Here is a 144179-nt window from a genome sequence, read left to right as displayed (position 1 = left end):
AGCTACCTCACCACCAAACCACATCCCTATACTGTCACATCCATTACCCCACTGCCACCCCACCATCACCACACCACACCACTACCTCCATCGCTATTAGCATCACCATCACCTCACCATCATATGAACACCACATCTTTTCTACCACCATCCCGTCCTTCCCTCTCCCCTTCACCTCCATCTCCATCACCGTATCACCACCACATCACTCCCACATCACCACTACCACCGTCACCACCACTACCTCCAACAGTCCTAACACCTGGCGGTCCGTGCAGGTATAAACATCACGGTAGGTTTATGACATTGGTTTACAGGGGGCGGGAAGGAGGGGGAGAGGCTGGAACTTCAAGGGCCAAAGGAGAGGGAGAGGAAGGAGACACCAGGAGCGAAAGAAAAAGAACAATACCTTTTTTTCCATACACACAGATACATGGGAGAATATAAGGGAATGGAAGGGAAGGGAAATAATAAAGAATTCGTGGTTTCAGGGAGGAAGAAGGAAAGGAGCAGGAGGAGACAGGAGAAGGGAAGGAGAAAGAACATTTTACCTTTTTTTCATACACGCAAATACATGGAAGAATATAAGGGAGTGAAAGGGAACAGAAACAATAAAGGATTCGTGGTTTCAGGGAGGAAGAAGGAGAGGGGAAAGAGATGACAGGAGGGAGGAAAGAGAGAGAATCCCCTTCCCCCCACCCAACATAAACATAGGGAAAGAGGGAGGGAGGAGGGTAAGGAGAATACTATACAGCGTGTGACTACCTTCGGCATGGGAGGAAAAAATGAAGAGGGAAAAAATGAAGACAGGAGAGAGAGAGAGAGTGAGGGGGGGAGAACACACGAGACATAAGGAGGAGGTAATGTGTGGAAGCAGGAGAGAGAAACTTAAATAGGAAGGAAGGAAAGAGTTAAGAAAGAGAGGAAATGGAGACAAGAGGGAAGGAGCAGAGACAAAACACCATACTTACACCTATACAAAAAATCGTTTAGGGGAGGTGGAGGGATAGGGAGGCGAGTAGGGGGGGGGGACATTGTCAGTAAGGGAAGAGAGAAAAAGAGAGGAAGACGAGAGGGAAGGAACAGAGAAAGAACCCCATACTTACACGCACACAAAAAAGCATTAGAGAGGAGATAGAGGGGTGGGGAGGCTGGGGGGTGGGGGGAAGCTTCAGTAGGTGGAGAGAGAAAAAAGAGAGGAAAGACGAGAGAGAAAACACTTTGCTTATTCCTACAGAAGAAGCATGAGGAGGGAGATGGAGAGATGATGAGGTTAGAGGGGCCAGCTTCATTAAGGGGGAGAGAGAGAGAGGAGATGCAGAGGAGGGAGGAGGGAACAGAGAACACCTTGATTTTACCTACACAATAAGTACGAGGAAGAGGGAGGAAGGAGGAAGACGGAAAGCTGAGGGCCGCTGTCGGGAGGTGTAGTATACAGTGTGGCTAGCTACTGTCATGGCCTTTAAAATTCATTGTCTCGCTTGAAATGCGTGTCCCACCTTGTAATCGGGACGGCCATCTCAGAGCCCGACCTGCGACTCCTTGACGGCGGGAGTTGAGTTCGTATTACACGGTGGTGAGGAAGATGCTATCAAGGGGCGGGAAGGCGGGAGGGTATGAAGGCAGGAAGGCAAGCAGGAAAACAGGCAGGAAGGTAGGTAGGAAGACAGGAGGGGAGGCAGGAAGGCAGGCAGGAAGGTAGGCAGGAAGGTAGGGAGGCAGAACACCCAAAGTTATGGCAGCGTATGCATCGAGGGGCCGCCCGTCCAGCTTTCACCGGGCAAACATCAAACAGGGATGGGATAAACAAGGTAATTTTAACACCTATCTGTGTGTGTGTGCGCCCCGCGAGCAGGATGTGTGAGAGAGGAATCACGGTGAGGAAGGAAAGGCAGGAGAGGAGGAGGAAGATGATAGAATTCAGCCTGTTATGTTATTTTTCCCACAGGAGTGTTAAAACGGCCCGGAAGTTAAGTGTAATCTGTCCATCTGTCTGTCTGTCTGTCTCTCATACGGCTACTACTACTACTACTACGACTACTACTACTACTACTACTGCTACTACTACTACTACTACTACAAATAAAAATAAACAAAACCGAGACTCACCACCATCAAGGGACCACGACTCTTCCACCTCGAGACCTAATTCCACCCTCCCATCCACTCCCCCCAAGTCACAATATCCTCAGGGCGACACAACACAATACAAAGAACCTGCCCCCCCCCTCCCCCCCCTCGCCGCCCGTCAATACCCCTTCGATGTAAACATTTTGGCATGGCGACCCCCTTCCCCTCCATCCCTTCCCGGCCCTCCCCTTGCCTCCCTTCTCATTCCCGGCCCGACTTCTCATTCTTTTATTTCTTTCTCCCTTTCCATACCTACCAGCCCCTTCTGTTCTCTTCCTCCCCACCTATGGTCCTATTCGCTCTGTTTTTCTCTTTCCTCTTCTCTTCTTTCCTTCGTTTTTCTATTTTCTTTCCTTTTCTTTTCTCCTCTTCCCCTTCTCCCAATCTTCTTCCATTCTCTTCTCTTTTCTTTATTCACTTCACTTGCCATCAATCCCTTATTTTATTGTCCACATTTTCTTCTCTTTAACCCATTCACTAATCCCTCTACTCTCTCTCCCCTTTTCTTTTACCCCCATTCTAAATTTCCCTTCTTCCCCTCACCTTCCTTTCCTTTCCTTTCCTTCCTTTCCTCATTTTTCCTTAATCTTTCCATTCCCTTTTTTCTTCAGTTTCCTGCCTTCTTCCCTTCCCATCCCTCTCCTACTGCTGTTTCCTTTCCTTTCTTTCCTCTTTCCCTATTTTCCCTCCACCTCCAACCTCAGGCTTCATCGCGGCTGTTTGTGCAGATCGAGGGTGTGTGAGTAGAGGAGGGGAAGGGGTGAGGAGGAGGGGTGGAGGGGGTGATGGGTTAGGAGGCTCAGTCAGTGGGCGCCGTGAAGGGACAACAACAACCCTTCCTGACTGATGGGCACGTAAGCTTCACCTGACTTGATGTGTGGAAGAATTTGCCTTTGTAACGGCTCCCAAAACTTGAGGTTGGGTTTCGGGCTCTGTATTCTTATAGGGTTGATGTCCCCTTTGGCTCATGGAAGTGATGCGAGTTAGGGAGTTATAAATTCTATTGCTATTTATGTGTTTTGGATTTATGTGTCTAGTATTCTATCAACGTCGATGAGCTCTTAGGTTCATGGAAGTTATTCTAATTCGGGAGTTTTGATTCTTACTGCTGATTATTTATGTTTTTTCCCTCATGTTCCGGTCGTACCCATCCACCCTTACCTTCCTCTCTCCCTCCCGGCGCCTATCAAGAAGCCGACCTTCAGCTGTCACAAATATTCGATAAGCATCTTACGCCGGGGTCGTGAGAACAGTAACGGACGAGTTAGGCATTTAAAGGGCCCGTGTGTTATTGGCGGCTGCTGCTGCTGCTGGGGGAAGGGTTCGTCGGTAACCTCTGTGGGAACCTGTGTGTGTGTGTGTGTGTGTGTGTGTGTGTGTGTGTATACTCTTCTTCGGAGCTTCCTGATAAAAAAATATACATAAGCTACACATGTGGTATCACACTGCAATATGAACATAATTATATATCTACTGTAAGACGTGATACAGTGACGAAGTAAATATTATGACATGGACCAAATATTATGATTATGATAAGTCTGGCAAGTTCTTGAGTCCTATATGCTCACGGAGTTTCATGATCATCAGCCTTTCCACAGCTACACAAACTTATTTCATTCTCCTCTTAACTTTTCTCAACACTCCATCCTGCTCTGGCAAAGCTCAAATTTCATTCATCCTCAAGGTGTGTGTGTACCCACTACACGTCGTGGCTGCCGGCGTGGCGTGGCACGACACACCCCGGACACAGAAGAGCCACCCCCCACCCCCCACCCCCCCCGCCACCACCACCCGCCCCGCCGCGAGGATTTAATCTCCCTGGGAAGTGTTGTTGTTCCCCACAAAGTGGGTCACAACGTCTGGCTGTCCCGGCGGTGTGTCAGGTGGCGGGTCACAGGGTTCCCCCCCTACTCCCGGCTAGAGCGTTGCACTCTCTGGCCCTCACTGATGGCTGGTTCACGGGACTCGAATTTGCTTCACATTGTGATTCGCAGCAGGAGTCGTCTGAAGCAGCGATACAACAAATGCTGACTGGACGCCAGTTAAGACACCTTGATGCTCGAATAAAAAAGAAAAACCTTGCTAATGTACATTTGTGTGTTTTAGGGAATCGAATAGCTGCGGGTAGAGCTCGCAGGAATGGGCTTAAGTTAGATACATGCATGTTTAATACATGCATAGAAAAAAAAAGTTTACCAATCGAGTGCCAATACAATAGATCCTTTTACAATGGTAAAATTAATTCGTAGATAGGGAAGGGAGGTGACGTTCAGTTTACGAGCCGCCCTGCATGGGTACAGCGGCTGACTTTGCAGCCTTCTTCTGTTCTTTAGTTCTTATATTCTAACATCCATTATGGGAGAATGTTTGGATCTTAGGCTCCAGGTGAGCACAAATGCATTATGCATTAACATCATTAACCTTTTTTTTTCCGACGCCACCCCTCGTGCTGCCTTCTGCCGGCCAGACGACCGGCGCCGCGACAAAGGCGGCGTCGAGGGCGTTCCTGAGAGCGGCACAGCTGCACCCGGAGGCCAGGCAGGTGTTGGCCCCACAAAGACGACGGCTGAGGAGGTATGCACGAGGAGGAGGAGGAGGAGAAGAAGGAGGGCGAGGAAGAGGAAAAGAAGGAAGCAGAGAGGCGGAAGAGGAGGGGAAAGGTCCTAATTACCTGAGTGAGGGGTTAGGGTTGGGGGCGGCAGGTGACGTGATGGATGCCGGGATGCTGCGTCTTCTTCTCACCAGGATTATACTAATTAGTCCCAGTCGTCCCCGCGGACCGATCTCATTTATGAGACCCATTAGAAAAGTGTTCCATCAAGCTATTAACGAATTCAAGCCTTCCAAGCGAGTTTCGTTATATCAACATATTGGCTTCTTTTTTGCTTTAGTTTTCTAAAACAAACAAGTGTGTGTGTGTGTGTGTGTGTGTGTGTGTGTGTGTGTGTGTGTGTGTGTGTGTGTGTGTGTGTGTGTGTGTGTGTGTGTGTGTGTGTGTGTGTGTGTGTCAAATGGCCGGTAGATCGTTAGGTTGCACCGTTGACTGTCCCTTTTCAATCCCTTTCAGCCCATACTACCCCTTCCGGTGCCCCTCGAGCCTGGCCTGTCAGCTCCTGCAGGAAAAATGTAATTCGTGGAGGCTGCGGCGCCCGATTCCCTCCCATCGGTCACAAAGGCGACCCAGCACCTGCCCGGATGTGGGGCGGGACATTTAAACTTCCTTGACACCGTTGCCGGGCGGGGGTCAGCCAGCACCTGACGCTGCAGCACCTGCCAACGACAGCCTTATCGAAGACGCTGTCACACGTGCGTTATCTCTCTCTCTCTCTCTCTCTCTCTCTCTCTCTCTCTCTCTCTCTCTCTCTCTCTCTCTCTCTCAAAACGTCAAAATTTATAAAAGGAAGCTGAATAAACCATCGAGTGTCGCAAAACAGACGCGCAAAAGAAATAAATGATGGAAAAAAGGTTGCTTCCGTAGGTGGTTGGCTAATCCCGCGGCGGAGGAAGTGACATTCAGCAGGATCCGGCCGGTCGCTCGTCTGTCCAGAAAGGAAGGAGCCCTGTGAAGCAGTGGTTTGCCATTTAAAAACCCGAGGCCTTGCCGTGTCAGTAATATTTCTGTGGCGGGAAGTCGCTCGGCCCTCATTATTCACTATCCATTCAGTCACCAACGACAAACGCCACTCTTGAACAATCCTGGTGAGCGGTTGACGAAGTTCTTGCACATGGACAGCATCGTTCAGTCCAGGAGCAGGGCCAATATTCTCAAGCATTTCGGGGCTTTCACACTCACATTGGATAAAACTGTCGTAGAGGTTGTGGGCATTTCCATTGGTAGTTTTATGACAAGGCTTCTGCACCATGAACGTAAAAACAGTCATGAGAGCAGACTAATCTCCTTTGTGGCCTTTGGAAACATTTAGGTCGGTATTATAAGACACCTTCGCCTCTCACATCAGCTATTTCTAAAGGTCAAAGAGGGGGTCAGTCGGGTACTAGTGAGTGTTTCTTCAGGTTCACGGTTCAGAAGAAGGGTCAATCTACCGCCAGGGTCCTAAAACTACTCCTGGAAATACCCACTACTCCTACGAAAGCCTTGTCAAATATGTGTTCTTGGGCGCCGAAATGTCTTACAATACGGCCCTTTATTGTGAGAGCCGAAAGCGTCTACGGGTACATGGGAGTACAAAGTAAAGCCTAGCATGGTGAACGCTCTCAATTCTCGCACCAGATAAAGGAAATTAAGACTTAAGAATAAGGATACAAACACAAAGACAGACGCTTCGGTGACCGGGAAAAAGATAGTCTGAGAGAAAGATAAGAATACACTCACCCTGGACTCACGGGCAGAAAGGTGCGCGATAAAAAAAAACAAAAAGAAAGAAAATCCGAGTCTTTTGTTCCTTTCTTTTTCGAGTCAGTCTTTCCTTATCGATAACTTTACCGAACAATTTTTTTAAGCTACATTCACTTCGACAACTAATAAGACATAAATTTACTGATCAAAATAGAACCGAGAGACAAACACACCAAAAAACAAAAAAAGTAAATAAATATAAACAGATAAATAAATGAATAAATAGATAAAGAAAGAAAGTAAGAAAAGAAAAAAAAGAGAAAGAAAGAAAAAAAAAGAGATAAAAAAGAAGAAAAGAAAGAAAGCAAAGAACAGGAAATACAGGAATACACACAAATAAAGGATAAAAGACTAATAAAGACAGACATTGATAATAACACTAAGAAATAATGACATGCGCGGATAGCAACCAGCAGTGATGGAGTCATGAATATACAAATGTAACCCAATGAGATATAACATTTAATAACAAAAGAGAGGAAATTATAGAAAGGTCTCTCTCTCTCTCTCTCTCTCTCTCTCTCTCTCTCTCTCTCTCTCTCTCTCTCTCTCTCTCTCTCTCTCTTTCAGGCTAATTATCTTCCTTTAAGAGACCCACCGCGCGGAGCTTAGGTAAGATGAGCCGAGTCTTACGATCTGAGTCTCTTCCTCTCTCCTTCTCCCGTCTTCTCACCCTCTCCCTTTCCCCTCTTCCTAGCATCAAAACAATAATTATCTCTTCCTCTGTCTGTCTGTCTGTCTGTCTGTCTGTCTGTCTCCCCTCTTCCTAGCATCAAAACGATAAATAGGTATCTCTCCCTCTGTCTGTCTGTCTGTCTTGTCTTTAAACTAGTCAGTCAATTTATCAATCAATCATTTTATCAATCTAGTTATCTATATACTCAGTTATCTATCTGTCTGCCTACCTACCTATCGATCTATCTATCTATCTATCTATTTATCTATTTATCTGCTCATTATTGTTTATCTATTTCTTTAACTGTCTGTCTAAATCAATAAATCTATATATTTAACTACTTATATTTCTATTTATCTGTTTATCTTTACATCTATCTATCTATCTATCTACTTATTTCAACTTATACCGATCTGTGTCTCTCCAACCTCAAGTAACTACATAGTAAAAAACGTACCCATGTCGACATTACGTAAATTTCCGCAAGTAAAAAGAAAAGAAAAAAAAATCTGAGTTGAAATGAGTTCCTTCCATCTTCGTCATCAGCTTCTCAATTTCTTGCCGTAATGTAAATATGCTCTACTATCTCAACGGTCTGTGTTACCGAGGAGGAGGAGGAGGAGGAGGAGGATGCGGAGGAGAAGGAGAAGGAGGATGCGGAGGAGGAGGAGGTCAGTAGGAGGCAGGGCAGCGGGTCCACAATCAGCGAACACCTTGAGAGGGCCGGAAGGACGCCGCCAGCAGCTGCCGAAGGGTATTTAAACGCCCTAAGAAGCAGCTGCACGACGCCACCTGCAGCGACCATCAGGGAGGAGGCGAGGGAGACGCGCGCCCCACCTGCCAAGGAGATGCACTACATGTAGGGGAGGAGGGAGGGAGGGAGGGAGGCAGTTGTGGGGCGCGTGATGCTGAGGCCAAGACGCTAAGGATGTCTATATCTCATTTTCTTTTCTTGCTTTATTAGAAAATTACCTGAATGAGAATTCCAGTTTATCTATTTACTTATTTATCATACTATTTTATTGATTATCTTCAAGCGAACGTTGGTCCAAGAGACTCGTGAGATGCTGAGACAAGGAAGGTGGAGGGATGGTGTCCTTTTTTTTTCTTAATTTTCGTAGTGGGAGAAGACAGATCAATTCGTAGCAGCTTGTTTTACGGCCATTTTCCCCTTCATACTAAGCTTCGGTATACATTGGTTACGGAATGTTATAATACTAGAACGCTTGGAAAGAAGGTCTCGCCTCTTCTTTTTCCTTTATTTTGAAAGCGGATTAACGGCTTATATTTTATATTAAAGTGTTTTTTTTCTGGCAAACTTTAGTGTAGTGGGCATACCAGGTACTGAGACAATGACGCAGACACTAGCTGTAGAAGATTCCTGTCACTTTTTTTCATGGTTACGTTACGACCAAACATTTAACACACAAGTCACCAGCGGACAAAGGCCATGCTGTAAATGACAACTTGGGTTCAATTTTCGATTTTTCTTTCTGCGCTGCCTTTTAATAATATAGTTTCATATTTTTCCTTGGAGAGTTTCGGCGCGGCGGAAATGTATAGTGTGGAAAAAAAGCTCATGTTTTAATGTTCAGTGAATTTCTTATCAAAACTACCATTTTAAGATCAAAAGCTAGACACCACTTCAGAACCGGTCAAGTCCTCAACGAAGTGCCTTAATAATCGCCCCAAAATAGTCATCTCCAACACTCGTCGCTGATGTATCATGTAGCTCTCCTCTCCAAGTCGGTGTTCAAGACGAAGAGCGGGAGATCAAAGCGTCGGGAGTGTGGCGGTGCCCCTTCATGGTCACCCCGCCGCGGCCGCCACAAAGCGAGGTGCAGAGATAACTTGTCAGCTGACTTGTCTCCACGCCTTTGTTCCTGCCGTTATCGCCGACGCCTCGCGGGGAAGTGCTCTGTGTAATCGGCTAGCGCATGACACATAAAACTGATACTAGCGCGCATGCCTTTGAGACACCAAGAAGGACAAGAAAGGGTCCAGGCATATAACAATAACAGTAAAAATAGTAATAATAATCATAATAATAATAACAAATGATGAACAAATATGTAAGAAGAGAAAAAGACGTAAGAAGTTAATAATAAAATAAGTCTGTCAAAATTTAAGCTCACGAAAAATCAAATCACCAACAAGGGCGAGGGTCGAGACACAGAAGACACAAAGGAACACAAAGGAACACAAAGGAAGAACAAACAACAGCAGACCTGTAACTATCTAATCAAAGGTGGAAGATGAAGGACAGCAAAGGCGAAGGCTCCTCCCCACCCCCCCATCCCTCCAGCCAAAGCTGGCAGGAAAGGAAAAAGAACCGTGCAGCATGGAAAAACTGCATGGAATTTATGTAGGAAAGAGGAAAGAACTACCATTACTGCTTCCACTAACCGGGCAATAAAAGCGGACAAGGACACCAGTATTCGAAAGAACTTAACGTTATTACGACACGTGCATAATGCTTACAATGGTCTGTCACAATTTAAGCTGATCATTACATTACATTACATACGTCATCTCAAACCTTAACTACTAAACTCAAACTTCTGTCTCTCAAACGAAAAAGAAAGGAGAGAATAGTAAAGAGAGAAAAAAACAAAACTGCTCATGCCCCAAAATTAAGAAAGAAAACACCTGCGTGCCTCTTCTCCACGCGCCAGATAAAAACGCACAAGTGCCCCAAAACTCACAAAACATACCAAGCCAAAGATAAAAACACAGTGCTGCTCCCTCAGAAAGGCTTGAACGAAACGCAGCACACTCAAGATAATTATAAGGCCAGGAAGTGATAAGCGATCGAGTACTCTGTGTGGGTTAAGGCTATGTAAGATGTCCAATGTAGCCTCGCAGTATGATAAGACGCGAACGATAAGAGAGAAGTGGAGGCGAAGGAGTATTATCAAGGCTAGCTATGTAGGGGGTCGGCTCCGCCTTGGTGGTCGTTATAGTGGTGGTGGTAGTGATAATGGTGGTGGGTGCGATGGTGTTGGAGGCCAGAGGTGGTGGTAGCGATTTGGGTAGTGATGTGGGTGGTGGTAGTGATTGTGGGATGGTAATAGTGATGGGGATAGAGGTAGCAATGGTGTTTGGAGTGGTAGTGGTGGGGGTAATGGTGGTAGTGGTATGTAGTAGTGGTAGTAGTAGTAGTGGTAGTGGCTGGGTGGTAAGAGTAGCAGTAGTGGTAGAGGTTGTGATAGTAGTATTGATAGTGATGGTGTTGGTGGTAGCGGTATGTAGTGGTGATAATCGTAGTAGTTGTAGTGGCTGGGGTGGGCAATAGTGGGAGACGTGATGCTGATAGTAGTAGTGGTAGTGATGGGGGTGCTGGTGGTAGGGGTATGTAGCCTAGTAGTAGGGGTGGCAGTGTTTGTACAGGGGGAGGGTACTAGACGACAGACCAGCTGGCAGGGAGGGAGGCCTTTAAACTCGCCACGAGAAACACAAATTAGTAGATGCAAATGAGGGTTTTATGAGCCGTATAACTGCGTGTTTGCGTGTCCTCTCGGCGTCCTCCCCCCCCCCCTCGATGAACCGATAACGTAGAGTATAAACAGGACATAGGTATACGCGTGTTCCCGAGGACTAATTTTACGTTTATAGTACCGATGGAGGAGAAAGCGCCGGGTGGAAGTAAGTGTTATGTATCTTGTATTGTTATTTGTTTCCTATTCTTTCGGTTTGGTCTATCTTTCTTTCCTTATCTCTGTCTTCATTTATCTATCTTTCCATCTATCTCTATCTCTCAATCTCTCTATCTCTTTAGTTATCTATTTATCTATCTACCGATCTTTATCTATCTTTCAGGCTGTCTATCCACATCTTTCTTCCAGCGTTATTATCTCTATCTTCCTTTCCTAATCTCTGTCTTCATTTATCTATCTTTCCATCTATTTCTGTCTCTCAATCTCTCTATCTCTTAAGTTATCTATTTATCTATCTACCTATCTATCTACCGATCTTTATCTATCTTTCAGGCTGTCTATCTACATCTTTCTTCCAGCGTTATTATCTCTATCTTCCTTTCCTAATCTCTGCCTTCATTTATCTATCTTTCCATCTATTTCTGTCTCTCAATCTCTCTATCTCTTAAGTTATCTATTTATCTATCTACCTATCTATCTACCGATCTTTATCTATCTTTCAGGCTGTCTATCTACATCTCTCTTCCAGCGTTATTATAGATCTCTCTCTCCATCCTGTCAAATAATCCAGCTGACCAATCAACAATTCGCTCAGTACTCATCTTTCAATCTCTCTATCTCTTAATCTATCTCTTTAATTAACTACTTATCTATCTATCTATCTATCTACCGATCTTTATCTATCTTTCAGGCTGTCTATCTACATCTCTCCTCCAGCGTTATTATCTCTCTCCATCCTGTAAAATAATCCAGCTGACCAATCAATCAACAATTCGCTCAGTACTCACTCATTCAATCAATTAATCACTCACTTACTCACTCAAACAATCAATCAGTCAACCCTTCTCAGCACCACTCACGTCTCCAAACCAGCACGCGGAGCCTCTCACAAGAAAGTTTCCCTCTACTCCATGCTTTCCCAGCCTTCCCTCCCCACTCCCAGCCTCCCCTCCGCCCCCTCGCTCACACACTACACCTTTCCCAAACAAAGCCGGGAGCAACAACAGCACTTCCTACACCGGGTTTAAATCCCCTCGCTATAGGAGAGGGTGTTTGTGTCCTTACCTCCTTTCCCTCCCACCTTCTCTCCTTTCTTTCCTCCCTCTCCCTAGCTCTTCCCCCTTCTCCTCTCCTCCCCTCTCTAGCCCTTCCCCCTTCTCCTCTCGTCTCCTCCCATCTCTCGTGTCGCCGAGTAAACACATAACAGGCATAACAGACTCGGCCCGTCTACCTTTCACACGCGGTCGCCTTCATGCCTATCTCCCTGCCTGCTTATACCTCCTTCCCTCCCTCCCTCCCTCCCTGCTTGTCAACCTCCACCCCCTTTAAATGCCCAGGCTTACTCTTCCTTCCAGGTAAGAGGGGGGTGAGGTAAGAAAGACGCCGGTGGGTACTGGAGGGGCAAATCGTTACTCCCTTCCCTCCTTCCTTCTTTCCTTCCCCTTCTCCTGCCCTCCACTCATCTCTTTCTGTGCATGTATGTGTGTGTTCACCGGTCCTTCCTACGTTTGTGTGTGTGTGTGTGTGTGACTGACTTCCGCGTATCTTAGTGTTGTAAAAGGTTATCTGAGTCGGGCATCTCTCTCTCTCTCTCTCTCTCTCTCTCTCTCTCTCTCTCTCTCTCTCTCTCTCTCTCTCTCTCTCTCTCTCTCTCTCTCTCTCTCTCTCTCTCTCTCTCTCTCTCTCTCTCTCTCTCTCTCTCTCTCTCTCTCTCTCTCTCTCTCTCTCTCTCTCTCTCTCTCTCTCTCTCTCTCTCTCTCTCTCTCTCTCTCTCTCTCTCTCTCTCTCTCTCTCTCTCTCTTCTGTTCCGTATTACCTCCCTGTTACCGATCCCTTTCCTCCCTCCCCTCCACCCCTGTCTCTTGTTTTCCTCCCGGTCGTCGCTCCCATGGTGTTGCCCGCCGACATAAACAAAACACCATCGCACCCCAGGAGTCAAAACCAATGATCATAATAAGTGACAAGCGATCTAAACCTTTTGTAATGAAATCTACGACGATATGGATATAGGATGGGGGAAAAAGTTCAGTCTTGAGATACAAAAATGACGTCTTTGAGGTACGAAAAGCCTATTTTTGGGTCCACGAAAGAGTAGTGCACTTGCTAGCGATAGTACCCCGTTGTAGAGAACCTTTGACGTCTACCACGAATTATCGCTTGATGATTCTTCTGGAGTTTTGAAAGTTGTCGCATTAGCTTTTAGGACAGTCTGCCCATCTTGCCTGAGGTCGGAATGACACCAAACTCAATAAACTGTGGCAGGAAACAGGGGCGCAAGCACCCAGAGTCTGACGCCTCCCCCCCCTCCTCTCTGACGTAATAATGCCATGATGACGCGGCTACCGGCAATGGGGTATATTCAGAGTTGCCTGCCAGTTGGTGGTGTCGCCAAAAAGCTTAAAATGTTCTTTAAATTATCGTATATTACCCGTATTTCTCTGGAACTTGTAAAAATGACACCAGTGCAATGAGGGACACTGTTGTTAATAAAAGTGTAGCTGATCATTCTCGTTGTTTTATTTATTTGTAAACGAGAGAAAATAAATGCCGTGCGGAACCCTATCCTCATCAAAAATTGTTCTGGCATGAAAACTCGGGCCGCCAGGGACAGTCCCCGAGGCTTGGCGTGGGCAACAAAGGTATATCAGAGGACTGACGGGGGAAGGTGTTCCTAGGATGGGCTGCAGTGAGGGACGGAGGAGAGGGAGCCAGAGCCAAGGAATATAATGCTTAAACACTAGAAACACCACAAAGTTGATTGAAATTGCAAAAGCGTCTGGGCATTAATGGTCGGCATACACGGTGCTCGGGGCAGCGAGGGTGCTTGCGCCCTACTGTAGTAAGCGGCTCCGTCTGGCGGTGCTCCTGGGCCTCCGCTTAACCTGAGGACTCTTGCTGGGCCTCTTTCACCAGCAGGACGGCCCGGCGATTCTGCAGTTCCAGTCTTCAAGGTAAGCCACGCACTTCAGTTACGAACGCTTTATCTTCATGTTCGTGTAGGGTAGAATCTCGTCTCATGTTTTCCTGTTTCTGCATTACTCCTCAGTCTTCATGACTTGAGGCACCTCAATTTCGAACACATTTTTCACTGACACTATTGTCATTATTATTCGTGATATACTGTTCCTTATCTGCCTTTGCTTCCCAACTTGTCCAGAGAACAGCGAGAAGGACAATGAATTTATGTCCTAAGGGGGTTTTGTCCTCGGGGAGGTTGTCCTCGGAGAGGGTGGTTTTGTTTTACACTCCTCTCTCTCATTGCGAGTGTAAGACAAAGCGAGGGAGGGATGGAGGAAGGGAACAGGGAAAATGTGGGAGGGAGGTGGAAGGGCAGGAGGGCGATTGACGAAAAAAAAAAAAATCATAAGAAATTATATAATTTACCTTCTCTATGACCTTGTAAAACAATGGTGATAAAAGTGATAGGGCAGCACGGAATCTTAATATATTGGCCCTTGGAAACTAACTAAACAACATCTTGAATTTGTAAGATGAAAAAAAATATAGATGCTACCCAAGGCTGCCTAAACAACCTTCAGGCAGCTGTAAAGGTGATCGCATGCACACCTGAGCATTACTACTCAACTCTTTTTATGACCCGTGAAATGAACGTAAAGAAGGTCTGAGGGTGACTTTTTTACTTTTCCATATTCAGTAAAATCGTAATATGGGGGTCACGTGATGAGTTTAATAAAACGCTTGTGTGATTACTTTCCACACTATTGAACTTCAAGGTACGGGATATGAGTTCGTAATGAAGGCTCATCTTGACACCAATCTGATTACTTTCCATAAGCAGTATATAATCAATGACTGTAATAATAATATTAATAGTAATGATGTTTAAAACGATCCTAAGATTATCATTTCCAAGTGACGTATGGTTTTATATTATCTAAGAGAGAGAGAGAGAGAGAGAGAGAGAGAGAGAGAGAGAGAGAGAGAGAGAGAGAGAGAGAGAGCGTCGCCAACCTGCCGCCCGAGCACCAGCCAGGACACGAGGCAGTCATGGGAGGATAGGAATGAAAGGGCTTTGTTGAGGTATTTCGACCGCACCCTTTCTTCCTGTTCTTCTCTCTCTCTCTCTCTCTCTCTCTCTCTCTCTCTCTCTCTCTCTCTCTCTCTCTCTCTCTCTCTCTCTCTCTCTCTCTCTGTGCTCACATGGGGATTTATATATTGAAAAAGATTCGTTCATACAAGAAAATGAATAAAACGCACAATATAAGAAAGCAACAGATTCAGATATTTCGGCCGTGAATAAAAACAAACAAACTAAAAAAGAAAATGCCGGGAAAAAAAACTCAAGAACCTTTCCCATGATAAACACGATGACAAAGCCTCGCATGATTCTAACTTTTCTTCCCTCAACACTTCACCCATGTACCTCAGAGGTCGGCTGGCTATCTGACAAACTAACTAGAAGAAAAATGAACTTCGAAAACTTACTCATAATTAACAAAAACCCAAACATTTTTATTATTCTAAGTTTTCCTTACTCGAAACTTCACACATGTGCTTCGGAGGTCGGTTGAATGTCTAACAAACTAAACAAACAAACAAAAGATATATAAATAAATAAAACCTTTCCCACAATAAATACAAAGACAGACATTTCCATTATTCTAAGTTTCTTCCCTTAATTAAAACTTCACACGTATGCCTCGGAGTTCGAATGTCTGACAAACTAATAAACTAAAAAAAAAAAAGGAAAAAAAAAAAACTCAAGAACCTTTCCCACTATAAATACGCAGCCAAACTTTTCCATAATTCAAACTTTTCCTCTCGTTAAAATTTCACACATGTGCCTCGGAGGTTGGTCGTCTGTCTGTCTGCCTGGCGTGGCTGGTGTGGCATCTGTTCTCGGCGTGAATGAAGGCCGCTCACAATATACTACTACCGTGCAGATCGTGTGTCAGGGTCATTGTCTCTCCCACTCTTTCTCTCTGGCTGTCACATGTCGTCGCTTTGTCCCCCAAGACCCAGGAAGCGTGTGACCCTCCCCTTGTTCCCCTTCCTTTAATTCCTTCTCCTTTCTCTCCCGCTCGTCTTCCTCCTCATCTGACCCACTGTTCCCCTTTCTCCAACCCTTTAACTCGCTCCTCCCCCTCCTCCTTCTCCATCTCATGTGATCTTCCTGTGTTTCCCTCCCATCACCTCTCTCTCTTTCTCCTCATTTGGGTAGACTGGGAGGGATCGAATTGCAGCTGGAGGGATTGAAGAAGAAGAAGAAGAAGAAGAAGAAGAAGAAGAAGAAGAAGGAGAGAGAGAGAGAGAGAGAGAGAGAGAGAGAGAGAGAGAGAGAGAGAGAGAGAGAGCAAGGAGGGGAGAGGGGTTACTTATAAGACGCTTTCCCTATGTTGCTCTCTGTTAATAATTAGACGCAGACGGTTTCCCTCACATCGCCCCACCTGCCGCTACTGCCCACCTGACGAGAGAGAGAGAGAGAGAGAGAGAGAGAGAGAGAGAGAGAGAGAGAGAGAGAGAGAGAGAATGAGTGGGTGGGTTGATAAATAAACTCGCTATTTATCCCCCGCTCATCCGGTGTCACGCATCCAGCGGACCAGACGGCCGGATGCGAGGCAGCGGTGCAAACGGTGCGGCAGAGAGAGAGAGAGAGAGAGAGAGAGAGAGAGAGAGAGAGAGAGAGAGAGAGTGAAATTAATATCTTCCCCTGGTGTTATTATGCACAAAATGTTAGTTAATTACGCACTTTGAGGGTTACACGATTAGACAGCCAATTGGTTAGTTTGTTATCACTCTCTCTATATATACATTTCTTTCTTAACTATACTTTCTTTCTCTCTATAAATAAAAAAAGGAATAATCAAAAGACTCAGAACCACAAGAACGAGAACTTGAGAGCCAGCGTCGTTGGTAACACTGCAGCCGGTCAAGCAATGAGATCAAGTCAAGATGCTACCACTGACTGACCTGACCCCTGCGCCTGACCTGACCTCGAGGAGTTAAATGCCGCCCAATTTCCGGGTCTAATAAAGGAGAGGAGACCTTTAAACTGAGCCGCTACTGATGTGTGACGCGTGGCAGGGCGGGGAAACAGGGGGCGGTCGGGCAAGGGGGGCGGAAGGGGGGCGGGGAGGAGGGTAGGGAAGGGATGCGAGGGAAGAAAGAGAGAGAGAGAAGGGGGCGGTGATGAATGGTGGGGACTGAGGGATCGTCTTCCTTCCGTTCTCTCTCTCTCTCTCTCTCTCTCTCTCTCTCTCTCTCTCTCTCTCTCTCTCTCTCATACGTGAACAAGGAACGGAATCGACCGGAAGGTGATGCGAAATGATGCAGGATGGAGGAACAGGATGTGTGTGTGTGTGTGTGTGTGTGTGTTTGCGCATTCCACTAACATTACTACTGCTATTACTACTACTACTAGCCTACTACTACTTCTACTACCACTACTACTACTACTACTACTACTACTACTACTACTACTACTACAGCAATAACAACAAAGATACAGTGATAAAGGTTTTGTTACCATATTATTTTTTGTAACATTTATAGACTCCACACACACACACACACACACACACACACACACACACACACACACACACACACACACACACAACCTTTGTTTTACCGTGTTATCGAGGACGTGCTGCAAACGCCTTAATTGTATATTCTTTCTTATTCTGTTTTGTTGCTTTCTTTAGGGGCCTGGTGATCGGCCCTAGCCCGTTATGGCGCAGGCAATTTTTACAGTGGCGCCACTTATGCTATGTTATGCTAATGGTTAAAAGGCTGCAGCAAAGCCTTAAGAGGAATAACGATATTAATCAAGATTTTAATAATTTCATGAAAAAAACAGAATAGATATGTATATACAAGAAAATAAATGAATGAAAATAAATAAATATATTCATTATCTCTACACTTCAATTTTTTTCTTTTCCTTTATCTTTATCTTTTTTCTTTTTATCTTTGTCTTTGTCTTTGTCTTTGTCTTTTCTTTATTATTTTCTTTATATTTGCTCTATCTTTTTCTTTATCTTTTTTCTTATTTTTTTCTTTTTCTTTTTTTCTTTTTTCTTCTTCCTCTTCTTCTTCTTCTTCTTCTTTTTCTTCTTCTTCTTCTTCTTCTTCTTCTCTTCTTCTTCTTCTATTTATTTTTCTACTTCTTCTTCTTCTTCCTTTTCTTCTTCTTCTTCTATTTCTTCTTCTTCTTCTTTTTCTTCTTCTTCTTCTTCTTCTTGACAGCTCTAGCTCGTGTTCATAGCGAGGTTTCTCCTTTGGGACGAGTCTCTACACATCAAAACAATGATGGATTCTTAGTTGGTCTCCACTCATTTCTTTATTTATTTTTCCTACGTTACGATACGGTGCGCGTCTTTTTTGTTTCGCAATCTTCATAAAACTATCGAATGGTTTGTAATATTTGAAAAGTTCTGTGTCGGTGTTTATTTCTGATAAACTCTTGAATCCCGCTGTTTTGTCTTTATTCCCCTCTTCCTACAACTCAAACTCTTTCTAAAGGGGAGTATCAAAACGCCTCTGAAGCCATAATCGATCTTTGTCTTTCTGCAGGTTACGCTATCGACTCTTTCTTGGGGCACCTGGTTACGGGAATTCTTTTTTTACCTTTTCGTTATACCCTTAGCCTACCTCTTATGACACCCACAAAAAAGAAGAGTTGATAAGTTAAGAGTACTCCCAAACAAAGGAAGAAAGTAGGCTAGTGGCGCTCATGCAGTCTTCAGTAACCATGCATTAGGTGTTTGGCTGAGGTGGGGTAGCGCAAGGTCTTGGGGTAACGTACTACAGACAGAGGGTTAAAGGGAGGCAGGGGAAGGGAAGGGACTAGAGAGGATGACACCAGCGGGGCGTTGTAAAGCTTAAAGGGACAAGCTGTTTGGATGGAGGGATGAGGGAGGGGGGGAGGAGAGGGGCAGGAAGGGCAGGAAGGTAAGCTTTTAAATGCCCGAGATGGGGGGACGGAAGAAGGAGGGGAGGAAAGCGTAGGGAGAGGAAAGCCCGGCCATATGTCCACTGTAATACATCGGTAATTAGCTCTGCCATGGAGAAGGAGGAGGAGGAAGAGGTAGTGAGGAGGAGGAAGAGGAGTAACTGGTGAGAAGGAGATGGTGGTGGTGATGGTGCTGGTGGTCTCTGGTTAAAGGTCTTAGCTCAGGGGCAGGCGGGAGGGCAGGACAAGGAGGTGGATCGGCCCCAACACGCTGGTTCGCTGAACACCAAACCTGCCATAAAAGGGGGACGCAGAGCCAAGATGTAAACAAGTGTCTCTGGCTGTGATGTGATAACCGACCACGTATGGGACCGTCATAACAACAACAACCAATACCACCACTACCACCACAACGACAATAACAACAACTACAACAACAACCAATACCACCACTACCACCACAACGACAATAACAACAACTACAACAACAACCAATACCACCACTACCACCACAACGACAATAACAACAACTACAACAACAACCAATACCACCACCACCACCACCACGACAATAACTACAACTACAACAACAACCAATACCACCACCACCACGACGACAATAACAACAACTACAACAACAACCAATACCACCACCACCACCACCACGACAATAACAACAACTACAACAACAACCAATACCACCACCACCACGACGACAATAACAACAACTACAACAACAACCAATACCACCACCACCACGACGACAATAACAACAACTACAGCAACAACCAATACCACCACCACGACAATAACAACAACAACCAATACCACCACCACCACCACCACCACGACAATAACTACAACTACAACAACAACCAATACCACCACCACCACGACGACAATAACAACAACTACAGCAACAACGACGACAGCGACAGGAATGGAGACAGCACGAAGAACCAAGAGTGTGAAGCAAAAATAAGTAGTGTGTATATATTGAAATAATTCGGAGTGCAGAATTAAAAATACAAAAGAAAAGGGAAAGAAAGGGAAAATAATCTGTAAACGGCTAAACATTTTATTCATGGAGTTTGCTGCATAGCTTTCTTTGAATATTAGAAAGTGCGGCCAGATAAAAAAAAAACTAGAAAAAACATAAAAAGTGAGGAGCAAAAAATAACCAAATAAAAGACCAGAGAAAAATACATACCTTTATATACCTTTCAAGAGCAATGTAGCTCGTTTTTTTCTTTAGATTTTCAACATTTGACAAGTGATAGTTCTCCTTATCCTTTCCCTTTAACCATCGTAGATTATGAGAAAGGTCAAGTACGAGACACAAACTATGCAGTATCAAAGTACATTAAAGGGCCTTACTAGTTTAGCGCCACAGCCTTAACAAGTCGTGTCCAGCCCCGGCCCCATAACGAAGCTGATTGTTTCTTTAGTGCCTCAGCCTATACAAGTTGTCCCCCTCCCGCCCCGGCTAGACGCGCCCATAACCCATCTGACTCCACTTATCCACGGGTCGGCAAGTGCCAGACGGCCCACGGCGGGTCCATGGGTGGCAATAGGGAGGGTGACACAGGCCGTCATTGTGTTGTGGCTCCGCGTCATAACACCACGCGCGACCATCTGGCTGTTGAAGGGAGCTGAGGGGAGTAAAAGGTTGTGGAGGGGTGTTGAGGGGTACTGAGGAGATATTTGCTTGTCATCCCATACACACCATTACCCATCTTGTCATCATTCTACAATGCTCCTCATCTTCATATTCAGATAAACTCCCATCTCATAAGTTTCAATACCATTCCCCAGAAGATTTGCTTGAATAATAAAACTTCATTGGAGATTTCCAATAAAAACGAACTGGGTTGTATAAAGTTGGGTACATACGCTATGGCTGCGCGTGTCTGAGGTGCTCATCTCCGTAGTAGCTATCGGCCCTATAAGCTACCGATTATCGGAATCTACGTCCTCCATACGGAAGTATATTAAACCTTCTTGGTTCTGAAGGGTTCATCTTACTCGTGCTCCAGACCTGGATTTACAGTATTAGCTTCTAATTGTCGCCGGGAAGAGTCCCTCTGTGTTTGGTGCTTGTCACGGAGCCTTATTAATAGGTTTACGGTAGCGGTGTGTGTGTGTGTGTGTGTGTGTGTGTGTGTGTGTGTGGAGGTATATGCTGACGAGCACAGATCAGCCGTTCTTCCCTCAGTAGAGGAGCTCTGAGTCTCTGACCTCATTAATTCATTAGTCGGGGAAATTGTTTATTACTTGAAGCTCCCGAGGGAGGTTTGTGAGACGCATCAGCAAACTTTACCTGCGTCACTCAGCCATTTTTCCGGCGAATAGCTCTGGCCCGATCCTCTCCTCATTAACTCATTAACTTATCAGCTGGGGAAATAGTTGCTTACAGAAGCTCCTGAGTGGTTTTAATTTTAATTTTGAGACGCATCAACGATTCGGACTTCCTATAGTTTCGAGGTAAAGCAGCTACCTTGCTCGCTTCATACAGGGATGTGTCTCCGCTCCCATTATCATATGTAAAAGAAATAGTGAGAGGATCCAGTAGCACTCCTTTTTAGGCATTCACTTCCAGAAAAAAAGAAAAAAAAAGTGACGGAACCTTGATTTACTACTATTACCATTATAATCACTAGTATTTTTTCTACTTAACTGTTCATTCAGGCTTCTGTCATTTGTCTATTTATTCATGCATTTACCATTTTTTTTTTAACTATCACTTTTCAACATGTTCGCCACTGTCGGTTCCGCCGCGCCGCGCCGTGCCCTCCCGCGGGGATCACGAGACCCTAAACTTACTACTCCCGCGGGAACGGCTGCTGACAAAGGCACAAAGGCGGGAATACCAACACAAAGGCGATCCCGGCCTATCATCCCCACCGCCGCCACACACACACACACACACACACACACACCTATCACCCTTACCGCCACCACCACCACCACCTTCACCACTATGCCCCCCCTTCCATTCCCTTCCCACAACATAACGAATGACTAATATTATCAACGGTATACTGCATATTTTCGTAAACTGCAGTATCAAGTTTCACGTAGCTACTCGCGCACTATATTGTTTGATGAGCCTTACATTACTGCTATTACTACTACTACTACTACTACTACTACTGTTACTACTACTACTACTACTACTACTACTACTACTTCTACTACTACTACTACTTCTACCACTACTACTACTACTATACTAATACTAATACTAATACTATTATCATTATTAGTATTCCTGTTACATCCAACCACAGTGTTAACCTTACAACACACAAAGAAAGAATCAAGAGTTAGCTACAAATTATACTAGACGTAGCAGCTCATGATTGCGTACGATTAATGGCAAGACTCACATAATTTCGTATCAGTTTAAAACAACAAATTAAGCAAAGCAACAAAAGTAAACTGCAGCTCACATACTCGACGCATCATCACTTAAAAGGTCAGTGTTAAGGTTTGCACGGAATGTCGTTCAAGAAGGTTCAGTGATGCGGCGTTCAAGGTGGCGGCGGTGACGGTGAACGCCGTTGGTGAGTCATATTCCCGTTTAGCGGCGGTGAGTCAGGCGGGTGCGAGCGTCGACCTGAGTGTGCCTGTTGCATTGTGACTTGCGTTTCGTGGATTTCGTTCACATTGTCGACTTCTAGAGCGTCGGGTGAGGCAGTTCTGTCCCTCTTCTTTGCGACCCAATTTCATTCTTAGCATTTTTATCACGGGCCATTTAGCTATTTAGTTATCCATTTGTGAAGACATGGCGACTCAGTCCGTTGCATAACCCTGGGATAGATGGTTTGCAGCAGAGGAACACGATTAGACGATTCTCAACGAGTTCGATCCTGGGTGAAGCGTCCGCCCGTCCTTGCCCTTTATCCTCAACGAGTTCGATTCTGGGTGAAGCGTCCCTGTCCGTCCTTGTCGCCTTGTCTGGCTCGAATCTTTACACGTCTGACCTATTGATGCTGTGGATGGTGGATGAGTGGTAGTTACGTCAGACTTGATAGTCATGTTGTGGGTGCCAATACCATAAATACATTCAAGTAGAGGTTGGATAAATTCATGAATAGTGAGGTTAGGTGTGGTAAGGCTTACAGGAGCTGCCATGCATAGTCCAACCGGCCTCTTGCAGACTCCTTACGTTCTAATGTTCTTATGTCCTGCCCCTCTTAATGCGTTTGACGTGGGACTGCAGCATACGAGTTGTTTCTTTGTATCTCGTCTACATTGTTCTCCACAGATGAGGATTCTTTTACTCATATTTTTAAACATTTCGGACCCCAAGCAAGGGTAGCCTTATGACCCTGATTTGACCATCTCTTTGTACCATGAACTTAAGAAAACACTAAAACCCAACTGACCTTTTTGGCCCTAGGAAATAGTTGATGTGGGAGGCGGAAGCGTCTGAGAATACCGACCTTTGTCTCCCTTTCCCTCCCCTACTGGTTAACTGATCCCCAGAGCAACCCGACGGGACACTTCTCAACGCGTCTGACCCTGGGAAGCGTTTCGCTCTTCGCTTCCACAGTATCGGGCGACGAATTTCTGTCCTTCTGCACAAATTATCGCAACACCGGAAGGAAAATTCAAGCCAATGATTATGGACTAGGAGCGCCATTCCAAATGTTACTACCACTACTCCTACTACGATTCTACTACAACTATTCTACTGGTCCAGACGGTTGGTTCCCAGAGCAACGCGGAAGCACGAATCTCAACGCGTCTGATCCTGCAAGGGCGGGGATCGAGCGGGGCCGGAAGGTGAGCTAGACAGGCACGCTTTGTCCCCACCTGCCGCCGAGGCGAGGCTACCTGCCGCCCCGCTGACGTCAGAGGGGAGGAATCTACGAACAATGATGCGGCTACTCAGTGGGCGGGAAGCGTTAGGTAAAGATGGGGGAGGCGAGATTTGCAATGAGGCTCCTGCTTTACATAGTTCTAAGGCATGATGACACTAGTTTTGGTTCTACGCCCACCTCACTGTATACATTCAACGTTACCAGATTGTCGTACTTGGCGTATTGTTTCTGCCGATTTCTGACCAAAAACCATCGCACCCACAAAGATAACGATATGCATTTATAATTATTGTTAAATCGGTAATTATTGATGCTCTTTTTTAGCAATATTTATGGGCCAGAAACCGGAAAATACAATGTTGTGCGTACGATAATCTGGTAACGTTGCATACATTACCTCCCACGTGATTCTCAACATAACCAACTTGGCGCAGTGTTATGTAAGCATGGCATGGCGGAATGTGCATTGATGATACCTTGTGGCTGGTTTTCAGTTTCAAATATCATATTGCACAATTATTGGTTACCAGATGACGCCAGACCACGGTATACCTCCTACGTGATCCTCAGCGTAACTAACATCTTATAGCAGTTAGGTAAGAGCGACAGAGACGGGTCTTAAATGATAATGCATTGTGGTTGGGTTTCATCGTCAACCGTATTGCTGATCAAGTTCTCCAGTCTTATATCTGATGGTTTTGTAAAAGGTAAAAAATAAAATGGCTACTTTGTTTTTTTTCTCTACCATTCTTGACAGCTACGTATCTGCCGTACCTCGACGCAATGATGCATACTGAGCAGCACCCACTCACCATACAGCGGCTTACGGGATAGTATAAACCACAAAAATCACACACAAAATCGGTGCCAGAAGGTATTTGCGGGGCTGCTGTGGTGTGCTGTGTCGGTAAGTAGTATGCTTCTCTTAACACGACGTAACGAGGATTTTTCATTAATATTTTTTTACGGCATAAGAGACATCCCATGGCCAAAACAAAACAATAAATTAACGTAATCTTGTAGCTTCATGTGAAAGGAATCAGAGGACGAGGACGAAAAACATGACTTAAATTTAGCTCGAGAAGAGTGAGAAGCCCTCTGGTGTTGCTTGATGTAGAGTGAACACCTTCCCCCTTCTCTCTCTCTCTTTTTTTTTTTTTTTCTTTTTTACCAGCTACGGAAACAGGATTTTCCCAGGCGGACAGCACATTTGGCTCTGTTTCTCTTCTTCATTAAGTAAATACCTCCGTGCAGATAATCCCCCCCCCCCCCCTTCCCAAGTGATTATTGAGGAAATAACTTATTTGTTATTACTAGAGTTATGAGACATTCTGTTCTGCCTGTCGTCTTCATTAGATGCTGTACTACCACTCAAAAACATTGCTTGCAACTTAATAATAACGTCTTCCGAAGAGAACTGTAAATTATAATAATGATTTTGTTAGTTTCCGCTCAGTTATTGTACTACGCTGCCAGCCTGAATTATTCAAGCTGATTGATAATACTGTGTATTTTTAATTAAATTCTCCATATAGATAATATCATCCCACCTTGGCTCTTATTTATTACTTTGTTTTACCTTTTTGAAATCTTTTTGTCTGGAACCTAATTCCTCTTAATTTATATAACTTGATCTTATTAAGATTAAACAATGATAATCCCCCTTCTCTCTCGGGCATCACAGTTGGTAAAGAGTAGTAGTAGGGAGAGGAAGGTGAAAGAGTGACGCAGGGGTGACTCGCTATACTCTCACACAGAAGGAAAGGGGTAAGGGAGGGAGACAGAGAGAGGGAGGCGGAAGCGGATCTGCCAGGCGACTGCGAGGTTGTGACATGAGGAGGCACGGCTGATAGCAGCAACTCATCCTTCTTACGCTGATAGCTTATCTTGGCCCCCTCCTCCCCTCCACACACTCATACTCAGACACCGTGCTTAAAATCGATAGAATAAGGAACACTTAGGATTGCGATGCAGTGATGGAACGCAAAGCGAGTTAACGACTAATAAGGATGACGACGATGACGCTGAGGGGGCGGCGGATATCAAGCCCAAACTGGCTCAAACTACCACGGCTGACCTTGACCGCGGCCTTCCCCCCCTAACCGAGAAACGTGTCAGGGATACAGAGGCACTTCACATTGAAACGGCCGCGCCAGACTAGAGAAAACGAAGAGCACACTCCTGTCTATGCCCTAACACCTCCACCCCTGTCTCCTCCGTCAGCCAGCCAGTCTCCGTGCATAACGCCCCCGCTGCCCCGCCTCCCCCCTCCCCCACCGAGCAGATTGACGTCACTCCCTGCCAGTAACATCCCGCGACCGGTACTACGTTTAAATATCCCGGAGGTGCGGCGGGCTGGTGGGCGGCGGTGTTGGTCATCGTCACGTGGGCCTCGGTCACGTGAAGGTAGAGTTATCCACGTGACTTCACTGGCGTGCCATATGGGTGATGTCATGGCACCGGGAGAGCTAAGGGTCGCTAGATTATTAATATTTTTCTTATGGTGAAGGAGACAGACCGAGTGTTAAACGTAAATACATATATGTGGCAAATGCCGGTAATGTTATGTTAACGCCACGAAGAAAATGAGTTGTCAAATAAAGGAATAAATGAAGGTATGGTATCGGTGCTGTTTTTTAAATCCAAGGTTGTAGCGGAGGCTTTAAAAATGGGTGTTCGTTGTGGTGTCTTGTTTGTTTTTTCACCTTTTTCACTGTTTGGGTGCTTCCGTGCGTGCATGCGTGTGTGTGTGTGTGTGTGTGTGTGATACTACATACCTTCCCTTAAAATTTAAATGGTATGGTCAGAGCGCCTCTCCCCAGAGACACATACCGCCAGACTTTGACCCTTTCTTCCTCTCCCTGCCCATCCACACACAGGAAGTTCTTCCCCCACTCCACTTGTATAGACCTGCATGTTTCGGGGTCTCAAGGGACGTCCCACGGGCGGTCAGGTGACTCAGGGCCTACAGGTTCGCGGGGCACAGGTGTTCGGGGCTGACCCATGACCACAACGCCGCGGAGGCAAAATTTTGTCGGCCGGAAAAAGGGAATTCCCAGCAACTGATAAATCCCAGCGAAAGGGAAAAAGGTCAATAATATATATATATATATATATATATATATATATATATATATATATATATATATATATATATATATATATATATATATATATATATATATATATATATATATATGGACGAAAAAAAAATCCACGTTATATAAATATGTCCAGTGAAAAGAACATTATTTAGGCAATATATATTTTACCATTACTTAGATGGACCATTAAAAAAATGTCCTGCTGGCATCAATTATGCATACACAGAATAGGTCAGGCTTTGCACGGGGATAAGAGATGATACAGATGACCCTCAATAGAATCCATTATTTTGTTCAGACAGGAGTGCGGTGCCTTACAGTTGAAACTATTTAAATGCCATACAGAGAAATAGTTGATGGCTCCTCGAAACTTTGTGTCTCCCTCCCGCCTCCTTGTGGAAGAACACACACACACACACACACACACACACACACACACACACAAACATATCTTGTAATGAGCTGTTATTAATCGCTCCACTGAGGAGACAGCGAGGAGCAGCGAGGAAGAAGGGGCAGCCTTGGAACGGGCAGTCACTTGTGCGTGGGGGTGGGGGGCAAAGGAGGAGGGGGAGGAGAAGGGAGAAATGGTCAGCACCTCGGATTCGAGGCTTATCACAGCCTCTGAGAACGCTGAGATGAAAAAGATAATTAACATGATTCCGGGTGAACGAAGAGAAAGAAGCCTACAAGTGGTGGTGGGTTGTTGGAGAAGGCAAAGACTGCAGGAGACACGGAAGTGAAGGGAGCAGGAGTAGGTGAAGGCCGGAGATGACTACAGTGACAGCGTGATACGATTAAAAATGAATGGATGAGGAGCCTTGGTGGTCATGGCTTATTGGTAAAGAAAAAAGGAGACACGGAAATAAAGGAAATAGGGAAGAGGTGAGAGACAAGGAACTTTTGTAGAGGTGGCCAGTCGGAAAGGGACAGGGAAATAATGGAAAGAGGAAAGAGTGGGACAGAAAATAACCCTTGTGGTGGTGAGGGTTATGATGATGAAATGTAAGAAAAAGAAGGTAAGGAGAGGAAGGAGACACGGAGACGAACTGAAAAAAATATGAGTTAGCAAAGCTTTCGGTGACTCAGGGTCTACTGTGCCTCAAGTCGCTAACGAGAGTAAAAAAATAAAAGGAAGATCCGATGAAAATAGATGCCGAGGAGCCTATGTTTTATGTGATGGTTTGTTGGGAAAGAATAATGGGAGGAAGGGAAAAAACAAAAGAAGGAGAGAGAGAGAGAGAGAGAGAGAGAGAGAGAGAGAGAGAGAGAGAGAGAGAGAGAGAGAGAGAGAGAGAGAGAGAGAGAGAGAGAGAGGATGGAAAGGAAAGAAAGAAAGGTGACTGGTCGAGGCTTGATTATGACAGGTATTGATGGAAGAAAAGTGCAAACAAATGAAAATGTGATGAAATAATCAAAAGGAAGATACAGATAGAAAAAAAAAATTAATTGGGTTTGGCGCAGGGTTCTAAAGCTACGTGATGAAACATTTCGCAAACTTCTTTACTGCTGTGTAATCGTCACCAATGGAGGTATACCTGGCACACTCCTCTCATTCAAAAAATGCGTGAATAATGACAAGACTGGGCTTGGAAAAACAACCGCAAACGAAAGTAAAATACAACGATGAGAGATTGAAAAAGGAAGATACAGTAGTGTAAGAAAATATTCGTTAGGTTTGGAGTAGCTTGAATCTCGTTCATAGCAATAGAAAATTATGTAACCTTCCCTAATGCTGTGCTGCGGCCATCAATGGAAGCTTCTGATATGCTACTCTGGCTAATGCTGTGCTATCACCATCAATGGAAGGGTCTCACGTGCCACTCTGACTCATGTCGTGCTCTCGCCCATCAAAAGAGGCGCCTTCTATCATCAAGTTCTATGCCACCCTTATAACAACCGACTTCGTATCGAGGGTTGCCTTAAGAAAACATATCCCATTCTGTAAAGCAAGAGCATGCTATGAAGAAAAAGATAAAACAACGGCGTAAGCAGCCTGGGGCAAGTGGCCGTGAATACGTGAAAGGACCGTGAACCGGACAGGATCAAACCGAGTGTTTTCCGTACGAGATCAATCAATTTTAGTACTGACACACACAAAAAGGAGACAGAGAGAGAGAGAGAGAGAGAGAGAGAGAGAGAGAGAGAGAGAGAGAGAGAGAGAGAGAGAGAGAATATACATATGTGAGATCCAGGGCTATTTATAATACATTAGAAGCTATAGCCTCTAATGCTCAGCTAACACGCCAGTGAGTGCAAGAAAATAAGAGAGAGAGAGAGAGAGAGAGAGAGAGAGAGAGAGAGAGAGAGAGAGAGAGAGAGAGAGAGAGAAACCCCAATCCCTTCCCCCCTCTCTCCAAAAAAAGGCCTGACAGATGAGCTGAGTCACCAACTAATCTATTTACAGTGTGAGAAAGAAGGTTCCGGGCTCGTTATCCTCGTGACAATGGAAACGCGAGTAACCCAAAGACACGGAGCCGTAACTTATGCCTCGTTAGCCCGCCACCAGAGGGAGGGAGGGAAAGGGAGCAGAGTGTGAAAGAGTGAATGTACGTTAGGGGGTAGGGAGGGAGGGAGAAAGGGGAGCAGAGGTGAGTGTAATGAGGTAGGAAGGTGGGAAAGGGAGTGTAGAGGGGTATGGAGAGGGAGGAGGATGATAAAGGATGGATGGCTGGAGGGAGAAAGGGAAGGGAATGGAGATGAGTAAGAAGAGGGACAAGACTGAGGGAGGGAAATGGAATAAAGATGAGTGTAAGAAGAAAGGAGGAAATGAGCACTGGATGGAAGGAAAGAAGAAGGGAAGTAGGAAGGAAGAGGAGGAAAAGGACAGTGGGAAGGGGGAGGAAAGAAGAGAAGATGGGAGGGAGGCAAAGGAGGAGGAAAGTGGAGAAGAGTGTGATGGGGGAGAGAAGGGAGAAGGAAAGGAGAGAAAGGAGGAGGGACGAAAATAAGGAGGATGAAGATGAGTACGAGGAAGGAAGGAGTAAGAGCAGGGGAAGGAAAAGGGAGGGAGAGAGAGGAGAGTGGAGATGAGTGTGAAGAGAGAGGAAGAGAAAGAGACAGGGGAAGAAAATGAGAGGAAGAGAAAGAAGGAAGAGAGGAGCTACCGGAGGGAGGATGTGAGGGAGGGAAGAAGAGGAATGGAGATGAGTGAGAGTGAGGAGAGAAGGGAGGGGAGGTGGTAAAGAAAGAGGAGAGGACAAGAGAGGTGGGAAGAGGGGGGGGGGGGGGGGGAGGGAGCACGTATCAAGAACTCTCTACAAAGATTTTTTTTTTTGTACCCATCAAGGTGAAGGACGGCAAAGAAGAGGAGGAGGAGGAGGTGGAGGGGGAGGGGGAGAAGTGGCAAGGGAAGATGATAATGAGAAAGTGGATGAAAAAGATCGATAACAGAGAAGAGAGCCATGAAGAGGTGGAGGAGGAGGAGGAGGAGGAGGAGGTAGAATTAGAAGAATAAGGAGAACAGGAGGAGGAAGAAGAAAAAGAAGAACAATAAATATAACAAGAAGAATAAGAAGAGCAAGGAAAAGAAGAACAAAGAATAAAAAGAAAGTTAAGAAAAATATGAAAATGATGAAAAAAACGAATAATAATAACTAAAACAAATAAAGGAGAATAGAAAGGAAATACTTAAGAGCGAAGAGCGACAACAAGATCACAGCACAAGACACTACATCCATTTCAAAAGACTTACATGAAATTCCAACTTTATGACCCTGGTGGCAGTTCGACAAGGCTTCTACACCATGAACAGGAGGAAAACAAACAAACTATGAGTGGGCTTGGAAGACAGTCGTAATGAGAGCCCGAGGAGGTTGTGAATGGGAGTCTGAAAATGATGGGGGAGGTGTGGGAGAAAGGGGGAGACTGGGGTGGTGAGAAGTGGGGAGCATGGGCGTGGTGGTGCTCTCCCAGGGTCTTCTGATGTCCTGTGGGGTGTGCTCAGAACGAGGAGGAGGAGGAAGAGGAGGAGGAGGTCTATCTTTTGAGTCTACAAACAGGTGTCGCATAAAAGGTGAGGGAAGGGACGGAGGAGGGGAGGAGATGGAAGCAGATGGTGATGAGAAGGGAGGAGGCGAAGAGAACAAAGATGAGGTGAGAAGATAATACGAGATGCGAGGAAGAGAGGAGGAGAGAAAGGGAAGCGGAGGAGGGAGATGGAAAGAGGGTAAGGAACAGGGAAGAAGGTGGTGAGAGGGTGGCAGATGGAGGAGGAGGAGGAAGAGGGAAGAAAGTAAAGAGGAGACAGATGGGAAGAGGGTAAAGAAGAAAAAAGAAGGTGGATAGAGAGAGGCAGATGGGAGGGTAAAGAGGAGAAGGGGAAGAGAAGAAGACAGATGGGAAGAGGGTAAAGAGGAGGGGAGAAGATGGAGATAGACGGGGAGAGGATGCAAGGGGGAGGGAAGTAGAAGCAGGAGTTGCAGCAGTAAACGGAATTATGGGGCATGAGGAGCAGGTGGTAGATGTTAGGAGGAGGAGGAGGAGGAGGAGGAGGGGGAGATAAGAAGATGCAAGGAGAACGTGAAAAACAGATGGGGGAAATAAAGGTAAAAATAGAGGATTTAGGATGCAGGGATAGACGGGGAAAGGGTTTGAAGATCGCAGCGTACCGTAACACACGAATTCATCTCGTCAATACAAGGCTGCTGATGCTGAGTAGCGTAGGAAGGAGGAAAAAGACGCAGGGGAAGAGATAACCTTTTAGATGAGTCACTGAAACTCTCATATTGTCGCCTGTGACTTGAAAAAAAAAGTATGAAGGTGATGCATGGATGAGAAAGATGGAAGAGAGAGAGAGAGTGAAGGTGTAGAGGAAGATGAGGAGAGGGGAGGAGTGGAGCCTTGAGACGTTGTGTTGCGTGAGGAGCATGTTTACCTTGAAAGACGCTGACCTAAGGGAGAGTAGCATAGTCACCTCCTTGTGTGCGAGTGCGGTTCGAAGGGGTTGTTTTTGACCTGTGTAATAACGCGGGCATAGTCACCTCCTTGTGTGCGTCAGGTCGGTATAATCAGACGTTTCCACCTCTCACATCACCTATTTCCGAAAGCCGAAAAGGATCCTGATTAATCGCGTTCTCATAAGTGTATTTTTTTCACGTTCATGGTATACAGAAGCTATGTCAAACTACCAACATGGAGGGTCTTAGAATTACCCGTGGATATGCCCAAAACTCGTACGAAAGTCTTGTCAAATAAATGTGCTTGCGCTCCGAAATGTCTAACAGTGTATGGCGCTAAGAACCGATTAGGGGCCATTCCACCTGGTTCTGGTAACACTGAACGTTTGCTTTACGAAAGACCTGCACCCCAACGCGATTAGCACGCACTAGTTTATGAAATCCCGACTCTTCCTTCGTGTAATGTAGTGTAGTGGAGGAGGAGGAGGAGGAGGAGGACGAGGACGAATGTAGTGTAGTGTGGCAAGTCTTATGTACACGCTTGCAGGCTTGACCAGACGCGGAAAAAACAACAACTCAGCAACGTGTATATCGATGGGAGTGCAACAAAATACGTACTCAAGCTGCAAAACACAGTAGCAACACGTTTAACACCGAAAAAGAGATATTGAAACGATAGCCGGGAAAATCAACAACTATAGCGAAACTTTACGGAAATTCATAACGTACCTTGACCATGTCGTAAGGAAAAGACGTGAAATTATTAATATTAAGCCAAGCGGTCAAGAAAAAACACCTGCAATTAGTCTATTACAAGGCCAGGTGCTTCCTTCCTGCCCTGCCTCGTCCACCTGTGTGTTTCCTCCCTTCCTCCCGTCCGTCCAGTAATTGCAGGTGTGGTGGGGGGCAGAGGAGGAAAGGGGGGAGAGGAAGGGGAGGGGAGGGAGGGGGAGGGAGGGGAGTGGAGAGCCTGGAGGAGAAGGGAAGGAGAGAAGGGTAAGGAAAGGTAATGGGGGAGAGGGGAAGGAAGAGGCAAGGAAGGACGTCATGGGAGATAGGATAAAGAGGCGTCAGATGAGAGGGAGGGAAGAGAGGAAAGGAGAGGAGCAGAAGGCAGAAAAGGGAAAACAGGAGAGGAGGGAAAATAGGAGAGGCATTATGGGAGAGGGGGGGGGGGACGTGGAAGGGACCTGGGAGGGGAAAGGGGATGAGGGGAGAAGGAGGGAAGGGAATAGTGGGAAAGGAAGGGAGGTCATGGGAAAAGAGTAGGAGGAGGTTTTAAGAAGAAGGACGAGGAGTGAGTGACGTTATATGGGAGGGAAAAGGAGGACAGAAGGAAGGGAAAGAGGCATGGGAGAAGGTTATGGCAAAAAGGAAAATGGAATGGGAGGGAGGAAAAGGAGGGGAGGCTAAAGGAAGGAAAGAGAGAGAAAGGTACGTCAGATAAGCGTGAGGAGCAAGGGAAGGAGTCGTAGGAGAAGGCAATGGGAAGAAGGGAGGGAAGGGAGGAGAGGACGTTGGATAAATAGGAGGAGGACGGAAGGAAGGGAAAGATGAAGGGAGGGTGGGGGAAAGAAGAGAAAGAGAAGGGAGGTGATGGGAAGGAAAGTGAAAGAGAAGGACGTTGGATAAGTAGAAGGAGGAAGGAAGGAAGGGAAAGATGAAGGGAGGGTGGGGGAAAGAAGAGAAAGAGAAGGGAGGTGATGGGGAGGGGAACAGGAGCGGACTGGCAGGAAGGGAAGGGAGGGTAACAAGGGCCGTCAGGTGCTACTCGTCCTGTCCAGCTCCCGCACGTCCCGCAGCCTCAGGTTAATAAAGACACACTTCCGCTCCTTACGTGCCGCCACAGAGCAACAGGTGGAGACCGAGGTTGTGTTCTCTCTCTCTCTCTCTCTCTCTCTCTCTCTCTCTCTCTCTCTCTCTCTCTCTCTCTCTCTCTCTCTGTCTCTCTGTGTCTCTGTGTGTCTCTGTGTCTCTCTCTCTCTCTCTCTCTCTCTCTCTCTCTCTCTCTCTCTCTCTCTCTCTCTCTCACCCACCCACCCACCTCCCCATTCACACACACACACACACACACACACATACACACACACACACTGGGGGACCGTTTGTCGAGGCTCTGTTAGATCACCTGCCTTCGAGCCCTGTCGTATTACTAAACACACGACCGAGAGAGCTTGGTCAACAGTGTACAGCCGGTGGTGGGGGTGGTGATAGTAATAGTAGTAGTAGTAGTAGTAGTAGTAGTAGTAGTAGAGACGGAAAAGGGTTTATATACAGCTAAACAATGAAGACTATGGAGGTAGGATGGATGGAAATAACAACATGAGCACCAGTTTATTACAAGCGACAGTCGTAGGAGGGGAGTTGAAGACGAAGATGAGGTGAGGGAAGAGATGCAGGAAAGACAGACAGACAACAGAAGGAAGAGCACGAGTTGTAGCTTATTAAGTCAGATAGGAAGAGGCAAAGACTTTTAGAGAGGGAAGCGAGTGAAATGCGAGGGAAAGAAAGTGCAGGACGAGGTTATGGAAGAGAGCAAACTGGAGACAAGAAAGAGCACAACTACTACAGTGACGAAAGTAGAAGTAGCACGAGTCTTATTACAGATCAGTTGTAGAAGTTAAATACGAGGTGAAGGAAGGAAGATAAAGAAGAGTATAGGATAAAGAAAGAGAGAGAAGAGGAGAGGCGAGGGGACAAAACTAATACAGGGACAAGAGTAGAACACGAGACAGCTATAGGAAGTTAAATACGTGGTGAGAGACGTAAGATAAGGCGAGTAATATAAGGGAGAGGGAGAGGGGAATGAGGGGGCAAATTTAATACAAGGTGAAGAGTAGTAGCAGCATGAGTCTTAGTTTATTTCAGAGACGGCTGTAGAAAGTTAAATACGTGGTGAGGGAAGGAAGATAAGGATGAATAAGGGAGACGGAGAGGGAAAGGGAGAAGGGGGGTGAGGGGGCAAATCTGATACAAGGTGGAGAGTAGAAGCAACGTGTCTTAGTTTATCACACGAGACATTTGTAGAAAGTTAAACACGTGGTGAGGAAAGGAAGCTAAAGATAAATAAGGGAAGGGAGTGGGAGAGGAGGAGAGGGGGTTGAGGGAGGAAAACATCGTAACACAGAGACACGAGCAGCAAGTAGAAGCATGAATCTTAATTTATTACACGAGACAGTTGTAGGAAATAAGTTCGTGGTGAGGGACGGAATAGAAAAAGACAAGAAAGAGATAGAAGAAAGAGACGGGGGATGAGGAAGCAAGACTAATATAGGAAAAAGGGAAGAATCATCATGTCTTATTTTATTTCCCGAGACAGTCATGGAAAGTTAAATACGTGGTGAGCGTCGGAAGATAAGACGAGTTAGCGAAGGGAGAGGGAGAGAGGGGTGAGTGATTAAAACTACGTAACACAGACAAAAGTAGTAGTAGAATGTGTATTAGGGACCTTACGTGACGAGGAACGGAAGATAACGACGAGTAAGGGAAGGGAGAGGGCGAGAGGGGGAAGCAGGGGTTGGGGGAGCAGAGGTAATACAGGGAAGACAGGTAGCCTCGTTAGACACACCTGCAGCAGAAAATCAGGTAGGCGGCTCGTGTGGTCTGCCCGAGAGATGAACCAACGGGAGACGAGGCGAGGAAGGAGGGAGAGGGAGAGGCTGAGAGGAAGGGAGGAGTATGGGAAAGGGGGAAGGGAGGGAGGGAGGGAAGGAGAATTAGTTCCCAGGTAGGTGTAATAGGACATGTGTTTACACCTGTGTGCGTGGGACCTGTTTCTTACGTTCCTTACATACATACACACATACATACATACATACATACATACGTTCATTCATACATACATACATACATACATACATACGTTCATTCATACATACATACATACGTTCATTCATTCATACATACACTTGAAACTGATGGAGCTATAATTAAACAGAAATACACACATACGATAACATCCCTGCGTTAGCACAACTTAACTAGACATTTGCATAAGGAACTATGACATGCAAGTCGAGCAGGCAGCCATTGATGTAGTATGCCCAAAGTCAATGGTATTACTAATAGTTCTGATGCATTGCGGTGATGCGAGGAATAAAAAGAAAATTAAGAAACATACTGATCGAATAAATAAACAAGATAGGCTAATGTCCGTGACTCCTCTTATAATCGCATTTATTTTTGTTACTGATTCCTAACCCTTCTCATTCTTATTAATTTTCATCCCTAACATTCATTTTTTTTCCTCTTTTCCCTTAATTTGTGAATGCCTACGCCCCTCCTCATCTTCTTCCTTCTCCTTTTCCCCCTCTTCCTCTTTCCTACTTCGTATCTTCATTATCCTTTACTCTTCACAATAGTCTTACAGTCCCTCCTTTTACTCTTCCTTCTGCTCGTGTTCCTCCTCCTGCTCTTCTTTCTTTTCCTAAATTTCATCAACCATCTCTCTTGGTTATCTATGTATTTATTACTGTAGATGACACCGCCTATTCTTTCTTTCTTTCCTTCCTTCTTTTCGTTCCCATTCGCTTGCGAGAGAGAGAGAGAGAGAGAGAGAGAGAGAGAGAGAGAGAGAGAGAGAGAGAGACGGGTATTATGGACGGGTAAAGTGAGAGAGACCGCTGAGGATTTAAAGTCTATTAGGAAGGAAACCAGAGCAAAGGGGGAGGAGGAGGAGGGGGAGAGTGGGGGAGGGGGGAGGGAGGGATGGCGCGTGAGAGAGGGATGTGACAGTAAACAAAGATATATTGAGAGAGAGAGAGAGAGAGAGAGAGAGAGAGAGAGAGAGAGAGAGAGAGAGAGAGAGAGAGAGAGAGAGAGAGAGAGAGAGAGAGAGATTAATGAAACTGAAACAACAACAAGAACAACAACAACAACAAGATAAAGGTGAAGGCAAATAAAACAAAGAAAAAGAGGGAGAGAAAGAAAGAAAGAAAGAAAGAAGAAAATGTGGGTTGGTTCTGTTATAAAAGCATAGCAAGGAATCAAACCAGAGAAGTTGGCAACACCTCGGCCGTTATCACGAGAGGCGCGCGTCCATAATTATTCTATATTCCTACAAGACGACGATGGGTGATGGTGATGATGATGACTGACGACACTGATGACGATGGTAACGATGATGCAGTCGATAATAATGGTGATGGTGGTGATGGTGGTGGCAGAGAATGATACCTCTTATACACGTTAAAAAAAGGGCATCTATTCTTTTTTTAGTCCTTCGGGATGGGGTGTCTATTGTTATGCTTTGCCCCCTCCCTTCTTCTTTCCTTTCCCTTCTCTCTCTCTCTCTCTCTCTCTCCATCGCTCCTTCTTTTCCTTTCTCTCTCCTTCCTCCCTCCTTGTCTTCCTTTCCCTTTCCTTCTCGCCTAATCTTTTCTTCGTTTCCCTTCCATCTTTCCTTCCCTCCCCCTCCCTCCCTCCCTCCCCCCTTACCCTCCCTCTGAAATTGTCACTTGTTATCCCCTTACAGACCACCTCTTATCCCCTTCACCGTTTCCCAGATCGTTGTTGTCTCTGCCTCACTTCACCCCAAAGAGTACGACGTATCCCCTTAAAAAGACATCCAGTAACTGAGTCCATTCTGAAAAAGCCCTCCAGTAATTGAGCCCAACCTTGTCAGTTTGCCCTCCGTGCCACCAAGAAGGGGAAGAGGAAGATGGAGAGGAGAGATACGCAGACAGGAACATTGGATCTAGATAGTACGTACTCTTGATACAGTAAAACTCCAGTAAGTGAGCCCACCCTTGCCAGTTCGTCTCGTCTCCCGTCACCAACCACGTTAGGGAAAGAAAAGGGATGATGAAAAAAGGAGATATACACTTGAAGAGGGACGTGAATAGAGTAATACGCATTCTGTAAGACAACTAGACCCATTCAGTAACTTATTCCAAGCTTACCAGATTGTCCGCCGCTCAAGAAAGGGAGGGTAAAAAAATATAAAATAAAAAGGAGGGATACGTTGAAAAAAGTGAATCAAGAATCTATACTCATGGGAGAAAAAACTAGATTCCATAAATGAGCCTAACCTTACCAACCGGAGGAAAGGGAAAGGAAAAGGAAGATAGAATTAAAGGTGGGATACGTTAAGAGGGAAGTAAATAAAAATATGTCCAACTTTGCCAGCACGCCTCCGTTATGCAGGAAAGGGAAGGAAAGACGTTTAAAAAAAAAAAAAAGAGTTCGTGGAGAGAAAAGTGAATCAGGGCAATAAAAAAGAACATTTCGATAGAGCAAATGCATGAGTCGGTGGAATTAAAAAAAAAGATTAAAAAAAGAGATGAAAAGAAAAAAAACGGTATCATGTCCCGCAGCCTGGGAACCTCTGCGACGGCTATTCTGTGTTAATTTGCCAGCCCATCCATGAAAGGACGGTGCACTCACACACCCTTCCTCCGCTTCTTCCTTCCTTCCTTCCTTCCTCTTGCCAGTCATACACATGCATACTTTCTGACCCCTTGAGAAACTAACCAACAGCCCAGATCCCCCCTCCCTTCAGGCTCATCCTTACGCACAAACTATAATTATAAAATAGAAAAAAAAAAGAATAACGCTCAGAATGCACCAATTACATCTATTCATGAAAACGATGGATTACATTTCTCCTACAGTGAAAAAAACGAAGGCATCAGAGAGAGAGAGAGAGAGAGAGAGAGAGAGAGAGAGAGAGAGAGAGAGAGAGAGAGAACAAAAAACCGGTAGACACATCATCTTGTAATGTGGTATCGAAAGTGATAAACATCTGGCAACACTGACGCACTTGACCCCCATTTTCTTTTGACGCGAAATCATGGGGGAGATGGGGGGATGGAGAGGGGGGACAGAACCATTCTTTTCCCACCAGTATTTACAAAGTGGGGTTACGGAGAAAGGGAGGGGGGTGAAGGTGGCAAGGTGCTGTGGAGGGGAGAAGGGAAGGGTGGAGGAGGAGGAGGAGGAGGAGGAGGAGGACAAGGAGAGGAGGAGGGAGGGGTAAGGGATGGAGGGTTGGTGTATGGGAGGATGAGGGAGAGAAGAAGGAAAGAAGAAGCAGAAGTAAGGGGGAGGCAGGTGCACAAGAAGAATGGATGCTGGGAACTGGAGGTAATTGAATAACGGAAGGGAAACGGGAGGAAGAGGAGAAGTGTAACAATATAGGTAATGGGACACCTTGAAGGAGGCGAGGGAGAGGAATGGGCCTTTGAAAGTGAAAAAAAAAGGTAAGAAGAGGAGGACCTGTGTGTTGTTTAAAAAATGTGTGTGTGTGTGTGTGTGTGTGTGTGTGTGTGTGTGTGTGTGTGTGTGTGTGTGTGTTCCTTTTGTTGTAGATGCTAAAACAATCACAACCGTTGCCTTCACTACCACCACAAGCACTAAAGTATACTGGTTCTCTTTCTTCTGGTCTCCCAGTTATATGAAACACATTAAGTTGTTTGAGAGTATAAAGACGCGCAAAGAAAGTAATAACGTAGTAACGGGCACAGCCGTGTAAAGAACGATTCAAGCTATTAAACCTTTACACTAAATACGAGACGACTACAAAATTATATCATGCAGGTTAAGTTCCAATACCTAAACAACTTCATTAACGTTAAACTCGTGTTGTTGTTTTTTAGCTCAAAGTTAACCAAAAATAAGTAAAATATATAATGTTTTTTTTTGTTTTTTGTTTTTTTGTCTCGAATCGAGTTATCCGTCATTGGAACAATCGTCCTGCAGAAGTAGTTGATGCGAAAATGATCTTGTTGTTAGTTCGTTGAGATGTGAATTAACTAAGTGTTCCCGCGCCTAAGTGCAGTAAATGTTTCAATCTGTTATGCTAGCCACTTAGGTGTTTGACGAAAAGATTGATCTCTATTCTTATAAAAGCATGTGGTCTCGTCATAAAGTTATCGTTACCTGCTTATCCGTGTTTCTATGTTTCATTGTCTCCCTTCTGCCTATGTCAGGTATACCGTATCTTCCCACAGGTGACACAGCGAGGTGGAGGCAGGTGTGAACATCCGGAGCCCGTCTGAGACATCCGGTCTTATCTCAGGTGTGTGTGTGTGTGTGTGTGTGTGTGTGTGTGTGTGTGTGTGTGTGTGTGTGTGTGTGTGTGTGTGTGTGTGTGTATTAAAATGAAAACTAACGAGAAAGATCAAGAGGTTACGTCAGGAAGTTATCTATATCTGGGAAACTGACATCCCCGCATCTCCTGGCAGGGAAAGATGGACGAGGTGTAGGAGAGAGGGGAGCAGCTAAGACTGAGAAGGAGGGTGGTCATACACAGAGGTGGAGCCTCGGGGCCATGCAGAGGAGGGAGGGACAGCGGAAGGAGTCTCCCGGCTGCCCTCAAGGTTACGGAAGGGCGGGAGGGGAGAATACTGGACGAAGGAGGGAGGGGCGAGGAGGAGTGGAGAGAGCGGAACTGGAGGAGACAGACTGCAGACGGTAGTGGTGATTGTGGTGATGGTGGTGGTAGTGGGGGGAGGGGGGTGGCAGGAGGTGGAGATTGAGGTGGCGATCAAATTGGTGAATGGTGATTGTGGTGCTGCCATCTTGACGGGTAAAAAAAAGGTCACAGATGTCTAGCGAGTGTTCTATAGAGGGAGGGAGATTACATCATTATCCCGTTTTAGCAATCTCTCTCTCTCTCTCCATGAATAACAGTGAAAGGAAAAAAAACCCGATCCAGAACCAGAAAACTCAAGTAATATCAAGATTTTTTGTTATATACCTCTCTTATCACCACAACACGCAGAACTAACAAGCGAGCGGATTAATCAAGAAAGACACGCATTGATAACACACTCGTATTCGCTGAGGATTCACTTATTTTCATGATACGAGGAGATAAGACAGACCAAAGGGGCTTATTATGCCTATCAGGAAGAAGAAAAAAAAAAATTCCGTAACATATCCCATCACTAAAGAAAACGAAGGCGGATGTCAAAAGAGTCGAGTTCAGCAACGGGGGTAACGATACTCCCCTCTTGAAAAAAAAAGAGGAGAGAGTTAACCCGGTAGCAGCGACGGGCCAAATTTGTGGCTTTACCGTGTACCAGCGACGGGCCAAATTTTTGTCATGATATAAACTCCTCAACATAGATGATGCATAAACTGATCACAAATGCGCTGATATATATTATGAAATGGTGTGTGTGAGTGATTATTTTTTTTTCATTAATTCGCTTAGAGTAGCAACACGATCCCCGCAGCTACCGGGTTGGGTATATCAGGGTGATTTAGTAACGGCGATGCAAACGTATACGGTAGGAAAGGTGTAACCGCGTGACTGTGCAACGGAATGTCATGAACACGTTAAAAATCACCTCCAATCACACCACACCTGTCCCATGTTACATCCGCTTAGGTGGGGCAGGGTTATATTGTGGTAGCTCGGTGTGACCCCCTTCTCTCTCTCTCTCTCGTATTGTTATCTAATGCAAGTTGACGCACCTCTCTCCCTCTCCCTCCCTCTCTCTCTCTCTCTCCCTCTCTCGGTGCGCACCTGGCTGGAGACACGTGGTAATCGACTCCCTGTTGCCCTCCCTCCCCCTAGCCCTTCTCCCTTCCCTCCCCCTCTCTCTCTCCCCCTCTCCCCCAGGTGGCCGAGTGACTGCTGACACCCCGATCAAGACCCAGCTCCTCTCACTTCACTGTCCTTTGTCGAGTCTGTTCACGCACTCCACCCTCGAACTTGCATCCTGCCCAGCCCTCCATCTGTACTTATACCTCTCTGTCTGTCTGCCAGTGTGTGTGTGTGTGTGTGTGTGTGTGTGTGTGTGTGTGTGTCTCTCTCTCTCTGGTCAGCCTGAAATGAGTTTCGGACGTGTTTTCACTCAGTTGTTGTTGCTGATGATGATGATGATGGTGCACACACACACACACACACACACACACACACACACACACACACACACACACATCTGCGACAAAGGAAAAAAATAATAAAAAAAACAACCAACTTAAATACAAATTATAAAAAAAGACCAGGCAAACACAACAACAACAAAAAAACAACAAATATATCAATAATCCACAAACAAACGAAAGAAAACCGAGTAAAAAAAAGTGTCAAACGGAAACGCAATATATATACCTGGCCAAACACGAAATGGGAGACAGGTAACAACAACAACAAAAAAAAAAAGATAAATGAAAGAAAGACAAAGAAACGCAGCTGGGGCGAACGACGGCTGCGAGTATTACAGTCAATAGCATCGGGTCGAGGTGGGGTGATGCAGGCAGGCGGTCAGGGGAGGGAGGGGGCGGGGCGGAGCAGTATTACCATATCCTGTTACAACCCTCTGGCCCTGGGTGGCGGCGGGCAGCGAGGCGGGGCGGGGCAGCTGGTGGCGGCGGCGGTGGGGGTGGAGCGACGAATCGATTGACCTTCCACTCCTGTCTGCCCTCACCCCACCTCGCCCCTCTATCCCACAGCATCCAGGTTATCAGAGAGAGAGAGAGAGAGAGAGAGATGAAAGCACGTTTGCCAACAAGAAAAACAAAACAAAAACATGAGTGTGAGAGATACATTGAGACGATAACGCTAACTGATGAGGAAAGAGATTTGAGAGAGAGAGAGAGAGAGAGAGAGAGAGAGAGAGAGAGAGAGAGAGAGAAAGCAACGGCATCACGATCAAAACAACAACAGCAGGAGCATGAGGAGGAGGAGGAGGAGGAGACATGAAGGGGCGCTGATACCAGTCATGCGCGGTGCAGCTGCTTCCGCGACTGACTGACTGACACACAAACACACACACACACACACACACACCAATCAAACCCAGGCTATGTCGTAATATAGTCATAAGTTAGTGTGTGAAGGGATGAGTGAATGAGAGAGGGTAGTGTTTAATGAGGATGAATTAGAATGAGAGGAGGAGGGACTGAAGAAATATGAAAAAGAATAAAGATAAGAGTGAGTAAGGAACTGTGATTGAGAGATAAGGGTGAGGAAGTATGAAGTAGAATAAGGGTGAGGGAGAGGGTGATAAGGGAGCGCGTGAATGAAGAGGTGAGGGTGACATGAAGTGAAAATTGTGAGAGGGGGATATGGAGGCATTTAAAAATTACGTAACGCTTTTTTTTAGGTCATTTTAGCCCCCCTCCCCCTTGACACGCCGTATAAGGCATATCCAGATCCCCATAGAAAATTATGTAATACTAACAACATCTCAATTAGTAGGTTTCCATTTTTTTTTCAATTTAGAAATAATACTATAAAAGTCTACGTAGCATTACATCAGCAAACAGTTATCTTTATTTTTTTCATGATAGTTTTGTGATATTAAAATCCCAGATTAATTTGAAATGAAACTGTTCTCTTGCCATTTAATTAACTTCTACCTCTCAAGAAACTGGAAAAAAGGGGAAAATGTTATGTAACGCTTGGCTGCATTAACACCCCCCTCTACCTATCGCTCATAACACTTTACCACACCCCTCCCCTCTTAAAGGCGTTACGGAATTTTTGAACGGCCCCTAGAGTGTACAGGAAGTGAGGAGAGATGAGTGTGAGGGAATGTGAGGGAGGATAAGCATGGGTGAGTGAGGCAGAGAAGTGTGCCAGGGAGGAAAATTAAAGAGGGAGTGTGGGGAGGAGAAAATAAAGATAGGGGGTGTGAGGGAATGAGAATGCGGGTGAGCTAATATAAAAGCAATTGATAGAATGAAGAAAACATAAGGAACAGAGGGAAACATACAACAATAACAATAACAACAACGAAACTACATGAAAAATAAAACCTGAGTGTGTGAGGGAACGTGGACGGGAGAGAGCGAGTTACGGTGAGGAAGTAAGGGGATTCTGCTAACGTGAGAAAAAGGCAAGGAGGCGAAACATACACGTTACTGATCAATACTTGGGTCATTGAGGGCAGCAGGAGCAGCAGCAGGAGGGCGGGTGTAGGTAGGAAGGGAGAGGGACGGTGGGAGAGAGAAAGAGAGGGGGAGAGGGAGAGGGTGGTCGGGTGGCGGTGTGCTCTGGGCCTTTAAAAGAAACAGACAGTGAGAGAGGCGAGGCGCGGAGTGGAGGCGTTCGGTTAATAATCAATATTTGGGGTCCTGATGACAATGAGGTTCTGTTAAAGCCTCCTGCTGCCCGCGGTAATGTCTGACTGTGTGCGTGAGTGTGTGTGAATGTGTGTGTGTGTGTGTGTGTGTGTGTGTGTGTGTGTGTGTGTGTGTGTGTGTGTGTGTACTTAAAACTAGTTATTTAATAGATATAACTACGAGCAGATATACGTATAGACAGAAAGACAGATAGATAAATAGAGATTGACCAATAGGTGGATAGGTAGATAGATAGATAAAGAATAAAAAAATAAACATTGCAAGCGATTAAAAAAGCAACAAACTAAAAACATAAACACTAAGAAAATAAAACAAAAAAACATGCGTAAAATAATCATGGACCAAAAAAAACCCGTCAGGAAAAGAAAAAAAAAGGCAACCAGGGGAAAAAAAAGAAAATGTGGGAAGGAAATTGAAACTAGAGTGAGAGGAAAAAATAAAGGTTAGAAAAAATATACATTATGTATGTTGGAAGGAGATTTAAACTAACCCGAAAAAAGGGATCCTAACGTGGAGAGAAAATCGAGAAAGAGAAGAAAGCGGACAATACAGCAGCACGTGGACAACTAAAGGGGAGAGAGGAAAGAAAGCATGGAAGGGAAAAAAAAACAACAACCCAAAAAAAGAAAACAAAGGACATAAAATCAAGAAACACTTAGTAAGCATGGGAAAATAATAACAACAACAACAGTAATGATAATAATAATAATAATAATAATAATAATAATAATAATAATAATAATAATAATAATAATAATAATAATAATAATAATAATAATAATAATAATAATAATAATAATGATGATGATGATGATGATGATGATGATGATGATGATGATAATAATAAAAATAATAATAATGATAATAATAAAAAAGTGACAATCGATGAAGGAAATAAATGAAGAGCAGAATGACAAAAACAAAAAAAAATGCATGCAGGAAACTACACCCCAACTACCCCCCCCCCCCCGCAAAACAAACAAACAAACAAACAAAAAAAAAAAAACGCACAGTGAATAGGGAAAGGAAAACATTTTCAGGGGAGCGAAAAATAAGTCACGTGAATATTCTTTTCCCTGAGGACACCTGAGCACCTAAGTCTGAGAGTAAACAAACAAACACACAAACAAACACAAGAAATACTTCACCTGCCGACAAACAATTAACCCGGATTCCAGAAGTCGGTTAATCATATAGTCAAAATCGATCCTAAAATGCAATTGAAATACCACAAAAAAAACTGCTCTCTGAATTCTTAAAAAAAAAAACCCGGGAAATTAAAAGCTGAAAAAATAATAGTCTGAAATCTGGGTTATAGGAAATTAATAATAAAGAAAAACAAGTTACGAATTAATCAACTTCTGTCGCAATAAAAAAATAGACATAATAAAAAAAACACGGAACAGAAGAATAACATCGGAAAGAAAAACGAAGAAAAAAAGAGAATAAAAAAGTTGGAAAGGCAAGTGAAAAAGGCTGAAAAAAAAGAAAGGAGAAAACCATTAATTAAACTAAAGGGACGGAAAGAGAAAGTTGTGTGTGTGTGTGTGTGTGTGTGTGTGTGTGTGTGTGTGTGTGTGTGTGTGTGTGTGTGTGTGTGTGTGTGTGTGTGTGTGTGTGTGTGTGTGTGTGTGTGTGTGTGTGTGTGTGTAGATTTAAACCCACAGGAAGAAATTAAAAGGAAAAAGGACAAAACAAATAAACATGACCAGGAAAAAAAAACAAAAAAAATGCAAAGAAAGCAAAAGAGAAAGTAAGAAAGTTGTGTGTGTGTGTGTGTGTGTGTGTGTGTGTGTGTGTGTGTGTGTGTGTGTGTGTGTGTGTGTGTGGTGGAGATTTAAACACCTCCCCAAAATCAAACGGCAAAAACAAAGTGGTGAGAAAAACACGTGGTCGGGAAAACAAACAAACAAACAAGAAAATAACAAAGAAAGAACAAACAAACACAAAAAAAGCGAGAAAGAAAATATTAAAATCACCAACCCCAAAAAAGAAAAAAAAAAGAAAAAAAAACACCAGTAATAACAAAAGGGACACGAGGAGAAAGTTTTGTATGTGTGTATGTACGTATGTATGTGTGTACGTGAAGGCCCAGGAAACAAATAGCTTTCTCTTCGCCGGCCGCCACAAGCACGACTTTCACTGCTTTAAAACACGTCACTCAGACACTTCGACGGTTGGCTCCTCAAGGTCGGAGAAAACAGAGGGAGGGATGGAGGGGAAGAGAAAGGAGGGGGGGTGAGATGAAAAAGGTGGAGGGAGGGAGGGGAAGAGAAGGAATGGGGAGGGTAAGATGAAAAAGATGACGGAGGGAAGGAAAAATATGGGGAGGGTGAGATGAAAAAGATAAAAGGAGGGAGGGGAAGAAAAGTGAGATGAAGAAGGTGTTGGAGGAAGGGAAGAGATAGAGGAGGATGAGATGAAGAGGGGGAGGGAGGGGGGGAAGAGAAAGGGGGAGGGGGAGATGAAAAAAGATAAAAAGAAGGAGGGGAAGAGAAGACGGCAAGGTGAAATGAAGCAGGTGAGGGAGGGAGGGAAAAAGATGGAGGGAGGGTGAGATTTAAAAGATGATGGAGGGAGGGAAATGAGGAGGAAAGAGGAGAGTAAAGGCAAAACGAAGAAGAGGAGATGGAAATAGAAAGTTAAGAGAAGCAGAACAAAGGAGGAGATGCGAAGCAGGTGAGGAGAGAAGGGGGCTGAGATAAGGATAAAAATGGGAAGAAGAGGGAAGAGAGGGAAAAGGAAGGTAAGGAAAGGAGAAATAAGGGAGAATACAGGGAGAAGAAAGGAGGGGGAGAGGAGCTATAGGGGGAGAGATACGATACAAGTAAGGTAAGGGAGGAGGCGGAGTAGGAGGGGAGAAGGAGAGTTAAGGGGACAATACAGAGGGGAAAATGTGAAGAGAGGAGAGGGGAGAAGGAAAGCAAGGGAGAGGAAAGCTATGGAGTATGGGGAGTGGGGTGGGGGGGGGAAGGCAAGAGATGCAGGGGGGAGAAAGAGAAAGTTAGAAAAGAGGAGGAGGGGGAAGGGGGGGGGGGAGGGGGCGAGGGAAACACAGTGTCCTTTAAAGAATGAAGATGGATTCAGACCGCTTCAGGTGACGGGAGCTGGAGGTGAAAGTGTCCTTCGGCTTTTAAACGTTCGCCGGCTCTTGTTGGAGGAGGGAGTGGAGGGTGGGAAGGGAAAGAAAAAAGGAGGAGGAGGAGGAGGAGGAGGAGGCCAAGAAGAGGTGATAATGGTGATGAGGAAGTAGAGTATGGAAAAATAAATATGAGAAGAAAGGGAGGACGAAGTGGAATAAGGAAACGGGATAAAGAATAGATCATGAATGAGAGAAGGAAGAGGAGGAGGAGGAAGAGGAGGAGGAGGAGGAGAAGGAGGAGGCTAAGAATGGTGGGAATGGTGATGAGGAAGTAGAGTATGGAAAAATAAATATGGGAAGAAAGGGAGGACGAAGTGGAATAAGGAAACGGGATAAAGAATAGATCATGAATGAGAGAAGGAAGAGGAGGAGGAGGAGGAGCAAGGTAGAAGAGAAAGAAGAGGAAGAGGAGAAAGACGGAGGATGCAAAAGTTACGAAGAAGGAGGAGGGAGAGATGACGAAGAGGTGATGAATGAAGAGGATGTTGTGAAGGAAGACTAGGAGGAGGAGGAGAAGGAGGAGGAGGAAGAAGCAATGTAGACGAAGTGGATCAGGGAATGGAAGAGAGGATGAGGAGGAAGAGAAAGAGGAGGAGGAGGAGGAGGAAGAGAAAGAGGAAGAGGAAAAGGAGAATGAGGTAGCAATGTAGACGAAGTGGATCAGGAAATGGAAGAGAGGATAACGACGACGAGGAGGAGGAAGGGAAGGAGAGGGGAGAAGAAGGAAGTAGGAAGTGAAAGACATGCCTGGAGGGAGGGGGGAAATGGGGAAGGGGGGAAGGGAATGGAGAGTGGAAGGACAAACACCGTGAGGCATTTAACCTTGAAATTAAACGTCTAGGCTAATCAGAGGCCGAGGTCTGGCTGGGCAGAGGTGGCGACGGGTGAAAACCCATTAATCTTCGCGCCGTGTGTGTGCGTGTGTGTGTGTGTGTGTGTGTGTGTGTGTGTGTGTTTGTAAGTATGTATGTGTCTGTCTGTTTACGTAAATGTGTGTCTGTTTGTATGTATGTACTATGTATGTAAGTGTTTGTCTGTATGAAAGTATATGCATGTTTCTCTCTCTCTCTCTCTCTCCTCAAGGTGTAAAATCCATACCTTTCATTTCCGAAGAACAAACAAGAAGACGAAACCCACCCAACGCACCACCACCTAAGACCCTTTTCTCCTTACCTCGCGAATGAATTACATTATGAATTTCCTTTCAAGTCTGAATCAGATTATCGCTTGCTACCGGGGCAGCAGTCAAGTTGAAGGGCATTCACAGTGAATACCCTGGGCAGCGGCTGCTCCTCCCGACCTCCACATCCCCTCCTACCCCCAGTCATATAGAGGCAGCAGCGCGGGAGAATCGGTGGCCCCATAATCGGATCAGTTGTGTTTACTCTCACGTCTCCAGGAGTCTCCACCAAAACAGCTTAGCAAGGAACCTCACGGGAAAGACCTGAAGCCCGAGGAGGGAGGGGGTGGAGGGGGAGAGGGGAGAGAGGGAGGGAGTTGAGCTAGTCGTAACGGACGGATAGGAAAGCTGGCCTCGTAAATAACAATAAATACTGATACGAATTTGATGATTTTCTGAGGCTGTCGAAGGTACGAATTACGGAGGGATAATAGTGTCACGGGTGGAGGATGCTTCATGTTGTTGTTGTTGTTGTTGTTGTTGTTGTTGTTGTTGTTGTTGTTGTTGTTGGTGGTGGTGGTGGTGGTGTGTGTGTGTGTGTGTGTGTGTGTGTGTGTGTGTGTGTGTGAGAGAGAGAGAGAGAGAGAGAGAGAGAGAGAGAGAGAGAGAGAGAGAGAGAGAGAGAGAGAATAAAAAAGAAATAACTCATAGGTATAAGGGTAGTGGGTGCACGATTGGATGGGGAGGGAGGGGCATGTATGGGCGGGGTGTGCTGGGCCTGGCAAGACTGGGCACACACACACACACACACACACACACACACACACGAGAATGAGCAGAACACCAAGTAAGGCACTGAATGATATAATTTCGTAGCTATTGGTATTATGAGAAGTATACGAAGTTAAAAAAAAAAAATATTGGCGATAAAAAATAGGTATTGACTCTACGATACAGATATTAAAAAGAGTCAACGCTTCCCTCCTTGTTCGGCAGAATGTATCAAGTAGTAACATTAATATTAGTCACCGTAATTGTTTATATCACGTGCATGAAAAAAAAAATTGCACAAACAAGACTCCTTTTCATCACTCGCGTGTGGAGGAGGAGAGATACTCTAGACTAGAATCTGAAGGCAATATTAGTAGTATATCCTTCATCCTTCTGTTGTATTATCTCCTTCCTCAGACGAACTTTTTCATCAGGAGGAGCGTATCAAAATCTCTAGACACCAATATGGCAGGTGTTTGGTATATCTGTCTCTAACTATGCGACTTTTTTTTCTTCTTATATATACAGCGTCTGCCCCCCCCTCTACTGGAGAGAAAAACGAGTCATTTAAATCCCCGCACCAAACATTACCTTTACCTTTACTCCCCAACTCCCCCCCCCTCCCCCCCAACACACACACACGCGAACCACCCTGCCTCCACGCGTTACGCTTTATCTGCGAGTCGGCAGGAAGCGGCTGTTTACTGACCGCTGCTCCGTGACCTTGAGTACTACGACCAGAAGCTGCCCGGGAATCCATTCGTTTCGTCCTCATCATTATCAACGCCCGGAGAGAGAGAGAGAGAGAGAGAGAGAGAGAGAGAGAGACCCTCCTAGCATGCCGAAGCTTAACGATGTGACACTCAAGGTCTACACTAACGTCAGCCTCCGCGCCTCCTCGGGACTCTTCGGGTGGGGGTCAGACAGGCGCTTTCCCTCCGCCCGGCTCAGCTGTTTTCCTCGATGTGTTGTTGACGTGCGGGCGGGCGACCTTCGCATGCCCCCCTCCCGTGGAAGGACCAACGTTAAAAACACTCTACTTTCCCGTCCCTCCCCTCCTCACCTTCCGCCAGGCTTTCAGGGTCATCACCAGCCCCTCCCCCCTCCCTTATCGATCCTGTCCCTTCCGCTCCTCTAACTGAAATATGGAGTTACGAAGGTGTCAAAAACTAACAAGTATACTGTATTGTATACTATCTACTGATTCATGACAGAATAAAATTCCGTTACTTAAAATCAAAACCCATCTATGGGCTGATATATTAATTTATTGGGTTTTATTAAAATGAGGAGAGTAATAAGCGAGAGAGAGAGAGAGAGAGAGAGAGAGAGAGAGAGAGAGAGAGAGAGAGAGAGAGAGGATTATTTTTCCTAATGCTTAATGCGTTAGACTGCTGCACTATCACTCGTGTAGCAGAACTAATAATTAAGAATGTTACTGATAAATCATGAGTGACCACGTTATCTCACTATTGCCTAATGTCATCAAGTGGCTGCAGGGTTTTAAAGTATTAATTCTGGAGACATGATAAGATATTTCCTAAGGACACCTTCGCACTCAGTGGTGACAAAAGATTAGTTTTTGTGAGGGGAGGGGGTCTTCCTCGGTGCAAGGAAATGGGAGAAAGCGCTAAGCTGTACCAAAAGAAAGGAACAGAAATTCTGGAAAGCTATATAGGGGCTGATATGAAACCAAATAATCTGAGGTAGCTTGAGCCTCCCAAGTTGCCCTATGGTTTGAGGGGAGTACATTTGCCACTATCCATATTTCTTTATCGTTTCTTCCCGGAGCCTACAAGCTTGGGAACCCCGCGGGATTTTTTAGAGGGGTTACATAACATTACGTGTTGACAAATTTATGCACATATATTAATATATAGTAGGTCTGAAATGCGCGCCACTCATTTTTTCTCCCACTCTGATCTATCAATCTATTAATTATCTATCGTTAACCTATCAATCTACATATATTTTTTGCCTCCCTCTCTATTTGCTTATCTATCTATACTTATTCATATATACACACATATTACACTATTACACATCCTAATCTTAAGCTTACACATCCGTCCTCTTTACAGTTTATGAGGAGTGGGAATCGTTAAGTCGGAAAAAAAACAAGATCAACAACAAACAGCCGAAACACCACGGTTTGCCTCTCCTCCCCCCCTTCCCACCCCCCAGGTATACCCGCTTATCGACCAACCACCAAACAAGGCAGGAAGGGACAGCTGGGTGGGCTTGGGCGTTGGCTGACTATGGCCCTTCTAGCAGATACGCTAATTCGCTGTAGTCGTGGCTTGACGCGCTAGTCACAGCCAAGGCATTCTAATATTGAAGTCTTGGCAATACTCAAAGATGGGATAACACTTCAGAAATATACTTACATAACTCGCGATGACAGAGAGAGAGAGAGAGAGAGAGAGAGAGAGAGAGAGAGAGAGAGAGAGACCGAAGAATATTTTTACATCCGTCATAAAAGCATAAGATTATGGCTCCATTATGACGACCGGCAGCGGCGCGTATGCCTGGCCGGCCGTTGGTTTGGCGGCCGTTCTGGCATTTATTGTTTTACTGTAAGGTGATTTAAAAGTCCAAAGGCAGCCTGTGTGTGTGTGTGTGTGTGTGTGTGTGTGTTTATGATAGGCCCTTTAAAATGATTCCCGCTGGTCTTCAGGAGTGCTCAACAGCTATTAGCTAAAAAGGGAAGAGGAGGGGAAGGAAAAAAAAAAGTGGGAAAGGAAGAAGCTTGTCAAGGGCGAGACGAGAGGATGAATGGTTTGTGATACGACGGATAAATAAAAAAAAGATCTTGAAGCACTTTTCTGTTGTTATGAATCCTGATGCGAGCAATGGCGTCTCTGTGAGGCTGGTAATAACGTGTCTGGACTAAAACTGAACATGGGAAAACAAACTTTGCTCAATGTTTCGTTGTGTTCATTGTCTACAAAAAAGGTTTAATTACTACTACATAAGTAAGTGGTTATTTTAGATAACAGAAGAGTAACTAACTAATTCAGGTAATATGCATCACGAAAATAGTAGCCTACCACCGGAAAAAAATAGTAACCTAGCGCCAATATTAAAGATTTTAGGGATAGGAACCTCGCCATAACAAAGTAGTAGCTTAGCCCCGTAAAACGATAACCTAGCCCCTTTAAACTATCTGATATTTGAATGGATAGTGACTTGCCAATAGCTAGTCTCTCTAAAATGCTAACTTAGCCCGGTTAGTATATTACATTTGGGGATAGTAACGTACACGCCCTTAAAAAATGTACCCTAGTTGTAGTTCTTCCGGGTCGGTAAGAAGGATGGGGTGGGAGAAGCGGTCCTGTCTAATCACTAAATATAATAGTAAAAAAATAATAATAAATAAATAAATAATAATAAAAATAAACGAATATCAATGGAATAGCAGCAGCAGAAATAACAGGAACAACGACGAAAACGATAAGGAGGATTTATGAAGCCACATTTCTCCACATTGGCTTCACACACACACACACACAGGGCATGGCTTTGTGTAACGCATTCAGTCTGTCTCAGTTGTAGCTACGCCCGTGTGTTTGCCTCCAGTCAAAAAGATAGTCTGGCATGCCTTTTAAAATTTTATTGCTTGTGTTTACGACTTTACAGGGGGTGGGAATTACTTTAAAGGGACAATCATAAAAGCAAGGCATAAAAAACAGCGTATACTTCCCTAGCCCATCCCCTCCCCCCCTCTCTCTTGTTAACGTCAAAAAGACCAACGAATTTAGCTTAAAAAGTGTTCAACATTATACCTCTCATCCTCTCTACATCGTTGACGACCAAATGAAGGAAAACAGTGATCGATGCAGAAGTGATTTACAGTTACATCCTAATCTAACATTCCTTGTAATAAATAAAATACATAAACTCATCAACCAATAGCTCATGAAATCTCAGAGGACTGTATTTCTTACCGTAAAGAATAATAAAACATGGAATATTTGCCCCAGTAAAGCCAGACTTCCATAGAATGCAGAAACATCTAATAAATCTTAAACTTTGCTTCGCATGCATTTACAGAACCAAAACGTTTAGGAAAAAGGTGTCCCTGCTCCATTTTTCGTCCCTGCTGGGAATTCTCGACTATCAACAAAACCACATCATCAATACTCGAAGAACTTACCTAGAATCCGTGCTGGGCTCCGGGCGATATCCTGACCTACACACACACACACACACACACACACACGCTAGGGATTCCTGACTTCACCCGCTGTGGTTCTGCAGAGCACTGACTCCTTGAGTATACGGGTTTGTCCCTTGAACGTGGGTTTCAAGGTGGCATATTAGACAAAATGGGAACACTGAGTAAAAAATAGCAAGGCAGATATAAAAGAAAATTATTATCAGAGAGCAAGGTAATTATAAACTTCCTGATGCAGAATCACAACTAATACGAAGAGGTAAGAAATAACAAGAAAGTGAACCTTGAAAAATAAAGGCTTCAAGGATTCAGATGCAGTAAAATGTTTCTGGAGATAAATTTAGTATTTTGCTGAGAAATGTGTTCAAGGCATGGAGAAGTAGAGGGGAGTAGGTAGGCAACGAAGGTGTGATAAAAATGACAATGTGGTTACCTACAAGAATGGTTATTATCGGAAGTAAAAAACAGATGAAGCTTCAGATGTGTTTGATATGTGTGTGGGGCTGTTAAGCTTTGTAAAATATCATAAATTATTATGTTTTGGGACTCCCGTATGTCTCCCTCCTGAGTCTTGCACTACCCCAAATTACATCAATTATCTTAAAGAAATAAGGTATAAAGAGCATGAGGTTGGTTCACTTGACTAATAAGCATGACTGAACCTGTACAGTCACACACTCAAATGCTTGCTTTTAATGATGCTAGACAGATTTTCACAAATGGGATGATTTATAGATGTGTTTTTGAATACCTTGTTTGCCGCCAACTGTCACTGTCTTGTTGAAGAGCAACTGCTACTTTCATACCACCCTGTTTTTTCTCTCTCTCTCTCTCTCTCTCTCTCTCTCTCTCTCTCTCTCTCTCTCTCTCTCTCTCTCTCTCTCTCTCTCTCTCTCTCTCTCTCTCTATATATATATATATATATATAATTTCATTTGCATAATATGTAGAATACAACTAAGAAATTATATTGTAACAAAGGATAAATATGGACAGTATTTTCAGAAATACTTCATATTTCATTATAACAAGTATAATACATATTAAAAGAATTCTGATCATAAATGTCATTCAAATAACATGGTGACTAAACAAACTTTCATATTTTAACACAGATTTTAGGAAATAAATTGTGATAAAGTTGTAAAGAAATACTCTGAAACCACTTAATATTCTAAAAATTATTTCACTTGATAAATATTTGTTATTAAAGTATTTTTTTAGATTTAATATAAATATATTAATTGACATAAGGGAGCTATTCCACTGCAAAGTGCTTTGCCATATGAAGAAAAAAATACTTTGGTGTTCAATATGTAAGCATTAAATAAAATTGCAATATACTTATATTTTACAGTGTCCCAGCTACCTTATTTTTTTTTTACTGTATATTTAAAAGTACTAACTTCTGATCTATACACATGCAGAAACATTCAATAACAACACAAATATACATTCTAGCTATTAATACCACCAGGAATCATTACTAAAAATCAACAGTGTAATATTTACTGTGATAAATAAATGTTTAAAACTTAATCACCAATCTCTCTCTATATATATATATATATATATATATATATATATATATATATATATATATATATATATATATATATATATATATATATATATATATATATATATATATATATATATATATATATATATATATATATATATATATATATATATATATATATATATATATATATATATATATATATATATATATATATATATATATATATATATATATATATATATATATATATATATATATATATATATATATATATATATATATATATATATTATAAAGAACTATATAACAAATTTACTATACAACAAATCATGTAGTTTTAAGAAACCAGTGTTGTTTTCAGCAAACCATGCTCAGTTACAGGAGGACATGACAAGTACAAAACCAAAGTTGCTGCAGCAGGCAGTTCACCAGTCTTTTGGTGGCTTGTGTTGTGAATAAAGCCTCTGGCATTCACTTTGCACTTTCAGTGTGTGTCCTTTTTCCTTAAGGTGTCCCTTTGAGGAAAATGCTTTAGAAAGATGACAATACTTCCTTCAGCAGTTTTGTGAGCTTTTCTGAAGAAATTATTGCTCAAAGAAAGTCTATCCCAGTACCTTTACAGGTGTTTAAATGATTCTAAAGAACAGTTTTTACTGGCACAACCTCAGGAACTCTAGGGAAAACTGGAAATTCCAATTCCTGACTACCTACTAGAGTAAGAATTTGCCTGAGACTGACACAAGGGAAGAACCTTTGACCACCAAAAATTTCCGAACATGATGACCAGTTGTTTGACCCTTGGCTCACAACAAAGAGGGCCTGAGTTTATAATCTGGGTATAGCAAAGACAAGCTGGGTTTATGTCCCTTTTCACGTTTCAACAACGTTCAATAGGTAGTGCATTGTACAGTAGAAAGTCAAGCTGTGATTGTGACATCATTGTTAAAGTGGGGCTGTAGCGTCAATGGTTTGAGTCTGTTACGTTTGGGGAATGGTGAGTTAGGCACACTCAGTACGTGGAATTTGAATTTATGTGAAAAGCCTATTTCAGCTAAAAAACATATTTTATAGGAAAAAGTTTTGTATCTACAGTGAGTTAAAGCAGTGTAATGAGTGCGACATATTTGTTAACTTCTGTGATGCATTGTGGGCATGCATGATCAAGATATTGTTTCCAATTAATTTTGAGAAACACAAAACATCAAATTGAAACATTTTGCTTGAGAATTATACCACAAATACAATATTTAATGACCTTCTCCCCAAAGTTGGAGCTCATTTACACACTTTTCACATGACTCGAGCAGCACTGGATAATTTTTGTTAACAACACTGGTTTTGAAATATGAACAACAGTCTTGCTAATACAAATGAAACCCTCTTTGCACTCTGCTGTTCACGGAGTTGGTTAGGTTTACAGGATTTGTTTTCATTTTTTGTGACATTTTTCCTTGTCATTGATTCCTAGCATTTGTCAAGTGCTGTTTTTCAAGAAAGCATAGCAGGACACAATTAAGCCTTTAATGTATCTGGAAGTAGTTAACAGGTAGAAGCTGATGACAGTATTTCCATCACTTTGGTGAGGTAAAAAACTAAGTGTAACGCATCCTGAATTTTTCATTGCAATACTTTAATCTACTTTTAATAAGAGATTATTTTGACTTCCCACTTTGGCTACAATACATGAAGTGATTTTGATAGTGATGATCATTACTATTATTCTCATAATGTTTCCTTCAGTAACTGAAGGGGTCTACAGGTGCACACATCCATCAGTATGTGCCCTTTTTCCTCACTACATTAACTTAATATTAATAAAATGAATTCATGACTTAAAACAATAATTTCTTTTTACCAGCAATTAAAACAATGTGAAATTTTTTTTTTTTTATAATAAACTTCACTCTTGTAATTAAATAGTTTTTCAAGATAAATGCATTTTTTTTAACTACAACAATTTTTAAATGAATTTTAAATGGATTAATATCAATAATTATTTGAAAAAACAACTTTATTTTTTAGCTAACAACCAGGATGACTATGTTTCAATCAACCATGAAATGGCCCAGTTATTAAATAACTTTCTTACAGCTAACTTAACCACAGAGCAACATTACCAGATCTAGATACCTTGAAATTAGATTTGTTTGAGTGGTGAGTCAGAGGAACTGAAGCTACAAGACAGCACTCAAAACTGTTCCCAATGAACAGGGTGAGGCAGAGGAAGTCATCCTCACCTCATTGTTATGTGGCTAACCTGCCACCAAAGGAGAAACCTGGCCAGCCAACTGTGATTCAGGCAGAAACCAACTCTTCTTTCAATTTGACATTCATTATCTGTGGGTTTTAATAAATGCATAAGACCAACCATTCAAATTTAGGTAAATGTAATTAATAGACATGCTTAAGAAATGGCCATTACATCCACATTACATACACATGCATACAAAGACACACACACCCCACCCACCTACTCGCACACATACACGCACGCACCCACCCACCCACTTGCACACACGCACACACGCACACACACACACACACACAAATAAAATGCATATTTAGTTTTAAATATTAATTTGAATATGTTTCAAGGAAAATTAACTATGGTATAAGATTAAAATAATTTTAACACAAGCACGCACCCACACACATATGCACGCAAGCATGCACTCACACAGGCACACCCACCCATACATACACAAAATGCATGTTTAGTTTTAAATATTAAGTTACACGTCTCAAGGAAAATCATTTACAATATAAGATTATATATTCCTTTTTAACACATATATAACTTTTAGATAATGGTTTTAAATATCTATTACCAGCAAAACAAAACATTACTATCAAGTCAACTATTACAAGTAGATACCTACAATATCAATAATTTCATGCTATATTTTGTAACAGTCTAAGCAAGGCATAAGTTTTGTTATTTTAATAAATTAGGCAAATGTCAATACCTAGAATTATATTATCACTCTCCTCCTGTTTGTCAGTGCTTGTCTATTCACTCTAACAAATATAACTACATTTGAAAAAAATAATAATACTAAATAAATAAATAAAATAAAAGGCACTATTTCCACCTGGTACAATGGACCTGCTAGTCTGCTACAAAGACAATGAAAAACTACTTATACAGCCAGACCTAACACCTATTCTAACTCAACTAAAAAAAAAAAAAAAAAAAAAAAAAAAAACATTTTCAGGACTCTTGGTGTATATCCTTAGTTCAAAGCTTTGTTCTCTATTGTAATAGCATGGAAACCTTGATTCTATACACAACTATGAAGTTCTAAGATGAATATTAGGTACAAGATCTTGAACCACAATCATGAGCTTATTCAACAAACTAGTATAAAAATGATTACTTATATATATCACTGCATAAAATTTATTATATATGTTTTTGTTAACTTCACCCATCCACAAACTTCCCAAAATGTCAACATACAAGTAGTAGTTACACTGATACACAAGTCTAAGGTAAACGGGCAATACACATTAATACATAGGGCACAAAACTCTAAAAGCAACTGACCATCAAAACCTCAGAGGACCAAACACTTCTGCAACTAGAACAACACATAACCAAGCAAAAAGAAACTCCTAGGTATAAAAAATGTTCTGAACAGTCACAAATAAGCTCAATAACTCTGTAGCCTGTTATTCATCAAAGAAAGCCAAAAACATGTCAGAGGAAAAGCAGTACACCAGTTAAGGCCGAGTGAAAAGTAAGACTAGAAGATAAGAAATAAAATAAGTTTGACTAACATTAGCTCATTGGAACATATTTTTAATGAGATAGTATTAAGTAATGCAAAAAACTTTACAGTGATGTATTATGCCACTAATTCACAACCACTTTCTCCTTCAGAAACATCAATGGTGCTGACATTTCTATCCATACTGATGAATCCTAGTTGATATGGTTTAATCTCCTACTAATCATGTAACAGCTTCCCTGTTTCTGTAGCATCATTGTGCGTTAATATCTGTTTAAAAGGAAAAATTATAAATCAGATATCTTCACTGCAAATGCCTAATATCTTTTCTGCCTGTTTCATGAGGCAAAAAACAAAATTAATTGTTATTCGCAGCTTTCTACTTACTTTCGCTGCCGGACAGAATCCTTGTGGTGATCGGTGTTTTTCCTGTAAAGGATGCAAACTCTCGGTATAAAGTCCCATTACCATGATGGGATTTTCAAGACTAAGCCTCATTTTTTCCTGCTTCTTTACCTCAGCAACAAATGAAGGTGTACATAAACAAGTCAAATCTAGGAAAATAAAAAGAACAGTACTAACAAACAAAACAATAGCTATGCACAAACTGCTGCTATCACAGACATACTGGATGTGTTCTCACATGGAAAGCAAACAGACAAACAGAGACAGACACATGGAGGAGGAGGCTAACCAACACTCACTGGTCATTCCCCTGGTCAGTGTCTGACTCTTCAAATTCTGCCTTGGCACGGCGCTTCTCAAAGATGAATATGATGATTCCGAGGAGGAGCACCTCCACCACGATGCCAAGGAAGGGCCATAGTGCTGCATAGATGTCTGAAGGAAGGGTTGGATTAGTAATGAAACTGTAACGAGCTGAGTTAAATGAAGAGAGGGAAGGAATCAGATAAAGAAAGAAAAAGTAATAGATAAAGGGTAATGGAAAATTAGTTGAGTCAAGGGCTGGAGATCCATGGCTTCAATTGAACATGCATGGTATAAATGGGGGGGTCTTTAACATGGATGAAAGCACTTATTATCACATCGTCAAAGTTCCAATGATTCATTCCCTTCATATTAGTACTAGCCCAAATCAGCTTATTATGGAGTGAGGCTGTGAAACTGAACCAAAACCAACTAGATCAGGGTTCAACTGAGTGGCTGAGATTAGCAGGCTGCTAAACTGAGCTACATGCAACTTGATCATAACTACACAAGCTTTTAAAGCTTAATGCAAAATAAAATGTTACTTTATTTAATTTTTTTTTTTTTGGGGGGGGGCGTCTATGAAGTGTGTACATGCAGCAACTGCATACTGAATGTAAGGTATTTCTCTTCAAAGTAATAAGTCACTACCAATGGATACAAAGTAAAGGCCTGCAAATTTTAATTCCATTGGTTAACAATTCCATTTGGGTGAGGTTTTGAAGCCCAGAAATTATGGTTCGAAAAACCCAATAGCCTAAACTTATGAAAGTCAGAAAATTAAAATCTAAAAGAAAGAAAAACAACAACAAGAAAGAAACAAATAACCAAAATAAAGCACACACATAAAAAAAGTATATATATATATATATATATATATATATATATATATATATATATATATATATATATATATATATATATATATATATATATATATATATATATATATATATATATATATATACACACACACACACACACACACACACACACACAAAAATGGTTCAGAAACCAGAACAATACAATTTGGAAAGCTAAAAATCATAATCCAAAAATCAAACTCCAAATTTTAGATGGCAGAAAAAAAGTTTCTGAATTCTGGAGTGCTGTGAAAAAAAAAAAGTAAATAAGTAATGGTCTGCATACTGGATAGCAGAAAGTACTAATGACCCCCAAAATAATGCATGGTTACTAATTTGTTTCAGCACCAAATCTGTCTGCCTTGTGAAAACAAAGGGGCAGGAATGCCATGTTTTATGTCTTTTTTACAGTGCTTGAGGGCAGAAGATGGCAACCTGCAGCATCAGAGCTCCATGCAGCTCTTTCAATATGCTTTGTGGTTCCTGATTCTTAGTAAGTATTTAGCCCTTTGAAATGAGGGAATCCTATAGCACTATTCAAGCAACAACAGATTTTTTCCATTTAACTTCAAAATCTCTTGGAGTTGAAAGGGTAAAGGATTTTCGAATCCTTATGATTTCTGTAAATCCATTACTATTTTCTTATTTCTTATTTTGGCTTGAGACCCAAATTTTTGCGATCCAACCCTAATAGCAGTGTTTTTTATGAAACAATAAATTTTGTTCTCCTTACATTACAGGTTGCTGAGCCTTGCTTTAGAACACCCATTATGTATGGTGAAAAGTGCTAACAAAAGAAAGTTGTTGTCATTCAGTAATAAAATTAAAACAGAGTAACAAGTACACAGAAAGTTGAAGTTCTACACATTCAAGGTAAGGAAATGAACAATCCATACTTGTGTTTGATATTACTCAATACACGTGTGCATATTTATGGTTGTTAAGGGTGCCATCTGATAGTCTGAAAACTTTATTAATTGGCACAGATGCAGGTCTGCCACTATTCAGATTCATAGCCTTTTGCTTTATAAAAGAATATATAGTACATGGATCTGTATATAAAGAATAGTGTAGACAATGATGAGGAAACAGAGATCTTGCATACAGTGATGATGTGGCAATAACTATGGAAAATGTGGAATATTAAGCAAAGCAATTACGAGGTGGGATGAGGAGTTGAAGAAGAGAGGGATGAAAATTTACCATACAAAGACAAAGGTGATGCAAGTGGATAGAGGGAGAAAAGATGTAGAGATAAGTGAAAGAGCCCATTAACTAGAAATGGTGGACAATTATGGGTACTTTGTGTAAAATTCACAGCAAAAATGAACAGAAAGAAGAAATTGTCACATACAAACAAAATATAACAATAATGTGTGGGATATATCCCACTTTGAAAGAGAAAAAAAAGCAAAAATAGAAAGCACATAAAATATACTATAATAGTGAGATTCATTTCAACATGGATGAGAATTTTGGTCTCTTAGCACAAAAACCGAGTCAAAAGCAGGAAGCATAATCAAGGGTATTGACACTAATCAGAGGATTGACCAAGAGAGAAAGACTGAAGAACGAGGAAATCCTGAGGAGCCTGCTTCTGGAGTCCATTCTTTCATTGGTGGAAAAGGCTGGACTCGGTTCATTCGGACATGTCAAAAAGAGAATTGAAAACACTGAATACCCAAGAAAATGTTTGGATTGGTGCTCTGAAGACAGGCAGCTGACAGGAAGGTCGAGGAAAAGGTACAGGGTGAGGGAAAGGTGTTAGAGAAGTTGGGAGAGTCTTTGGTAGAAGTGGAGGAAAATGAAGCATATGCAGACAGAGAGGGATGACGGAGACTGATCCGAGGTGACATCTGACAGGGATGCTACCCCTACTCTGGCCACTGCTGAGAAAGGGGAGATATGTAATATAATATATATAAATGATTTACCTAATTATTCAAGACATTCAAGTTAACTAAGCATCATTATAATTTCTTTTTCTTACCTTTAACTCTGACAAAGGTGAAGACTTCAAAACTACCAGTGTGGGTTGTTACATTGCAGGTGTAATTGCCACGGTCACTGCTATCAACTTTGCTGATGATGAGCTTTGTGTCAGGAACCTCATTATCATTGGGGGCCAAGCTGTACCGGGTGTCATTGACCTTCAGTTCTGTGACGAGAGCTGAGTCTGCGGGATAAAATGACTTTGTTATAACAATGGTGACAAAACGGAAAAGGTACACTGCAGTATTCTCACAACAAACTCCCTTTGTTTTCAGGTTTTCATGAGGCTTCATACTGTCAAGTCACTTATTTGTGGTAAAATTGTGATAAGAATGAGAGGAAAATGAATTGCATTTCTTGTTGGTATGAACTCACCTTTCCTCCAGACAACTTTAGGGTAGGGCCTCCCATCCACAGGGCATTCAAGGGAAAGTTGCTCTTGGTTGGTGATAATCAATGACTTTGGCATCTTCCTGATTTCAAAGTCTGAAAATGAGAGGAAAACATAAACACCATTTCTGTTCTCCTTTACACAAACAAGTAGGTACCCAACATGGATTTTTCTTTTAGTTTGTTATGCTTTTTATACATTTACATTATCATAATAACCCTATTCCTAATATTCTGCAAGCTAGCTGGCTTGGAATTTAAATAATAAGAGGAGTCATATTTTGAGGATACTCCACTGAAAATTCCTAATATGTTAAGACACCACTAATTTACTCATTTAAATTCCATACAGCAACAAATTCAGCTGCATGTTCCTGCCTAAATACACTGGGTCACAGCAGGCGAATAAAAAAGAAAAGAAAAAAATATACCTATGGCATTCAAGTTACTATAAATACATACAAGCTCAGCTCCATATGCCTGCCAAGGTTTATTGAACAACAGCAAGCTAAAGAAAACACTTACATATGACAGTGAAGTTCTTGACGACAGGGTTGTCTTTAGGAATGCCCGACCTTGTCTGACACCTATAAAAACCAGCATCTTCTTTCTTAGGACTACTGATGACCAGAGAGGAATTGGCTGAGATGATCTTGAGATGATCATTGCTCTCTAACTTTGTATCATTCTTGTACCTGAAAAATAGAAGGGAGTCAATTATTTGGCAATGGAGATTATCAGTATTTGATGGGGAGGCTGTTTTCAAAAGTTTGAATATATAAACACAAATGAGCTGTTAGTCAGAAGACAGATTTACAATATATGGATGCACTGTCCACTCCCAAGCTGGTAACAAATTTATACAAGGTATGGCCAACTTCCTCTACTCAGTAGGTCTAGGCTGTAGCATGGATGATGCACACTCAAAATCTCAAATGTCATATAAAAATAAATGGATACTGTACTAGACAAAATACTAAGTGAAATATTATAATATTCTTCACCAACAATGAAAATCTACCATTTTTCAACTTATCAATCCTCTGTGTTCAAACAATGACCAGGTCATCAAGAAGGGACCATATACTATACAGTGGTGGGCATTATTAATCAGAATCTTAACATTGTTAACCATTTTATCGTTAACCTAAATGTTAATGTCGATACCGTTATCTTGATTAATCCATCAAGAATGTATCGCTGTTACTGTTACCATTGATGTTAAAATGAAAAAATACATAATAATAATATGGTTCTAGGAGAGAGTTCCTAATTGCCCTCACGGGGCGGGCAGAACAAGGCCTAAAAATCAGTGCGGTCAGTTTCCTCCTTGTGTCTGTTGCATGCATAGGAAGGAAAGTAGAAAGCGAGGGGGTGATTCCCTTATCGGCCTAGGAATTACCCAGGGCTGGACTAATGAGATGCTCAGCTGTCCTGGGAGCTATTTTCTCACCACACACACACACAAACACACACACACACAAACACACAAAAGAATGGTTACGCAAATGGGAAATGACATTCAGTACAAACAAGTGTAGTGTGATGGAGTTTGGTAAGAGCAGTAGACGAATATCGGGGAACTACTCTCTGAGTAATGAAACAATCATGAAAAAACAGAGGAAAAAGATCTGGGAGTGGCAATAACAGACGAGTTATCCTTTGGAAAGCATATAAACCAGATAACTGGGGAAACATACACTCTTCTTAGAAACATAAAAGCAGCATTTACATATCTACATGAAGAAATGGTGAAAAAACTAATAACATCGATGATACGTCCAAGACTGGAATATGAAGCATTAGTGTGGTCACCTAGGTTGAAGAAAGAAATTAGAAAGTTGGAAAGAATACAGAGAGCAGTGACCAAACTACTGGAAACTCTGAGAGAACATACTTATGAAGAAAGACTGGAGAAATTGGGACTAACAACACTGGAAAGAAGAAGAGAGAGAGGGGACCTAATAGCATTATACAGGATACAAGAGGGATTGGAGAAATTGGACAAGGAAGACTTAGTGGTACGTGTCAAGAGTGTGACAAGAGGGAATAGTAAGAAATTGAAGAAGAGCGACTGTAGGAGAGACGCAAGAAATACAGTTTTTCATACAGAACCATAACAACAAGGAACGGACTTGACGAGGAGACTGTGTGTCTCCTAGTACGGCTTTTTTCCTGTATTTCACAACTAGGTAAAACTAGGTAAATACACACGGTAGCTCAATCAGTTAGAGCGCCGCGCTGCAAGGCTTCACGGCCAAACAGGCGGCGGTTTGAGCCTCACTCAGGCTGGATTCTTTCTGTTGACTAAGAGTAGTTACTGTCCCCCCTTGAGCAAGGGGGATGGTATGTGTGGTGTGTGAGGTCCTGGCAGTACCCAGAAATCGAGAATAATGAGTACTTGCTCACGTTGTTAGGGTACCTGCTGGCAAAAGCGAGTCCACTCATGATCAGGCCATGGTGAATTACACACATATAAGATATTTACATAGATTTACATAGAAAATCAGACCACACAGACCCCATGGTCCAGACTAGGTGGTCTGTCCTTAAACCTAAGGGATTCTACATTAATCAGATGGCTCCAAAATGTTGCATTTCTACTCTAGTTAATATTAAGTTCAAGGAAGTGACAGTCAAGCTTGTTTTTAAAGGAGTCAATCGTGTTACACTGGACCACTGAAGGTGGGAGCTTATTCCATTCTCGCACTACAACGTTGGTGAAGAAAACTTTGGTGCAGTCTGAATTCACTTGTCTACATTTGAGTTTTATGCCATTGTTCCTCGTTCGCAAAGTGTCATCGATCATAAACAATTTTGTTCTGTCTACATTCGTGAAACCATTATGTATTTTAAAACATTCAATCAGTTTTCCTCGGAGGCGACGTTTCTCAAGAGAGAACATGTTAAGGGTGGAAAGCCTTTCTTCGTAGGATTTGTTGCGCAAGGAAGGGATAATTTTTGTTGCCTGACGCTGAACACCTAATTTAGCAATGTCCTTTGCATGGTGGGGAGACCAAAACTGTACCGCATATTCCAAGTGAGGTCTGACTAAACTATTGTAGAGCAGAAGTATTACATCTTTATTCTTGAATAAAAAGTTACTATTAATGAAGCCCAACATTCTGTTCCCTTTATTTGCTGCATTGATGCATTGATGTGAGAATTTGAGGTTTGACACAATTTTGACCCCCTGGAAAAAAAGAGAGAGAGAGAGAGAGAGAGAGAGAGAGAATTTAAAGAAAAAGTAGGGAGAAGGTGAAGATGGAGGGATAAATAAAAGAAAATACGTAGAGAAAGAACGAACAAAATAAAACAGTGTCAGATAAAGCCAGGAAAACAATAACTGAAAGCAAGAAGGGACTCATGAAAAAAAGGAACGAAACACAAAAAACAATATAGAATCGCCACATTCTCTCTCTCTCTCTCTCTCTCTCTCTCTCTCTACCTATTCATCTCTAACATATGAACGAAATATTAATGATACGAAAATAGTCATAGCTAAACAATTATTATGATGAAAAATACTAATGTTATAGTATTTTTAATGAGAGTGAGAGAGGTGAGTCATTGCGAGTCACGTCAAATCTGGCTGTAGCTGGTACTGAATACCTGAGGCTATAAGTGAGGGTGCGGCTATAGCCTACCTGGATGGTCCCTTGAGTATCATCAAACCCTTTACCCCCAATCTCATGTCGGAGGCAGGCTTACAGGAAAGAGTCAGGAAGGTCGTTAGTCTTTTTTCCTTCCCCTCGACCTTGGCCATGCCTCCTTATACCATGATTTGACAATTATTTAACTTATAAAATCTGAGCACACACACACACAGTAGAACGCATACACGTAAGACATGCAGGCAACTGAGGGTGAAGCCGAGGATGACTTACACTTGAGTAGTGATGCCAATTTAGCAACATTATAAAGATCTATCATCTAGCATTGACTAACAGTTATATCAAATTCCGAGTTATACAGTGCTGAGTTATAAGGGTTGTACTGTATATATATATATATATATATATATATATATATATATATATATATATATATATATATATATATATATATATATATATATATATATATATATATATATATATATATATATATATATATATATATATATATATATATATATATATATATATATATATATATATATATATATATATATATATATATATATATATATATATATATATATATATATATATATATATATATATATATATATATATATATATATATATATATATATATATATATATATATATATTTGTGTAGAGGTCAGTTTTAAGTAACAGTAGAGTACCCCCATCAGAGGCATAAACTTTAGCCTCTAAATAGTATTATCCATGTAAAAGCCTACCTCCAAAACTTGACCAATGCTCACTCTATGTGTATAATTTGGATTACATGAGCATATTTTGGTATTTGTGGCAATTTCCACTCCAGTGAGAACACTTTCACACAACAATGACTGACTCACCAGTCCAGTGTGAAGCTAGTGTTGTCATCATTGGTCATGTTGCAGGACAGTTTGAAGAAGTGGCCTGGGAAGACCCGGTGGAGAGAATCATTTGCAAGTAAGTCAGCTGAAAGAGAAGGGAGTATGTGTGACAGGCATAGGAGATGGACCACACTCAGCACTGGACCTGTTGATTGAGGAACTATCCTCCTAATTATTGATCTAATAACTTAAATAAGCCTTCTTGATAGAAAAATAATAAGTGAACATATATAAATAAAATAACACATGCTTATGTCTACTGCCTAGACCAGGGCTACTCAACTGGTGGCCCGCGGTCCGAATCCATACCTTCTGAATGTTGTAGCTGGACCCCAGAATCTAGGATTAGAAGTTATAATTAAATAACATGAAGGTCCTAGTTATGAATTCCTGCAAGTGTCTTTCCTCGACTGTCTGTTGGGCCTACAGTCAGTCAAGGAAACACATTTGCACGAATCATCACCAGTACATTCATGTTATTTAATTATATTTTTTCTACTCCTGGACCCTGGGATCCGTTAAAGTATTCATCCAGATCTCTGCATACATTTGAACTTGTATTACTGTACCTTTGCACATAATAGTTGAGTGGCCCTGGTCTAGGAAAATGTAGTGGCAAAATCACTCCAAAATAAAAAGAAAGGAATACTGTGTGTTAACAAAGATGCATCAGTCTACAATGCTGAAATTGGTTAATATACCACATATACTTGTGTCAAAGTTAATCTCATTTAGGAGTTGCCTCCCAAGGCAATAATATTCAATTGAAGAATAAATATAACTCCCAAGGAAAGTAAAACCCATGTAAGGGTTGACCCCTTACACTTGGCATAAAAAAATCATTAAAAGTTTAACTTTTGCATGAGAATATATGGTTCAGTCAGAATTTTTTTCCCTTATTACACAAATAAGCCTTTGCCACTAAAACTATTATAAATGAATAAATAAATATAACATGCAACTATGCTGATAAAAAAGTACTGTGAGCAACACTTACTTTGCAAGTTATAGCTATCAATTTTACAAAGTATGGTACATGTAGAGAACTGAAAGGCATTTTGCCTGAGCTTAGTTGTATGTAGGGAGAAAGAATTTTACATAAAGATGAGATTATAGAAGGAGAGACAAGTAACAGCAAGGAATGGAAGGAAAATGGAAGGGTCATGGGGCTGAAGACGAGTGAGCATTAAGACAAAAAGGATTAAAAATAATTTCACCAACCCTGACTTATTCAGAATCATAGTGAAATAAGACACTACAGATAGATTGTATGATGTGGAGATGAGCATGTGAACTGACAAAATGGGATGGTGAAAGAGGATAAAACATGTACCAAAGATGTTGTGTGATGAGAGAAAATGCATTAGAGAAGTGATTGTGTGGATGTGTCTTAGTAAAATGAGGTTATCCTAATATGTAAAAAAAAAAAGAGAGAGAGAGAGAGAGAGAGAGAGAGAGAGAGAGAGAGAGAGAGAGAGAGAGAGAGAGAGAGAGAGAGAGAGAGAGAGAGAGAGAGAGAGAGAGAGAGAGAGAGAGAGAGAGAGAGAGAGAGAGAGAGAGAGAGAGAGAGAGAGATGCGGAATGCTTCCTTACATTCCATACCAGCTTTCTTAGTAAAGCATAATATAGAACAATGGCTAGCACTGTCAAGTAATAGAGAGAGCAGTAGGCATGAAGTGGATGAGGGTGTCAGGTGCAGGGCAAATGAGACAGACTACACTCCACACATCACTCAAGTGCTTCATTCATGAGGTGCAGATGATTCAAGCAATTAGGGTAAAATCACTAATTTATATACAAAATTCCCATCCTCATTCAAATCAGGAAAAGTAAGTAAGTTGAAAAATTGAGTATTCGTGTAGCTACATATAAATATGAGTCAAAATAAGGATTCATAATTTGACTTTAATTTGGTACTTTATTTTTCTCAGGTAAGTACTATTCCTAAATGCTGGTTTCTTTCCAGATATGCATACTAGCTGAAATGGTGTGAACATAGTGGCACATATACCATTTGTGTTAATTATTCTGTAATTAAAGGGGGGGAATATATTAAAACACTTACCATTCATCATTTATAAGTGGTTTATCTAAAGGTCAGTATACCAATCAGAAATGCAATCCTCACCCTCTTCCTGCTCCAGTTATTGTTATATAATCATGTAAAATCCATTTACTGAAGAAATGTGACTTTACTAAATCAGACCCTGGATGCAACATTCTAACATATTAAACAATTTCCTTGTAAAGCATTTCTTACCAACTAAACCCAGCTAAAACACTATTTGTTACAAGCAAAATAAAGTTGACAAGCATTTGAAATGCCATGAAAAGGTTTTATATTCACTACAGTTCCAGACATGGATTGTGTACTTCCCTTAAAATCATAATTAAATATCCCTGTACATTATAGAACATAGGTACACATTGGTTGTATGAAGGTAAATAAAGCTCTATGCAGTTTTCTTCTACAAACCTAAAAATGATGAGAGCTATCTTGAGGTGAACATAATAGCTGATTTCTACCAATTTTATGGGTACCTCAAGACTATTAGTGAGAGTGCACTCAAGCCAATCATTCATTCATATGTATCATTCCCCTAACACCAGTATCTCTTCATGAAAATCCCTTTTTTCCTCTACACCTAATTCTATTCTATATATCACGACTTTCAAAGATTAGCTTGATAATGAAACTTCTCCACATCTTTCATGGCTTTCTCATAGTTACCTGACACTGCAATTTGAACCTCCTTCACTTTTCGCTAACATGACCTGAATCTAATACTTCTGTACACACACATTCACAAAACTTCTACCATGTCATATACAGCTTATTCAAACTCAGTTTCCACTATCTGCATATTCCTAGTTCACATACACAGGCATCTTCTCTCATCTTTACACCTCCCTGTGATTTTTCTGGTGTTTAACTTTCCTTCTAATTCCATCTATGTAGGTGCTAATAGGTCATGATAACATCACTTAATCCTGTCTGACTTTAAGGGGGCCGGCCGTTTTTTTACCCTTTTTCTTTATTCAATGGGTTATTGTCATGATTTATATACCAGATGTAAAGGACACACTACGCATAAGATTTAGAAGAAAAAAAAGTATCACCTTTCCATTTTTTACCAATGACCATTTTTGGAAAATTTGAAGTTTTTTTTAAAAGGCTATTTCTATTATAATAACTGCTCTACATGGAAACAATTACTATAGTACAAGAACCATGTTTAGGCCAATGAAAGTATAGTGAAATATTGTATCAATAATCATTAGTTTGCAGAACATAAATTTTCAAACTTTCATGGTCATAATTTCCCCTTAAAAATTCAGACATAAATACACCATAATTCAGTCACATCATATACGAGAAAAAACTCACTATAGTTTGATTCTTACAAGTCTAGGCATGGTTTTGGTGTTGGTTGCATTGAAATCAGTTGAAAAATTATGGAGAAATTGAAGTGCAAAGGTACATATCTTACATTTTGAGATACGGCCAGGTTAAGTTTTGAATGTGTAACATTCAAACATAGCGAAGTGATATCATGGCATTTATCCTTTCATTTATTTGTAATGATATATAAAAAAAATATATCTTCATGATCAGTCATATATTTTGATGTCCAGGCATAAAATATTATGTCTGTAAGGCTCCTGGTCACCCCCCCCCCACTTTGTATTAGCACAAAGGAGGTGTTTCATAGTTGCCAAGCTACTCATTGTTGCCAGGTTTGTTTCAGAATGCTCATGGAGCATATGTCTCCTGTTTCTTCTTCTCTTTGATGTTCTTGGATCTCTTCTTCTTCCTCATGCTTTTCCTTTTAGTATCTTTTTCTTGAATTTCAAGTGAGTAGCTGATGTTGCAAGAAATTTACTTTGTTATATCCAAAATTATGGCAAAGGATGGTGATTTGGGAAACAAATTGGTCCAGCAAACTTGACTTTTTGACATTTCTTCCAGATCTTTGAATGGAAGCTTTCATTTGCATTCTGAGTGAGCCCCTGAACGCATCGCTTTGATGCAGGGGGGGTCCATTATACGCCCTTAAGAAAAAAAGTAATGTGAATTTTAATGAAACATTTCATAATTAGATTCTCAAAGGGCATACGCAGCTGAGGAATTTTTTTCTCAGTTTTTCATTTTTGACCGGTTTTCTTCGTTTTTCGCCCGGGCGGCCCCCTTAATCCTAGTGTGAAATGATTATTGAGATATTCATTCATTCTCATAAAAGCAAATGAATGAATATATGCATTTAATCAACCTATGCCATTCAGTGAGTTTTAGCAACAAACTCCCATATTAGTGTGTGCAAAGATTAGAATAACTGTTAAATGAAGAACTTAATGCAATATTAGTGAAGAAAAAGCTTTAGGAAAGTCTGGCATACTGCACACAATTACTTTGGATTCTATGATTATAGAAAAAATGCAACCACACCCCAAAAAATAAAACTACAACACATGGCTCAAGAATGTATTACACTGCATTAACACGGGGATAAAATAAGCCAGTCTGACAGGAAGGGGTCTGGCCTGGTAGAATAAGAGTTAAGGTCTGGTAGAGGGTGGCAGCCAATGGCGTGTACTGCAAACTCTGCCTGGGAACCTTACCACTGAGAACATAAACTGTGTGCGATCGCTGACTGAAGGCTGTGCACTTGTACTCCCCTGCGTGGTATATATGAGCATTTTCCACAGATAAGCGACTCCCTATGAACCCTTGAGGACTCCCGACTTCTTCAATCGAATACCTGGTTTTGCAAGAGGTAATACTGATGTAACATTTGGAGAGACTTCAGTTTAGAGCCTTTGAAGGTCACGATAGGCTAGGATAAAAATCATGAAGGACATATGCATGTCACTACCCTGTAAAAGTTCTATTTTTCATTAGCCATGTGACTAACTTCTGAAAATAATAGTTACTCTTCATAAAGGTGTCCTTAATTAAAGATTCATTATAATTTCTAAGAGGGTCATTAATGTTTGTGAAGCAAGTGACCAAGGATGTAACAAATGTACAAATCAAAATACATGTCACTTTTCACCAATGGGTTTACCACTGTTTGAAAATTAAGACTTCACTGACTTCCATAAAATTCAGCGAAGGTCACATAAAGGAGCTGAGGGAGATGCATGGCAAAGACATGGACAAGGCAGTATATATGTCAGTCACAGCTCATTTAGATCACAGACTTGTTGCATATAATAAGAATTTTACCAGAACAGTTTTAAAAATATTTTCGTGGAAACAACTTCCAAGCATTAATTTTATCATATGACTGATTATTATTATTAAACAAACCTCTAATCATTCAGTCTAATGCATATTTTTTTTTAGTTATACATGTATGTTACACTAAATTTGAATAAATATATTGGAAAGCTGTTTTTCTTCTATAGCTAGCTATTTAACTGATCAACTGTTCAAGTAAGATATATACTATCCTCTACAAAGCAGCACTCACTTAGGAACTACAAGAAGGAATAGCCTACATAATGCACTAATGCCATCTAGACAGCTCAATCGCTTAATCTTGAGGTGGGTACACTAGGATCTCAATTCTGGTGGTATTTGGTTTGGTGCTGCACCATTTTGGAAATGGTATTAAGTGTGACAAAGTTTAAATTCTATTGAATCTTGATCTAATTTTGGCTATCTTTCCAAGTCCAAATCAGCTACATTGTTGTATTAAATATTAGTCTCTCAGGGCACAAGACACTTGAGTTTGCTTAATCAGTTTTACATTAATTTATTTCTATTCCCAACTTCTATAGAGCTCTATTCTTTTGAATTATTAATTATGTAATGGGATTCTTTTTCCTATTAAATCTTTCAATTGAGGTGCATGATATTATTCCAAACTGCATACTCCATTATGAGATAACAATTATACTAATTCAGTATAGAATATATTTACTCTAATAATCAAATCAGTGACCTACAAAAGCACCAGAGTCCTTGTGGCAGCATAGTGTTGCACTAAGTGTTGAATATTTACCAATTTTTTTTTATAAATGACACTTATTATTATTTTCACATAGAAAAAAGTGTACAAACTTAATTTTTATATCAATTAACATTCAAAGGTAGTTTGGGCTCAGAACCAGTTATACTTTTTAACATAATTTTGGTGACAATTTTGAAGCCCCAATTAATCATGAAAAATAAAGTTCCTACTGTACCCCTTATGGCAATGTGCATACAAAGCTGTATGTGTGGTAATTATATTTAATTTTGAATTATACACAATATCTGCCTGTCTGTCCCTTACTGTTTGTCTGTCTGTCTCAATAATGATTTAGTATATATATATATATATATATATATATATATATATATATCTATATATATATATATATATATATATATATATATATTATCCAAACTACTTCCCTATGGATTCTTTCCCTCTCTTTTCACTTTCATCTCCAGTTTCAATTCAAATCAATCTATTTCTGCTGTGGTAGACAGTTGCTGTTCTATCCTCAAGCCTGTAATATGGTGTCCAGCAGTGATCTATTCTATATTCAACTTTTTTTACTGTTCACTACAGATCCTTCCAAAACAAACTGTTCTATCCACCCTTATGCCAATGACTGCATTACTTCTCATTTTTTCACCAAAAGACCCTCACTGCAGCAAATACACAACTAAAAGATGGATGCTACAGAATGATTCACTGCTTAAGCTTCCTATTATTTCTGAATAAGGCAGAAAGAACTTGGTGCCCTTCAATACCTCAAAAAGTTAATTTTTCCATCTGATTACTTTTTACAACCTTCCAGACATCTATTCCTTATTCTGTGAGAACAAACAGCCGTCCCCCTCTTCTACATTAAACATTCTTAGTCTATCCTTAACTCAAAATCTCAAGTGAAGACTTCATATCTCATCTCTTGCTAAATCAGCTTCCTGAAGGTTAGAGGTTCTGTACTGCTCCACCAGTTCTTTTCCTCCTCCCAGAACTAAATGCTATATAGACCTTATCTACTCTTTTACGTGTCTGGGAATTCAACCCCCGCAGCTTTTTTGGACAGCTCCCCTACTGTTACTCACTGTCTTCACTCTCTTAAATTCCACTGCAATATTGCTTCCCTCTCTATTTTCTATTGATATTTTCATGCTAACTGCTCTTTTAAACATAATTAGTGCATGCCTCTACCACTGGTGCAGCCTCACTGAATACAATTTTCTACTTTAGCTCACCCCTATGCTATTCATATTCATAATGCAGTTATGCATTCTTTCATCCTTTTTGGTGGTAAACTCTGGAATACCCTTCCTTTGTGTGTATTTTCCCCTGCCTATGATGAACTCTTTCAAGAGGAAAGTATAGATACCTCTCCTGAATCTGATCCTCTTTTTTAAGAATCTCTTCCTGTCTTCTATTTGTGGGAGCAGAATTATAGCATTTGTCTTCCCTTTCTTTCTGTTTTGCCTTTAAGCTGCCTTCGCAAAAAAAAAAATAAATAAATAAATAAATAAATAAATAAAATAAATAAATAAATAAATAAATAATAATAATAACAATAATAATAATAATAATAATAATAATAATAATAATAATAATAAATAAATAATAAATAAATAAAATCATGTGAAGGCGTATTCTCCATAGTATCTCCACAGGTATCAATAAAGGTGTATATTCTTGCATAAGTCCACAGCAGCACATGACACTGCAATCCATTAGGTTATTTAATGATTCACTGTTGTTAAATGCTACATTGCAAGGTCAGTAAAGCAGCTTCCCTGGTGGCGTTAACCTTGTGAATCATGCAGGTCCACTTCTTTTCTTCTTTTTTAGCAATACAAGTATTGTAACAATTTTTTTCTCGTGTTCAATAGTTTTTCTTTAATTATTTTGGTCTTTGTTGAAGCTGCATTCAGCTGTGTCTATCCATAAAAATAAAAATAAAAAGCTGGGGTGCACTAAACAACATTTAGCTTAAAAGAATAAAACCAAGCTTAATGTTGAATGCATTGCACATACTTGATTGAACAAAACATAATAGTCTTCATTCAACTCTTAAGTCATAAATGGCTAATAAACAATAAATACCAGCATCAAACAGATGGATAAGTGAGTTTCTTATAGTATAGTGAGGCTACATGGAGTTATTTAACTTACTATGCTTACTTGCAGTATAGAACACATTAGCCAGTTACAAATAGATGCTCTACAGCATAGTAATGTTAAAATGAGCTGTAGCTTAATCAATAATTGACAAAGAAAAGATCCCTTACCCCCCCTCCCCTGCTATAATGGGTTTGCCATTGTGAGTCCACTTGAGCTGGTTGAAGAGAGTGAGGTTGCACTGGATGTAGAAACTCTGTTTCTCTGATACAAAGTGCTGGCCTGTGTAATTAACAATGGGACTCTCCGACTCACCTTCCCCCTCCGTATCTGTACCGTGTGTGGCACCAGAACCTGGTAAAGAAAAAAGTCATCAGTTTGGGCATTTGTTGCATATTTACTTAAATACAGTATATGACATTAACTTTTGCAAAAGGTTACATAATATTTGTTGCTGTTGAAAAATGTCATGGACTAAGATTTTGAGCCAAGTTTATAGTACAATGTATTTTTTTCATTGTCTTGATATTTTGCCATATAATGAACAGTGTAGGTGGTGGCTGAGTGGTTAGCGTGCAGGCCCTGCATTCACCACATGTTGGATGACGCGGGTTCGAATCCCCACGCTACCACCTGGGATTTTTCAGTCACCACCAAGTGGCCTAAGACTACCGACATGCTGTATTGAAGACCACCCATCAACCCGGACTCTAGAAAAAACCGTTCAAGTGAATAAAAAATGAGCCAAGAATAAATGGCGCCACTATAAAAATCGTTTGTGCCATGACAGGCTTGGACCAACCACCAGGCCCTTGAAGAAAGCCTACCGACGCTATAGGTGAACATATATAAAAAAAGGGTCACATTACTTTCTTAAAGTTTAAATGGATCTATTGTCTTTTTTTTCAAATCTTTAAATATGCCATATGTTAGCTATCCTAACAAGGAGCAAGATATTACAACAAAATGCCTTGGGTGCAGACAAATCTTTCATCAAAGTGTCTATGATACACAATAGACATCAGTTGCTCCGGTTGGTGTATCCAGCAGTTCCATGACTTGGCATGCTACAAAGACCAATATATTTTTTCCCAAATAGCAAGAAATTCATGGCCATGGTTAAGAAATTCATTGTGTTTGGTAGCACTAATGGTATCAGTCTGGCACTAACTTCATAACAGATAAGTGTATGCAACAAATCGTGTCTGAATGATATTCAGAAAATATGCTTATACTGTTTTGAAAGAGAAAGTAACCGTGGATGCAATCTGCAAATACATAAGTAATACAGTTAGCTGCAATGCTGTTAAACTAGTCTGTCTCCAGCAATGCACACATGAAAGTGTGGCTTAAAACTGATGTCTGAATTTGCAGAGGGTAAAACTGATAGTAACAAAAATTATTAAACCATGCTGAAAACAATTTACTCACTAAAGCTAAACCCTCAATGCTAAGACTCCACAGCAGCAGTGTACAGGTGTTTTATAATTCTGATCAAAATGCTAATAAAAAAAACAAAAAAAAAAAAAAAAAAAAAGGAGGGCATCACAGGGTGAGCTGACCAAACGTATGCTTAGAATAATCCTGTGTCCAAGCCATAATTTTCCTACTGCTGTGAGGAGCTGAAGGATAAGGGTAATAAAAAGATACTGGCCCCCTCCAATCAGTCAGTGTTTGGTAGGCTTTTCTGTGTTGCCTTTCAAAGTATGAAAATGTCACCTAAGCACCCACCCTGCTGACTTTTGCAATTTATTAGAGAATAATCTATATATTGCACTCATTCAGAATTCAAAACAAAATATTGCTCAACAATTTACTGTGACAAATACGATCATGTAATTCATGAGAATTTCAGGAACCAGTTCTTTGAGCTTCAACAAGCTCCACTAAATTTTAGTTGAGCGAGCTTTTACTTTAGTCATGCCAGTTCAAACTTTACATGCAGTATGTTAACACACAATTTAAGTGGAACATTTCAGATTAGCTACTTCAAAATCATACAATAAAATTCACAGTAAAACTGGAGTGTTTCATGACTTCTTGAAAAACACTAAGATTCATTCATGTTATTCAAACCAGGACTGGGTGAAGGGAGTGGTGCAGGTGTCTATCAATGCAGCATTTTGCATAAAATAACAACTCAGCAATATGCAATCTGAGATTTTCTTTTACACTTCAAATGACTGTATGGCTTCATACAACTTTGTTACTGATTGATAACCTTAAAAAGATGGCTATACTATTTAAATAGGTCATGAAAATGCTTCATTCATTTGGTGTTTCAAATGCAGGTACTTATAAAACACTTCTTTAAATACTACCATTAGATTTTTTTTGTTTTTTTGTTACTTTTGTAAAGTGGGGAGGTTATTTCAACATCACAGTTCTCTAATGTCCTCAAGACTCCAGACTGTGAGTAGGAGCACAGGAGCAAGGGGCAGGCACTTCTTAAACTCACCCCTCACTGGGGCTGGGGTGGTGGTTTGTATATCACTATACATAGATTCATCAGGATGAACATGCCCACCCGTCACTATGAAGCTTGTGCCAAAGTCATCTTGACTAAGGTCATCAACCCATACCACATCCACCCCTGCTGATGCTCCAAAATTCTGTCCTGCAGTGGTCACAACACAGATCTTACTAAAAGTATAATTTGAAACTGAACCTGAAATTTTTCATTACTTTTAAATGAAAAAACTAATACATAATCATATACATTATAAAATGGCTTATAGTATGGGGCATCAAGTCATTTTACTAAAAAAATGAAATACTTATAGGAAACAGCCAAAATGTCATCACACCCTTGTAAAATGTTAGATAAAAAAGAGACAGTGAGACTAATACTCTACTTAAAAGCTAAATGCAGGAGAAATAATGGTTTATGTTCAGTGTAACTTGTAGAGGTAAAGGCACTGTTCAATAGTCTCAAGAGGATATGGAACAAGTGAGTAGCATCACCTATGTGCAAGGCCAATGGTATTAAGATGATAAATCCCTTTCTCTGCCACCTTAATTCTCTCTATTTATGATTAATCAGGTACCCCTCAAGGTTGAGTGGGTCTAGAAGCTGGACAGAAACCTGGAGAAAACCTTGGGATATGGATGGCATCAAACTCAGTAGCTAGTCAATACCAACTGAGTTATAGCACCCCATATACTGCTACTTGACTAATCAATTAATGGACATCTCACATTCAGACATATATTGCAAGACTTCTCTGTATATTTTCTAGTGTTAATTTTCTGAGAGGAACTTATGTGATCCTTTAGGGAACGGTTACAAAATATACAAAATATTCAGACATGATGACAGTAAGAAAGATCCTCCATGTTGTTTCACCATTTAATTTGGGTATGTCTTCAGACTATTAGCATACCCCATCTCCTTTATATGATTTTTTTCCATTATTGTTTGTTCAAGTAGATACAAGACATCCATCTATCTATCTATGTCTCTGATGCCTTGTCCCCTCATGGGAACTTTCCCCAAGGAGTTGGCCATGGAAGAAGTGTCTCCAACTTTTCTTGTTCCATTCAGTATTCCCTCTCAGCACATTCAACCACTTGTCTGCCAACTCTCTCCCCAATATTTGTCAATTCACACATTCAACCATTTACCTGCCAATGCTCTCCCTAATATCTGTCTAGTCTATTGATCCATTTCACTAGCTGTCTCCCCTTCACATTCTTTCCCTTAATCCTGCCCTCTACACTCCCTTCACATCTTCCACTGATCACATATAGATACCATCTCAGAGTACAACTTTTCTCCTATTCAACTGCTCAACAATCTCTTCCCTTAATGTTATACATCTGACAAAATCCTCACACATACTTTCATTACTTTTTTCACCCCATCTAGACACACTACATGAATCTCTTATTGAGCTCATATCCACTGCCCATATTTGTAATTGGTGTACGACATTTCACATCCCATGTCTAATGGATCTGATAAAGTTGGAAGGATAATCAATCAGCCAATAGGAGAATACATGAGGAGGTCACATTGCCTTGCCCATCCAATGATGCTATACCCAGATTCTACTGAGCAAGACTTATACAAGTCCCCTTCCCATTCCAAGTATACCTCATAGCACTTGGCTTGCTCAAATTTTGTGGTCATCCACTTGGCTTCCACTACTTAGGATTGTCTCTCACAGAAATAACTCAGTGAGAAAGGTAGGCTTCTGGATAATGTGTCACATGCCCATACAGCAGGAGCTGGCATTCACAAACTATGTACGGTAGGTAATGGTAGGCCTCAGTTCAGCCTCATTCACCTCTGTGGTGCAGCAGTTTGTATTCCTAGCTATGAATCTACAGGTCCAGGTTCAAATCTCAGCCCTGGCAGTCTGCGTGTAGTTCACCCATCCTTTTGGGCTGGTTAGTATTTGAGTACTTGGGGAAACCTGGAGAAGGTAACTGCAGTAACCCAGATGTCATACCAGCTCTGTGTCTCAGGGGTAATGGGTTCTTACCCACCACAGGCTCAAGGGCAAAAGCGACATAGATAAACATCACAGTTACACACAGCTATAGCATATGACCCAACTTTACCAATTCAGTCTTATAAAGTATTTGACAATTTGACACAAGATTCTAGCAAATGCCCAATTATTCTGGAGAGACACTTATTACCAAAGGCGTCAAATTGCCTCTTCAAGTCATTATTTGGTGTCCATGTCTTACAGCAATAAGGGGAGACAAGGAGCACAAGCGACCTGAAGATCTAGATCTTTGTCCTATACAGAAAGGATGATGCTTTTTCTTATACTCTTCAACACATTTGCATGGTTACACAATCTCCCTCTCCAATTCGATCCTCTCATTTTCCTACTTCCTATTCTTTTTTAATTCCCATTTAGCTCTACCTACTTTTGCTACTATTGTAAAGTGGTCAGATGCAAGACAATTCCCAGCAATTCATCTATCAATTCTAAGAGCTCTGTGCCTGCCCATCATCTGAAGCTATGTTGGTGGGCAATCCTATTCCTCCTCTTTCATAAGATTACATCCCTCCTTCCCTAACCACCTCACTTTCTTCCCTGATCATAAAAATTCATGCACAGCATCACTCATCATACTTCTTCAGTTCCTATGCTATCCACCTACGTCACAAGCTTATGTTACTGAATACAGAGATGGACCTGATGTAGCTACCTCTGACATTAGACATTAATGAGTTGCTACTCACTACCCTTACCACTGTAGACATAACTTACTGGTATATACTTATGAAATAGTCAAGTTTTTGGAACATTTTTTTTCTTCAGCCAAGGATTAGGGAGCCGACTTTTACATGGACTTTTACACACAGCTGTCCCACTATGATTTATCAACTTGTGGGCTGGCGTGCCAGCAGTTTCTTGGTCCACCCAACTTTTTGCTATATTTTCTTGTCATGCTATAGAGAACGAATGGGCCAGCCAAGTGAGTAAACCAGATGAATGGACACTTTTTTCCTGGGCTTAGATTTATTCCTCAATCAATCATATCACAGCCAATGAGGTGGTCATTTTTTTCTTTTTTTAAGGTATTGATGTTTCAGAAGTTTATATGCTGCTACTACTACACCGGAGGAAATAAATCTTTTAATCTTACTCTCTTATAATGTCACTATTTTTTTTTGTTGCTATAGGTGTCATGCACAAGAGTAATTGTTCACACATCACAATGGGGTTATGTTCTTTAAGCCGAGCTCTGGGGGATCAACAAACCACACCGCACTCCTCCGTTGATACCGAAAGACCGACTTTTGCCTAAATGCCATCCTTTTATCTAGTGATGGGGTGTGGAAATAAACAGAACAAATTCCCTGATAAGTAATTCTACAGACTACCAGCTGTGGACAAGATACAGGGACTGAAAGGAGAGAAATTAATGTGAGATCGCTGAGGGCAGTGGCTGGCCAACCTGTCAAGTAGCTGGCAAACGTGTCGACAGGTTAGCCGCCACTGCCCTCAGCTTTCTCGTGTTATTTTCTCTCCTTTCAGTCCCTGTATCTTGTCCACAACTGGTAGTCTATAGAATGACTTATCGGGAACTTGTTCCATTTCTTTCCGCACCCCATCACTGCACAAGAGGATGTCATTTAAGCAAAAGTCAGTCTTTCAGTAGTAACAGGAGAGTGCGGTGTGGTTTGTTGGTCCTCCAGAGCTCAGCCCAAGCTTGAACTTGACAGGTTGTGCATGGCACCTATATCCTTTCCATGTTCTACTGGGTACACCAGCCATCACTTAGTTTTGTTATTTATACTTTTGGTACCTTAATATTCTAGACAATAAGAACAGATCAGGCACTACAAACTGAGCTAATAATGAGATGAAGCCTATAAGAAATAACCCTGTGGGGAGATGCACAGATCATCTAAATATCCCCATATCATTCTTAGAGTAAGACCCAACTTTTGACTTTATTTTGAACTAATCATTACTGACGGACTGCCTAATGTGTGAACTAGCCTCAACAAATTTAGTAGTAATCTAGAACCGATTCATAAAGTATAAAAAAAACCTTGAGAAATTGTTACGGTCCTAGTATCTTGAGTAACGCAATAGCAGTTTCCTCTGGTTATCTATCACTGGAATAGGATGACACATAAAGCCGTGCAGCTTTGAGGTAACCTATTTTTTGGCAAGCATTGTGCGAACCAAGGACCTCCACCTGCTACTATATAACTACTAAACGTGTAGAAGAATCAAGAATCATGTATATCCCCAACATTAAAGGTAGTGCATGGACAGGAGGACAAACACACAAACACTGCGTCCATGACTAACACTCCCACAAAATGCCTGGCCTTCACGGAGCCTGTAGTCACTTTTTTCTTTAAGACGCCTTGGATAAATTACAGGATAAAGAGTATTGTTTTATATGGATGTATTTGGCTGCTGATACTCACCCCTACAAGTCCCCAGGAAGCCCAGGAGCAGTATAATATAAATCCCCCTCATCGCGGCCTGCCTGGGAGTGCCTGTGGCGGAGGAAGGCTGTGTGTCGTCTGCTGCGGCTGGCACTGATGCACCACCACCAGGCTGCGGGTCGATGGAATGCTGTCATTGCACAATAAAGAAAATGGAAATGATACTATCCAACCAGATAGATCCTAGAGAAACACTGGAGGAAAGAGTGGATTGTTCATCAATGGAGAACGAGTAGTAGGAGTAGACTCATATTAGAATGAATACCAAATAATACATCTTAATTAGTGTCTATAGAAACTTCAAACTGAACCACAGTTATCATTCGCATGCATATAAACAAGTAATAACCGCTCGTTTTTTTTAAAGAAATAAATAGCCCTACGCACGGGACAGCCCCCCAAATAAACAAACAAAAGTTACGCACAGGTCACCTTCACTGAACACCCTTATAATCATAGTGCCGAGGCAAAATAATTATTCCTTCATAATTTATACTAACAGCGTTACTTTCCATGTTTTCCCGTTCTTCACTCATAGGGATGAAACAAACGCAAGACATTTGACGGGTATCAGTGCATGGCACCGTGCCAGGAGGCCAGCCCCACCTGGCACGGCGGGCACTCGGGGAACCAGAGCCTTGTGTTGCTGATCTGTGTTCAGTATTATTTACACAGAGGAAATACACCACAGCTAACATGAATTAATACTTCAGGTATATATGTGTCTATTTAACCATATCCAGTCTTTCTATACATGACGGTGACCCAATTCATTCATCAAACATGGTACCATATCTCCAGCAAGATTTGTTGAAAAGTACAATCAAATTCGCGAACATTATCTTCGGAGAGACAAACTGTTGACCCGCAACTGTCGGTCCGACCCAGTCAGTGAGCCATGAGCCATCACGGGATTTTTTTTCTTCATTTGCCATGCTGTACACGTAGTCTCTAGAAGTTCTAATTTGCTTAGGAGTACTATGTAACATTACTATTACAATCATATTACTTGCGGTATTCGGTATTACTTTGTATATGCGTTCGATCCGTCTTTTCATTTTGCTGAACTCTTGAACAACAATAAAGTAGTATTCCATTAATCCGTCTCTTATCATAGGCATAATAAAAAGGTAAGTAGTCTATGTACCAATGTATTTATGTGTGATGCATGAGCAACTCAGCTGATGGAATCCTAATCACCTACACAGGCGTCCTGCATACTCGATCCACTTTGGGACGCATGCGGGTGGGTTCTGTGGTTGTACCTTTTTCTATCAGTGACATGTAGTACACTAATCCCATGGCAGGCTGCAGCAGTACCTATAAGAAGTACATATAAAACATGTGTGATGCGCGTAGCGGCGGGAGAGCGAGCCGCCAGGTGAGCAGCACGGCGGCAGCGCGACTTGGATTGATCTGCGCCGCTGGGCAGAGCGTCCCCGTGGCGCAGTCTAGCCAGCAGGTCCTGGCGCTCCCCTCACCTCTCAGCTGGCAGGCAGGCACTTCTCCGTGGCTGGGAGGCCTTCAGGTGCCCAACAGAAGCCCCATCGTCTGCAAGTAAGCCGTGAAGGTTTTGTGGGACAGTTGACTAAATTTATGTATCCGAGTTATATTTAGACTAAACTGAACACCTCTGGGCGGAACGAAGGGCCCCCATCAGACCAGACTGGGCCGCGAGACCTAAACAAACCATGCCACAGCCTCATGCAACTACAGGAGATGCATGTGTTTCAGTGTCCACGGGAATGTCATACACTGCAACCCAAAGCCTCCATCCAGTTTACACCATCTTTTGGGCTTCTTAGAAAACGGCAGTGGACGGTACAGCTTGTCGCGGTGTGAAGGATGTGAAGGATCTGCCGCGGGTCACACAACTCGTTTCACTGTTGGATAAATACATTGCGGCCAGCATTCTTGAGTCCCCCAGCCTGTGCAGTGATCTCATGATACTCGCGTGTTTGGTGCCTATAGGCTGGTAGATGAAACCCGACGCCAATACCAACAAACAGTGTAAGTGGCTGCGTTTTGCCGTAGAGTGACTGGACCTGGCCACTTATAATCCCGTGTTCTCCCCGCCCGCCACGTTCACAGCTCAAAGCATGTCACGGAATACAACATGCAGATGATACATTATTATTTATTGCTAAAGTATGTGTGATGCGCGGTCTTGTACATACATGTGAGTTAGAACTGTGAAAGGGTAATGTGTATCTGTATCGTATAATTTTGTCTTTGGATGATACCTAATTACTGAAACGTCTTCGAAATGAGCGATATAATACAACAGTAATTGGGTCATGCAATAAAAGTTTGGAATAATTATAGTTCCGCAAGTTTTAATTATTTATTTATTTGCTTGTTTGTTTATTTTCTCGCATGTTTGTGTTTATGAAGATCGAACATCATGAAAGCATCGTTCCCGTGTGTGTGTGTGTGTGTGTGTGTGTGTGTGTGTGTGTGTGTGTGTGTGTGTGTACGTGTGTGTGTGTGTGTGTGTGTGTGTGTGTGTGTGTGTGTGTGTGTGTGTGTGTGTGTGTGTGTGTGTGTGTGTGTGTGTGTGTGTGTGTGTGTGTGTGTGTGTGTGTGTGTGTGTGTACGTGTGTGTGTGTGTGTGTGTGTGTGTGTGTGTGTGTGTGTGTGTGTGTGTGTGTGTGTGTAGTGATGTGGGATATTTTTGGTGGTCTTCCGAGTGATGTCTTTCATCGATCAGACACAAATCGAAATTGCCAAGGAGGAAGTAATACATCACGCAACTGTCAAAGTCAATACAGATGCGTTATTAGCAGAGTTCAGTATTCACAGATGCCATAAGTACAGTACATCCATATTATATATACTGGTGTGTGATGATAATAATGGTGATGGTATTAGAAATATTAGAAATACTACTACTACTACTACTACTACTACTAATAATAATAATAATAATAATAATAATAATAATAATAATAAAAATAATGACAACAGTAATAATAATAATAATAATAATAATAATAATAATAATAATAATAATAATAATAATAATAAGAAGAAGAAGAAGAAGAATAGTAATAACAATAATGATGGTAATAATAATAATAGTAATAGCAATAACATGTATACTAATAACACTTATTATTATTTTTTATTATTATTAATATCATTATAACCAATATTATTATCATCAGCCTATATAATTATCAATACGGCTACAATTATACAATTATATAACTCCTCCTCCTCCTCCGTCCGGTTTTATCGCCCAGTTAGTGGTAGCATTAATGGAAGTTCTTTTCTTTTTCCTACATAATTTTCATGCAGTTTTTCCATGCTGAATGGTTCTTTTTCCTTTCCTGCCAGCTTTGGTTGGAGGGATGGGGGGGTGGGGAGGAGCCTTCGCCTTTTCTGTCCTTCATCTTCCACCTTTGATTATATAGTTAGTGTAGCTTGTCACAAACAGCCTCGTAAGGACCATCAGGTCTGCTGTTGTTTGTTCTTTCTTTGTGTTCTTTGTGTTCCTCCGCCTCCTCCTCCTCCTCCTCCTACTACTACTACTACTACTACTACTACTAATAATAATAATAATACTGCTGCTGCTGCTGCTGCTATAAATAAGTCCTACAAACAAAATAGGTTGCCTTACGTCGATACCTTGGAATCCACTAAAAATGGCCCAGAAGAGAGATGATAGGACTATTACCATAAATATGGTATTGTTAAGAATTCAGTGGTGAGTGAATATCACTGTAATATAATAATATTTGTATTGACAACATTTTTTCATATCACCCATAGCCTTAAAACACAGTTGGCTCTGCCAAGACCCAGCTTATATCAGTGCCCTAAAACGCCACTCCCGTGTTCTGATTGCTAAGCATCGCCGCTCTTACCCCAAACAGCAGAATCAGCATTATATCATTCAGTCCAAATTAAGTTATAGTTATATATGCAAAGTAACTGCATTGCATCACCCTACATGCTTGGCATTCTATGCTATATACCTATCAGTGTAGTTTCAAAGATCCCAAATAATTTTATAGTTACTATTTTTTTATAGTATTCATATTCCACATTACATTCAAACCGCATATTTGTAAAATTAGGTGAAAACTTTGTTAATTTGAGAAACTGTTATAACGAAGAAAGTAACTAATCGAAGTAGCAAATAAGTCAAAGCAAATATATCAAATAAGAGATCAGGAAACGGACCATAGGAACTTCATTAAGTTTTCAAGCATTCATAGGAACATTCCGTCAACAAAGAGGTGGAAGTGACCGAGTTTGATTGAAAAAAACTTGAGTGTGTCCTCAAAACGAGTGTGTGACGTCAAATGTCACGGCGGAAAACCTCTGATTAGATAAAGATAACTCTCTCTCTCTCTCTCTCTCTCTCTCTCTCTCTCTCTCTCTCTCACAAAAAAAAGAAAAAAATATGTATATAAACCATTGTACTGCAGATGTATATTTTTAATGAGACTGCTAAAGAGAGAGACTACGCGATCAGAGATGGACAGTGCATATAAAAAGGTAGAAATTATATTTTCAACAAATTAATTCGTGAAAGACAACAGAAGTCGAATGTCAACCTAAGTCTGATAAAGGAAGACGACAGGAAGCTTGACGCGAGATAACAGTGCCAGGGACACAAACCTCCCTCTCGCCCCAGTGCCTGTTTGTTTTGGTGCCTCCTGCTCACTTTACTGCCTCACAGAAGTCATTCGTGTATGTGAAGTGAATCTGTTGAGTATACTGTTGTATAGGCCCACGGCAAGTGTTGTGATTCTGCGAGAGTGAGCTAGGGCTTGAAGCACATATATAACGCTCAAGGTTAAGCAAAGTGCATCAGTTTAACCAATTAACTCTAAGAACCGTAATCTGTTAAATACTGTATATGACATCATGGTATACACGCCGTGTAGATTTTGCGAGAGAAGGGATTAAAACATCGTTCAAACGTCGAAAACAAAGAATCGTGCTCCAATTCCACAAAAAAATCCAAAAACTGAGACTACTAAATACTGTTAGATATGATCACGGCACACGTCATGGCGATTCTGTGAGATACAAAGAAAGTGAGACAAAAGATCTACATGGCGTTTAAAGAGTGGGTATCATGTTTCTGCTTCATTAAAGAACTCAAAGAACGGAGAATTGGTTGGATACTGTTATATGGGCGTTGCCCTGGTATGCGAAAGAGGGAACTCAAAGTGGAGGTCTGACGTCAAGGGGTGCGTGTCGTGCTGCACCCTCACTAAAGAACTCCAAGGACTTTGCAACTTTTCTTTGTGACGTAAATGGGCCTATCAAGTTAAGCACGCACGCGGCCTCTTCCGATTACATTTTCTTTTGATTCGGTGTGTACTGGCTTGACTTTCATGTTACTTATGACAGAACGAATGCATGCCTGTAACCGTCATTCTCACCAAATATAAAAGATGCATTTGTAATCCCAGCCAATGAAATCTTGTTATTTCAGGGGAGATAGTAATTTATAAATAAATCACCTTTCACAGCACTGATTCCGCACACATACTGTTGTCCTTTTCATACATTAAACCTTTGTTATCCAGTTGATACAACATGGATATTGCAGTCATTCAACATCATAACAAAAAATAAGATTTCGTTATTCCAGTGGATATTACAGCTACGAATCAGCTTGCACAGCATTGTCTTCTCTCGCTTTCATCATCGGAATTTAGTTTTTCTAGCGAAGAATACAGGGATTTCGCACAGGGATTTATCCCGATACAATGAACTCGTTGTCATTCTATCGGAGATATTACTGATTTCGCACGCACCCCCACACACAAACATCCTGTTATTCAAAAGGAGATACTAGACATAAATCACCTTGCACATCACTAACTAACCTAACTTCTCACGGATTCATCATCCCTTATATGAAAATTTTGCTATTTTAGCGTCGTAGCGTCGTGTAATACAGTGATTTGGCGCCCATGTAACATCCCTAATAAAGGGAAAATAATATATATATATATATATATATATATATATATATATATATATATATATATATATATATATATATATATATATATATACACGTATATATACACACACACACACACACACACACACACACATATCAACAACACTGAATTTGCACGCATTCTTCCTTCACATACATTGAAATATCTTTATCCTAACTGAGTGAACACCGTTTTCGCACACCTTCATCATCCACAGTGAAATCTTGTTATTCCAGTGAAGACGACAGTCACGAATCACACTCTACGAATCTGTCTTCCCTTCACACAGGTATGACAGAAGGGAGATAGTCGCGGGGGATGATCTGTGAGGCTGCAGCGGCGTCGTCCAGTGCCCGCCGGTGAGCACATGAGGGAGAGGAGGTAGCGGGTGCACGAGGCCATTGTCTCATCAGCTCGCTACTGCCAGACCCCGATCACCAGCCAGCCTCCACAAGCACCTGCCCGCCCCGCATCCCTGCCCGGCTGCAGCTCCTCTGGCACGGAGAGAGTATCGATAGGAGGAGCGGGGTTTTGACACACACACACACACACACACACACACACACACACACACATACACGCCCGTTGCCACCATGTCTGACGGAGGCCTGAAGGTGGAGCAACCCATGGAGAGTATGGAGGCTTTGTCAAGAGAGGCGGAGGAGCTGAAAGTCAAACTGGACGAGGAGCGACAGAAACTAAATGATGTTCCACGTGAGTATCTCTGAAGCAAACGTTGTAGAATAGAATAAGGATTTGAATAACATAAGAACTTGATATAAATTTGATATTTTTTCCACTTCATTTGTTTTTTACATTTTAGTAAGACGTAATACTCAAATAAGAGCAGAAAGCATACTCGTAAATTTGGAAGAAGACGACTTTTCATATATAAGATTTTTGTATTTAAGAAGATATGCAATACTTTATAATTTAGGGCTGGGAAGCATGAATTTATGAGGTATTGCAATTATATTACGTAAGTGCTAATATGAAATCAGTTATGCAAGCAAGGAGAATGATCAGTTAGTATAAGGTCGGAGGGAAGTGAGTATAAGTTAGTATAAGGTCGTAGGGAGTGAGAGACGAGGACGAGGACGACGACGACCAGCACTATTCATTGATCAATCTAACTTAATAGAGAACACAGGAAGTGGCCCGTAAGACCCCTCCCTCACCCCATGTACCACCCACCCGCCTGTTGTAGTACACTGTAGCTCCTTATACTTCCATCATTTAATTTACTATAATTGGGGAGCGAGGTGATCGTGGAGGCGCAAGCAAGTGGCCCGTATGACCCGTCACTCCCTCACCTCAGAGCTCTGCCTCCCCTCATGCTCCACACATCCGTCTGCTGTTTTGCATTGTTACATTTCCTTATTGTAGGAGCGTACGCTATAGCTGCGCGAGCCCTCGAGCGCTCATCTCCGTCACGTTAGCCCTTGACTCCCTTAAAGACTTCATCGTATTTGCTTATTTCCTGTTATCTTGGCGCGAGACGACGGTGGAGCAGAAATCAAGTGTCAGTCAGGGGTGAAGCAGGAGGTGGTGGTGGTTGTGGGGTGAGGGATAGGGTATGATAGCTAATAGACAAGTTTTCAATCAGTGGAGAATTATAACTGATATGAGGTATAGAACAAAAATAGATATCATCGGTTTAAACATTGTAAGCAGTCTCTTTGTAGATACTAGTTATTTCATATACAACAGCTTGATTTATTAAGAGCATATATAGTTTTCCTGTTATGAATTTCAACTGTAAGTGTGCATACAATCTGTCGAACACTCAGAGCATGGATTTGGATTTACGCATTAGTTGACTGATGTATATATTTATGTACATCGTATTTACAAAGGGGAAAACTTTGCATAACTTCTCTATAGTCAATTCGAGCGAGTCTGACATACAGTGAATCAGAAAAAAAACTACATGCATGACGTGTCAGCGTCGTGGTGATGGTGAGTGACGCTTGTGGTGATGGGTGACGGTGACGCCTGTGATGGTTGACAGTGACAACGGTGGCGGCGCGGCTGGAGGCCCTGCCGCCGCTCAACATCAAGCCGCGGCGGGTGCTGCGGGGCCACCAGGGGAAGGTGCTTTGTTCGGACTGGTGCAACGACAAGCGCCACCTCGTCTCCTCCTCGCAGGTGAGGCCGATGCTGCTGATTTGATTACTATCCGGAATTTTAAAAAGAAGATCATTTAATTCCTGCCGACAGAAGCTTTCGGTGATGCAAGTATACTATACACACATACAAAAAAAAAAAAAAAAAAAAAAAAAAAGTTCATGTTGATTTGATCACTACTCACCATTAATTAAGTTCTTGGGTATCAAGATAAACTCTCACGCGTACCGCTGTATGACCAAATGATATGACTAACTAAATAACGAAATTCTTGGCGCCCTTCATAAACTTTGAAACTAAAAAAAATCCCTCCCGTAACATGAAATTTAGACTCAAACTAATTCAATTTCTATTTAAATCAATGGCGGGTTCGTGATTTTTTTAGGCAAGGCTTTGAGGAACTAGGTTGGTGCAAGAGAAGAGGTTGTGATAAGATTTTTTTTTTATTCAAAATTCATGAGTGTCTCAGGAGGGACAGGATTTCTTGAGGGAAGCTATCCCCTTCCCCTTGAGGACCCTCTTTAGCCGCCACTGGTTCGAACTTCTTTCCTTTCCAGCACAGCCCACTCTTAAGCTATCATAAGTTCCTTTTCCTCTTAATGTTGATAATTCTTAATGCTGTTATATGAAATGTAGCTACAACATAAAGAACTCATTTAAAATGCAGATATCGTTTCTTTTCGTATTGCAAATATTTTCTGGTTAACCCTCGAATACAGATCATTCTGACGTGGAAAACTGCGTCGTTTATAAGAAGATGTAATGTTAGTGGTTTGTGTTTTAGGACGGGAAGATGATCATCTGGGACGCCTTCACTACCAACAAGGAACACGCAGTCACCATGCCCACCACCTGGGTCATGGCCTGCGCCTACTCCCCAACGGGCTCCATGGTGGCTTGTGGGTATGTCTGCCCTTATAACACAATGGCAAAGACAGTTACCATCATTAACGTTGATGCCCTGTGGGTCCATCTTTTCGCTTAACCTATCAGTCAAGCGTTTACTCTAACTTTCCATCTTGTCGCAACTTTCGATCCTTCAAAAATGTTTCACTTTTTTTCTTCGCATGAATCATAAAGATTTTCGTTTTATGTAAAAAAAATGTAAAAAAAAGGAGAAAGAAAAATTAAAACAATGGATGAGTTTTCTGCCTATCATAAGACTCATAAAAAGGACTTTATAAGGTAGATCGTCTCAGATAATATACTTGTATATAGGCAAAGGTACAGGCAATAATTGGTTTACGAAGAGAGTGGTTGATGAGTGGAATAGTTTCAACAGTCATATGGTGAATGCCATTACGACAGACAGGTCGACTTGCCTTTTGAAAACTTTTATGGTCATTAACGGATCTTTGTCTTCAGGGGCCTCGACAACAAGGTGACCGTGTACCCGCTGAGCTTCGACGAGGACGTGACGCTGAAGAAGAAGGCTGTCGGCACACACACCTCCTACATGTCCTGCTGCACCTTCCCCTACTCGGACCAACAGGTGCGCATATACTTATGACAACACCCTAATACAAAGATAGTGTGGACATCCTTTCAGAAACACCCAGATAAATAGATTAAAAAAAAAAAAAAAATCGTACGCACTGGGATCATGGCCTGGAGCCTGCATGGAGTATCACGAACGTAGCCTAAATGAAAATAATGTCACCTAAATAATGTCAAGATCGGGGTTCATCGCTAACTCGAGTCTCCAAGAACACAAAACGAACAGCTCTATACTATGAAGCCCCATCCAACGACACCTTTTAGCGCCGTAGATCTATATTTGCACACTATATTTTCTCTGTGTATCTCTTCCTTCCTTCCTTTATTTTTCCTACTTTTTTTTTCTATTCTTCATATGTTCCTTCTTGTCTTTCTCCCTTCCTTTTTCTCCTCTTTCGTTCTTTGTTTGTGTGTCTATTTATCTATTTATCTATTTATTTATCTATCTACCTACTTATCCATCTGTCTATCTATTTTTTTCTTGCTTCTAGATCCTGACGGGCTCCGGGGACTCCACCTGCGCGCTGTGGGACGTTGAGTCTGGGATGATGCTGCAGAGTTTTCAGGGCCACCAGGGCGACGTGATGGCTCTCGACCTGGCACCCTCAGAAACTGGAAATACCTTCGTGTCCGGGGTAGGTCTCTCTCTCTCTCTCTCTCTCTCTCTCTCTCTCTCTGACGGTTGATATAATGCTGTTTTCCTTCTAATGTGCTATATATTCTTTTCCCTCGCACTAATAAAATATTCCGTGTGTGTGTGTGTGTGTGTGTGTGTGTGTGTGTGTGTGTCCAGGGCTGCGACAAGCTGGCCCTCGTCTGGGATATGCGGACCGGTCAGTGCGTCCAGAGCTTCGAGGGTCACGAGTCCGATATCAACTCCGTCAAATTCTATCCCTCGGGCGACTCCATAGCCACGGGTTCGGACGATGCGACGGTGAGTAAATGATTATCTTTCCTCACGTTAAACTGTTGATCTAAGGTTTTCAGAGTAATGCTTTAGGTTGGGCATTCTGAAAGCAGTGTTTCAATATCGCCGTGGGTCATCGAAACGGCTTCACTGGGGTATCTGAAAAGGTGTCTAAAACGTAATGAACTGTTTCGTCCAGTACTTAAAGTTCAGATGTTTGTTCAGAGCCATACCCTTTTCTTTCTTTTTACATTATATTTAAGCTTTGTGTACTGTAGTATATATTGAACAGGGAGTAAAAGCCTGACTTGTAGTTGAAGATGAAAATATCGGAGCCGAAAATCATTAATTAAGAAGATTGCTTTAGGCAATAGTAGATAGGAAATACATGCAAGCAACGAGGACGCGGCGGTGGGCATCTCTCTTTTCAATTTACGCTGCAAATGTAAACTTCTTGAGATGGGAAGGTGCTAGGAAAGTTTAGTTACATTGTAAGAACATAATTTCGCACTGATTTAGGTAATAGTGGTTAAAGAATAGGAGCAAGCAACGACAAAGGGACGATAATTATGACACTGTACTGATAATCTGAATTTCTTGCATGTGTCAAAGATGAAAGATCATTATTAGATTTTTTTCGAATTTCCGCGAGTCTTATCCCCAATTTATCATAATCTGTGTGCAGGAGTTACCGAATAGGCTAGATATTACATAAATGCAAAAGGGCCAGCACACTGTGGGTACGGGTGGCTTGGAAATATAAGTAAGGAAGTGATTATCCTCCTCAGTGTCGCCTCTTCGACTTGCGGGCTGACCGTGAGATCGCCACCTATACCAAGGAGAGCATCATCTTCGGGGTCAATTCCGTCGACTTCTCTGTCAGTGGTAGGTTAAGCTTTTAAGTTTTCCCAAGGTTATTTAAATTAGCTTATCATAATTCATTTACCGTAGCATGACATTGTTGTTAATTATAATTATCAATGTTGTTGCGTATGTCGTAAATTGCACAAAGCGCATACTAGATATCCATGTATTCTTAAGAAGTAAAACGTCAGTAGATGGGTTATGACAATGAATAACTTATGCTTAACTAATGGCGGGGTGTTGAGTGTTTCAAAGCATCGTGTTGCTTGCAGGTCGCTTGTTGTTTGCGGGCTACAACGACTACACAGTCAACGTGTGGGATACCCTCAAGTGCAACCGCCTTTCCATCCTCTACGGCCACGAGAACAGAGTCTCCTGTCTCAAGACCTCGCCGGATGGCACCTCCATATCCACGGGCTCGTGGGACTTTACTCTCAGGGTACTGACGGCATATTTAACTTATTTTCATGCTTATACACCAGGTATTGCGGTTAGTTATGCGAGATATTATATTTGTATATTTTCTCCGTTAATTATTTTCCCGTCAGTTGACTATGAACTGAAATAGTTGTATTTTTTATTACATCTTAAAGAGTGTGACATGATTTTCTTGTGTGTGTATCGGCAGGTGTGGGCCTGAAGTGACATAAAGGGCGGCAGCGCGGCCTTATCTGGGGCAGGCAGCGCTAGGACGACGGTGGACAGACTCCTTTCGCAGGCACGATATTTTATAGTGAACTGCGAGGCAGTATCTCCCTTGAAGTGTTTCCAGTTACTTAACTTGTCGGTCAGACATTTTATATTTAGTGTCTTTTTCCTCTGGTAGGATGACCACATAAGGACTTCCAGTAGTCTGCGTCCCTGTCCCACACACCTTCCTCAGACTCATTGAGAGATTGTCGTAGGGATAATTCAGTACATGGCTCAGTCAGTTGGACCCTGACTGGTAAGTAGCTCCCATTTACTGTAAATCCCCGTACAGGGTAGGACACAAGTTATTTAACGATAATCATTCTGAGAAAACTATTAGGTAAATCCCTGACTAGCAATGTTGCGAGTGGACAGTCTCTCGCCGTACTGAAAACACTGCCACAGTGCGTAACATGTCCATGTTATATTTGGCCCGTTAAGGGCTAGCAGTCATGACCTCAAAATATAATAAAAAACACCTCAACAACTATGATTTTCATTAATCCTTACTGGTTTTGTGCAGGGGGTATAATGTCTTATGATATCGAAGAGAGATCGTTATCATTGTTGTGGAGTTGGCGGAAATCTTAGCAAAGAAGAACTGGAAGAGCCTGTAGTGTATGGGATGAATCATGAATTATTGAATCTTATGACGTGATCAGATACAACTGGGCTTGGTGGTATAATCCGGAATTATAAGACACGAGTTGCAGGTAACTACCTCTGGAGAAGACTTAGATACCCATCCCAGAGGTTCACTGAGCTGGCATGCTAAAGGACATATATAGCAGAATGGCGTCGCATTGTGAATGAATCAATCGAAATAAAAATGAGAGGAACTCTTAAGGTCGCTAAGGTGGGCCGCTGTACACCAACACACCAAACACTGTTGCCTAATCTTTATCCGTGAAACAGGGGCAAAATGCACCAGATTGAGGAATTGCAGGTATATTACAGTAGTGGTAGTTATAGGTTATATAGAGCAGGAGTGAAATTGCTCGTTTGCTATTAAGGTTTAATTTCTGAGTTATCTTTTCTCGGAATAGAAAATAAGTGATACGTTTTGGGCAATACATTAGTAATGTACGGAAGAAAAGTTGACAAACATGGAGAACAGTAGCATCAGAAGTTTCTTCCGTTTCTCTCCACTCGAACAACATGAGCTGGGATGGCTAATGAATGTTTAAAGCTGAAAAGAGAGTATCAAAGGTTTAACTTATTATTTACTCTTGGACTTACCATAATCAAGGGCGCACAATCACTAGGGCGTGGAGGAAGGTCGTTTACCAGCAGCCTCTTCAAAGTTTCCACAATATAAGCACAAAACTTCAAACAACTACCTCGCTAAACAACTTCCACACTCGTGGCGTCAAAGGAGGCTACTCCTTTCAAAACTAAAATCGTTGCCATTCGTTGGTCCCTCAACTGCGTAACGAACACAGTTCTTTTACAACCCCTATGAGACTGACTGTGCATAGATAGACATCATTCGCACCATATTCAGTGCTGCACATGCGCACGCTTTCGTGATTGCTTTTTCACTTATTACCTTTTGTCCATAAGGAAATGATTCAACTTCATTATAAGCACGTACTGCTAGAAATATTCACTCACCCATTATCTAAATTCTAAAACTAACTAAAAAACTGTCAGCGTAGGATAAATGACAGCGAGACGAGAATACTTAACGATAGCCTACTCCACTTAACGCTAACACTGTATTGATTTTATTTTCTAAAATATACGGCATTCTTCTGCTTGAAGCCGTCAGCTCATACATGAATTTAGGTTTTTATGAGCCGACATGGTAAATTGTAAGCTACTTTCGCTTCCTTCACTACTTCTTGAGTTTTTTTTCTGCAGTTATGTGAGAGCAAAGAGTTGTGTCAACACAATATGATAAAGGTTCTTGGGCAGTGGCGGATCCAGAAAATCAATTTGGTGGGGGCCCGATGGTAAAATTTCATAAGTTAGCGACAGCCTCAAAACAGTGAAGACCAATGGATAGTGATGGCGGTTCTTTGCTTAAAATCCGCAGCTCCCGAGCAATCAACGTATATGCGACTAATGATTTTTTTCTTGTGTGTGTGTGTGTGTGTGTATATATATATATATATATATATATATATATATATATATATATATATATATATATATATATATATATATATATATATGAAGTGCAATCAATATATAAGCTGGCAAGCAAGAAACAAGAAACAATTCAAATTGTACATCCGACCAGTGAAAAGGCAGATCTGAATAGGAAGAAATCATCACCATATTAGCCTTCGAAGAAAACTAAACGTTTATTTCGATATGTAAGCAGCAAGGGTGATCATAATACTGGTCATAAATAAATTACAAACCAACCCTTTACAAAAAAAATTCAATATGTAAAATTAGACACAGCTGAAGATAAAAAGGAATTCATATAGGGCTTCTTTTACATGGGATTGAGGTAGCCCATTTGCAAAGATTGGCTTATCTAAAGAAATATATTTACAAATTCCCAAGTATTCAACAAGTGCCTCACTAAGCAAAGAGTAGTCGGCGATTTTTTTCGCCGAATTTGCTTATCACTCTCTCGACTGAAATGGGGATATCATAGTGGACACAGAGGAGGGCAAGTCCGTTCAGGCCTTGCGTTCAGGCGCTCTTGGCCGACGGTACTCCTCAGATAGGTTTTCAGCCTTTTCAATGCTGAGAAAGACCTCTCGGCTTCCGCGTTGGAGACTGGAAGCGTCAACTGAGTTTTTCAGAGAATGGGGAGATTAGGCAACACGCTGGTGTTAGCGTGTGCCTGGGCTTCTTTGATAGTTTGAAAGACCGGAACAGATAATGCCCAGCGCTCCGCTTCCGCTTTCACGAGTGTCAGGGATTCGATGTCGAGCTCGTAGAGCTTCGCCGCTTGAAGCACAGCCGCAACATCCGTTTCGGTGCCTTTGAGGAGTTGCTTGAGCTGAAGTGCAACAGGCACTGTGTCCTCGCCGAACCGACTCTTCAACTCAGCCAAGACGTGGTCCACGAACGGAATGTACACCGCCCGGCGGTAGTAGGTATTCCTCAGCATCGCTGGGTCTGTCGTCCACAAAGTCGTGGCACAGGGATGGTGTCATGCGATGACCCCACCTCGACCACAAGCTCTTCCACTTTCATGAACACGTCGTGGAAATGATTCTCCGCATCTGCTTTGAACTTGGCAAAAATGGTCTCGATGCCACGAATCGTGGCATAAGCTGACACCAGGTCGCCATCTTTTCTCAGAAGAGTTCGGCTCGGCTCGAGAGTATGCGCCAATATACATTCCACTACAATCATTCCAACGAGAAAGCGGGGAACACGTATGGCGATGAGGAGCCCAGCGGTGGCGTCAAGTTCTTCCTCGAGAATAACAGCGATGACAGGCAGAAATTCAACGAAACCCAGGACTGCGTCATGCCTCTCAATCCACCTGGTGGGGCACAGGGGAACAAGCTTTCCGCACTTGGCCGAGGTAAGCTTGACAACCTCTGTGAAGCGAAGAGAGCGCATATTCGAAGAATGAACGAAGTTGTACACCTCGGTCAGTGTTTGAAGAGCGATCTTCACTTCCTTGACGTCACACGCCTTCGTCAGTACTAGATTCAGCCGGTGGTTAAAGCAGTGGATTGGCTTGGCCAGGGTGTACTTCTTCATGAGTACTGCGGCACACCCTTTGAATTTTCCCATCATGGCACTTGCTCCATCGAAACCAAGTCCCCTGCACTTGGCTATGTCCAGTCCGAGGTCTTCAACAGTGCGCAAAAGAAGCCAGGCTAAACCTTTACCGGTGAGGTCTTGGGCGTGCACAAAGGCAAGAAAGTCTTCCCTTATTTCCTTTCGAAGTGCCGAATGATGATAGTGGGCTGCACTAAAATTCACTTTCTGCTTGCATGTGAGGAATGAGGCCACAAAGACTTTTTCCTAGGCCTTTAAATCTTGCTCTATAATATTCAATATACGATTCCGTAACTTAAATACTGAAAATAAAGAAAGAAAATCCTGAATTCTCCAGAAATGCAATAGAAAGGTACCAGTTTTCGTTTTGACTCAGAAAGTGGACATTTTAGCAGATTGGAAGGGGGGCGGGGGGGTCGTCCGACAGCCCCGGCCCCTCCCTCCCCCCCGGGATACAGCGTACTACGGACCTGTACGGGTATATAGATTGTTAGATGAGTGCGGGGCCCATAAGAGCGCAGGGCCCTGGTCACGTCCTGGCCATCTGGCTCCCCACCCCCGTATCCGCGCCTGCATATGCCTACAATCGACGACACATTCCGTATTAAAGTTGCAGCACATTATAAGCGAGTCAGTTCTGTACCCACTATCCGCATACACTCGAGATTTTCTGGGGGGGGCGGAGATTTTTTGGGTGGCCCGGGCCCCCTGGGCCCTCCCCCTGTATCCGCCCCTGTTCTTGGGTGTTCTTTTCAAAAAGAAACCTTGAGGCAGCGGGCGTCAGAGCTGCGGTAAACATACTAAACAGTAAACAATATAACAATCATTGCTTTACTCTCCAACAGGTCAGACGCACTCCTTTCTGCAGACTTTTTCTAATTCATGTACTGTAATTTGTGTCCACAATGGTTTTCATTTACTTTGCTGCAAGATTGTCATGCAAAATTATACGTTCTTGTCATGCAGGTGGATGATATAATGTCATCAAGCTCAATTCAGCTGGCTGATACCCAACGGTACCGGCTGTACCTAACCTTAGCCAGCATCAAATCATCATGACCAAGTTTGTTGGGAACATCTGCATATGTAGATCTAGTTATAGCACTACCACTGTTTGTGATGCAATCTTTTTTTGGTTTAATGAAAAAAACTAAGGTTGTGAAATAAAATAAAATGGTGATATTTTCTAAACAATATATTTTATTACTGAACCAAGTGACTAGGCAGAAGTTACAAGGCAGATCAAGTGATTATTTTTGTAAACATATGAAATCAATAACACTGATATAATAAATAATAATGTAATTTTCCATTGATAACATGCATGCATAATGAAAAATATCAACACAGTTTTTTCAACCCACAGTTTGCTATCTTTCATGTTGAACATGAAAACAAACAAACATTTAGCTATATGTATATATATATATATATATATATATATATATATATATATATATATATATATATATATATATATATATATATATATATATATATATATATATACACACACACACATACTTCCATCGATTAAATGTCATCACCACAATCTCTTTCTCACTATAGGCAGGGCAAATGAGGCCCATCAAGCCTATGGTATACATTAACAACAATCAGAGGAGGAAAGATTACCCCATGATATATGCCACACTACACACCATTAAATTAATGATTAACCATCCCAGACCCTGACTTTGACCAAGGTCATACTGCAGTCCCAAGGAGTGTATGGTTTCTCACATCACATTAAGATAAGGTTTGAGGTCAGGTTGTGACTGTAGAGTTAAAAAGGTCCAACTCTAATTCATGAACTCTGCTTCCATAACTCTCCCCACTTTCCTATACCTTTCCTCCTTTGACTAAGTGTGCTTTGTCATTTTTTGAATATCCTGAATATGTAAGGGAGTTGATTTTGCATTTTTTTTTTTAAAGGTGTTTTCTCTCAATTTATTACTGGTCTCATTTTGCCCACTATAAAATGAGTAGAACTTCCAACAAGTATTATTTAATGATTTTGACCATAATAATTTATTCACTTATTAATGGAGAGCAGTGAATCATCCACAACTGAAGTCACTCTACCCTCTTCAAGTGATATACAAAAAATAACTGATTACAAATGACACCTAAAGTTACTTTTTTTTTATTTTTACCAAAAATGACAACTTTCTTATTCACTCAACATTCACACTCAATTCAGCTTGGGTGTGTTATTTTTTACGCATGTTTTCAAAAAAAGATTTCCATAAGAATAAAGAAAAACTAATTGTGACCATCAAGGCTTGGCTTCTATAAAGACAACAATACCTCAAACTGTATTTGTGTCTGATCACATACGACTCTCAATCCACAGTTAGCACCCTCCCAAAATGAGCTTGTGTGATATATTCTTTAATAATAGCTGCAAATGCTTAAAGAATAAACAATACAACATTTAGTGTCATAAGCCTGCTATTGAAATGGATCATTAAAAGCTTAGTTGAAACAAATTAAGAGATTCTATGTGTGTACTCCCTCCATGATATTTTCTGAAGGGTACACAGCCCATCTCCTGGGTTCTGAAAATCGCAGGAAGAAATCTAGTCTCTCTCTCTCTCTCTCTCTCTCTCTCTCTCTCTCTCTCTCTCTCTCTTTTATGAGATGTTATAACCACAGAATAGAATTAACCTGTCATTATCTAATTGTGAGAAAAGATGATTTGAAAGTTTTGCCTTTATTTCTATATGTTTCTTCTTTTTTCCTTCTTCCTGTCATCCTACCTGACTATGGAGAGGTTTCCTGCCTTCAGGGGATCATAATAGGTGTGGCAACAAGGTGTGCTGATATGCCTCATTAGTAGAGATTAAATTTAAGAACACAGTAGCTTGGTATGTCACATGTTGACAATGTTCATGCATGCTTTTAGGACACTGACAAAACACACACACACACACACACAAAAAAAAAAAGGGTTAAAGTGCAGCTAACTCTTGATAACCATACTAAATTTTACCATTTGACAATGTTTTTAAGATTATATCAATGTTTTGAATGAAACCTATTGTTACTCTTATTACGAAATAGAAAATTATCACCATATTGAAATAAACATTTCTATGTAGTATCTGAGCAACATATGCAAAACTAAAGTAATAGGGACAGTAAAGAAAGTTATAGGGATGCAATATTGAATGCTGGGATTATTTGGTCAAGCAGCTGCAACACTATGATTTGCAATGCAATAAATAGGTATAAGATGGATTCTATATGGCTAATCACCTCAATGATATTGAATAACTACTCTTTAAAGTATTACTAGACATGCCAAACACATGAATACAGTTGATTACACTGGATACTGTAAGTTATATCAATAAAGGATGCACTGATATATATATATATATATATATATATATATATATATATATATATATATATATATATATATATATATATATATAGATATATATATATATAGATATATATATATATATATATATATATATATATATATATATATATATATATATATATAGCGTTACTTTTAATATGACATACTCTTTCAGTAAGAAGATCTGGGCTCTGATTATTGACACTACAGCACTACTCTTTACACTTGACTGCATTCCATAACAATATCTTTTTATTCATTTTTTTAAAATTTGCATGAATGTTTTACTCTAAAGAAAGTCTAAAGCCAATTCAGGTATTTAGATTTGATCTTAATGGCTACATACTGATTCTCATAATATTTTTTTTCGCAGCATCCCTATTGAGTATGCTGGTGTAGATATATGTTACTGTTAAATCCACTGTACAAAAAATGTCCATATTCAGCATCAGATTTTAAGTCTCACAAGTAATGAATTAGCCCACTATCTCTAAACACACTATGGCCTAATGCAGACTAATCACTCATCTTGGTCAATAATATCACAAACACATTTCATCATTAACATTCATCAAATCCTATTTTCTTTATAACGGTTAAATCTGTTTCAGACATGCCGAGTTCTAGTGTTCACAAAATTTTACACTGGTCATGGAACAGGATGAAGCTATTTAAACCACAGAACTTTACACCAGAGTTTACAACAACAGACATACATAAATTATATGACTGGCGACCATTTGGGTCAATAACCATTTAGGGAAATGAGGATATATTATGAAAGGAGATAAACAGAATAGTCAAACAAATTTAAGGTTTTGGGGTTATGTTAATTGCATTTCCAAAATTCTATGCCTAAAATGCATCACAAAATGAGAATACTTTTCAGCCCCTTTGGACACACACACACACACATGCATTTCTCATACTTTAATGATAAATACTGATTGATTAAGGGAAAATTTATATCCTAAGGAGTTCTAATATAATTCTAGTTCTGTCTGTAATGTGCTTCTTTATAATTCTACAATGATAAATCTTTAAGATGAGCTACAGGAATAACTTAAAACATCATCCTTTTGCTGTCAAATGAACACATTTCTTCCCATGCACTACAGCTAAATTAGGAACTACTGAACTTGAGAAATTTGTCATGATCCCCTGTAGCTATCATTAATGATTTTGTTAACATTCTAGTTAGTCGCAGGGAGCCATACCTTCATCTGGAGGCATAAGGCAACCATATTCACAGACTAGTTGTTGACCTTTACTGTTCTGCACCAGTATTTTCTGCTTGGTCTAGAATGGTTTCAAATGCAAATGGTACAAAGGGATAGCCTGTACCACTATAAAATTTGCTCTGGAACTCAACCCTGAAAACAAATGAGATAGAAGATGTTAAATGATATCAAAGTGAAACTATGTTGCAATATAATTTAAACAAAATAATTATGATCTAACATGAGGTGCATTTCTGTTAGCTACAATTATTTTGTTCTATTCTATTATTGTTTCAGTTACTCATCACCATTCATTACTAATTACCATTGTCATCTATTACTTTTGTATGCCTCATCAGTAATTACAGTACTTGACTGTTGTAAAAGCTTTATGTTTATATCATGGGGTGATTACAAAACCCAATAACTATATAAAAACTACAAATTCATAGCCTGTGTGGTCTATAAATTGTGATCTACTGTATTTCACCTCACAGAAGGGAAAAAAAAATATTAGGTGCTCTGAAGGCAGTATTAAAAAGAAATATGACATTACCTATTACCTCTATATCTATCAATATTACTGTAGAATTTTTTTGTGATCTATAACTATTACTTTGAAACCCTGAAAGTCTTATCACTATTGCTTTTTACTGCTACCCATGTCTGATTATGGCTAAGGAACTTACCAGTGCAGCCTAAGAGTGTGGAGGAAGGCTGAAAGGCCCTCCATCAACACTAAGATGGCTACAGTCAGTGTTGCCCAAAAGGCGAACATTAAGTACATGCAGATGCCTCCAGCGCCGCCCTCTCCTCCTGTTGTGAGGCCGATGCGAAGCACCATTCCCCAGAGCACTTCACTCAACTCTGCAGACAAGAAAACTTGTTAGTCTAAAGTGGAACAGACTGACATTTTTTACTGAACAGTTTTCAGAATTAAAGAAGCACACTTAAACACAGCCATTATGATCCTTCCAGAAATTATATTATGATTAGCAAACATGTTAAAATGCATTTCCCTGTTCAGTTTATGACTTCCAATAGTAATCAGGGACTGATATTTGCTAGATTATTGAAGCTCCTTATAAGTAATAAAATCTCCCAAAAGTTTAGGACAAGTACAAAGGGACTCCCACAGAAGAAACATATAAAATAAAATAATAACAAAATGCTACTACACTGGAAAACCTCCCAATGGCCAAATATCCTGCCCAAGGCATTGAACAACAAAGCCATTCCTTCAAAATGTTATGGTCACACCACAAAACATCCTTCACTGTGCTTACGTGCATGGGCGAGGGACAACGCCCAGAGTCGCAGGTAGGAGGCAGTGTGAGAGACACTGCCCAGCACATATTCGATGGTATGTATTCCTTGATGAATCATCACCTCACCCATGTCAGTGTGCTCCTCCACCACCTCAGCACTGGCCCCACCAGCACCACCTTCCTCCACTACACCTTCTCCTCCATTGGCCTGCATCACCTGAAAACACACAAAATACAGTCAATTTATGTTGCACCAGTTGGAAGGCAAAAGGTGAAACTCATTATGAATTAAAAAATTACAGGACCTAATTCTTGTCTATTGTATCTGGAACATACAAATGGCTGTAACAATCATCATTGCCACTCTAAAAGCATTCTTACTTTCATACAACATGTCTGATGTTTTTGTCTCTCATAAATCTGGAACAAATGGTCATTAGACTCTCCATCCCTATTGTAATCAATTGTTTTCAACATTTCTTCAATGAAACAACTAAATAGTAAAAGAAAAAGGTGATCATTCTTACCAGTTGCTTTCGTTTGTTTGCACGATAAAGAATGAATGGCTTTGCACATAGCATCCAGGGCACACAGATCAGGGCCACAATGAGAAGGAACCGTTGTATCTCGAACTGACCACCAAACATGTATGGGGAGCAAGGTGAGCCTGGGTCTGGCTTCTGGTACCCCTTCACTAGTACCTGAGGGTATGGATAGTTGGGGTATGTAGGCTTGGATCAAACTTGCCTATGATAGCTAAAGCATGTATTATAAAGGCCATAAAAGCTGAGGAGAGAAATGAAAAGGTGGCATAAGTGGCTAGTGAACAATGATAAATGAGTTTTTATAGCAGTTTAATAGCAGAAATAAATAAAAATAAAAATATGGAAGCTGAGGGAGAAGGAAATCAGAAGAGTTTCAACAAAGAGTGAAAAGGGAAAATGAGGAAAATAATGGAGGATGGGAACAATTGAAAAAAAATATCATGAAAGCAGGGAGAGAAGTGTGTGGTGAAACAAAAGGAATTAGAAGAAAGGAAAGAGAGACATGGTGGTGGAATGGAACAGTGCAGCAGGCCATCAAGGAAAAGAAGGAGGCATACAAGAAATGGCTGAAGACAAGGGAGGAGGAAGATAAGAGAGATGTTTAAAGAAAAGAAGAAAAAGGCAAGAAAAGAGGTAGCAAAAGCAAAGAAGAAAGCAACAGAAGAGTGGGTGAGGGAGAGAGAATGGAGAAATTTAAAAAAAATGAGATGTTTAAAATTGTGAAAGAAATGAAAAAAGAGAGCAGATGTAGTTGGGGCAAAGTTTGTAAAAGATGAAGGAGGGAACATCATGGTGGAAAAAGAAAAGATATTGGAAAAATGAAGTAAATATTTCAGTGAACTGTTAAATGAGGAAAATGAATGTATGATAAATGAAACTGAAAAAGTAGAAGGCCCACAAGAAAAAATTATGGAAGAGGAAGTAAAAGAAGCACTAAAGGAAATGAAAAATGGTAAAGCAGCAGGACCTACAGGGCCAACAGTAGATTTAATAAAAGCAACAGGAAAGGAAGGAGTGGTGGAATTGACAAGTGTTAAACGATGTATTAAAAAAGGGAGAGATGCCAAATGATTGGAAAGGAAGCTACACTATACCCATTTTTAAAGGGAAAGGAGATGCTTTGAAATGTGGTAACTATGGGGGGATAAGGTTACTGGAGCATGGCATGAAGGTTAGGGTGTCCCAAGAAACCGAAGTGAATTGGACACACTCCAGCACATGTTGCCCCCGTTTCCTGTTGTGACAAGTTCATACAGGAAAATTTTCAGCTTCCTCTCTCGTCTTTTACTGGTTGTGTATTTTGTTTATTTTTTTGCTCAGCGTCAGAGGGTGAGGCTGTGCAGGGGTGCTTGTGCTACTTCAAAAAAGTCAGAACAAACTATAAAAAAACTGTAGTCTGGTCTCTTTTCTGTTCCCAGGTCTAATGTGATGGGGTGTAAAACACGATCTAAGGACATTGCATGGCTACTGGAGAAGTCCCCAACATCGTCATTCCTGGGGAATCGTCTTCCGTCGAGAGGCAAGGTTCTCCAGGTGTTTTTGTTCCACCACAAGATCCAGAAGGAGGTTCTTCTTGCTGCAGCAGCTTCTACCGCTGAGAAGGTCTTGGAAGTGTGGCGACGTGTGAACATTCCGACGTCGGATGTGTCGTGGGTGAAGAAGATCCTTGAGCTGTACAAGGAGAACGGCGCCTTGGAGAAATCCAAGTCACGGAAGACAAAGACGGAAGAAATGAAGAGATGCATCTTCAGAGACAGCCTCGAAGACATGTTCGACATCGCGCATTCCAAGGTAATGGAAGTGAAGGTCCCCAAAGAGACTAAGTGTTCTTGGAGGCTCAGAGGGAGGACCGGCAGAGCTGCTCGATGGCTGGCGTGGATGAGAAACTGAAGCGAGTGACTGGGGAGAAGCAACATAAGAGACAAAGGATGGAGGAGATGAAGAAGGACGCGGCTGCTTCGTCATCCACTCTTGATCGTGACGTGGCTTGGGAGTCTTCTACTTCATCCTCATCGGCCAACAAAGACACCGAGGATGACTTTAAAGCTCCGACATCAGCTAAATCTCCACGCCGTCGACCTCCTCAAGAAAACAAGCTCACCAAGGAGCTGACCCTTGCTTGGGAGCGTGACAATCTATCCATCCGTGCTGCGACATCCTCCTACACTGCTGCTGCAATGAACCTCAGCCGTGACATCGAACATATCACTGTGTCCCATTCATCGCTCCACCAGGCCAGAGTCAAGAATCGTGAAGAGATTGCCATGTCTCTCTCCTTCAAGCCTGAAGTCCCTTTGGTCCTGCATTGGGACGGCAAGTTGTTACCCAGTCTAGTGGACGGAAGGTCATTGGAGGAGAGGGTGGCCATCTTGGTGTCCGGGGAGGATACGGAGGAACTTCTGGGTGTTCCTGTGTTTGCAAACGGGACAGGACAAGCTGTTGTGGAAACCGTCCTGAAGCTGGTGCGGGAAAGCAGCTTGGAGGGCAACATCATTGGAATGGCATTCAACACGACAGTGGCCAACACAGGGATGGTTCAAGGAGCGTGTATCAGGATTGAACGTGCACTGGAGAAGCCCCTGGTGTGGTTGGCATGCTGCCAACAAATCCTGGAAGTTGTTCTGAAGGATGTCTTTGAGGCTTGCATGGGTCCATCATCTGGCCCTGACATCTTCCTTTTCAAGAGGCTCCAGAATCGTTGGCCTTTCACTGACCAGAGCTGACCACAGCCCCTGATACTGACCGCTCTGTCATCCGACAAAGAAGCTCACCGCCTTGAGATGGTTGGTCACTTGAAACGTCTGCTTGACTGTGGGAATCATCCACGCGAAGACTACAAAGAGATCATCCTGCTCAGCGTGGCTTACCTTGGAGGTGGAGTCCCTACATCCTTCTGTGCTCCTAGTGCTTACCACATGGCCAGATGGATGGCCAAGGCCATCTACACCATGAAGATCATGCTCTTTCGTGACCAGCTGGAGATGAGCAGGCGGGATTGGCAAGGATTCATCGGGTTGCGTTCTTTGTGACCATGGTCTACGCGAAATACTGGAATGAGGCAATGTTTCCATACTACGCAGCCAAGAACGACCTGGACTTCATCACTGACGTGAAGAGGATCTGCGACAATGGGGTTGCGTTGGTCGTGGCATGTGCGATGCGGCGCCATCTCTGGTACCTTTCTGAGGACCTGATTGGACTGGCCATCTTTGATGACCGCATCAGCCCGGAGCAGAAGGCAGAGATGGTAGAGGGGATGAAGCGTCCTTCGACGACTAAGAATCCACAGCGCCCCGAGTCGAAGACACCAATCAATCTCAACAGGCAGCTTTCTGCCTTCTTCTCAGTGCAATCGATGCAGCTCTTCAAAAGTCTCCTAGGAGGCCAGCAACTGACCTTCCTTGAGCTGAGTCCTGAAACATGGAACACAGATTCGTGTTTCAAGTGCGCGAAGAAGCGGGCTGGTGTTCTGAGGGTCACGAACGACCTCGCAGCCCTCATTTAACACTTCTTTGGCAACCAGACGAAGGACGAATGGCAAACCCAGTTCCTCTTGAAGCTTGCCCGCCTCCACATGAAAGCTGTCCCGAAAAAAACGAAGGCGGAACTCAAGAAGGTGTTGGAGTAGGAAGAAGAGAAGAAGCTCTTTGTTTTCTGCAGGAAATCAGAGGCTCATGCATCAGTTACATTACTGCTAAAAATTCCGTTGTCTTGTGACGTAATTGTTGATATATTGATGGAAATTTGGGTCGAATCTTAGAGGAACAATCAAAACGTTTGTTTTGCGTGACCATTATGTATTGCCCAATTTTCATGAAAATTTGGTGGAATCACTTTCATTTGACAAGGAACCAGAGCAACATGTGCTAGACTTGCTATCATTAATTTGATGTACTACTGATACAAGCCTGGGACACCCTAATGAAGGTATATGAAAAAGTCCTGGAGAAGAGGCTGAGAAGGATAATAAGAATTGATAAATGTCAGTTTGGCTTTTGCCCTGGGAGATCAACAACTGAACCAATATATACTATGAGGGAGCTTCAGGAAAGGTTTATGGAGAAGAGAAGGAGATTGTATCATGTTTTTGTAGATTTAGAGAAAGCATTTGACAGAGTACAAAGGGAAATTATAAGATGGGCATTGAGAAGGAAAAGAATACCAGAAAGATTGGTTGAATCGGTGATGGGACTATATGAAGGTACATAATTGAGAATGAAAACAGTGGTAGGAACAACAGATGAGTTCAAAATTGGAGGGGGGGTTCACCAGGTATCTGCCCTTAGCCTGCTCTTGTTTATAACAGTAATGGAGGAGACAACAAAGGAAGCAAGAGGAGAGGCACCATGGGAGCTGCTGTTTGCAGAGGACTTGGTAGTAAATGCAGAGACAGCAGAAGAAGTGAAAGAAAAGTTTAATAAATGGAAGGAAGGAATGGAGGAGAGAGGTTTGAAAATTAAAATGGAAAAAACAAAGTACATTATGACTGGAAAAGAAGCAAGAGAAAAGATTAAATCAGGAAAATATCCATGTGGATGCTGTGGGAAGGGAGTAGGCGTAAATTCAGTCTTGTGTACATGTTGCAGGCAGTGGTGCCACCATAGATGCTCAGGCCTCAGAAATGTAAGAGGAGTGAAGAATTTTACATGCCCAGCTTGTGTAAGGAGACAGCAAGGACAAGAAACTGAGAGGGATGAACTAGAGGTGACTGGAGGAAAGCTGAATGAGGTAGAACATTTCTGTTATTTGGGAGAAGTTCTGGACTGTGAGGTGGGAGTGGAGAGGACAGTGAGAGCGAGAGTGGCGGCAGCATAGTTAATGTGGAAGGAGGAGGCTAGTTTACTTGTGAATCGTAGCATCCCTTTAAAGAGCAGAGCAGGGGTGTACCAAGCGTGTATTAGATCAGTGATGTTGTATGGAGCAGAAACATGGGCTCTAACTTGAAAATTAATGGAGGTATTGAGAGCAAGTGATCGCAGAATGCTGAGGTATATGGCGGGGATCAGATGGCAAGACAGGGTGTCCAGTGCAGATGTAGCTAACAGATTTTTTTTTTTTTTTTTTTTACAGCAAAGGAGACAGTTCAAGGGCACAAAAAAAGTAAACATTAATAAAAAAAAGCCCGCTACTTGCTGCTCCTAAAAGAATCCAAAGAGGTGGCCGAAAGATAGGTCAGTTTCGGGAGGAGAGGTGTCCTGATACCCTCCTCTTGAAAGAGTTCAAGTCGTAGGCAGGAGGAAATACAGATGAAGGAAGATTGTTCCAGAGTTTACCAGCGTGAGGGATGAAAGAGTGAAGATGCTGGTTAACTCTTGCATAAGGGGTTTGGACAGTATAGGGATGAGCATGAGTAGAAAGTCGAGTGCAGCGGGGCCGCGGGAGGGGGGGAGGCATGCAGTTAGCAAGTTCAGAAGAGCAGTCAGCGTGGAAATATCGATAGAACATAGAAAGAGAGGTAACATGGCGACGGAATTTAAGAGGTAGAAGACTATCAGTAGGAGGAGGAGAGCTGATGAGACGAAGAGCCTTAGACTCCACTCTGTCCAGCAGAGCTGTGTTGGTGGAGGGCGGACAAGGCCCCTGTATATGGATGGCAACTGTGCGGGGGAGAAGAACTGGCGGAGACGATACAGAACGCCCAGCCTCGAGGAAGCTGATTTAGTAAGAGATGAGATATGAAGTTTCCAGTTGAGATTTTGAGTTAAGGATAGACCGAGGATGTTTAGTGTTGAGGAAGGTGATAGCTGGGTGTTGTCAAAGAATAGGGGATAGTTGTTTGGAAGATTGTGTTGAGTGGATCGGTGGAGAAACTGCGTTTTTGAGGCGTTGAAGGACACCAGGTTCTTCTTGCCCCAATCGGAAATAATAGTAAGGTCTGAGGCTAAGCGTTCTGCAGCCTCCAGCCTTGAGTCGTTAAGTTCCTGAAGGGTGGGTCTTCTATTAAAAGAAGTTGAATAATGCAGAGTGGAATCATCGCGAGGGAATGGAAAGGACAGTTTGTTTTGGAAAGAAGATCATCAATGAACAACAGAAAAAGAGTGGGAGATAGGACAGAACCCTGTGGGACACCACTGTTAATAGATTTAGAGGAAGAACAGTGACCGTCTACCACGGCAGAAATAGAACGGTCAGAAAGGAAACTGGAGATAAAGGTACAGAGAGAAGGATAGAAACCGTAGGAGGGTAGTTTAGAAAGCAAAGATTTGTGCCAGACCCTATCAAAAGCTTTTGATATGTCCAGCACAATAGCAAAAGATTCACGAAACGGGTAAGAGAGGATGACCAAGAGTCAGTTAAGAAGGCTAGGAGATCACCAGTAGAACGCCTTCTCATGGAACCCATACTGGCGATCAGATAGAAGGTCAGAAGTGGAAAAATGCTTTTGAATCTTCCGGTTAAGGATTGATTCAAAAGCTTTAGATAGACAAGAAAGTCACCCTTCTTAGGTACAGGCTGTATGAAGGCATACTTCCAGCAAAAAGGAAAGGTAGATGTTGACAGGCAGAGGCGAAAGAGTTTGACCAGGCAGGGTGACAGCACAGAGGCACAGTTTTTAAGGACAATAGGAGGCACTCCATCAGGTCCATAAGCCTTCTGAGGATTGAGGCCAGAGAGGGCATAGAAAACATCATTTTGAAGAATCTTTATAACAGGCATAAAGGAGTCAGAGGGGGGATGAGTAGGAGGAATATGCCCAGAATCGTCCAGAGTGGAGTTTTTAGAAAAAGTTTGAGAGAAGAGTTCAGCCTTAGAGATAGATGAGACGGCAGTGTTGCCGTCAGGACTGAGGAGTGGAGGGAAAGATGAAGAAGTGAAGTTGGAGGAGATGTTTTTGGCTAGATGCCAGAAGTCACGGGAAGAGTTAGAGAAAGCAAGGTTTTGGCATTTTCTATTAATGAAAGAATTTTTGGTTAGTTGGAGAATAGATTTATTTCGGGCAGAAATGTAAAGTTCATAATTAGCATTAGTTTGAAGGCTCTGGTACCTTTTGTTAGCTACCTCTCTATCATTAACAGCACAAGAACAAGCGTGATTAAACCAAGGCTTTTTAGCGTGAGGAGTAGAGAAAGAACGAGGAATGTATGCCTCCATTCCAGAGACAATCACCTCTGTGATGCGCTGAGCACACACAGAGGGTCTCTATCCTGGAAGCAATAATCATTCCACGGAATGGAAAGTACATCCTCAGGTCGTCCCACTGAGCTGAAGCAAAATGCCAGAAGCATCGCCTCCTCGGTGGGTCCAGAGGGTGTACAGGAGCGATAGGACAGGATGCAGAAATAAGATTGTGATCGGAGGAGCCCAACGGAGAGAACAGTTTGACAGAATAAGCAGAAGGGTTTGAGGTAAGGAAGAGGTCTAGAATGTTGGGCTGATCTCCAAGACGGTCGGGAATACGTGTAGGGTGCTGGACCAACTGCTCTAGGTCGTTGAGGATAGCAAAGTTGTAGGCTTGTTCACCAGGATGGTCAGTGAAAGAGGATGAAAGCCAAAGCTGGTGGTGAACATTGAAATCTCCTAGGATGGAGATTTCAGCGAAGGGAGAGTGGGTCAAGATGTGCTCCACTTTAGAATTCAAATAGTCAGAGAATTTTACATAGTTGGTAGAGTTAGGTGAGAGATAAACAGCACAGATGTATTTAGTAATAGAATGACAGTGAAGTCTTAACCAGATGGTGGAAAATTCAGAAGAGTCAAGGTCGTGGGCACGAGAGCAAGTGATGTCGCTAACGTAGGCGCAACATCCAGCTTTGGATTGAAATTTAGGATAGAGATAGTAGGAGGGAACAGAGTAGAGATTGCTGTCAGTAGCCTCAGAAACCTGTGTTTCGGTAAGGAAGAGTAGAGGACCTGGAAACAGTGCTCAGAAGGGAAAGACTGCGATGGTTTGGACATGTAAAGAGAGCAGGGGAGGATACAGCGTTGGGAGTTTGGAGGTAGAAGGAAGGAGACCAGTTGGTAGACCTCAGAAAACGTGGAGAAGGTGTATACAGTAAGACTTGGCATTGATGGGATTGGATGAGCATTGGGCAGAAGACAGAGTAGAATGGAGGAGAGCCATACAGCATCCAACCGCTCAGGAAGAGTGAAAACGGACATTAAACGAAATGATGATGATGATGTTTAGTTTAATGGCATTTATGACAGGAACATATGGGGTTGGTGAAAACTGATATTTTTCTTCAAGTGTGTACTTCAAATCATCATACATGACTTCATCATGCTGTCTCATCGGCTCCTAACACTTACCATGTTGATGAAGGTTATAAGGATTGAGGGAGCACAGCTGGGGGATGAGGCTGGGTCTCCTCCAGCACCATACCACACCCATTTGTGGAAAACTAGCAGCACCAGGTATACAAACAAGCAAAACAAGAACAGCAGCTGAGGAATGAACTCACAGTAGATGTTCATTGGTCTGTTGAAGAACCTGAAATAGAAGAAATGAATAAATAAGGATGGATAAAACTTATATATCTAAATATCAAACGTAACTGGTAACATGTGGCAATTAGTCATTACTTAATTTTAAGGTATTTTAGGGTAAAAAATTCATATCTTGCTCATAACAAATGGTAGCAAATTTTGGAATAACAATGCAATAGATGTATCAGATAACTGCATCTACATGTACAGAAAACCATTTTTTTAAAATTTGCATCCGTATCCACATTTACAATAAGTATTTACATCCGCATCTTCCCTTTGATAAATATCTGCATTCGTACCACATATAAAGATGATGTGATGGAAATACAAAAAAAGGCTGGAAATGAAGAACTGGCATCATTGAGCACTAATTGTCACTCCACAATCAAGTGATGTAGGGAGCTGATGCAAGTCATGTGACATTTGAGATTGAGTAATCATGCACTAGGTGCAGCATAGAGGAGCTGGTTTTAGGGGTAGGCATTCACATTGGCATGTGGTATTTTCAGAAACTGCTGTCCATATAAGCATCTGCATCCACAAAATATGGAAGCATAATATCCACATACATATCTGCATCTGTGGATCGCTGAATTCAGATATCAGATGCAATTCTAATCTATACAAATATTTGCTAACCAATCATCGAATTTTCTCTCTGTATGCCCACAAATGCATCAAAAGCAATGGGTTAGAGTAGGATTTGTATTAACAGACATATGCCATAAGATTTGCATATTCTTACTGTGGATCCTTACCTATGATTCCAGACACTGAGTATAACTCCAAACATCATGTGGACGATGCCAAAGATTATTGAGATTTTCATTTTGTACGAGTTGTTGAAATTGATCTTGTTGTTTGAAATTTGCCACATTGGGTCCAAGCCAAAGGGGTATGGGGTCTGGTCATACTGCTTGGTGTTACCTGGGTCCAGAGTGAGCTCCTTGTTTGACTGGAGAGTTGATGCACTGAGGACAGCAAGGAGAGAAGTCATAAGTAAACAAGTAACCATGGAACAGAATCAAGGACAGGTCTGATATAACACTTTATGAATTAAGGATAAACAATAGTAAAGACTTAGTTTTCATTAAGATTAATAATAAAGAAAAATTAAAAAAAGTATTGTATCAAGTTCAACTGTAAGGTGAACTTTTCAGAGTCTAAGGCTGACTATAACAACAGATGGAGCAATACTAACGTGTAGTTATTGGCATGCCATGATGACCCAAAGATATTCAGGGACTTGGAAAACACATCATTATAAATGAGTCCTGTGTACATGGAGAACAGACCCATGAGGAAGATGATGTAGCGGCCACCAAAGAATATGTTCCAAATCTATAAAAGAAAATTAAGACATACAATGAAAAAGTAATTGTTTTTGGCATTATTATTATTTTTTCTCACCTCCTAACTAGCTTTCATCATTAGTTCTAAGGATTCTTCTGTTTTCATGAATGGGTGTTTTTTGAACCTATTCTTCCATTTACAAATTTCCCAATAGTAACGCAAAACTACTCAAAATTTTTATTCCATCATCTTTCTATTGAATCAGCCACACAGCACATACATAACTCATTTCATCCCTACCCAATGAGTTCTGAAATTGGTTACTTTACTCATCCTTTTATATAGACCAACACTTTACTCTGTCCTATGCATAACCAATATGAAAAACAAATTATGTCAAACCTCATTATCTGTCTTCTTTGCTGACAGGGGCTTCTCCCGCCACACCATCCAAGCCCCAAACAGTGCCATGATCATGCCATGGCCAAGGTCACCAAACATTATGGCAAACAGGAAGGGGAACGTGATGATTGTGTATGGGGCTGGGGAGGAAAAATACTAAAGCTACAGCAGATTTTGTGAAATTTCATAGTGATTCTCCAATATGCTTCAAGATTAACAGTCAGATAATTTCTAAAGCATGTGACAATCTAGAAAATATATTTGCCTATGGCAGTGGCAATCCTGACTCAAAGGATGAAATCTAAGTAGTAAAATTCATAAAAGTATTTTATGTGAAACAAAGCAACCAGTAAAAAGAATATATGTAGTAATTAAAAGTGAAAACATGCAGCAGCATTAATATTTACCACTACACTCAGTAAACAAGGGTACAATAGAGTTAAGAAATAATATAGGGCTTACAGAAACTGTTATGCAAATTTCATATTATTTTTAAAGAGCAATTATTATTATTGTCACATGGAATTTAAATTATTTGTAATTACAGAGAGAATGGATTAAAACCTTTTTCAAACAAACCTGGGTTAATTTCCCTATAAGTAGCAACTCCATAGGAATCAATTAATGCCTGAAAGGCCTTAGTAAACTTATTGGTGCGGTGAAAGGTTGGGGGAGCCTCTTGTGTGCTGAGCCTGTTGAGGATGGCTGGCAGACTCCCACTTTTCTCCTGAAAGTTACAATATCAGCTTTAATTCCAGTCGTAAATTCAGGGGGTTAGACTTACTAAGGATAAATTATTTAGAAAATCGCATCCCTGTTACTTTTATATGTCACATGGAATTTAAATTATATGTAATTACAGTGGGACCTTAATATATGTGCAGAATGTGACAAAAAACCCTGCACATATTAAAAATCTGTGTATTCATGATGCCTTCCTTGAAAATGCTCCAGGATACTCATTTATGACTACAATAGAATTTAAAACACTGAACTGATAAATGTAATGTACAAATAAACAGTTTTCTTAGCATAATGATTGTCCACAAAAGGAATATGTGCATCATATTACACAAAAAGTAAATAAAAAACATAATGCACTCTGCAGCACTTGTACATAATACTACTGCACATGAAGTGAAAGGAAACACTTCCGCATGGCCGACAGAAACAGCTGTATTAGCAGGTGTATTGATGAAAATAAAAGTATCACTAATGATGTATGGAACTTTTACATTAACAATTAATAATAGATGACTGGCCTGCTCTCTTAGGGGCCATGATTTTAAGGTAAGTGCTAGAGTGGTGTTTTGGTTAGCACAACTAGGTACTAATCTGCAGGCTTGGGTTTGAATCCTAGCCTGGGAAGTTGGTGTGCAGCCCATCCAGCTGATCAGCCTCCCTTTCTGGTTGGCCTATAAATGGATACCTGGGGAAGGTATATTGAGGTAACTTGGATGTTGCACTTGCCCTATGTCCTGGGGTAGTGGGTTATCACCCACAGGCTCAGGAGCCAATGGGATGGAAATAATCACCAAACCACATGAAGCTATAGCATATGTGTGAAACTTTCCTTTTTATATACCTTTCCCGACACACTGAGGAAGAATATTTCCCTATGGCTCTTACAATCATCCCTTTACCCTTTTCCTTTGTAGAGCAGTAAAATGATGGCTCTTCTCAAAATTTTTGGCACTTCAATCTGTTTCCATGCTAGATTACATATCCCCAGTATCCACTCCATAACTACATCTCCTTTTTATTTTGGAATTTCTGATGTACAGTCGCGCAATGAAGTGTTGAGACAGTTTGCAATGACTTTCGTTCAAATAATACATAATATTATTCGAAGGGAAGGGATGTTTAGGAGTGATTTTGTTATAGATACACAAAATTTGATATTGAGAAAGGAAATAAATTCAATAGAGTGGAAGTTTTTACCTTATAACGATATATTAAGCAGCCCTGCTGGAACATTTTGATACAATTGAAGACATTAAAAGAGTCAAATGAGTTCTATGTAATGACTCAGTATATATATAACTGCACAAATATATTGTTCTTTCTTTGAATGTAGTGATAAACCCTATATTATAAAATACCGTATTTGGCGGTGTATAACGCACGCCTTTTTCACATAAAAAATGCCTGAAAGTTTAGCCCTGTGCATTATATGCCGAAGGTACAAATTTTTATTGATTTTTTTCTTCTTTGGGGTGTTTTAAGTTTTTTTCGTCTTGTCCAATAACAACTGCAAACTTACTTTATTATTGTTTATGATCCTTCGTAGTCCATAGCTGTCTTATAATATGCTACCATAGAATACAGGGCGATCAAATAACTACTACACAACAATGAAATCAGTGGAGGATCGCCCATTCCTTGTTGTTATCCCGTTTTTCCGTTGGGCGCCGACATGATCCAGCCCCCATTTGCATTGTTTTGTATGACTAAGGAGCACTGTTGCCAATTCGAGCAGTACAAGCTACATAAAAAATCATATTGGAAAAAAATATCATGTGTTTATTATTAATTATTAATATTAGTGAGAATAATGGGGTAAATATGATATCAGAAACTGTACATCATGAATCTTGTACGAGGAGTTATTTCGCGCAACACCAGCCCAGCCACCATTTGCATTGTTTGAAAACCACACAACCACACCCATACAACAAACAGCTGCATTCTGCGTGTCACCAGAACCACGTGAATTGTGTCTTGCCTAGTTGTCTGTCATAACCTATGAGTGATGGTGAGAATAATATGCTAATTATGATCTCAGAAGCTGTACATAATCAGTATGTATGAGGAGATATTTCTTGCAACACCAGCCTGGTCGCCATTTGCATTGTTTGAAAACCACACAATGACACCCATACAACAAATCAGTGATCTAAAATGGATCCTTGTAAATAGAAGAGGTCTTTTATATTTTGCATGTCTTACTCTTTTCTCCCCCATTTCCCTTTTAACTTTTGTTTTCCATATATTTTACTTTGACACACTCCACCATATCAATTTTTTTCCACTTTTTACTGATAATTATCGAATCAAAGTCTGGATCATAAAACAACTCAACATGGGTGTATCAGTGGACAGAGAGCAACACCACTACTGACCGTGCCACGCCTCAGAGCCAGCTGAACGTCCTCTAGATTGGCGACGGGGATCCAGCACTCTGCGATCAAGCCATTCTGTATCACATCCAAGTTGAACATGTTGAGTGTGTGGTATATGCTCTTTATCTTCCACACCTTCATCATCCAAGCACGAATGTTACGTGCAGCAGAGACCAGCACGCGGTGACGATGGTCCTGCGTCTGACTCAGCACCTGGCAGGCAAGAAAATGTGTCCAGTACATTTCATGGCAATATATTGATGGAGAAAAATAGATTTGATCATCATTCAATGGCAGTGACTCTGGATCAACTCTGCTCTTGGTGGGCCAGTGAAATTTAGTGATAACATAATGAACATGAATGAATGTACAAGGAACAAGGAATGATTCTTGTATGCTCAAGACTATTCTTCTTAGGCTTTGTACACCTTGCATGGTACTAGCAATGCTACAAGATAGTAATTATGTAAAATACATTTTTTTTCTTTTTATCTGGGTGCAATAGCATGTAAATCTGTCTCTCTACTTCATAATCTTTAATAATTTTACTTACAGTGTTCAGGTCATCCAGACGTGTTTTTACTCCCATAGCCATCTCTCTTCTGTCTGCTGGGGCCTCAGGGCAAGGGTACATTGTGGCACGGAAGCCTTCACAGATTTTCTTTACTCTCATCTTCAAGTGGTCTCCTTGGAAGAATATGATGAACACGGACTTGTACACTTGTTCACCCTGGAAATGGTAAACTGATGTGTAAATAGAAAAGCACATACATACAGATGACCATATTAGTGTTGCAAACAAAGGATTTCCAAGGCAACTGTTAGTTATGTAAAGGCTATTTTCTAAAAGAGGGAGGTTGTCCACAAAGGTGCCTATTATTTAGTAATGAGTACCATACGGTTAATGAACATTCTTATTACCTTATAGATGAGAAACATATTAGTTTGTTGATTTGCAAGTCTAAGGCCCTTGATGAATCTTCTGCAATAATATTCATAAGGCTACAAAGGCTAAAAATAATGTTAAGCATCTAATTTTTTCTTCCCTGATATGTTTTTTCCTACTTTGGGCTCCTTTTTTTGTCTGAATTCTTTTTGACTCCCCACTAAAATTTTTCCCTGATGAGGATGACTACAGACTGATGCTTATAAGCAACATAGCAGTTGAGCTGCAAGATAAACACGTACAGTGGCGGGGTCTTCAAGTGGTTCTGGAATTTCAGCTTGTCTAAGGAAAACATTTCCTCTGCATGCCCGCCACAGCATGCGTTCGAAGGCAGGAATTCTCTCACGAAGGATGACACCAGCAACAAACCTAAGGTAATGGAGGAGATCATAAATCTTTTGAAGGCAGTGCTGGGCATATTTTTAACATTGCAAGATTTCAAGACAGGTAATGGCAAAAGCAGAATAATTAGGCAACATGTATCCTTAGAATGAATGAGTTCATAGCATAAAGAGCCATTTTTTGTGGAAAAATTTTTTTTTGTTCAATAAAATAATAATAATAATAATAATAATAATAATAATAATAATAATAATAATAATAATAATAATAATAATAACAATAATAATAGCATGCAAATAATAAACATAAATACTAAACATACAAAACTAGATTTGATAGAAAAACAAAAGCCACAAGCTAAATATTTCATCTGAAGAAATGGGAGGCCCCATATGGAAATAATTAATTGAAAAGAGTAGCCTTTACACAGGCCAGTAAAGGTGTTCATGAACATGGTATGATTCAATGATGTAAGAATTTTTTTCCCTTTCCTTAAAATATAAGAAAGCAAGACTACCAACTGAAGCAAACACAAACATACATACCCGAGCTGAATGGGTCCCTTTGAGTCTTCAGGGAGGAGGTTCTGAGTAAGACTCGTTTGTCCACCAGACTCCAGTGAACCCTCTCGCTGAACAATGAACAGTTAATCATCATTTGATGGTCAAGGGACAAAGGGAATTGGGAACCCAATAGTTTTCACAGAGGTATCCGACAAGGGTAGAGGAAGAGCAAAAGTTGAAAAGACAATTGTTAAATTATGGAATACACAAAACTTCACAAGAAAACATCATGGGCTTTTAAGAATAATTTGTTTTCAGTACCTAGTGCAAACTTGTCCTGTTGTACTAGTTATTTTCTTATATCCCCACTTATTGCATTTCCTGAAAGAATGCTAAAAGAATGTAATATACATATAGTATTACACTAAAGGCCTCCGAACATCATGAAATGAGATGATGAGAAGATAAGCATGCACACATTAAAAAAATAAACACTTCCTTGCAAGTACCAATCCACCAACAACAATATCATTTAAACAATTATTTTTTCTACGTGATTGTGCTACCACTACAGATAAGAAACTTCCAAGTTCCACAAGGGAAGAGAAAGAAACTCGCACAAAAGTTGAAGTTGAATTCGTGATTATTCACAAGTTCGTTGGCACAATTACTTCTCTCAACTATAAATATTAGAAATACTTACAAAGTTCCCAGCAGGTTGCAGCTCAGCCTCTTCCTAATAATGCTGCTGAAGCTTTTGCTAACTGACTGACCTTCCCAGTCTATCTTTTCTCACACTAGTCTATTGGTTTAATATCCCTAACCCCATGCTCTGAGGTTAAATAAATTCTGATTGAAATGTGAGGTCTCAGAGAATATGAGGATGATTCCCCCCCTGCCAAAATATATTGCCTTGCTAAACAAGCAAAGCATCTCCCATTACGGAATGTAGAAGCAATGCACCTAAGTAGTTTTCCTCATACCTGACTTGTTAAGTCTAGAAGCAAGGCAAATTGTTTGAGCTGCAAGGAACAATCATTAGATTTTACAGACTGACTGTTGAAAATATTTTTAATTATAATATCTTTAACCTTTTTAACAAACATTGTTATATTTCATCACTGAATGCAAAAACATAGAAACTTCACATATCTCTCTACATTATTCAATTGTAATATGTGTGTGTGTGTGTGTGTGTGGATGATGATGATGATATTTTTGAGGAAGTTGGTTGTAGGTCATAACACTGGCCAACAACAAATTTATTGTCTAAGTTTTTTTTTAGTTAAGGACAATTTTGATGTGCTGAATCCAAAAATCACATTTTTTTTGCTCAATCAGGTCAACTTTTTTCATTATCGCCACATTATGTTTTTTTACGTTTTTTTTTTACACATTCGGGTATTTTCCATTTATATGAGGCAAAATTCTTTCTTATTTCTTTAAATAAACGAATTCTGAAGAGTTTACATGTGCCAATTTTTGACTAAATGGTATTTTTCTTTTGAAGGTGAATGATGTGGATTTGGCCAGAAGATCTTGCAAAAATAAGCCAGATGTATTCTGCTACATCTGAGGCGAATACACCATTGTTCCTTACAGGAATCCAGTCACAAGTTTCATAAAGCATGCTTACCATGCTTATTTTGGTATGAAACTTGGTGACCAGGATAAAGCTTGGGTGCAACATATGGTATGCAAGACATGCACCGAGTATCTGTGTCGCTGAACCAAGGGCAAGAAGAGTCGTCTTAAGTTTGGATTTCCCATGGTTTGGAGGGAGCGGACAAACCATGGCAATGACCGCTACTTCTGCACTATTGATTTAACTGGGATCAACAGAAAGAACCGGAGCAGCCTCAAGAGTCCTGATCTTGAATCAGCACATCGTCCTGTAGCTCATTGTGATGAAATTCCAGTACCTGTCTTTGGAGTATTTCCTGACATTAGTGACAAAGATTCCTCCAGTGTTGAATAAAATGAAGAAGAAGTGGTTCTTGACGATGATGCTCCACATCCTTATTCCCAAAAGGAGCTAAATGATCTAGTTCGTGATCTCGGCTTGTCAAAGTCCTCTGCCGAACTGTTGGCATCCAGATTGAAGGAAAGAAAATTCCTCTTTGACAGTGCTCGCATCACCTTCTACCACAGCAGACATCAAGATTACCTCCGTTTTTTCTCTGAAGAGAAGGACTTGGTGTACTGTACAGATATTGTGCAGTTTCTGCACAAGCTTGGAGTGCCACATTAGCAACCCGAAAATTGAAGACTGTTCACTGACAGCAGCAAGCGATCGCTGAAATGTGTTCTACTGCACAGTGGCAACCAGTTTGCCTCTGTACCCCTTGCTCACTTGACTCACTGAAGAAGTATGAAGCGGTGAAGTATGTGCTGGAGAAAATTCGTTATGATCAGCATGAGTGGTTGATTTGGGTTGACCTGAAGATGGTCAACTTTTTGTTGGGACAAGAGTCCAGGTTCTGTGCATGTGGGATAGTATGGACAAAGCTCAGCATTGCAGGAAAAAGGACTGGCCTGTACGGGAGGAATTGGTGCCTTGCAGAGCATGGAATGTCATAAACAACCTTCTGGTGGACAGAGACAGGATACTATTCCCACCGCAGCACATCAAGCTCTGCTTGATCAAACAGTTCACCAAAGCTCTGAACATGGATGGTGGCTGCTTCACTTACTTGTGCCATGCTTTTCCAGGATTGACCATGGAGAAGTTGAAAGCTGGCATCTTTGATGGTCCTCAACTCGTCAGCTCATCAGAGATCCCAAATTTGAGAACTCAACGAACAAAGTGGAACTGGAAGCGTGGAAGGCTTTTGTTCTTTTCGTGAAGAGCTTTATTGGCAACAAGAAGGCCAGGAACTATGAAGAACTTGTCACCAATATGCTGACTGCTTTCAGAAACCTCAGATGCAACATGAGCATCAAAATGCATTACTTATTCTCACATATGGATTGGTTTCCTGAGAATCTGGGGAGAGATTCCATCAGGACATGAAAGAGATGGAGACCAGGTATCAGGGATGCTGGGATACAGTCATTATCTGTTGGACTCTGAAGAGACATCCCTACTGCTGACTCCGACGGCGCTGAGCATTCCAGGGGTTCGAAGAAATGGAAGTTCATGCCCTGAATTTTGAACAATGATGACCTAATATCCAATTTACTTGTACTTACCTTTATCAAAGTCTACTATTCAATGTACACTAATCAATTTTTGTAACATTTAATTAATGAATTGTTGGAAAATTATTATTTTTTCTAAAAAACCTATTTCCGATGAGAAATATGATCAAAAATCAACCAAAAATGTTACAAAAATGTAATCGATTTAGTTATAAGATCGGATTTTTTAAAAATCGACTTAGCACAAAAAACTGACCTGATCGAGAGAAACGGGTGTCATTTTCGGATTCAGCGGTGCAAATCTGTTCTAAATCAGTTGAAAAACCTGTAACCCAGTGTAATATTTAGGTGGTAAATGCAGGGTTCTGAACTAGTTGTACTTAGATGGTTCGGGCTAATTATTTTCAACTAGCATCATAATATTCATTAACTCCAACTTTAATTGTGGCTTATTTCACATATGACACTGTGTGGCAAAGGAATCACTTTAAATATTCTGCCCTTGTCAGCACAACTTGAGAATGTCTACCAGAACCACCTCCTGAAAATGTAAGAGATATAGCCCTCAACAATTAAATAGCTTATATTCAATAGCCGTTTGACCTTAATCATGTCATAAGTGCTTCAGTTCCTTATAGTTTGATATTTGTAAACTATGATTGCTAGGTTTTCAACATCATAATCATTGAAAATTATTCCATGAAGCAGTTACCTTCCTTCCACAAAAAGTAGCAATAAAGCAAATAAAAGCAGAAAAGATAAGTGTGTGGCACAGACTGGTGGGGAATGTAACAATGCCACTACCATCACCAGAGCTTTGTGACGTCTTCAAGATCGTGCAACAATTTGCCTGAATGTCAAGAGCATTAAGAGATCATAATCACCACTTTATAATTCCAGAAACTATATATGATTTCTGATATATGTGTGAACATACCCTATATTGTAAGTGTCAGTCCTTTTAACCCCTTCACTCCGGCGCCGCCGACGGACGCCGCCGCCGACATCCGTCGGCATCACTTTTAGTCCTCTTCTAAACCTTTTAATCCTCTTCCATTTCCTCTTAATCCTCTTCTAGATCTCTCAAGAGGAAATGGAAGAGGATTAAGAGGAATTTAGAGGAGGATTGAAAGGTTTCCTCTTGAACCTTTCCATACTGTGACGCTGACGTCTGAGTCACGGATGGAAAGGGTTAAGATCAAAGTGCTACCTCTCATCAATAAGGCAGCACTCATAGTCACGGTAAATCTCATTCAGGGGCATCTGGAAATTAAGTGTCTCTGCTATAAAAGCTGAAAGTCTACTGATATGCTAAGACAGCCTTAAAATGGCATTATCCAGAGGTATACAAAGTGCATTCTGATACAAAATAAAATATTTTCTACTGTGCTTCAACCAATGTCTCATGAAAAAAAAATTGTTGGCATTCTTGAGTAAAAAAGAAATGTTTAAAATATTCTAAAGCAGTTGCTTCATCATTTTTTTTCTATTTAAAAGTAGTATAAACTCAGAAAAGCCCATGCATTCCATATCAAGTAAAATTCTACCCTTGTCGAAGCTCTATGATTCAAAAGGGAGGTAGGGGAAGTAAAATCTTGTGCAATGCAGGTAAATATTTTACCGTTATTGTAAGAGAAAATTGCAATAACTTAAAAAAAAAAAGTGCAAGGACTCCACACTGCTCTCTAACTTCAGCAGCACAGTCTTAACTTACCTTGTTATCATGCGAGTTGGTTGAATGTCTTGTATTTTAAGGCCACATAACTACATAAAGACAACTGCCACAAAAAAATCTCCTTAATAATTATAAAGGATTGCTGCTAAATGATTAAAGGCAGTGAAGCAAGTAAGGTAATAAAATAATCAGCCAATAACAATTACTTTCTCATTTCTGTCTTGAGAAATTTCTATATCAGTACACACCAAGAGAATGATTAATCACATAATGTGGCCTTAAAATGAGAAAACAAGTAATTCTCACCTTGACTTGAAGGAGACTACACACAAACAAATACATAAAGAACTGAAAAATATGTATACTGCTTCAAAATCTCTTGCAACATGGCTATGACTTGTGTCAAAATATAGATGACAAGTCCTGCCAGGAATGTGCATCACCACTACGCTAGTTACCCAATATGCTTGAGCTGGTGAAGTGATGTGTCGGTCAGCAGATTGACTTGTTCGTCGTCAAAAAACACATCTTGGTCGTAAGGAAGGTTGGGGGGATACATAGCCTGCAGTGGTGGTGGTTGGGGGAAGTCAGTGAAACATTATGTTTGTTATGAAAAATAAGCTGTATGAATACACACATATCTTTTAAGAAGCCAGTGCCAAGGAGTAACCTTGGTAAATAAATGCAAGTAAATGCACAAAATCAGAGTAAGTGCAATGTATTATAAGGGCACTGTAGAAAAGTGCAGTTTCTAAAACATTTAATTTGTGAATATTAATAATGTTATGGCAAATAAGCATGTTTCCTTAAATCAACCAAGCAATGTACAAAACATGCTCACGCTTCACACTCAAACCCAGAGATATATATTAACCCACAGTTGTCACAACACACAAAGGTATACAACTTTAAAAGAAGCATGCATGTTCAGCAATCTCTAATAATGCACCAATCATTAATCTTTGTGCAGATACTGGCAAATTATTTACTACACACTTACTAACAGTTTCTGATCACTTTAATAGAGCTAGTTAAACCATGGGTTCTGGATCATATAAATACAAAATGAAAAAATAAATGCCACAATGAAAGAATAGCCCACGACACTAGTGTGAACACTATGAAATACCAATAACATGGCTGCATTCATATCATGTAATATAAGTTCATGGAGGTATACAGCATGAGATATAGATAGACATACAGATAATACATACAGATGGTGAGATGGAGGGAAATAGAATTTTGTGCATTTCTAAGTTATTGAAAAATAAATTTACTGAGCTTACAAGTCACCAAGTTTTGCACAAATTTGTTATTCACAAATCACATTTTTTTAACATGTAAACTATTTCTTCAGCTCTTTAAAAGCAGAAATGCCTTTTCAACTTGATTTCTAAACCTTACCCCGAACACCATATCCCACAAAAACATTTCAGAAAATGCAATAAGACCACATCACCCCCAATAAAAAGGATAGTTATATCCCCTCAAACAGGACAAGTTTGCACACATATTTATGGGAATATAAATGAGTAACATGAGCTAGATATAACCAGGTCATCAAGGGTCCCTCCATACTTGAGATGGCACCCAATGAAGAAGAAAAAAATTGCAAACACACACACACACACAAATAGTTAAAATAATATATATATATATATATATATATATATATATATATATATATATATATATATATATATATATATATATATATATATATATATATATATATAGTAATAGTACCAACCCTCACATAAGCAACTATAATGAAAGTCAGAGGTCTAGAGTGCAGGCAGTGGAAATGAGTTATTTGAGGAGTGCATGTGGTGTGAGTAGAATGGATGGGTGAAAGAGTGTATGAGCGTTTTGGAATGGGTCACGTGGGTGAAGGGAAGAAGTGTGGAGTGGTAGAAGTGTAGCGACAGACTTTAAAGTAGTTTGATCACATGGACTGAATGGAGGAGAGTATGATGACCAGGAGGGTGTATGTGAGTGAGATAGAGGGAGGGAATATTAGAGGACGACCTCCGGTGAAATGGAGAGATAGGGTACAGGAATATGTTAGGGAGAGGGAGGAAAGATCAGTGAAAAACTTTGAGCAGGCAAGGAAGGAGTGTCTGAATAGAGAGAGATGGAAACTCTTCTATCATGGCCATCCCCTGGTGGGAGCTCCTAGGAGCAGGCATTGATGAGATAATGATGACGATGATATATATATATATATATATATATATATATATATATATATATATATATATATATATATATATATATATATATATATATATATATATATATATATATATATATATATATATATATATATATATATATATATATATATATATATATATATATATATATATATATATATATATATATATATATATATATATATATATATATATATATATATATATATATATATATATATATATATATATATATATATATATATATATATATATATATATATATATATATATATATATATATATATATATATATATATATATATATATATATATATATATATATATATATATATATATATATATATATATATATATATATATATATATATATATATATATATATATATATATATATATATATATATATATATATATATATATATATATATATATATTTGAGGAAGATACTGGTAAGAATTGCAAACATAGCAAAAGATCAGACCATAGTGAATTACACACACACACACACACACACACACACACACACACACACACACACAAACACACAAACGTGTGCACACGCACGCACGCACGAATGCACACACAATATAAAAAGCTGAAAGCGCCTGAGCAGAACCACCACAGCCTAAAGCCAGTATAGTACAAGTACAGATCCTCATACCTCATCGAAGAAGACCTGAGTCTTCTTGAGAATGTGCTTCAACTCTGTCAGCTCCAGGTAGTTCCTTTTCAGGGTCTCTGCATTGCTATTCACTTCTTTCAGTTCATTTTCTAGTTTTTCAAACTTTACCTGGGAAAGTATTTATCATATTGACAGCTAGGCATAGTACAGAAAGTGTCACATATGGTAAGAACTTTGCACACTACTCTTTCTCATCACAGGTTAGAGCACTAAACAGTATCATAGATCCCTATCAATACAATGCAAAGCTAATGAAAATTATATTTCAATTGTTTCAATAATTGTAAAGATGGTGGACCATACTGACCTCCAAGTCAATCATCTCCCGGGGCATGGGGGCCTCAGGATTCTCCCCGGTATCCAAAACTGGAATGCCATCCCTGCGGATCTCCCGTTCCAGGTACCTGAGTTTTCTTTCCATCTCATCACAACGGCGGACTTCATTCACAAACTTTCGTTGGAAGGCATTGACATCTGGATTGAGCTGAAAAAAAAGAATGCATATTTTATTCACCAACTTTTATTATTTTCATTCAGAGTATCTGTTCAAGAACAAACATATGCAGTGTGGAAGCCTGACAATTAGTTAAAATAATCAATTGCAACTTGAATTATTTTTTATATACCGGTGAAATAATAGCCATGAAAATATAAGGATGACAAATTACATGTGACAAATATAACAAAACTTACATCTCTAAACTGTACTAGTCCAAGTTCACCCAGCTCAGAGACACAGGTGTAGGCCGACTCACTCTGCAGGAAGAGCTGGCAGAGGGCCATGCCCTCACTACGAAACAGAGACCCCATTGTGCCTGGGTAACCTGTGGGGGAACAAGAATGTATTAATGGAGGCTGAACAATGAGCAATACCAATGTCACCTTTGAGATGAGGAATAAAATAACTGTAGGGGCACAAGAATGAAATAATGAAGGCTATGCAATCAGCAATACCAATGCCATCTCCAAGATGAGGCATCAAATGACATCACAAACAAATTATCAATATAGCACATTGAATTAGTAATGTACTAGCACCTAGAAATGGGACACCATAGTGTTATTTAGAGGCATATTATTACTGCCCCATGGGGGCAGTAAGGTAGGAATAAGACCCAAATCAGTGACTTGATAATATATTTAGTTAAGATCTGTACCAGTGCAGGTAAGATAAATTCAAGCTTAAGAGGATAAGCAATAACCGGTTTATAAATTGTGTAATGGATGAATAGAACAAATTATATAGAATTTCAAGTTGAGGTAAGATAGCTTTATGTAAGGAGAAGGGAAATGGTGAATAACTAGTTCTCAGGAGCTACCATATACAGGATGGCTTGCTTCTGATCAGTTTCCTTGCTGTGCAGACAGGTGAATGAGATAATCATTACCAATAACAGAAGCATCTGCATAGCAATTACCCTTATGCCAAACAAATTTTCAAATGCCACTGGGTCACTCTCCAAAATTTTCAAAATAACTTATTCCCAGCAATTATAGCATTAACTTACCTAATAAAACAGATTGGTTTTACCTGTTAACCTAGCCTAACACCACCAAATAATTTAAGAACTGTCAGTTACTAAAACAAGTGTTAATAGCACAAAAACCGTGCTAGATCGGCGTCGCATGACCCTCCAACACCCCCCCCAACAATTTATATGCAACTAGGGGTCTAAAATTGAAAATGATGAAAAGTAAAGATGGCGCCACTATAAACACTTGCCTGTGCCACAACGGGCTGGGGCCGACCATCAGCCCCTACTACGAAGGCCTACCGGCGCCACAGGCCAAGACGTTAAAAAAAAAAAAAAAAAAAAAAAAAAAACGCTGACTTTGTTTATGATGCCATGTTGTAGGGTTCATTAGGGCTAACAAATGTTATTATACAATGTCATGTCTACAATGCATGGGTAAGCCAGGAAAACAACTTGAAGAAAACAACAAGAAGATGGACAATCTGTTGATCGGCATCATAGGACGCCGATAAGAATATGGTGAATTAGGCAAGTGAAGACAAGATTAGTCAAGCTCTTTCATAATTTGATACTTAATTGGTCATAATGATACTGCAATTACAAGGTCCTCCATTTTCACTCAGCTACAACTCAGTTCTGCAGTCCACACTTGCAAGATTATCACCAACTGGCTTAAATACAAGTTCAGGGCCTTTACAAAGTTAGCTTTTGTTATGTGGGGAGCTGGTTAACAATGTGATTATCTAAATCAGGTGTCATATTCATGTATGACAATAACTAACCTTGAACTAGCATATGGTAGAGTTAGGCTACATTGCTTATTGGCATTGGGCTAGCTTGCTTGGTGGGGTCAGGTTACTGTATCTGGTGGGATTAGGTTACAGAAGGACATTGAGAATGGATACAATTGCAACATTGCATAGGTATTTAAGCCAAATTTTCAACACCTAGATATTCGGGGCCACAGGAGATAAAATCTGCCTTTCCTTGGGAGTAAAACAAATAGAAAACACCTACATCAGGTCATTGTGCAGCCCTGACCATTCACTAGACAAGCCTGACCAAATAATGCAATGTCTAGACAGTAACCTATTACCTTTAAAAGGTAAACTAACCTCCTGAGCCAAGGTCGTAAAGTTCGGTTGAATTAGTTTAAATATGCTCCCCACCAAAAAGAAAAACACGATTTTCCGGCGCATCATACATGTGAGGGGGTCCAGAGGGGGGTGCAGCCCCCTCTTGGTTAGCAGGGGGGTGAGGGGGGCTGTTAGGTTATAAAGTTAGGACTTTCCTTACTTTCGAGACTAGGGAGTTTTCCTTCATTTAGGGATTTTTCTAGGGAAATTTTGGAAGACCATTTTTCAGTGATTTTGGCTTCCCCCCCAAACCCCGGTTCCCCAGGCTTGTCTTGGGGGGTAGGGGGGGCTGGAGTGGCGGAGGGGGAGGCGGACTTCTTAGAAAGTATTACCATAGTAAACAATCCTTGCTAAGGATGGTAACCTTTCACAATGTAATTTATGAATTATATAATGGACCCCACCTTAACTGAGTGGATAGTGACACAGCTATGGATAATGCTTCGCCGCATATTTTCAGGGACCCTCAACAACAGAAAATTTCAGGTACATATCAGCAGAGTGGGTAAAGCTGCAGAAAATGAAGAAAAGTACAAAGCTAACTCAAGTAACCCCCTCTGTGAGCCAGCTGTCACGGGGGGAGCTTACTACTGTGGGCTGGATGAGAATATTTTCACGGGCACAGAAAAACACGACCACGGACACAGACGGAGAAGAACACGGAGATACGGACACATGAGAGCCTTGGTGAGCCTTCAGACCTGTCACCGAGGGAGGGAGGAAGGTGACCACTGATGACGGACGCCGAATGAGATACTTTTTCAAGGATAAAGAGTAACACGGGCACGAAAAATACACGACCACGGATACAGAAATAAAAGAACACGGAAACACACACACACACACAGACACATACATCAAGACCACGGCGAGCCTTGAGACTGTCACCGTGGGAGGAAGCAGGTGACCAATGATGACTAATGACTTTTCACGGACAAAACATAGAGACACAAACACAAAAAAACACATGACAAAGAGAACACAAAAGAACATGAAAAGGGAGAAGCGGGAGAAGAAAGGGACACGATAAGACCTCGGGGGAACCTAAGATCTGTCACTGTGGGAAGAAGCAGAGTTATTATAGTTGGCCAGTGATGACTAACTGATGACTTTTACACCTGGCCTTCAGTGCTCAGGTGTGCATAATTACCTGCTGGAGCTCCAGGGTCACAGGTGGCGTGGATGGGCGGTGTCTGAGTGGCGAGGGAGCTGTCTGGCGGTTTAGTTCAGCATGCAAGGGGCCATGACACTGCTGGTGAGGTGCCACACAATCAATGCTCCTCCATGTGACGTCACTGAAGGAGAATAGTGACGTAATGGACCCCCTCACCACGCATGCTCCCGGCCCTCCATGTTCTGAAACGTGTAAGTCTCCCATTAAAACTATTTTCCAAGGCCCCAGAAATGATTAACCGGGTTTTCATGGGTCATTTTTCACTTCAAGATACAGGTAAAATTATCCCTGGCATTAAAAAACAGTCCATGAAAAACCCATGCAACAACTTCTACGTACGAGAGGGTTTTCATTTTTCAAGCAGGCGACATATATGTATTCAATTGCAATATGTTAGATGTAAAAATAAAGAAAGAAAAGAACAGGGGCGCCTCCCTCTGCTTGTGGTTCATTGTACGTCGTAATTTTTTCCTACTTTGGCGTGTAATGTTTAACAGTTTCCTAGAGAGAGAGAGAGAGAGAGAGAGAGAGAGAGAGAGACTTCAAGTTGCCAGATTTCTAAGAGGTGCAAACTTATCAGGAATACATTACATACACTAAAGTAATGCTTATACTCTACCTAGCAAAATAAAGCAAAAAATGCAGCTTCCCTACAGCTATGCATTGATATTTAACGTATATATGAGAGTTGGTAACTTCCGAGTTGCCAGATTTCTAAGAGGTACAAACTTATCAGGCATACGTTACATACACTAGAGTAATGCCTATAGTTTGACAAAATAAAGCAAAAATACAATTTCCCTACTACGGCCATTGATATTAAATGTATATATCAATATAACATTAAATCGCTCTATACTTCTAAGCTCTCGTAGTGTAGTGGTTATCACGTCTGCTTTACACGCAGAAGGTCCCAGGTTCGAGCCCTGGCGGGAGCACGGGTTTAATGTTTTTTTTCTTTGCATACGTAATCAACATGCTGCACAATCTCTCACAGATATGCTAAACAGCTACTGGGTAAGAGAAATGTGGTGAAATTAAAAAGTTAACGGAACGTCGAAATTGGTTACTATATAGTGGCACAGGACAGATCAGATCGACACGTATGAAAAGGCTTGGGAGAGGCTTATACCTTGCAGGCAAATGATGCAGGTCGATGATAATGATACATTTGAACAGTTACTGGGAAAGAGAAATGTGATGAAATTAATAGACTAAGTTTGCGGAAAGTTTACATCGAAGTTGGAATAGAGGCACAGGACAGGCGCTTGGGAGAGGCCTATCTATGTCTTGCAGGTAAATGATGCAGGCCGATGATAATGATACCTTAGATTTAGAAGAATTCCTTATCTTAGTGGTGGAGCTGATGGATGACCGAAGGCAAGGCGGTGTCGTTGGGGCCCTAGCTGGTGATGGGTGATGGTGTGCTAGTTGATATAATAACGATGAAGTGTCTTTATGTAATATGAACAATACGTATATGGTGTCATAATTCCACCTTCAAGGTATATGTTTTACAACTTGATTACTTTTCTATGCGGTTTAAAATGACGATCACCTACAAATTTGCTAAACTGCCTCTAGGTGTGAGAAATATAAGAACTACTCACTGTTTTCTGAGGTGGGCTACGATGATGCCACCTTCAGTATTATGTTTGACTTATGGATTATCTCTATATTAATTTCGTTTCCGGTGCGTCATTAATTTCGAACCGCATTGGCTACATATCTTCTGCTAAGCTACTACAGATGAAAAAAAAAATATCAGAGCCAGGTAATGTATGTGAGTTTTCAGAGACAGCAAAGAAAATGTATGTAATATAGGAACATACGGGCTTTTTTTTTTGTTCGCGTTTTTTTGTTTCGTTTGTTTTTGCCCTTTAGCTGCTTACTTTACTGCCAAGTGCGGATAAGTATTTCTTATCAAATTACCGTCATGTGACTCCATAAGTGTGCCACATAGATAAGGTTGTGCAATAAGGTATAATATCATGTGATGCGCTGAGTGGGCTGATTCACCGGGGAGGAAAGTCTCAACCCGATCTCGGGGGCTTGGGTTCGATGTGAGGGGCGTGCTCGTTTTAGTTTCTATTATTCTTGACTCTAATATAACTTGTGTGGTCCGATATTTTACACATGCTCTTTCTTTGCTGTCTACCTCTTCCCAGTTCCTTCTGAAAACGAACACAAAATTCTTCCCTTCACAAAACTATACACTACTACCATTCTCCTAAACTTTGCCTTAACTTACGTTTGGTCTAACAGCTCGCTTCCCTTTCGTTAGTCCAAGGGGTTATTACTATTCAGTTAAATTAGTTAAATTATCAGTTACACGGTTATTTATTTATTTATTTATTGTTATTTATTTAATTTTGTTTTGTTTTTTGTTTTGTCTTGTTTTGTTTTGTTTACTTTTTCTTTTCTTTTCTTTTTATGTTTTCTTTTCTTTCTCTTGATGTTGTTGGGTCTGGATGAGCCTCCGTCTCCCCAGAAGAGACTCACTCGTCACCCACCCTGCAGCCCTAGGGGCCGAAAGGTGGATGGTTTTTTATTTCTTATCTCGATGTTGTATTTTCATTTGTATTTTCTCGATGTTGTATTTTTCTTCCTCGATGTTCTTTTATTTTTCTTTTCTCGGTAGTTTTTCTTTTTCTTTTTTCGAAGATTTAATTTTTCTTTCTGTATCATCCTTTCTGATGTTCGTGGGTATGGATGAGCCTCTTTCCTCCCAGAAGAGACTCGCCCATAATTTTGTGATATATAATTTGGGCCGAAAGGTGGATGATTTTCTTCCTGTTCCTTTTATTGATGTCGTGTTTTTATCTTATCTTTTATCTAGTGTTCCTTCTCTGTATTATCCTTTTACTGGTGTTCTTTTCTTTGTTTTCCTTCTCCTGGTGTTTCCGTATCTCCTTTCCTTGGTATTGTATGTTGAAACGCATGAGTCTCCTTCTCCCCAGAAAAGACCCACCATACCAACACACAAAACGCAACGTCTTAAAATTCCAGACGGGATTATTTTAAATCAATCGTATATACCGTGAAGGCGCCGGAAACCATTTTTGTTGGGTCTAAAAGATGTCAGAATGAAGGCTGAAGGAAGGTGACAGAAGGAAGAAAGGAAGGAAGGAAGGAGGGCAGGTGACAGGACGAAGGAAGGAAGGAGGAAGATGACGGGCCGAAAGAAGGAAGGAAGGAAGGAAGGAGGGCAGGTGACAGGACGAAGGAAGGAAGGAGGAAGATGACGGGACGAAAGAAGGAAGGAAGGAAGGAAGGAACGAAGGTAGGAAATAAATAAAGTGACGGGAAGAAAGAAGGAAGGAAGTTGACAGGACGGAGGAGGGAGACAGCATCCAAAAATAAATAATCTCGTGACAGGAATTTTCTCTAATTAGGTCTGAGAGGAACTTGGGAGTCTTGGTGAACCTTCCCGTCCTAGGGCTCTGTGCATTCAGGCCAGGAATCGTGCAAACAGGGTAGTTTCATTTCAAGGAGCGTAAGTAATAGAAGCTTTAGTCAGCATTAGTTAGACATAGAGTACTATAGTCAGACCTCACCTCGACCATGTGGTTCAGTTCTGGTCACCTTACTATAGAATGAATATCAGGATGTCAGTATCTGAACAGAGGAGGATGACAAAAATGATTCAAGGGGTGAGAAACTTACCCTACAATCGAGAATAGAATTAGGCATCTAAGTCTGCATTCTCAGAAAAGGCGAGGGTTGCGAGGAAACTTGAATGAAGTTTATAAATGAATGAAGTAGTTCAATAACGGGAATGTTAATAGAGTTTTGATGGTAAAGGAGCCGGGTAGGACACGTAGCAATGGGTTAAACTTAGATAAATTCAGATTCAATAAAGACATAGGCAAGAACTGGCTTACCAACTGAGTCGTGGATGAGTGCAACAGGGTTGGCAGTTATGTTGTGAGTGCCAATACGTAGATGCATTCAAGAAGAGGTTGGAAACATTCATGAACAGCGAAGGGAGGTGGGGTTACAGAATCTGCTTTGTACAAGCCAACCGGTCCCTTGAAGACTCCTTATGTTCAACTACTACTGCTAGTCTACTACTACTAGATACTACTACTACTACTACTACTACTACTACTACCACTACTACTACTACTACTACTACTACTACTATTACCAATATCACTACAACCACCACCACCATCATCCTCCTCCTCAACATCATCTCCATCACCACCATTATCATACCTGTCAAGTCTTGCGTTTTTTGCGTAAGTCTTACGTAATTTCGGTGATTTTCAAGTCTTACGGCGTAAGTTGAAAATCTTACGTTTTTTCTCCGCTTGCGATGTTTTTTTTTAATATGTTTGTTTTAAACAATTAGAAATATATCGTACGCGCCATATTTAGATTCATGTGAGGGTGCTGAGTAACGGTTACTGCTACGGTTAGTTTGTGTGTGTGTGTGTGTGTGTGTGTGTGTGTGTGTGTGTGTGTGTGTGTGTGTGTGTGTGTGTGGTGGGGGTGGAGGTACCTCGTGCACCCTGCTTGAGTCCGTCGGAACCATACCTGTCAAGTCTTACGTTTTTTATACACAAACTTATGGTCTCTAACGCAAAATCTTATGGCAAGACACCACAGTAGCTTGACGGGTATACACTATTATTAGCCCCACCACCATCATCATCATCATCATCATCATCATCATCACCCTCATCATTACCACCACCAGCATCATCATCATCACCACCACCCTCATCATTACCACCACCAGCATCAGCATCATCCTCACCACCCTCATCATTACCACCACCAGCATCAGCATCATCCTCACCACCCTCATCATTACCACCACCAGCATCAGCATCATCATCACCACCCTCATCATTACCACCACCAGCATCAGCATCATCATCACCACCACCCTCATCATTACCACCACCACCAGAATCAACACCCTTACCCTTATCATAACCACCACCTCCATCATCACGTGTAGCTGCCAGCATCACCTGACTCCACTCTTCTGGATTCGCGAGTGAAACAAAACATGCGCTGTGCTATCCCCTTTAAAGCTTACATGCACATCCCCTTCCTTTCCCCTCAACCTCCCTTTCCGTCTGTACTTCTCCCGCCTCAATGACCCCACCCTTTTCGACCCCCTCCTCACCTTTCAGTACTTCACATCCCCCCTTCTCTACCCATTTGTTTCCACATGGCCCGAAGAACAGTATATAAAAACTAGCCAAACAAAACCTACCAAGGAACCAAATCACCACAATACTATCACAATAAATGTTTGTTTGATCATGATTCCTTGGCCTTCCTACCCTGCATATAAGCATTTCTCTTCCTCCCTTAGCTGCTTCACATAGTTCCCCTCTTATTAAACCTTTTTGGCTCCGTACCTTGTCTGCAGCGCCTTTGCCTCCCTTCCTTGCTTCGCTTTGGTTCCCCCTCGATCCTGTTTAAATATCTTACCTATCCCTACGTTGCTCATGTGTGCCTCGCTCGTTTGCCCTCCATATGCATCTTACCCTACCAACAGCACCTACTTTCTTTCCTTCTTTGAGCCCTTTAGCATCCAATCAACCTTCTGAGCTCTTGTATTTAACATCTCACGCCTTTCCTTTTCCCTCATACTCTCTTCTTACTGATTTGATACTTTTCTACCCCAAATCTCATCTTTCTTTCTTCGTGATTCCGTTTTTAACTATCTTGCTATATTCTTATTTCTCTACCTACATTTCTTACCCTCCGTACCTCCACATGTAAAAATTTAATTAATATTTTACCCGAAAACCAGCTTGTTTTATTGTGCTACTTGCTAAAATATGTTAATACATTGTATTGTATATATATATATATATATATATATATATATATATATATATATATATATATATATATATATATATATATATATATATATATATTTTTTTTTTTTTTTTCTTTTCAAGTATAACTTTCTACGGTACCCTTGCTTCCTCTCCTCACTATCCTCGTCCCAGCCCTCACGTCTCAGCGTTGTACATACCTTTCTTACAATATCACCTACATACTTGAGCTCCGAACCTTTTACCAAACTTAAGCAAGATAAATATGATAGAACATAAAATATAACTTGACGACAATGCCATCCTCTCTCTTCCTATCTGCCCCTTCAACGCCTTATCACTACTTAGATCCGGTGGCGTAGCGCGATGTGCATAACGAGGGAGGCCAACGTTGTCTGTGGGGGTTCCGACGTCATATAAATTTCATCATACTCTGCCAACCAACAATTAGTTTACCTTCTCTCAGAATTCCATAGAGGGGGCTGGGAAACCAAGGACCCTTTATTGCTGTGACATTGTTAACACATTTTTGGTAATGGAGGCAAACAAGTGCAAAACTGAATATGAACAGCCAAAAATACGCGGCTCTAGAAAAAGAGTGGAATGTCAAGGAGATAAATTTGGGTTAAAGAAGACCGTTCCATCTCATACTTCGTACTCCCCTCCCCTCCCCCCCTCCCCACCCCCACCCCACCCCCACACCCACCCGCTGCACCTGCCTAACAGCCACTCCTGGTCCCTCACGCCCCTGCTGAATGAAACACAAGAAATGAGAGAATCATTTTATCGCGAACAAAAGCACAACAACGGTGGCTCTTAAGTATTATTATTAGACAAATATATAATGATTCTCCTCAAAAAGACAGCGATAATCCATTTTCTGCAGCATTTTTTACAAATCTAAATATCACCACGAGACACACACACACATTATCTTTTATTAAGGTCAAAGACAAGACGCTAAAAGTGAGACTCTTGAGCCCACGGCGTGACCGAACGGCGAGCACAACCAAGTGATGATGGACCGCTGGAAAGGTGCCGTGCATGGGAAAACTGAACTAAGAACATGTTAAAATTAATACAACTTGTGTCAATACGACTGCAACGTATGTATGTATGTATGTATGTATGTATGTTAGTAGCTGAAAGAGTGCCGTGCATATAAGCATATAATTAAGAAATTGTTAATCAAACAAATCTTACAACTACGGCTACACTGTATGTATGCATGTATGTATGTATGTATGTATGTATGTATGTATGTATGTATGTACATAAGTAGGTATGCAGGCATGTTAAAAAAAGTGTCATACATAGAAAATAAAACGAAGAATGTTAAAAACTCATACTAAGCATGCTGGTATGGCTACAATGCGTGTACGCCTATGTATGCATGTAGATGTATGTGTTAATGCATGTATCTCCTGTGTGTGGTATGAATGCATGGTTGCATGTGCACATGTACAATGAATAAGTGGAATGATTAAAAAGTACAATCTTCATTGATATTAAAATAAACAGAAGGACAATTTGAGAGAACTACTGTGAAAATACCCAACACACCAACACTAGTACGACGTACAGTAAACGGAACTCCTTCATTACTGACAAAACAGAAAAACAGAGGGAGCCACCAGAGACGACAAACGGTAGAGGAAGGTTGGCTAACTTAATACTGCTGTTCCTTTCTGGTTTACTCAGCTTTGATGCTTGTATACCGAGGTTACTCAGAAACACCCACTCCGCATGACTGACGTGCATGGCTGTTATGGAGGTACTAAGTGAATATAGGAGCTGGAGACCAAGAGCGGAATAGGAAGGTCGGCTAACTTAGTGCTGTTGTTCTCTTCTGCTTTCTTTAGCTTTGGTGTCTACCCTGAAGTCATCCAACAATAATACCCGATGATTGACTTTTCTACGATGGAGGTATGTACTACAATGCATGTATGAACTTTTCTAATGAGCTAGTATTAGCATTCCTCACGCGCGTGTGTATGCGTGTCTTAGGATTTGTATTATGAAACTGCGATGATTTGTAAGTGATATAAGTTTTCTACTTTTCTATAAGGCAAGATAACTCACTTTCTATTTGTATTGTCTATGTGTGGCGTTTGCTTTTTTGTTTGTTTGTGTGAGTTTGTTTGCGTTAGTTTGTTTGCGTGAGTTTGTTTGCGTGATTGCGTGAGTTTGTTTGCGTGAGTTTGTTTGCGTGAGTTTGTTTGCGTGAGTTTGTTTGCGTGAGTTTGTTTGCGTGAGTTTGTTTGTGTGTGTGTGTGTGTGTGTGTGTGTGTGTGTGTGTGTGTGTGTGTGTGTGTGTGTGTGTGTGTGTGTGTGTGTGTGTGTGTGTGTGTGTGTGTGTGTGTGTGTGCGTATGCGTGTGTGTGTGTAATATCTGAATAAATCTACAATATTGCTCTTGGTATGATGGTAGGACTTGAATCTAACCAAATTTTCTCACAGCAAGTCCTTCCCTCTTCCAGCACAGCAATCCTCCCTGTTCCCTTTACCTAACATTGCTTTTGGGAAGATGACGAGGCTTTGCTCTGAGCTAATCACATCATAGCAGGTTCCTCTTCCTGTACAGTAAACCTCCCCGTTCCTTCTATATAAAATTTATCTCATCTGCCTAAAAGAAGACCAAGAGGATATTAGAGTACGATCACTGAGCTCTCCCTTCCCCGCCAAGACACACCCACACACCCGCCCCACCTAAGCCGCGGGTTGAAACTGCTGCTTCTTCTTCTGGAACTCTTCTTGTCTCTTCTTCCTCTCCTCCTCTTCCCTCTTCTTGTCCTCGAAGGCGCGGTATGCGGCGTCCCCGACCTCAAGAATACGTGCCTTGGCCTCGAAGAACCTCTTGGCGCCGCCCACACCCACGTCGTCCACGTCCACCTCCTCCTGGGCCGCCAGCTTCACCACCAGCTGCGGGGACAGGCGGAGGGTCACTTGGTACATCTCGGGAAAATTGTATTATTACATCCACGCACATTACCCTTTTTACCTAATTGCTTGCACGGAATGCCTTCCTTTCAGGCATTTTAATTATAAACAAGATATTTATTTCTCTGCTTCACGATATGCAAGATACATGGTTAATGTAGATAAAAAAAAAATAGTCAAATAAGACAGAATTTGTGTACCTGTCTAAGGTGCCAACAGCATTCAAATAGTCTCTCACTGCTATTGAAAACTAAATTTATGTGGCTGGCTAATTGTTAAGGCTTGTTCATCAAACAAGATGATATGAAGACATGAAATTTATATTCTTACATCTAAATATAATCATTTGTTTATCCATTACCTATCTGTTACTTCAGTACAACAAAAGGCTGTCAGCTTCTCTTGGACAGTATACAGAAGAACGCCACTCCATCCACAGTGACACCTTGGTCGAGCAGTAACCATGGCTACCACTCTGCCTCCCACTCATCCACCACACTACTGAACTTTAATATCCCACAGTAATGAACCATCTATATAATACACATTTTTTAATAAATTCAAGGATCTCTTTCTCCGCTTCATACAACACACAAATATTATTTCATGGGAACTTTCGTCATTGCCGCTCATCCCTATTATAGTAGATCCAAATTGCTTAACCCTTAGGCTTCTGAATGAGTCGCAAGGGTAATGCTAGAAATACAGTCAAGTCACATTAGAATATCTCTCAAGAACACCGACCAACAAACACAGCAGCTCACCCTGATACAAACTTACATCGAGGTTGATCTTGCCCGTCTTGGCCGAGAGATCCTTGACCAGCTTCATGAATTCGTCCAGCGTGACCTTGCCATCCTTGACCGCCTTGTCGTAGGTCTCCTTGGCCTCCAGGTGGGTCTGTGTCAGCTCCAGCGCCTCCAGCATCTTCTTGAAGCCCTCCAGTGAGAGGCTTCCCTTTTTGGTGTTGGGCTCGGCGTATTTGCAGAACAGTTGGAAGAGTTTGTTGAGTTCATCCTCTGAATACTCCGGATGCTGCGAAGAGGAGGGAACAGTGTTAGTTATCTTGACACGTTTAGCCTGACAGAATAAAGTATTTGGTCTTATAAACAATCAAAAGCTAACATATATCCAATAAACAGATACATATTTAATACTCCATTCTTGGTGAACCTCTGCAGTACTCAATCAGAAATAAAGAAGCGGGCGACAAAATCCATTCTCAACAATACATAATAAAGGTAGGATCAATGTCCGCAAGCTAAGCACTGGAACACGTACTATACTTCGGTGAACGTTTTCCCGATAATTACCCTTCCATCTAGAAAACCTCCATTATAGAGAACTGATTGAGGAGGAAAGGATGGATCGGGGAGGAAGCACAAGAGGAAGGAAGAACCAAGGTAAAGAGAATAGACCTTTGGGAAGAACTGCATCGGGGAAACAGGAGGGCATTAAGATGAAGCACCACGTAAGGAAAGAACAGATGAGAGAATGGGAAAACAGGAGGCCATTAAGATGAAGCAGCACGTAAGGAAAGAAGCAGATGAGAGAATGGGAAAACAGGAGGCCATTAAGATGAAGCAGCACGTAAGGAAAGAACAGATGAGAGAATGGGAAAACAGGAGGCCATTAAGATGAAGCACCACGTAAGGAAAGAAGCAAATGATGGAAAGGGGAAACATAACACGAAGATGAAGAACCAGGCAAAGAAAAAAAGTGATTGATGGGGGAAAACTGAGGATATGAGGAGGGAGAGGGACTGAAATAGAGAAACACGGACGTAGGAAAGAACTGATAGAGATAATGAGGAGGAAATACACAATGAAAAAAAAATACATAGCGGATAGGGAGGTGAAACAGGATGGTACAGAGGTCAGGCACATGAAGAAACACAAAAGTAGGGAAAGAATGAACTGATGAAAGCGGAACGAGAGGAGAAAAAAGAGGCACCGAGGAGAGGAACAGCAACACTAGCAAAGAACGACCTGATAGAGGCAAGTGCTGCACAAACACATTGAGTTTATTCTAATGGAGAAACTGGAGCGCACGTGACAACTACCTCGTCAGTCAGTCTCTCTCTCTCTCTCTCTCTCTCTCTCTCTCTCTCTCTCTCTCTCTCTCTCTCTCTCTTATTATTATTATTTATGTTTATAGTAAAAGCAACAGAAGCAGTAGGAGGAGGACGAGGACGACTACGAAAATGAAGAAGAGGAAACGGTAGATGATTATGAAGAGGAGGAGGAGAAGGATGATAATGAAGATAACGATGGTGAGGAGGAGGAGGAGGAGGAGGAGGAGGGGAAGAGGAGGAGACTTAAATCCTTACATGGGACCGCAACATCATGGTCATATGGCACCGGAGGAGGAGGAGGAGGAGGAGAAGGAATGCAGGAACGAAGCCACATAACGATGAGGAAACTAATGCTGGATACGGAGCGAACTTTCTTGCTCTCCTGAGGCAGACGTGAGGAAAACCGATGCACAGTGGTTGCCTTGTGTGTGTGTGTGTGTGTGTGTGTGTGTGTGTGTGTGTGTGTGTGTGTGTGTGTTAAGGACAATGCTGTCGTATGTTTCTCTCCGCGCTGAGTCAGTGTATTCTACTTTACAACACCTGTTAGTCTCTCTCTCTCTCTCTCTCTCTCTCTCTCTCTCTCTCTCACACACACACACACACACACACACACACACACACACACACACAGCCATACTATCCCACAAACCTACATTCTACACACCACACAAGCCATCACAGTCACCTTCCTCACTATAATTTCACCCCCTTCACCCTCCTCACCACTACCATATCATCACCACCACCTTCACCACCATCACGACCACCTTAACACCGTCACCTCCATCTCCCTTCACCTGCCACCATCGCCACAGGTAACAAAGGCTACACATTGAGTCATTGCCATTATCCGTGAGTCACGTATAATCGGACGTATATAGAGCAATCTTCTTCTTCCTATCTCCCTCCTCCTCCTCCTCCTCCTCCTACTCTCCCAGATTTATCACGCTCTTCCTTCCCCCCCCAGCCCCCCTCTCCCTTCTGCGACACCCACACACCCTTTGTTCGACCGCCACTTCCTCTCTCTGTCACTCACTCACGCGCTCACCCATTATCTTTTTTCCTTCCGTCGCTCGTTGTTTTTCTCAGTATTTCAGTCAGTCGTTCAGTCAAGGAGTTCGTTAGCATGTTAGCCAGTTAGTCAGTCCATCAACTAGTCGGGAAGTCGGTTAGTCAGTCAGTTAATCCGTCGGGAAGTCAGTCAGTCAGTCAGTTAGTCAGTCGGGTAGTTATCCAGTTCTTCATTCTCAGTCTTTCGGTTATCCAGTCAGCCAGTTCTTCAGTTATAAGTCACTAAGCCAGTCAGTCACTTAGTCCTACAGCCAGTTAGTCAATAATTCAGACAAAACAGAAAACCGATCAGACATTAATAGTTACATACATTTTACATATTATAATCAGTACGTGCTAATTTATTCAGTGTGTGTGTGTGTGTGTGTGTGTGTGTGTGTGTGTGTGTGTGAAGTTAAATCACGTCGCACTTCAGTAAATAAAGACATAATTTACGATTAATTAAAACATTCAACACACACACACACACACACACACACACACACACACACACACACACACACACACACACACGTTCTGCTGCATAAGATCACGTGTCAAATTTATAAGGGAAGGGCAGGAAAGGATGGGGGAGGGGGGAAGGAAGGCAGGATGTCGGGGTGGGGGGAGGGGGGGAGGGATAAGACACGGGAGGGGTAGCTGAGGAGTCTTACAAGGCATGACGCAGAAGGAGGAGGATGGGGTGAGGGGGGAAACGGAGTGAGAAGGGGTAGGGGGTGAGGGAGGGGGGTGATCTTTCCTGTCCTGACCCCCCGCAACAGCAGCAGCAGCAACCACGTCCTCTGCGACACACTTGAGGCTGACTGGGGTAGTAGGGTGAGGGTGGGGAGGGTGGAGGAGGGGAGAGGAGTGAGGGTGAGGAGGGTGAGGGGGATGTGAGAGGAAGGGAATGGAGATAAAAAGAGGTAAAGAAAAGAGTGTGGGAGAGCGACAGAGAAGAGAAAATGGGATGGGAAAAGAAGGGGCCGAAGAAGAGACGGAAGTAAAAGGGAAAATAAAAGGGAATGGAGAGATGAGAGGAGAGAAGAAAAGAGGGTAGTGAAAGGACTGGGAAAAGAAAATGGGGAAAGAAGGGGACGAAGGATAGAGGGCAGTAAAAGGGAAAAGAAAAGGGAGTGGACAGATGAGAGGAGAGAAGAAAAGAGGGGAGTGGAAGGATTGTAAAGAGAAAATCAAGGGAAAGCTGGGGAGGAGGGAGATTGAAACAAGGAGAAAAGAAGAAGGGGAGGGGAAGTATGAGAGAGAAAAATGAGGATGAGGGGAGAAGAGAGAAGAGGACGGGTGGAAAATTAAAAGATGAGGGGAAGGAACGGGAAGAGCAGGAAGAAGAGGGGAGGGGAGGAAGAAAAAAGAGACAGAATAAGAGGGGAGAAGCGAGGTTAAGGGGATATAAGGAGAAGAGGGGAGGAAGGGAATGGAGAAGTTTTTAAGGGATGGGACGGAGAAGAAGAAGAGGAGAATAATGAAAAAAAAAGATGAAAGAGGGAAAATGAGAGGAGAGGAAGGCAGATCATAATAAGAGGGGAGGATAAATGAAAGGGAAAGGGGAGAAGAAGGGGAGCTGCTGGGTGATAACTTGTCGAGGAGTTACGTGTGTGTGTGTGTGTGTGTGTGTGTGTGTGTGTGTGTGTGTGTGTGTTATTTTTAGGGGAACGTTACTAAGTCATCTCTAGAGTACGTTAGTTTTTATTTATTTTGTCTACCCTCCTTTAAGAGAGATTTGTGTTAGTTTCTTTTCTCCCTATTTCTCTCTCTTTCTCTCTCTCTCTCTCTCTCTCTCTCTCTCTCTCTCTCTCTCTCTCTCTCTCTCAAACACACATACCAATAGGAAAAACAAATAGGTAAACACATAAAAAAAAGCTAGAGAAGCCCTTCCTACTTTTGTCACACACACACACACACACACAAAGAGCTCCCATACACACTGCCGACAAGACCTGTTTATCGGGACCCCCCCCACCACACACACACCTGTGTCTCACACCCGAGATCACCCCACACCCCACACCCTCCATTCCACCCCGC

At 41.3% G+C, this 144179-nt stretch overlaps 4 protein-coding genes, 1 long non-coding RNA gene and 1 other non-coding gene across 9 annotated transcripts in view; 2 read left to right on the top strand and 4 right to left on the bottom strand.

Moving 5' to 3' along the window:
• Positions 1–55737: 55737 nt before the first annotated feature.
• Positions 55738–81666, bottom strand: LOC126998960 (neuroplastin-like). 3 transcript variants are annotated; one of them, XM_050861252.1, is made up of 10 exons: positions 81534–81666; positions 77082–77240; positions 74939–74977; positions 66516–66621; positions 62552–62721; positions 62012–62122; positions 61635–61820; positions 58778–58913; positions 58461–58502; positions 55738–56679 (listed from the first exon to the last, which is right to left on the bottom strand). In XM_050861252.1, the coding sequence occupies exons 1-10, from the start codon at positions 81583–81585 to the stop codon at positions 56676–56678; spliced, it is 1005 nt and encodes a 334-aa protein (XP_050717209.1). In that variant the 5' UTR covers positions 81586–81666; the 3' UTR covers positions 55738–56675. The 3 variants fall into 3 exon arrangements, with proteins under 3 accessions (XP_050717209.1, XP_050717208.1, XP_050717210.1); XM_050861251.1 differs by lacking the exon at positions 58461–58502 and having other exon boundaries at positions 81534–81663; XM_050861253.1 differs by lacking the exon at positions 77082–77240 and having other exon boundaries at positions 81534–81662.
• A 1023-nt stretch (positions 81667–82689) lies between these two features.
• Positions 82690–87876, bottom strand: LOC126998959 (uncharacterized). Its single transcript, XR_007753083.1, has 2 exons — positions 87729–87876; positions 82690–83105 (listed from the first exon to the last, which is right to left on the bottom strand). It is a non-coding gene; the product is annotated as an uncharacterized LOC126998959 (long non-coding RNA).
• Positions 87877–88097: 221 nt separating this feature from the next.
• LOC126998958 (guanine nucleotide-binding protein subunit beta-5-like) lies at positions 88098–94098 on the top strand. The gene is made up of 9 exons (XM_050861250.1): positions 88098–88240; positions 89538–89674; positions 90438–90556; positions 91019–91145; positions 91642–91785; positions 91944–92084; positions 92846–92942; positions 93194–93360; positions 93550–94098. The coding sequence occupies exons 1-9, from the start codon at positions 88120–88122 to the stop codon at positions 93559–93561; spliced, it is 1065 nt and encodes a 354-aa protein (XP_050717207.1). The 5' UTR covers positions 88098–88119; the 3' UTR covers positions 93562–94098.
• A 4389-nt stretch (positions 94099–98487) lies between these two features.
• On the bottom strand, positions 98488–130395 carry LOC126998957 (V-type proton ATPase 116 kDa subunit a 1-like). 2 transcript variants are annotated; one of them, XM_050861248.1, is made up of 17 exons: positions 130236–130395; positions 127168–127298; positions 126782–126958; positions 126454–126582; positions 124029–124132; positions 118152–118278; positions 117517–117693; positions 116964–117176; positions 114421–114568; positions 113842–113981; positions 113348–113487; positions 112905–113117; positions 111967–112147; positions 103699–103872; positions 103190–103388; positions 102593–102770; positions 98488–102056 (listed from the first exon to the last, which is right to left on the bottom strand). In XM_050861248.1, the coding sequence occupies exons 2-17, from the start codon at positions 127282–127284 to the stop codon at positions 101951–101953; spliced, it is 2523 nt and encodes an 840-aa protein (XP_050717205.1). In that variant the 5' UTR covers positions 127285–127298; positions 130236–130395; the 3' UTR covers positions 98488–101950. The 2 variants fall into 2 exon arrangements, with proteins under 2 accessions (XP_050717205.1, XP_050717206.1); XM_050861249.1 differs by lacking the exon at positions 124029–124132 and adding an exon at positions 118797–118882.
• Positions 130396–131124: 729 nt separating this feature from the next.
• Trnav-uac (transfer RNA valine (anticodon UAC)) lies at positions 131125–131197 on the top strand. The gene has a single exon. It is a non-coding gene; the product is annotated as a tRNA-Val (tRNA).
• A 5642-nt stretch (positions 131198–136839) lies between these two features.
• Positions 136840–144179, bottom strand: part of LOC126998956 (EF-hand domain-containing protein D2 homolog) — a 36068-nt gene continuing 28728 nt past the window's right edge. Inside the window, exons 4-5 of the mRNA XM_050861246.1 lie at positions 139790–140044; positions 136840–138991 (exon numbers count right to left, since the gene is read on the bottom strand). Coding sequence (XP_050717203.1) covers positions 138779–138991; positions 139790–140044 — 468 coding nt within the window. The 3' untranslated portion in view covers positions 136840–138778. The remainder of the gene's footprint in view (positions 138992–139789; positions 140045–144179) is intronic.

The sequence above is a fragment of the Eriocheir sinensis genome, chromosome 15, assembly GCF_024679095.1.
Source record: "Eriocheir sinensis breed Jianghai 21 chromosome 15, ASM2467909v1, whole genome shotgun sequence".
NCBI lineage: Eukaryota > Metazoa > Arthropoda > Malacostraca > Decapoda > Varunidae > Eriocheir > Eriocheir sinensis.
Note: the sequence above shows the minus strand (reverse complement) of the source record. Positions and strands in the feature narration are given on the sequence as shown.

Bases quoted from the DNA above. Each gene is read 5' to 3' on its own strand.
- LOC126998960 (XM_050861252.1), bottom strand. From the start codon at position 81,585: ATGAGGGGGATTTATATTATACTGCTCCTGGGCTTCCTGGGGACTTGT. The intron at 66,622-74,938 runs GTGAGTCGGAGA...CTTCTCTTTCAG, and splicing joins TACAGATACGGAGGGGGAAG to CTGACTTACTTGCAAATGAT. The intron at 62,123-62,551 runs GTAAGTGTTTTC...TCTCATTTTCAG, and splicing joins CAAGAACTTCACTGTCATAT to ACTTTGAAATCAGGAAGATG.
- LOC126998958 (XM_050861250.1), top strand. From the start codon at position 88,120: ATGTCTGACGGAGGCCTGAAGGTGGAGCAACCCATGGAGAGTATGGAG. The intron at 89,675-90,437 runs GTGAGGCCGATG...TTTGTGTTTTAG, and splicing joins ACCTCGTCTCCTCCTCGCAG to GACGGGAAGATGATCATCTG. The intron at 91,786-91,943 runs GTAGGTCTCTCT...GTGTGTGTCCAG, and splicing joins GAAATACCTTCGTGTCCGGG to GGCTGCGACAAGCTGGCCCT.
- LOC126998957 (XM_050861248.1), bottom strand. From the start codon at position 127,284: ATGGGGTCTCTGTTTCGTAGTGAGGGCATGGCCCTCTGCCAGCTCTTC. The intron at 126,959-127,167 runs GTAAGTTTTGTT...CTTTTTTTTCAG, and splicing joins GACTAGTACAGTTTAGAGAT to CTCAATCCAGATGTCAATGC. The intron at 117,694-118,151 runs GTACGTGTTTAT...TACCATTTCCAG, and splicing joins CACTTGAAGACCCCGCCACT to GGTGAACAAGTGTACAAGTC.